General features: G+C 39.7%; 2 protein-coding genes and 1 pseudogene across 2 annotated transcripts; 2 read left to right on the forward strand and 1 right to left on the reverse strand.

Annotated features, from left to right (window-relative positions):
* Window positions 1-12,415: 12,415 nt before the first annotated feature.
* Window positions 12,416-102,914, forward strand: LOC119543806 (aldehyde oxidase-like). Its single transcript, XM_037848662.1, is given in 38 exon segments — window positions 12,416-12,448; window positions 15,956-16,058; window positions 25,709-25,811; window positions 27,944-28,052; window positions 32,717-32,843; window positions 33,715-33,776; window positions 34,643-34,732; window positions 35,379-35,459; window positions 36,052-36,196; window positions 36,873-36,965; window positions 37,075-37,226; window positions 37,422-37,515; window positions 38,430-38,536; window positions 39,587-39,771; window positions 40,761-40,923; window positions 42,515-42,607; window positions 46,972-47,141; window positions 47,516-47,642; window positions 50,218-50,395; window positions 51,982-53,544; window positions 55,430-55,452; window positions 60,237-60,479; window positions 61,960-62,093; window positions 71,753-71,840; window positions 75,202-75,288; window positions 76,087-76,278; window positions 78,052-78,279; window positions 81,863-81,923; window positions 81,926-81,945; window positions 84,298-84,426; window positions 89,691-89,783; window positions 91,134-91,186; window positions 92,438-92,552; window positions 98,237-98,302; window positions 101,379-101,391; window positions 101,394-101,566; window positions 101,961-102,128; window positions 102,861-102,914. Coding segments are annotated over 38 exon segments (5,718 nt in total).
* On the forward strand, window positions 51,991-55,964 carry LOC119544168 (importin subunit alpha-4). The gene has a single exon (XM_037849352.1). The coding sequence runs from the start codon at window positions 52,035-52,037 to the stop codon at window positions 53,598-53,600; it is 1,566 nt and encodes a 521-aa protein (XP_037705280.1). The 5' UTR covers window positions 51,991-52,034; the 3' UTR covers window positions 53,601-55,964.
* LOC119544500 lies at window positions 100,884-101,222 on the reverse strand (annotated as a pseudogene).
* Window positions 102,915-144,179: the final 41,265 nt, after the last annotated feature.

Below are 144,179 nucleotides of genomic sequence, written 5' to 3' on the forward strand. Positions count from 1 at the left end.
CAAAGAATGTGCTAAAATCATCCTTGGCTGCAAGGAGCCCATAGTTTGATGGAGAGAGACAGGCATAAGCATATAGCTCTGGTATATGGTAGAAAGTGGCTGTTAAATTTTTAAAGTGCTGTAAAATTTTAAAACATACTACTGATGCCTGGATAAATCTCAAAAACATTAAGCAAAAGGAGAGAAGCCAGAAATAAAAGTATAAACTATAAGGTTCCATTTATATAACATTCTTTCATTCTGTTGGAAGGAACAGTTATGAGCTTGACACTCTGACAGCCTTTGTTCCATCTTTTGTGAACACCTGTTATTTTATGACTTTGGACTTCCTAGACTGATCTGGTATTATGTTTTTGTTCTTAATGTTTTTCTTTCTTTTTTTTTTTTTTTTTTTCTCCTTTCTATAAGATTTTGTCTTTTTGCCTTTGCCACGAAATTGGTTCTGATAGTGTGGAATAGCTGCAAACTGGAGACAAGTGTTGCTTCTGAAATCAATTGTTGCTGCCAGGGTGAACCATTTCTGTGGCGTTGCTGACACGAGCAGAAAGCAAACCATAAAGAGCAAGTTTCTCCTTCCATACTTGCAGTTTACCCCTAGCACCCTCTACTGGCAGAGACTAAAAGAAAACCTGGCAAAGAGGAAAGGTGGTTTGCAAAGTCCTGGCTTTACCAGTGCAGAGTAGAGCAGTGTGGATTTGAAGCTGAGAACTATCGTTTACTAATCTGCACAAAGATGATTGATATATGATTGCTCTCCTCAGATATAGTAATATAATGAATTAATTCTGATTTGTTGATACTGAAACATTCTTGCTTTAATGGAATAAATTGTACTTGGTCATGATGTATTATCTTTTTAATGTGTGCCAGCTATTTTTTCTCAACTGTAAACTCATCTTTGTATACTCTGTTTTATGCTGCTAGGACTCTGATAATCACATTCCTTCTTTGCTGGTTGGCTTCTTTTGAGGTTCTGCCAATGGGAGGTACTAGAGAGACTGAAAATCAGAAAGACAGAAAAGAAAGGGACTTGGTCCTTCCTGTTTGCTTGCTTTTCCTGTCAGCATCACCTTGGCAATGGCTCTTACTCAGCAGCAGCAGTTGGTTCCAGGCTCCAATTTGTTTCAGCACTCCCAGAACCAGTCTCATTATGCCCCCTTGGAGGGACATACCAGCTGGCCTTTGCCCTCCTCAGAGGTCTCAGGCCTAGCTCTCTAAGGAACCTCCTTCACACTTCTGGGGTATCAGGAACTGTACACCATTCGTAGAGGTCTAAGTTCTAGCTCCTGGAGCCCCTCTTCCTAGCTCCTAACATAGTAGCAGCTGGGCAGTGGCTTTCCCTCAGAGGACTCCTAAGTTTCTAAATTCCAATAACCCCAAGCTCTTCCCTTTGTTATCCTAATTGCTTCCTGGAGTTACTATATCTCTGTTACCTAGTACCCCCTTTTCACTTCTTCAGTTTCCTGATACCAATCCCTTATATTCTCTCTGAGAAATATCCAGCATGGTATCTGTTTTCTTGACTAGACTTTAATGTAGTACTTATATCAAAAGTGTCTGGGAAACAGACACAGAGAAGGGAATCAGAATGATTTGGTCATGTCCTTCACCTTAAACATAGTTCTGAACTCTGCCAAAGAGAAATAAATGGGATACCATTAGTCAATGTCATACGGCAGTGTTATGATTGATTAAATTATCGTTTGTGGTTAATTGTGCATTGAGGAACCAAGTAACTGATACAGCTCTGTTGGATTCTATTTGGTAGTAATTCATTGATATTTATACGGAAGATTGGTCTATAATTCTCTTGAGGGCATTCTATTAATTTTTGGTATCAATGTTTACATTCACTTCACAAAAATAATTTGGAATTTAAATTTTTTTTTCCTCTTATTGTATAGTCTAAGTGGCAATGGGATTATCTGATCACTTAAAGTTTTAGAATATAAGTGGCCTTTAAATTTATGAAAGTGCTCAACCTCACTAATAATTTTTAAAAACTTAAAAACTATTCTAAGATGTCATTTTTCATCCATCAGACTGGCAAAAACATAGGCTTGGTAATATACTTTATTGGCCCAGCTATGGAGAAATTTGTACTCATATATGTTGCTGGAGGGAATGAAAAATGATAATACCCTTATAGAAAATATTTTGACAGTATCTAGCACAATGGCATATGGATTTCTCATTTGACCCAAAAATCTTATATTTAGGGAACTATACCAAAATTTTTCCTGAAAAATACAAAAAAACTCATTATGGCATGATTTGTAATAGGAAAAAATGGGAACAACCTAAATAATCATTAATAGGGGACAGTTTATATGAAAGCAAACTATCAAGTTGCTCCAACTATTAAGTTGGAGATGTAAACACAGAGATAACTGATTTATAAAAAGTATTGTGGGTGTACATCTGAGGGTTATACCCTGAGGATAAAAAGAACTATAAACTATAAAAATAAAAACTACAAACTTTTGTTCAGTAGTCTTATTTCTACCACAGTATTGCTGTGGTTATTTTGAAATAACTCTATGGACAGAAGAAAGTAATCATATTAAGGTTGTTAGAACCAAGATTTTTTACATACAAGAAAAGAAATACAATTATACAATCCACGAAGGTTAAAAAAAAAACTGCAATCTTAAATTTTAATTAGAAATCAGTGTGGACTTTTGCTTCTATTTTTTTTTAATTTATGTATTTCCTAATTCTGTCCACTGAAGATGTCTAGAACATTGACACCTTACTAGGAATAAGCACCACTAGCATCCAGATTGGTTTTTAAAAACTATTCCCCACTAAAAGGAACTAGAGCTCCTTGGAGAAGTGGCTGATTCCAACCAAGTCTGGAAGAGGAGATAGAGAAGATGTCTTACAATATCTTAAGGCAAAAAGCAAGGAAATTATTTAAAAAAAAACTAAAGAGACCATGTCAAAAGGACACGGGTTCCAGCTTGAAGGAGCTCCTACTGACCTAAGATGGTACAAACAGCATCAGTGATGACTGCAGTTGATTAAAACACAGTAACTATAGAAAAAAAAGCCATGAATTCATAAAGATACTGAAAAAGGAGAAACAGTAAATCTTACTGGATCCCACTGGAAGTTGCCAGGGCACTAACTCAATATTCTGACATTTATAATGTAAAGGAAAGTGTTAAGATTTTATCTTACATTTCTGGTATGAATTGAATTTGTGAGTAGTCAAATAAATCTATTGGTTAATGGAAAGTTCTTGTATTCAAAAGAATCACAGCTATTGAATGCAGAAGGAATATTAGAATTAGATAAGTTAGCTATTTTGCTTTATGTAATGCTCAACAATGACTGGTAAAACCATTATGGTGAAATGTTGGTAGAGAAATTTATTATGAAGGGGTAACCTGCTGAACCCGATGATCAATCTTAGCATCACTGAGAATGAGACAATTAGACACGATATGCTTCCTCACGTGAGACAATATAAAATGCATGGCACTGGAAAAAACAAATTGAACATGGATTTAATCAAGCCTTAGGATCTATTATGCAGTGTATAGAAAATAAATACGATGGAAGAACAAGTTAACACCAGGGGAAAGCAATCAGCTATATTCAAAATGTGGTTCATTAAATCAGACAAACACACCTCTTTTCTTCAACATGCTAATAGCATTGAAAAGGGTGAGTGGATAAGGACACTGTTGTAGATTAAGAGAGACTGAAGACATAACATAATGAAATACATTGGCTCTTGTTTAATTCAAAGAAAGCAACTCTAAAAAAAGACTGTTTTGAGACACTGAGAAATTTGAGGATAACAAGAAAATATTTTAATTTTGTTAAATGTAATAATGGTGTTGTGGCTAAAAAAATGTCCTTAAAAATTTATACTAAAATATTTAGGAGTAAAATAATGTATCTTGGATTGGCTTTAAAATACTCTAAAAAGTAAAAGTATAGCAAGTATGTTGATGGTTATTAAAGCTCAGTGAGGAGGATGGGGTGCTAGTTGTGCTCTTCACTTTTATGTACCAGTATTGGAGATTTTCATAATAAAATTTTTGTGTTTACATAGAATGACAAGGGAAAGTGTTTTAGATGTGTTAAGTGAAAAAAGGTCTACAAAAATAAGTTTGATCCCATTTGAGTTTTTAACAGACGTTAAGAATGCAGATTTTTTTGATGGAAAGACACACCCGAAAAGTTAGTGGTAAATTCTAAAGTGTGGGTGTGATGGTTGGGTTCATGTGTCAGCTTGGCCAGGTAATAGTACCCAGCTGTCTGGTCAAGCAAGCACTGGCCCAACAGTTGCTGCGAGGATGTTTGTGGCTGGTTAATAAACCAACAAGCTGGTTTATTAAATCATCAGTCAATTGGCTGCAGCTCTGACTGATGACTCACCAAAGGGTGTGTCTTCCACAATGAGAAAATGCGGTTGGCTGGATTTAATCCAATCAATCAGTTGAAGACTTTTAAGCGAGACAGATAGAGGACCTTCACTTCTTCTTTGGCTGACCAGCACTAAGTGTTTCCTGAGGAGTTCATTAAACACGTTTGTTGAAGATCCCAGTTCATTTCCTGAGGAGTTCGTCGAAGTTGCCGGTTCATTTCCTGAGGAATTCATTAGACATCTTCATTGGAGTTGACAGTTTGCTGACTGCCCTACAGAATTTGGACTCATGCATACCCAAAGTTGCGTGAGTCACTTTTATAAATCTTATATTCATAGATACCTCTCATTGATTTTGTTTCCCTAGAGGACCCTAACTAATACAACTTGGTACCATGAGTGGTTCTTGAGAAACAGAATCTTAAAATGGGCTTTTACAATTTGTTTTCTACTCTGATTAGATTCAGAGGCACTAATGACTCTATTTCCAATAATCAAGAGGGCACTGACAGTCCATGGCATGAGCTGGCAAAGGAGATATGCAGAATAGCACCATTTGATTTCCTAATCATACTCTTATATGAAGCAAGGCTCTGGGTGCCAGTGTTTTCAACACCTTCACAGAGTTTTGCAGAATTCAGAGGTATAATGATGTCTGGCTACTCTTAGATACATTGGATAAAGTTATAAGAGAAAGGGATGAGCTAAAGGCTTCAAATTTAAAACTGAAATGCCATATGACAGGTATAAAGGTTTCTATGTGTGCCCTGAAAGAAAATCTTATTTCCTGTGCCCGCGAACTTGAGGTTTCTGAAAACCAGATGCAGACTCTCATTGTGCGAGTAACAGATTTATAACGTAAACTAAAGTCTCAACCTCTCAGGGTGTCTGCTGTTAAAGTAAAGGCATTGACTGGAAAAAGAATGGGATCCCGAAACTTGGGATGGGGACATATGGATTGATAATAATGGCAGTGAGGACACTGGAACCCTGGATTCTGCTGAGTCATCATTAGATTTACCTGTAGAGGGCTGTCCTGAGGAAATAGCTTCCCCATCTCCAGTCTGCCCTAAGGAGCCTGCCATCCAACCTCCACCTAAAGAAATTAATCTTTCAGTGCCTGCTAATCCTATAATCACCTCTGAGGAAGCAGCCCTCACTCCTCTGTCTGGAGAGATTAATCCTTTTTTAAGAGATGAAAATGCAACAGAATGTCCTGAGGTAAATGGCTTGAGGGATAATTCTAACTCTTTTCATGACCCACCCCCACCACCAGTCTTTGCTTCAAGACCTATAACTAAAGTCCCAAGAGGCCCCGAAGGGCGAGGTACGAAGTGTGACCCATGAAGTACACTATACTCCGAAAGAACTGTATGAGTTTTCCAACTCATATAGACAGAAACCAGGGGAATATGTGTGGGAATGGATATTAAGGGTGTGGAATAATGGTACAAGGAATATAAGGTTGGATCAGGCTGAATTTACTGATATGGGCCCACTAAGCAGAGATTCTGTATTCAATGTTGTAGCTTGAGGGGTTAGAAAGGGCGTTAACAGTCTGGTTGGCTGAAACATGGATCAAAAGGTGGCCGGCATTACGGATCAAAAGGTGGCCGGCATTACCAGAGGTTGAAATGCCAGAACTGCCCTGGTACAATGTGGAGGAGGGGATTCAAACGCTTAGAGAGATTGGAATGTTAGAGTGGATTTTTCACAGAAGACCTGCTCACACACCCCTGGAATGTCCAGAGGACACACCTTTTCCCAGGACTGTGAGGAATAAATTTGTGAGACTAGCTCCATCACCCCTGAAGAGCTCTATAGTCGCCCTTCTCTGTAGGTCAGATATTACTGTAGGAACTGCTGTCACTGAGCTGGAATCCTTAAACACAATGGGGATAATCGGGTCCCGAGTTGACAGAAGCCAAGTGGCTGCAGTTAATCACCACAGACAAGGTAGGCATGGCTACCATAATGGAAAACAGGCTCAAAGCAGCAATCAAAATAATATGACTCGTAGAGACTTATGGCGTTGGCTAGTGGATCATGGAGTACCAAGTAGTAAAATACATGGGCAATCGACTAAGTTCTTGTTTGAACTATATAGGCAGACGAGTTCTAGGTCACATGAACAAGTCTCAAATTACAAAAACAGAGAGTCATGGCCCCTTAATCAATTTCCAGATTTGAGACAGTTGACAGATCCAGAGCCCCTTGAATGAAGGGAAGGCCGGGTACCCTTGGGGAAGGACCCAGTACACTGCCAAAAGTTTATACTGTTAATCTTCCTCCCAGCCTTCCCCAGGGCGACCTATGGCCTTTTACCAGTGTAACTGTGCATTGGGGAAAAGGAAATGATCAGATATTTCATGGATTATTAGACACTGGTTCAGAAGTGACATTAATTCCAGGAGACCCAAAATGTCACTGTGGTCCACCATCAGAGTTGGGGCTTTTGGAGGTCAGGTGATTGATGGAGTTTTAGCTCAGGTCCATCTCACAGTGGGTCCAGTGGGTCTCCGGACCCATTCTGTGGTTATTTCCCCAGTGCCGGAATGCATAAGTGAAATAGACATACTCAGCAACTGGCAGAATCCTCACATTTGTTCCCTGACTCATGGAGTGAGGGCTATTATGGTGGGAAAGGCTAAGTGGAAGCCACTAGAACTGTCCCCTGCCTAGCAAAATAGTAAACCAGAACCAATACTGGATTCCTGGAGGGATTGCAGATTAATGCCACTCTTAAGGACTTGAAGGATGCAGGGTTGGTGATTCCCACCACATCCCCATTCAACTCTCCTGTTTGGCCTGTGCAGAAAACAGATGGGTCTTGGAGGATGACAGTGGATTATCATAACCTTAACCAGGTGGTGACTCCAATTGCAGCTGCTGTTCCAGATGTGGTATCATTACTTGAGCAGATCAACACATCCCCTGGTACCTCGTATGCAGCTATTGATCTGGCAAATGCTTTTTCCTCAATAGCTGTTAGTAAAGACCACCAGAAACAGTTTGCATTCAGTTGGCAAGGCCAGCAGTTTACATTCACTGTGTTACCTCAGGGTCATATCAACTCTCCAGCCCTATGTCATAATATTGTCCGCAGGGATCTTGATCATTTCTCCCTCCCACAAGACATCACACTGGTCTATTATATTGATGATATGTTGATTGGGCCTAGTGAGCAAGAAGTAACAACTACTCTAGATTTGTTGGTAAGGTATTTGCGTGGCAGAGGATGGGAGATAAATCCAACAAAAATACAGGGGCCTTCCACCTCAGTAAAATTTCTAGGTGTCCAGTGGTGTGGGGCCTGTCGAGATATTCCTTCTAAGGTGAAGGATAAGCTGTTGCATCTGGCCCCTCCTACAACCAAAAAAGATGCACAATGCTTAGTTGGCCTCTTTGGATTGTGGAGACAACATATTCCTCATTTGGGTGTGCTACTCAGGCCCATTTACCAAGTGACCAGAAAAGCTTCTAGTTTTGAGTGGGGACCAGAACAAGATGAGGCTCTGCGACAGGTCCAGGCTGCTGTGCAAGCTGCTCTGCCACTTGGACCATATGATCCAGCTGACCCAATGGTGCTGAAAGTGTCGTTAGCAAATAGAGATGCTGTTTGGAGCCTTTGGCAGGTTCCTATAGGGGTATCACAATGCAGGCCCTTAGGATTTTGGAGTAAAGCTTTACCATTCTCTGCAGATAACTACTCTCCATCTGAGAAACAGCTGTTGGCCTGCTACTGGGCCTTAGTAGAGACAGAACGCTTAACCATGGGCCACCAAGTTACCATGAGACCTGAGTTACCTATCATGAGCTGGGTGTTGTCTGACCCACCAAGCCATAAAGTTGGGCATGTACAGCAGCACTCCATCATAAAATGGAAATGGTATATATGAGATAGAGCTCAAGCAGGTCCTGAAGGTACAAGTTACGTGAGGAAGTGGCCCAAATGCCCATGGCCCCCACTCCTTCCACCTTACCTTCTCTTTCCCAGCCCACAGCTATGGCATCTTGGGGAGTTCCTTGCAATCAGCTGACTGAGAAAGAGAAAACTCAGGCCTGGTTTACAGATGGTTCTGCACAATATGCAGGCACCACCTGAAAGTGGACAGCTGCAGCACTACAGCCCCTTTCTGGGATGTCCCTGAAGGACAGTGGTGAGGGGAAATCCTCCCAGTGTACAGAACTTCAAGCAGTGCACCTTGTTCACTTTGCTTGGATGGAGAACTGGCCAGAGGTGCATTTGTATACTGATTCATGGGCTGTTGCTAATGGTTTGGCTGGATGGTCAGGGACTTGGAAGGAACATGATTGGAAGTTAGGTGACAAGTCTGGGGAAAAGGTGTGAGAATAGACCTTTCTGAGTGGGCAAAAAAACATGAAGATATTTGTGTACCATGGGAATGCTCACCGAGGGTGACTTCAGCAGAAGATTTTTATAACCAAGTGGATAAAATGACCTAGTTGGTAGATACCAAACAGCCTCTTTCCCCAGCAACTCCTATCATTGTTCAATGGGCTCATGAACAAAGTGGTCATGGTGGTAGGGATGGAGGTTATGCATGGGCTCAGCAACATGGACTTCTACTCACCAAGGCTGACCTGGCCACAGCCACTGCTGAGTGCCCAATCTGCCAGGAGCAGAGATCCACACTCCGTCCCGGATATGGCACCATTCCCCAAGGTGATCATCCTGCTACCTGGTGGCAGGTTGATTACATTGGACCACTTTCATCATGGAAGGGGCAGTGATTTGTTCTTACTGGAATAGACACATACTCCGGATATGGGTTTGCCTTCCCTGCATGACATGCTTCCGCCAAAACTACCATCCATGGACTTACAGAATGCCTTATCCACCATCATGGTATTCCACACAGCATTGCTTCTGACCACAGCAAATGAAGTGAGGGGATGGGCACATGCTCATGGAATTCTCTGGTCTTACCATGTTCCCCATCATCCAGAGGCAGGTGGGTTGATAGAATGGTGGAATGGCCTGTTGAAGATTCAAGTATGGTGCCAACTAGGTGGCAATACCTTGCAGGGCTGGGGCAGTGTTCTCCAGGAGGCTGTGTATGCTCTGAATCAGCGTCCACTCTATGGTGCTGTTTCTCATGTAGCCAGGATTCATGGGTCCAGGAATCAAGGGGTGGAAAAAGGAGTGGCAACACTTACTATCACTCCTAGTGATCCACTAGGTAAATTTTTGCTTCCTGTCCCTGCCAGCTTAAGCTCTGCTGGTCTACAAGTCTTTGTTCCAAAAGGAGGAGTGCTTCCACCAGGAAACACAACAATAATCCCATTGAACTGGAAGTTAAGACTGCCACCTGGCCTCTTTGGGCTTCTTATGCCTCTGAATCAACAGGCAAGGAAGGGGATTACTGTACTAGCTGGGGTGATTGATCCTAACTATCAAGGGGAAATAGCACTGCAACTACACAATGGAAGTAAAGAAGAGTTTTCCTGGAATACAGGAGATCCCCTAGGGCGTCTCTTAGTACTACCATGCCCTGTGATTAAAGTCAATGGAAAACTGCAACAACCCAATCCAGGCAGGACTACCAATGGCCAAGAAACTTCAGGAATGAAGGTTTGGGTCACCCCACCAGGCAAAGAACCACGGCCAGCTGAAGTGCTTGCTGAGGGTAAAGGAAACATGAATGGGTAGTGGAAGCAGGTCGTGATAAATATGAACTACAGCCACGTGACCAGTTATAGAAACGAAGACTATGATGGCATGAATGTTTCCTCCTTGTTTTGTTATGAGTATGTTTCTATTTGTTTGTAAAGCAAATATCTTTGCTTTCTTCTCTGTCGTATCCCCTTATCACATGGCATAAGCTTTACTGTTCATTTTGCTGTCTTTAAGCTAAAGGAAATCAATTTTAAGAGCTAATGTTACCCAAGGACTTGCACCCTCTTCTGGAGAGATTTAGTGCATTTCTAATTGTATGCTGCACAGCGGAGTATTGTTAGGCAAAATATAAGTCTGTTATTGTTATCAACTTAGAGATAAAGTATGGTTCTAGGTGATATGTATAACTGCCAAGTTGACAAGGGGTGGACCGTGATGGGGTTGATGTGTCAACTTGGTCAGGTGATAGTACCCAGCAAGCACTGGCCCAACAATTGCTGTGAGGATGTTTGTGGCTGTTTAATAAACCAACAGGCTGGTTTATTAATTCATCAATCAATTGGCTACAGCTGTGACTGATGACTCACCAAAGGGTGTGTCTTCCACAATGAGAAAATGCAGCTAGCTGGATTTAATCCAATCAATCAGTTGAAGACTTTTAAGCAAGACAGATAGAGGACCTTCACTTTCTCTTTGGCTGACCAGCGAAGCATTTCCTGAGGAGTTTGTCGAACACGTTCCTTGGTTTGGAAGCAGGTTTGCCTTTGCATTCCCACCTCCACCCCCGAGGGCAGGTAAAGGATGTGTTTTCAGGGACTGCTTTAGATCTTTGGACACTCACCTTCCTGATGTTCCCTTTTCCTCTTCTTCCAAGGCCCACCGGTTGATTACTTTTAGACAAACAAGGATTCAAATCCAGTTCTAACTTTTATTGGACAAACTGACTTCTCAGTGGTTCAGTTCCTCTGGTAAGACTTCCTTTATAGAGTGGTTATGAGGACGCAATCTGTTTCTTTGTTGAGGGCCTTCTCCATGCCAGGCAATGTACCAAGCACAGAAGATAATCAAGAGCACAGAACAGACAATAAACATGTCAATAAATGTGCAAATGCATAATGTCAGGTAGTGATAAGTGCTAGAATAAAAGCTAAAGCAGAGTGGCCGGAGAGAGGCAAAGGCTGCTACTTTAGACGAGATGAATAAGTTCAGGCAAGGCCTCTCTGCGAGGATGACATTTGAGTGGTGACCAGGATGAAGTGAGAAACCAACAATGCAATCATCTGGAAGAAGAATGGCCCAGGCAGAAGGAATGTTGCTTAGAGGATAGCAAGGAAGTGGGTGGGGCTAGAGCACAGGGAGTGAGGGGCTGGAGATGAGCCAGGGGCCTGAGTGTACTAGGGCTTTGTATGCCATGGCAAGGGTTTTGCTTAAATGGGTAACAGGGGTCTAAAGTCTCCCACTCTCCCCTCTTCCCTGTACTGCTCACAAATGAACCACAGATTTTGAAAATAATGGCTAGTGTTTCTGCTCTGTTGATTTTTAAAGTACATCATGTAAAAATAGGTGATGCAAATTCTTATCTGTGGTCCTGATTTATCGATGGCTCTTCTGTAAAGTACACTTGGGAGATGTTGATTCAGTTTTGCAAGTGCCTGGTTAAAAGAAATCCTGTCATTCTTTCTCTTCCCCTCCTTTCTAAATTCTGTTAGGTGTATGCTTCAATGCTGCAAAGAGAGCCTTATGGCTACATGTTTGGATTAAAGTAAAGTTTCTGGTTCAGAGGGTGAGAGACTGTTCAGAAAATTGAGAGGGAGAAACCATCTGTGAAGGGGGGCCTTGAGGTCAAAACATGACCACTGGGAATAAAAATTTGCTTTTGAAAAGGAAACTTAGAAGTCATGTGGGAGACTCTAGCTGACATGGCACTTCTGGTCTGTGCAAAATCCCCTTAGGTCACTGAAAGGGGTCATCAGGCAGGAACTAAGACCATTGGAGGGAAGGTCACTGCCACTTGGCCAGGACCAAGTTGCAGAGACATTTCAAAAGTCATTTGCTCCACCAGGGACTCTATAGAAACAGAGGACTCATTTAGCATGGAGTTGATGGAGAAGGAGCCCATAAATAAAGTACAGCACAGAATCCACTCTCTAACCTCAACACAGTAACTGAATGAAGCATGTCATTCCATGAGGCAGTGAGGCATAGAGATTAAGAATGTGGGCTTTGGAGGCAGAGAGGCATGGGTTACAATCCTGCCCTATCTGCTCTGCCACTCAGCAGCTCTGGGGCTGTCGGCAAGTTGCATAATACCTCCAAGCCTCAGTTTTCCCCTCTGCAAAATGGGGCTAATAGTAATACCTTCTTCCATGGCATTGGGGTGAAGACGAAATTCCATGAAGAAGGCTGAGCGAGAAGCTTGGTACACAGTAAGTGCTTTGTGTTTGGAGATAGCTGGGCTGAAAAATAATCTGCTACATGTGTGGGGCCAGAACCTGACAGGAGGTGTTCAAGGTATCATGAAGTAATCATCATGCATTATTTGCTTAATGAACATTAGGATCTTGGTATTAGTGCAGGCATCTGGAAGGAGCTGTCCATTGACTTATTGTTTCCTGGGGTCCTTGGTTTGCAGTGGTGAGAGGAAATTTCTGGACTGCTAGAAGGGCTGGAATGATTCAAAGAAAAGTGATAGAGGTGGACACAGCTTAGGCAGGAAGAAACAAAAATCAAAATGAATTTTAAAGTCACCTGAAGGAGGTCAACTCACCAGCTCTCCTCTCTGGCTCCTTCTCTACCCTGAGGCTGCTGTGGATTGTTCTTCTCTACTGGCCATTTTCCGTGGAATGCACATCTTTCCTCTCTCTCTCTCTACCTCCCAGCTTCATTCTTTAACACTTTCCTCTCTCCCTTCCTTAACGTCCTTCCTTTCACCCCCTTTTCCCTCCTCCCTATCTTTCTTCTTTCCATCTCTGCATTACGTCTGGCAGAGCCAAGCCCCCATCTCCACCTCCAGGCCCTATTCACCAGCCCTACCCAGAGGGAAGTGGTTTCTCAACCTTGTGCAATGTGAGCTTGAAATTTCCCAAAGCAGCCCAGGGATATGCAAAGGTGTAGACTCTGCCTTGAACACCCAGAGCTGTACTGAAACAAGTACATGCAAGGGTCTGACCCAAGAATTGGCATCATCTCCCCAAACCAGAGTCAGTGAGAATAACTCTGTTCCCTACTCCCCACCTTGTCCCCCAGCCACCATCTTCATACTGACCTCCCTGTGTCACTCCAAGAGCTTCCAGTACAGGGTGCATGCTAGATCGCTGCTCCCAGTACCCTCTTCCGACTATGTCACCCACCAAGTCAAGAAAAATAAACACATTTCAAGCTAATGGCAGTTTGAACCAGACTCCAACCTCTTGAAGCACCTTCTGGAACAAATAACCAAACAAGCAAGGTTTGCTTCCTTCTGTTTATTCCTTTCCCAAATACATAAATATCCCTCAAGCCTAAAATGTTATTCTTCACTATCTAGGCTACCCAGATCCTGACTCTCCATTAAAGTTGGGCTTCTGTGGATTTGTCACCATGAATATTAATTAGGATTAGTTTCAGCTGCAAATGGTATAAAATCCCAACTAACAGTGATTCAAAAAAGATACACGCCATTTTTTCTTTTACATACAGAATATCTGGGCATTGACATTGTGGGGTTGGTGTGAATGCTTCATGATATCATCTGTGATCCAGTTTTCTCCTCTGCTACCATTAATGTGTTGCCTCGTGGCCTAATTTGGTTGCTGAAGCTCTAACCATTACATCCCCATTCCTGGCAGCAGGAAGGAAGAAAGGGAGAATACATGCTGGGGTAGACAACCAGCAGCATCTGCCACTGTTTTTTACTTCTATTTAGATGTCAGTCCCAGTCATGAGAAATCATCCCTCCCTCTTTGTTCTCATGGCAAATTGTACATTTCATGTTGAAGTCATTCATTTAATTAACATTTGTTGTGTCCCTATAATATATTCCCAGCACTTAGCTTAATGTTTAACACAAAGAAGAAAAACAGAAGGTGGTGTCTCAACAACAGTGGTGTTTCTCAGAATCTCGAGAGGCTGATACCTACACAAATAATTATGATGCTATAGAGGTGCTATAAAAGAGGTGTGGACAATGGTTGTGGGAACATAGAGAAGTATGGCTACTTGAATAGGGCATGGAGTGAAGAAGGGTATCTTAGGAAGAGGTTCTCCACATAGGTGAGCATATTAGAGCAGGGCTGCCATGTGGACAAGAGAAGGAGGCCTTTTAGGCCAAAGGAATCCACGTGCAAATGAACTGAAAGGTAAAAGGCCTTGTGCTGCTGGGACCTGACCATTCGCCCATGTGGCTGGAGTGCAAGACACATGGATGGGATGGCCCGGGATGATCAGGGTAGTTTGTGAAAGAGGGTTTGTAGGCTATGCCAAGGAGTTGAATTTCTTCTGGGTACTCCGGGGATTCTTGGCTACTAATTTTCATAAGATTTCTTTAAAGATGCAAAATTCCTGGTTTCCTCTGCCAGAAAATCTGATTCATTAGGGCTTTAGTTTAAGAAGCACCCCAGGTAATTCAGGAATTCCCAGGATGACAGTTCGGCAGTCAGATTTTTAGGCAGGCACTGGGAATGAGCAGACTTGGATTTCAGAGCAGTTACTCCAGCAGTGGTGTAAGAGGTGGGATGGAGGGTGCTGAGAGTGGAGACAGGGAGTCCTGTTTGGCAGCTATTGTAATGGTTCCAGCAAAAGATGATAAGGTTTAATTCTGTGTAGTGTCAGTAAGAATGAAGGGTATTTAGAGAATCATTTTGGAAGTGTAAATGGCAAAACTTGGTGACATTGATCGTTGTAGACTGAAAGAAAGAAAAAGTTGAAAATAGCTTAGGCTTTGAAGCTTAGATGACCTAGTAGTTGGTGAGGCTACTCAACCAGTTAGGAGAAAGAAGGGAAGCAGTAAGTCTGGGGAATAAAATCAAGAGTTTCATTTGAGGGTCAGTTGAGTTTGGGGTTGTTTGGTGTGGGGTGCTCCACATTTTACCTTATATTACAGCACACACATGGACACACACACACAATCACATCTCAGTAGATTGCAGCGTCCTGTAGGCAAAGTTCAGACCTTGGTAATTGGCATATCCCTCACATTGCCAGGCAGATGGGCACTTTGAATTGAGGAGGAACCAGCCATAGAATAAGCATAACATGATAAAAGATGCATTTGGCTTCTGAAATTATGAAGCAACTCATACTTCTATTTGTTCTATGGTGTGAAAGAAATAGCAAATTTTTAAATAAAGAGAGAGAGAAAGCATGATGACATTGGAAAACATAACCAACCATGGAATTCTTTCCTTGCCGTCCCTCAGGCACTGCTGTCCTTTGGCTGTACTGCTAGGCTGCCCACGCAGACTTGCTCAGGAGGGTCCTTGCTTGCACAGCTTTACTTCATTTGGCATCCTTCAGTTCTTTGATTTGGGGACCATAATTGATTGTTATCTTATTTGAACATGATAAATGTCTTTTTTTTTTTTCTTAAGCTGTTTCAATTTCTCAGAGGCTATTCCAGTCCATCAGTTTCTCTCTCTCTCTTTCTCCTCCATTCTTTCCTTCTTATGTCTTTTCTCTCATCGGCTTTAGCATTGCTTAGGAGAAGCTGGATAGGAGTCATCAGTGTCCCTGTTAGTAGAAACAACTGCTGCCTTGAAGAACAGTGATTACCAGACCAAGGACAGTGGCACAGTGGTGGTGGGGCTCACAATCTAGACTTTGAACTTAAGAAAGGTGATCTGTGTAATATAGGTGTTCCATAAATGTTAAATCAAGTTGAAATATGAGTAGAAGTATTAATTTGTGTGTATTTTCCTCAAAATGACATCAGACTACCAATATGAATATCACACTAGCTCTCTCAATTTGTCTGCACAACTTTATTTTTCCTTCTGGCGAAGTTGATAGAAAGGAATGCTGATCCTGAACTGATGCTGTTACCATATCTGAGGAAAAAGTGTATCCTTTCCTTTGCACTGAATGTGTGTGTCTGTGTGTGTGTAGAGCTCTGATGCATCATTTTGTAGAGATGATATTTCAAATATCTTTTTGGAACCAAACAGAGACATATTTTCTATAATATATACTATTATATTCATACGTTCTTCTTTGAGAAAGTACTGAAGTTTAGTGTAGGCAATGGACAATTGTGGCTGTCAGAAACCAAGTTCCTTACACTGTTTTATTTTAGCACAAAATAGATGGTATAAAATGGGGAAACTAGAGATGAGAATTAAAGCAATAGATGTTAAAAGAGATTAATTAAGCATCTTTTAGAACTAAGAGTCACAATATTCACACTCATTTTAAGGACTAATCATCAAGCCCATGAGAAAAAGAGGGCAAGGAAATCTCTTGAAGTGAAAGTAAAAGAAAAATGGAGAAAATAACCTTGAAATTGCCCCCTAAAAAAACTTTCTAAGTAAGAGTCATCTATAGAACGGATTCCTAATCTGCTGTGCAGGAACTCCAGTGGGCTTCCAGAGGTCTTTAGATCCTATTAAATTATATGTAAAATGTTGTGATAATGGGAGTTTGTGCATTTTTTTCCCCTGAGGAGAATGAAATTTCCAAGACTACATAACTCAAAAAGCATTAGTACTTGTCAGACACACAAGTTTATTGATAAAAGTTATTCTAGATCTTTGGATGTAAAAAAAGAAACACTGGCTTCCTGATTACTTTGAGTCACAGGAAACTCCAAATAACAATAAACAGGAGGCAGGGCAAGATGGTGGCATGGTGAGGTGTAGGTTTTATTTACTCCTCAAGGGCAGTAGGTAGAAAGACAGGAATTGCGTAGACTGGACACAGCAGAGCAATTTGACTTAGGGCATACTTCATAAAAAACACGCACGAATGCACAGAACAGCTGAAAGCAGTGAAATCTAAGCCCATTACAGAAAGCCTGAAATACTTGCAGCTTAGGCCCAGGCAAGAGGAGAGCTAAGATAGCTCTGAGAGACAAAGCAGTTAAGTCCAGTAGCTGAGAAAATTCACTAAACACCACAAATTCCCAAGAAAAGGGGGGCATCCCCTTACAGCCATCTTCCCTGAGGTCTGGGAACACTCCTGCCCAATGCTAGGGCCACAGCTCAGAGCTGCCCCAAACAAACCATTGTGATAGGAAGTGCTTCCAACAATACACGCAAATACCACAATATCAGGCATGGACAATAGCCTTTCGTGCACCCTCAGCTAATTGTCCCAAAGCTGGGAAAGCGGAGCTGTGTGAAAAGGGGGAAATTAACACTCCCTATTCAGCCATCCTTTCAGCAGACTGGGAATGCCCCTGTACAGTGCTGCAGCCCAGAACTTCTCTTAGGGGATGGTGCTCAGCGGTGACGTAGAACAGTCTTCCCTCAGCAGAGGACCTAGAAAGGCATGGCTTGGAAGAGGGACCCACTTGCAAGTCCCAGGGACCATACGCCAATACCAATGATTTGTGGGTCAGCAGCAGAGACAAACTGTGGTGAGACTGAACTGAAGGATTAGATTACTGCAACAGCTTTAAATCTTCAGGAACACCTGGGAGATTTGATTATTAAAGCCGCCCTCCCTCCCTAACCACTCAGACACACACCCCACATTCAGGGCGGGCAATACCAACTACACACGCAAACTTGATGCACCACTTGGACCCCACAAGACTCACACCCCCACTTGCCACAAAGACAAAGTTGGAGAGATCTGACTTGAGGGGGATAGGTGGCTTGCAGATGCCACCTGCTGGTTAGTTAGAGAAAGTGTACTCCACAAAGCTGTGGTTCTGACAAATTAGAAATAAGTGTTTGACTCAGCATACATATCCCAAAAGAACCCTATCAAGTTAAGCAAATGCCAAGAGGCCAAAAACAACAGAAAATTTTAAAGCATATGAAAAAATCAGAAGATATGGATAACCCAAACCCAAACACCCAAATCAAAAGATCAGAGGAAACACAGTACTTGGAGCAATTAATCAAAGAACTAAAGAGAAACAATGAGAGCATGGCACAGGATATAAAGGACATGAATAAGACTTTAGAAGAGCATAAAGAAGAAATTGCAAGAGTAAATAAAAAAATAGATGGTCTTATGGAAATAAAAGAAACTGTTAACCAATTTAAAAAGATTTTGGATATTCATAGTACAAGATAACATAGTACAACATAGTACAAGGAAGCTGAACAGCAAATCAGTGACCTCGAGGACGACAGAATGGAAAATGAAAGAAAAAAGATAGAATGCGGAAAAAAATCGAAAAAATAAAAATGGACCTCAGGGATATGATAGATAATATAAAACTTTCAAATATGAGACTCATTGGTGTTCCAGAAGGGGAAGAGAAGGGTAAAGGTCTAGGAAAAGTATTCAAAGAAATTGTTGGGGAAAACTTCTGTAATCTTCTAAACACCATAAATACACAAATCATAAATGCCCAGTGAACTCTAAATAGAATAAATCCAAATAAACCCATTCCGAGATATATTCTGATCAGATTGTCAAATACTGAAGAGAAGGAGCAAATTCTGAAAACAGCAAGAGAAAAGCAATTCACCACTTACAAATGAAACTGCATAAGACTAAGTAGTGACTACTCAGCAGCCACCATGGAGGCAAGAAGGCAGCAGCATGACATATTTAAAATTCTGAGAGAGAAAAATTTCCAACCAAGAATACTTTATCCAGCAAAGTTCTCCTTCAAATTTGAGAGAGAGCTTAAATTTTTCACAGACAAACAAATGCTGAGAGAATTTGCTAACAAGATACCTGCCCTACCTGAGATACTAAAGGAGCCCTACCGACAGAGAAACAAAGAAAGGAGAGAGAGAGATGGAGAAAGGTTCAGTGCTAAAGAGATTCAGTATGGGTATGTTAAAGAACATTAAGAGAGAAAGGGAAAAAATATATCTGAGAAACATAAACCAAAGGATAAGATGGCTGATTCAAGAAATGTCATCACAGTAATAACATTGAATGTAAATGGATTAAACTTCTCAATTAAAAGCTAAAGATTGGCAGAATGGATAAAAAAAAGATGAGCCATCAATATGTTGCATACAAGAGACTCATGTTAGACACAGGGACACAAAGAAATTGAAAGTGAAAGGATGGGAAAAAATATTTCATGCAAGCTACAGCCAAAAAAAAGCAGGAGTAGCAATATTAATCTCAGATAAAATAGACTTTAAATGCAAGGATGTAATGAGAGACAAAGAAGGCCCCTACATACTAATAAAAGGGGCAATTCAACAAGAAGAAATAACAATCATAAATGTTTATGCACCCAAACATGGTGCCACAAAATACATGAGACAAACTCTGGCAAAACTAAAGGAAGTAATTGATGTTTCCAAAATAAATGTGGGAGACTTCAACACATCATTCTCTCCTATAGATAGATCAAGCATACAGAAGACCAATAAGGAAACTGAAAACCTAAACAATCTGATAAATGAATTTTATTTAACAGACATACATAAAACATCACATCCCAAATCAAGAAGGATACACCTTCTTCTCTAGTGCTCATGGAACTTTCTCCACAATAGATCATATGCTGGGGCATAAAACAAGCCTCAGTAAATTAAAAAAAAATTGAAATTATTCAAAGTGGATTCTCTGACCACAATGGAATACAATTAGATGTCAGTAACCATCAGAGATGAAAAATTCACAAAAACCTGGAGGTTAAAGAACACGCTCCTAAACAATCAGTGTGTTAAAGAAGAAATAGTAAGAGAAATTGCTAAATGTATAGAAATGAATGAAAATGAGAACACAACATATCAAAACCTATGGGAAGCAGCAAAAGTGGTACTGAGGGGGAAATTTATAGCACTAAATGCATACATTAGAAAGGAAGAAAGAGCTAAAATCAAAGAATTAATGGAGCAACTGAAGAAGCTAGAAAATGAACAGCAAACGAACCCTAAACCAGGTAGAATAAAAAAGAAATAACAAGGATTAAAGCTGAAACAAATGACATAGAGAACAAAAAAACAATAGAGAGGATAAATAATACCAAAAGTTGGTTGCTTGAGAAGATCAACAAGATTGACAAGCCCCTAGCTAGACTGACAAAATCAAAAAGAGAGAAGACCCATGTAAACAAAATAATGAATGAGAAAGGTGACATTACTGCAGATCCCAAAGAAATTAAAAAAATTATGAGTATACTATGAACAACTGTATGCCAACAAACTGGATAATGTAGAGGAAATGGACAATTTCCTGGAAACATATGAACAACCTAGACTGACCAGAGAAGAAACAGAAGACCTCAACCAACCAATCACAATCAAAGAGATCCAATCAGTCATCAAAAAGCTTTCCACAAATAAATGCCCAGGACCAGATGGCTTCACAGAGGAATTTTACCAAACTTTCCAAAAAGAACTGACACAAATCTTACGTAAACTCTTTCAAACCATCAAAGAAAACAGAACACTACTGAACACATTTTATAAAGCTAACATCAATCTAATACCAAAACCAGGCAAAGAAGCTACAAAAAAGAAAACTACAGAGCAATCTCCCTAATGAATATAAATGCAAAAATTCTCAACAAAATACTGCAAATCAAATCCAAAGACACAAAAAAATCATGCACCATGAACAAGTGGGGTTCATTCCAGGCATGCAAGGATGGTTCATCATAAGAAAATCGATCAATGTATTACAGCACATTAACAAATCAAAAGAGAAAAAAAAATGATCATCTCAGTAGACACTGAAAAAGCATTCGACAAAATCCAACATCCCTTTTTTTTTTTTTTTGCATATTTATTTTTGTATTTTTTTATTTTTTTTAATCTTCATTTTATTGAGATATATTCACATACCACGCAGTCATACAAAACAAATCGTACTTTCGATTGTTTACAGTACCATTACATAGTGGTACATTCATCACCCAAATCAATCCCTGACACCTTCATTAGCACACACACAAAAATAACAAGAATAATAATTAGAGTGAAAAAGAGCAATTGAAGTAAAAAAGAACACTGGGTACCTTTGTCTGTTTGTTTCCTTCCCCTATTTTTCTACTCATCCATCCATAAACTAGACAAAGTGGAGTGTGGTCCTTATGGCTTTCCCAATCCCATTGTCACCCCTCATAAGCTACATCTTCTTGACCAACATCCCTTTTTGATAAAAACACTTCAAAAGGTAGGAATTGAAGGAAAATTCCTCAATATGATAAAGAGCGTATATGAAAAACCCACAGCCAGCATAGTACTCAATGATGAGAGGCTGAAAGCCTTCCTTCTAAGATCAGGAATGAGACAAAGATGCCCACTGTTATTCAACATTGTGCTAGGAGTGCTAGCCAGGGCAATCCAGCAAGACAAAGAAATGCCAATTAGAAAGGAAGAAGTAAAACTTTCATTATTTGCAGATGATATGATCTTATATCTGGAAAACCCTGAGAAATCAATGATACAGCTACTAGAGCTAATGAACAAATTTAGCAAAGTAGCGGGATACAAGGTTAATGCACTTAAATCAGTAATGTTTCTATAAGCTAGAAATGAACAAAGTGAAGAGACACTCAAGAAAAAGATACCGTTTTCAATAACAACTAAAAAAATCAAGTACCTGGGAATAAATTTAACCAAATATGTAAAAGACCTATATAAAGAAAACTACATAACTCTAATAAAAGAAATAGAAGGGGACCTTAAAAGATGGAAAAATATTCCATGTTCGTGGATGGGAAAGTTAAAGGTCATTAAGATGTCAATTCTACCCAAACTCATCTACAGATTCAATGCAATCTCAATCAAAATTCCAACAACCCACTTTGCAGACTTGGAAAAGCTAGTAATCAAGTTTATTTGGAAACGGAAGATGCCTCAAATTGCTAAAAACATTCTAAAAAAGATAAGCAAAGTGGGAGGACTTACACTCCCTGACTTTGAAGCTTATTATAAAGCCACAGTTGTCAAAACATCATGGTACTGGCACAAAGATAGATATATTGATCAATGGAATCAAATTGATAATTTGAAGGTAGACCCCCAGATCCATGGCCGACTGATCTTTGATAAGGCCCCCAAAGCTACTGAACTGGGACATAACAGTTTTTTCAACAAATGGGGCTGGGAGAGTTGGATATCCATATCCAAAAGAATGAAAGAGGACCCCTACCTCACACCCTACACAAAAATTAACTCAAAGTGGATCACAGATCTCAATATAAAAGACAGCACCATAAAACTCCTAGAAGATAATGTGGGGAAACATCTTCAAAACCTTGTATTAGGCAGCCACTTCCTATACCTTACACCCAAAGCATAAGCAACAAAAGAAAAAATAGATAATTGGGAACTCGTCAAGCTTAGAAGTTTCTGTACCTCAAAGAAATTTGTCAAAAAGGTGGAGAAGCAGCCAACTCAATGGGAAAAAATTTTTGGAAACCATGTATCTGACAAAAGACTGATATCTTGCACATATAAAGAAATCTTACAACTCAGTGCAGTAGTACAGACAGTCCAATTATAAAATAGGCAAAAGATATGAAAAGACAGTTCTCTGAAGAGGAAATACAAATGGCCAAGAAACACATGAAAAAATGTTCAGCTTCACTAGCTATTATAGAGATACAAGTTAAGACCACAATGAGATACCATCTCTCACCCATTAGAATGGCTGCCATTAAACAAACAGGAAACTACAAATTCTGGAGAGGTTGTGGAGAAATTGGAACTCTTATTCGTCGTTGCTGGGACTATATAATGGTACAGCCACTCTGGAAGTCAGTCTAGCAGTTCCTTAGAAAACTAGATAAAGAGTTACCCTTCGATCCAGAATTGCACTTCTTAGTATATACCCGGAAGATCTGAAGGCAGTGACACGAACAGATATCTGCACACCAATGTTCATAGCGGCATTATTCACAATTGCCAAGAGATGGAAACAACGCAAATGTCCTTCAACAGATGAGTGGATAAATAAAATGTATATACACATGATGGAATACTACACGGCAGTAAGAAGGAACAATGTTGTGAAACATATGACAACATGGATGAACCTTGAAGACATAATGCTGAGTGAAATAAGCCAGGGACAAAAGGAGAAGTATTGCATGCTACCACTAATATGAACATTGAAAAATGTAAAATAAATGGTTTATAATGTAGAATGTAGGGGAACTAGTGATAGAAAGCAATTAAGTAAGGGGGAACGATAACCCAATAAGAACAGATAAGCTAGCGTGGGTAAATTTAACATTCCGGGAATGCCCAGGAATGACTATGGTTTCTTAATTTCTGTTGGGTATGGTATGACCAAGTTCACAGAAATGTTGCTATATTAGGTTATTTTCTTGGGGTAGAGTAGGAACATGTTGGAAGTAAAGTAGTTATTTTAGGTTAGTTGTCTTTTTCTTACTTCCTTGTTATGATTTGTTTGAAATGTTTTTTTATTGTGTGTTTTTTTTAATTTTTTTGATATAGTTAATTAAAAAGAGTTAATTTAAAAAAAAAAGAAAAAAATATGCAGAACCCCTTGAGAAGCTGGTGAAGAATGCAGGGGTATTGGGCTCCCCCACCTCGATGGTGGCTGATGTGCTCACAGACATAGGGGACTGGTTGTTTGATGGGCTGAGGCCTCTACCATGGGACTTGCCCTTGGCAAGACTGTTGCTGCAAAGGAGAGGCTAGGCCTCCCTATAATTGTGCGTAAGAGTCTGCTTCCGAATGCCTCTTTGTTGCTCAGACGTGGCCCTCTCTCTCTAGCTAAGCCAACTTGGCAGGTGAAATCACTGCCCTCCCCCCTGCATGGGATCTGACACCCAGGGGAGTGAATCTCCCTGGCAACGCGGAATATGATTCCCAGGGAGGAATCTAGACCCAGCATCATGGGATGGAGAACATCTTCTTGACCAAAAGGGGGAAATGAAAGGAAATGAAATAAGCTTCAGTGGCAGAGAGATTCCAAAAGGAGCCGAGAGGTCACTCTGGTGGGCACTCTTACGCATAATTTAGACAACCCTTTTTAGGTTCTAATGAATTGGAATAGCTAGCAGTAAATACCTGAAACTTTCAAACTACAACCCAGAACCCATGAATCTTGTAGACAATTGTATAAAAATGTAGCTTATGAGGGGTGACAATGTGATTGGGAAAGCTATATGGACCACACTCCCCTTTGTCCAGTGTATGGATGGATGGGTAGAAAAATGGGGGGGGGGGACCCAGTGTTCTTTTTTACTTTAATTGTTCTTTTTCACTTTAATTTTTATTCTTATTATTTTTGTGTGTGTGATAATGAAAATGTCAAAAATTAATTTTGGTGATGAGTGCACAGCTATATAGCGGTACTGTGAACAATTGAATGTACCCTTTTTTTTTGTATGACTGCATGGTATATGAATATATCTCAATAAAAATGAATTAAAAAATAACAATGAACAAGACAGATATTAGGAGATTAAATGTGCAAAGGTTTTATTAGGAGAAATGCCTGTGTGAAAGGAAATAGGGTATGAGTCGGTGAAGGCTTAGGGAGCCAACCACAGGGCAAGTCTGACCCCAAGTGAAGGAGAGAGGGAGAGAAGGTGGAGTGCAGTCTAAGGAGTGTTCAGCAAAGCCGTTGAGGGTGGTCCACAAGGAGTCCCATGTCTCTCCACAGCACTGGGCAGGAAGCAGACCATGGGAGGTGTGTCCTTAATGTAACCTGGGCAGTAGATTTCAAAGCACAGCAGCTGGGTCCTTCGGTCAGTTACCTTCCCTGTAGTAGGAGATCTGCGAGGCACTTTCTCACAGCTGTCATACTGTCATAAAGGAAGCCTGAAGGGAGTAGACAGGGGCTGGTAAAGTAGTATCACAGAGTGATCAGGGAACCAAGCTCCTTACATCTTGCTACTTCACCATCCTCAGCACGTAGTTTTCTCCTCATGGTCAGAGATGGCTGCTTGATTTCCAGCCATCATATCTGAATTCCTGCAGGTTGCAAGAAGGAATGAAGAAGTGGGCACCACCCTATTTTTAACAGACACTTCCCTTCTGGAAGACATACATGACACTTATACTTGCATCTCATTGGCGAGAATTATTAATGGCCCAGCAGCATAGGCTGGAAAATGTATTTTTTAAATTCTGGGCAGCCATATATGTGGTGAAAAATTGGAGTTCCTATTACTAAGAAAGAATGAGAGAATAGATATTGGGGAACAAATAGCAGTTTCTGCCACAAAAAGGCAGTGAAATATGGCTGACACAAATATTCCAAGAATTATTTATAATTTGACTTTGACTTCCTATGTCATCAAACACATACATAAAGCTGAAAACAAATGTACAATGTACTCAGAACTTCAATTACTCAAACCCTTATATGTATAGGCTCTTCTGTTTTTTTTAAGTTTAGCCTTTTGGCAAACTGAAGTCCTGTTGTTTTGAAATGGAAGAGCTAGATTTCACACCCAAATGGAAATGAGTAATTTGTAATATTCAAAATTATAGAAGCTAAGACATATATGCATCATTTGATTAATATGTATTGAAGTGAAACTATACATTTAAGAGCATGGGTTGGTGCTGTTTCGTAAGCTCAGGGCTAATCCAGAAAGAGAATCATGGAAAACACACTGTCTTTAACTTTGCTTATTCCAGTCCGACTCACAGAAACTAAGTATGGCTGTGGATGAGGAGGCTGTGGTGCCTGTACAGTGATGATATCACGATATAACCCCATCACCAAGAAGGTAAGATACTTGTAGAAGTCTAGATACAGCTGAATTTTCATTGTTTTGAACTTTTTTCCTTTATCTGATAAATATTTATTGAGCACCTATTACATAGCAGGAAATGTGCTAGACACTGAAGTACAATGATGAACAAGACAGATTTGGTCCCAGGAATATGAATGGATTAGAAAAAAATGTTCTGTCAATAGGGGTCACTTATGGTCAAAAATTACCTGTCAAAGGTTGCGTGACTTTCTGTGCTGTCTGGGGAGGAAAGACAGTGAAGGAGAATGCTATCATCATGCTCTTATCAGCTTGCTAACAGATCTTGTTGCTCCCACCCTTGCCTACAAATAGTGCATGCTCCAGAAATTACCCAGAGAAATCTGTTTCAAGTATCAATCAGTTCGTACCACTCTCCTACTTTAAAATCACCGATGGTTTCCCATTCCGTTGAGGATCTTGTCTTTATCCTTGGTCTTCATCCTTCTTCAGGTTTGACAAGCTTCTTAGATCTGTGCATTAATGGCTTATTAGCTCTGGACACTTCTCAAGCCATTATCTCTTCAAATATTTATGTGCCACTCTCTTTCTCCCCTCTTCTTCTGAGACTCCAGTTATGTATATGTTAAACCATTTTATATCATTCCACTGATCTCAGATGAGGGCTAAACGTCTGAGCACTAGCAGTTTTCCAGAGATCTGCCTGTATTCCACAGCCAAGCCACCTGATTAGTGAACTCTGAGAGATCCCTCCCTCTGCTTGAAATGTTTTTGCCCCATAACTTTTCATTGGTGGCCCCTTCAAATCTTCAGGTTTCAGTAAAATCTGACATTCTCAGCCTTCCCTGATTACCTACTGCATAGCAGTGCCCAGCTTACCTATGAAACATTATTCCTTAAGCCTATATTAATTCATTCATAGCAGTTCTCACCATTTCAACTTACATATGCATTTATACATGTATCATCATTCTTCTCTCTACTAAAATATATACCCTCCAAGGGTAGGGATTTCATCTGTCTTTTTTCACCAATGGATCCTAGCCCCTGGAACCTTGCCTGGCACTTAATAGGCACTCAATAATATTTATATTTATTTATAAATGAATACTATCCTTATACTGTTTCTTTTGTTCACATACATATGGAATCATATTGTACGTACTGTTTAGAATGCTACAAATTTTGCTTAATTTCTCATATCTTTTCTAAGAATTAAATATAACTTTAATGACTGTTATGTTCCATTGTTTGGGTATATCCAAACCAATTCTCAAATAGTGGTCACTTACACCATTTTTCATTTTTCATTATTATAAGCAAAGCATCCATGAACATTCTTAAAAACAGATCTGTGTTTATGACTATGTTCTTATGATGCACCCATGGAGGGAGTATTGCAGGGTAAAAAGACTGTGTCCATTTTAAAGTTTTGTTGTTTCCAATGAGATATCTCCCAGAAGAGCTCTACTGCCATATATTCTTGCCAGCAGTACCTAAGTCTCATTTTCCCACCCTTCGCTAATGATGGATATTAAAATTTTTAAAAAAACTTTGCCATTTTCTTTGGTAAGAATGATGTTTTTTGTTGCTTAAATTGTATCTCTCTTGATTATTTGTGAGGGTGAATATTTGTTTCATGTATTTATTGGTCATTTGTAGTCCTGTCTGGTGAATGAGAACATTTTAGGAGTCATTTTGAGTTGGATATTTTCTAGCAGTGGGTTTATGAGATTAAGGAGTTTTGTATCCCACTGACCACTTCTTCAGAAGCACAAAATCAAATTTGCTGCAGCCTACTTCTGCCTGAAGGCTAAAATATGCTTCCAAGGTGGGTTGGAGGTCACTGTGTGACTAGGGAATGCCAGCCTCTCATTCAAGGGATAAAACAATGAAAGTATGCGGAAACTGTTCTGGAATTAGAATTAGGATGATTCATTTGAATCCCGTCTCTGCCGCTGTCGTAGCTGTCACCTTGGCTAATCACTCTGCTCCTCAGTTTGCACATCTGTAGAATGGGCACAGGCTAAGGACGAAATGTATGTGCAAAGCCTGGAGACATTATGAGGACCTGCCATATGGTAGGTGCTCAGTGAATGTTCAGTCACCTCTCCCACAGGATGGAAGGTGACTTTTGCTTCTCTTTTGCACCCTGAAGACATTATCCAGCCAATGCCTGTCTGCTCCCCATCTGCTCTCTGTACGGTGCTGCCGTCACCACAGTCGAAGGCATAGGGAGCACCCAAACCAGGATTCGTCCTGTTCAGGTGAGGGCTTTCACTTCTGCTAGGATTTCTGTGCTTTGAAACCACTAATCATAGAAGGAGCCTCTGACTAATGACTAATAGAGTAGAGCTGCTGGACCCGACTGCTTGGTGACCGCCAACAGATGAAACGGAGCTGGGGACCAGGAGTGAAACCTGGGGCCTGTGGGGTTTTGTGACTGATTCTTGGAAAGGTACTCTTAAGAGACTAGAGTTTTTCCTTTTTTAGGAAAACCCTGATATTTTTGGGTTTGTTCTGTATGTTCCTTTTACACAGTGCCTGTCCACCTTATGTCTTCCAAACTCACAAAGAAATGGGACTCATGTTTATGGAGGCATTTAATTTTGTTGTTTTTTAAAGTGGGAAAGAAGATGATTTTAAAGCTGAATTTAAAAAAATGTATCACCAGAGGAGCTAAGATGGTGGCATAGAGAGGAGTGGAAGCCAGTTAGTCCCCCTGGAACAATTCATAAACAACTGAAAAACTAGTAAATAACCTGGAATAACTGCGGGGAGACAAACGGGACTGTCCACTCATCATACACCAACCTGAATTAGGAGGAATGCCTGACATTGCAGCATAAAATCTGTAAGTAAAAACTGTGGACCCGCACCGAGAGCCAAGAGCCCCTCCCTCATGGAAGCCTTGCGATGCTAGAGAGCAGCATTCTCTGAACAAGCTAGTGTACCTCAGCCCAGCTCCAACTGGGGTTTTAATGTTAACTGCTCAATACAGACTGTGAATCCCCAACAAGCAGACAGAGGCTTTTGGTGATGACTGACTTGGGAGAGTCAGGGGACATATCTGTCTCAGGATGGGGAGCCCAGAGGATCAGGTGCTATCTCTGGCCGATGGGTGAATCTGGGAGCTTTCTGTCCCTTTCTCTCTCTCTCAACCTGGGCAGCTCAGAGGAGAAAGCGTCAGCCGTTTTCAACTCACAGCTCTTCGCAGTAGAGAAAGCTTCAGCCATTTTAAAATCTCAGCACTCTGAGTCAGAGAAACAAAGAATCTATCTATATGCAAATGACCCCTCTGGAGGGTGCCTAGCTTCCCAAGAGGAAAGGGAGGGGCCCAGCTCTACTACCTGCCTTACCAGAACCAGACCCCAAAGCCTGGGGGAGGAGAGCTGCAGGCCACACCCCCTTACACCAGCCCTGACAGGCTGACAGGCACACCTGCTGGGCAGAAAAACACAGGGTATGTCAATCCTTTAAGGAAACTGGACAGTGAATATTTCCTCCTTCTGTGACCTGAGCCTGTTCTCCTCTGGGAAAACCTGATTGGGGTGGCCTAGGAAGTCAGATGCCTAGACAACAAAAAACTACAACCTACACTAGGAAAAACAAAGTTATGGCCCAAAGGAACAAACTTACACTTCAACTGAGATATAGGAATTTAAACAACTAATGCTAAATCAATTCAAAAAGTTTAGAGAAGATATGGCAAAAGAGATAAAGGCTGTAGAGAAAACTCTGGGCATATATAAGGCAGAAATTGAAAGCTCAAAAAAACAACCAGCAGAATCTATGGAAATGAAAGGCACAACACAAGAGATGAAAAACACAGTGGAAACACACAACAGCAGATCTCAAGAGACATAAGAAAACACTCAGGAACTGGAGAACAAAACACCTGAAAGCCTGCACACAAAGAAGCAGATGAAGAAAGTATGAAAAAATAAGACCAACGTCTCCGGGAACTTAAGGATGAAATGAAATACAAGAATGTACGTATCATTGGTGTCCCAGAAGGAGAAGAGAAGGGAAAAGGGGCAGAAGCAATAATAGAGGAAATAATCAATGAAAATTTCCCATCTCTTATGAAAGACATAAAATTACAGATCCAAGAAGTGCAGCATACTCCAAACAGAATAGATCTGAAAAGGCCTATGCCTAGACACTTAATAATCAGATTATCAAATGTCAAAGACACAGAGAGAATCCTGAAAGCAGCAAGAGAAAATCAATCCATCACATACAAAGGAAGCTTAATAAGACTATGTGCAGATCTCTCAGCAGAAACCATGGAGGCAATAAGGAAGTGGGGTGATATATTTAAGATACTCAAAGAGAAAAACCTCCAACCAAGAATCCTATATCCAGCAAAACTGTCCTTCAAATATGAGGGAGAGCTCAAAATATTTTCCAACAGGCAACGAGAGACTTTGTGAACAAGACACCCGCCCTACAGGAAATACTAAAGGGAGCACTACCGAGTGATAGAAGACAGGAGTGAGAGGTTTGGAACACAATTTTTGGGGGGAGATGGTGGCACAACAAGGTATGTACACTGAACAAAGATAACTATGAATATGATTGAGAGAGGAGGGTTGGGAGCGTATGGGACACCAGAAGAAAGGAGGAAAGATAAAGATTGGGACTGTGTAACTCAGTGAAATCTAGAGTGTTCAACAATTGTGATAAAATATACAAATATGTTCTTTTACGAGGCAAAACAAGTGAATGTCAACCTTGCAAGATGTTAAAAATGAGGAGTCATTGGGGGAGGAATGCAATCGACATAAACTAGAGACCATAAGTAACAGAATCATTGTATTATGCTCCCTTTAATGTAACAAAGGTGATATACCAAGGTAAATGCAGATAAGAGGTGGGGATAGGGGAGGGGTGTGAGACACTTGATATTGGTGGTGTTGTCTGACTCTTTATTCTACTTTGATTTAAGGTTATCTTTCATTTTGCTGCTTCCTAGTGTCATTTTTTTTCTTCCTCTTTCTTTTTCTTTTACCTCTCTACCTTCTTTGACTCTCCCTCCTGCCTTGGGGATGCCCTTATATAGATAGTGGTGAGGGTGGTGAACCCATAAATATGTGACTATACAGGGAACCATCAATTGTTTACTTAGGTTGGAACGTATGGCATGTGAACAAAACCATCTTAAAAAAAAATGGGTCTCACTGATAGGAACTAATTATAGTATGTAAACTCATAGACATGAAATATAAAGTACCAAGATAAAGAACGAGGCTAAGGAATGGGGAGCGGTTGCTTAGTATGAGCAGAATGTTCAACTAGGATGAACTTAAATGTTTGGAAATGAACAAAGGTGTCAGTAGCAAGATGTAAGGATAACCAACAGTGCTGAAAGCTGTGTAAAGTTGGTGGAAAGGGTAAGCTCAGAGTCATGTATGTCACTAGAAGGTAAGTTGGAGGTCAAAAGGTGGGAATGTATAAAACTGAATCCTGTGGTGGGCAATGTCCGTGATTAACTGTACAAATATTAGATATCTCTTTCATGAACCAGAACAAATGTATGACACCATAACTAGAAGTTAATAATAGAGAGGCATATAGGGAAAAAATATATACCTATTGCAAACTATATACTACAGTTAACTGTATTTCAGCATTCATTCATGAATAGTAACAAATGTACTATACCAATACTATGAGTCAGCAATGGATGGGGGTTAGTTAGGGATATGGGAGGATTCGAGTTTCCTTTTCTTTTTTTTTTCTTTTTTTTCTTCTTTTGCTCTATTTCTTGTCTGGAATAATGAAAAGGTTCTGAAAATTGAACAAAAATTAAGTGTGGTGATGGATGCACAGCTGTATGAGGGTACCGGAGGCAACTGATTGTCCACTTAGAATCTTTGGATAATTGTATGGTATGTGAACAATCTCAATAAAAATTTAAAAAAAAAAAGAAAATATATATATATATCAGCTACCAGAAAGATTTGTTAAATTTATGGCTTCTTCAGAAGACAGATAATAGGAGTTGTCCATGAATTTTGGGGCTCTTCTCCTAAGGCAGCACCTGGTTAGAGCTTTTACCTCAAGCAAAAGGGTACCTCCAGACTTTAAATTATTTATACAATACTCAAAATAATGCTGTTGCTACTTGGTTTTAATTTAAGTTAATGAAGGTCACTTATGAGGAGAGGGTGGAATAAGGAAGAGATGGGGGCAACAGAGAAATTGGTGAAACTTTAAATTCTCTAGATTTGAAGGAATCTTGCATTCTCTTTATTTTCTGTGAAACCTCATTACTTGGAGGAGAGAATTCTGCCTGGATGCTCTCGTGAGCCTTGGCCACACACAGGCCTACAAACACCCTTCCTGTCATTTAGTAACTGAGGCAGTGCTCCTGTTGTTACAGTACAGCTGGAAGACAGCTCCCAAATGGGGGTATACATTATAAATTAGACAAGAGAAAATTCTCAGGGAAAAAATGGTATGAAAGAGAAATAAAGGTAATGGATTCTTCTTGATGGTCTCTGGATTGACAATGGCACACTGCAAAGACTGTAGTGGGAGGATAAAAGGTACTCAAGAAATACTTTGAGATTAATTTTTTTACTGTTTCTCAACTTGAATGTAATCTGTTCATTTCTCTGAAGGATTTCCAGGGAGTAACCCTTATTGCAGCGATTTCCAACCTGGAGGGCACATTGGAACCACCTGGGGCCTATAAAAACAATATGGCTTCTCTCCCACCCCCAAACCCAACCCCTCTGAGATGTGGCTTGGGTCTTAGAAATTTTAAAGCTCCCCAGGTAATGCTGAGAACCACTGCCTTAAGGAAGCACAAAAGTCGGTGAGGCCTAATAGCATTTAGGGATCTTGTTAAAATGCAGATTCTGATTAAGTCGTTCTGGGATGGACCCAAGATTCTGCAGTTTTAACCTTTCTGTGCTTCCAGGAGAGGATTGCCAAGTGTCACAGCACCCAGTGTGGATTCTGCACCCCCAGGATGGTGATGTCCATATACACACTGCTGAGGAACCACTCGGAGCCCTCTCTGGATCAGTTAACTGATACCCTTGGTGGTAGGTTCTATGTGTGGGTACTTGTATTTTTGAGTAATAATAATAATGATAGGAAATTTGGGGCACCTACCATGTGCCACCTACTGTATTAAATGTTGAATGCAGATTATCTCATTTAATCCTCAGAATAATTTTATAAGATAGGCATTGCTATTACACCCATTTTACAGATGGGGAAACTGAAGTTTGAGAGAGTAATTTACTAATTGTTATGCCATCAGTAAGTGGAGGAGTTGATTTGTTCAAATTAGTATTCAAAGGACACGTTGCAATGAGATGATGTATCTCTTAAGTATATCTTAATTTAAAAGAGTCCCCCTCCCTCTTTTATTGTTTGCTTGTTTTTATGATCAGTTGAAAGTCAGTTTATTCATTTGCCCTTGGAAAGAGTCCAGTTATCTCTGCAGGCTGCCCCACCATATTAAATATCAGAAGGCTGCTTGTGAGAAAAACACTGGCTTGAACACTGGCTTAATGATTTATTGTGAAGCAGTGAGCCCAGTTGCTTCCAAAGTGTAATAAATATCGTTGTTGCTCTACAATATCTTTGTTCTATCAACTGCAAGCTTAGCTCTTGAATATGATTAGAGGTGAAGAGTTTTGGGCTTGAAATCATTGTGTTCTTTGAGCACTTGTCACAAGCAGAGGATATAAAAACTGTTGACAGGAAGTACCAGGAGCTGTTTCATGTCTCAGACTCACAACCAAATCTCCTAAATCACAGATGGAAAAATGTGAATTTGTAGATTAGGTAGACCAAAATATCAAATGGAGTTTCCTTCTTGGATGGGGTCTTATTTCAATATACATTTGGCAGACTGTGCCTCTACCTAGGTTACTTGATTAACAGAGCTGGGTTTTTCTCCTTCAGGTAACCTGTGTCATTGCACTGGATACAGGCCCATAGTAGATGCATGTAAGACTTTCTGTAAAGTAGGAAAGAACACATTCTTGAGTAGGAGTTGTCAGATGTGAGGGAACGACCATGGTTACTAATACAAGGCTGCTTCTTACCTCAAAGTCTATAATTGCTGTTTTTATTTGGTCTTGGGTAGGGTACTTACCCTCATCCATTGAGTTTGCCCATAGTTACATCATGAGCACCAAAGCTCTTTGACATTGGCTCCAGGTCACTGAGTCCAAGGGGTCTCTCCTGACCCGTTCGTCTGGGTTGGGTCCTCTTCCCTGGTGTGCCTGGAGCCTCTGTGCATGCCCCTTCACAGTGTTGGTCAGGCTGTGGCATATGTAGTTGCTTGATTGCTCTTCTGTCTCTTTATTGGACTATGGGCATCTCTACAGCAGAGGCTGTGTATCTCCAGGGCTAGTCACCATGCTTTGTTGAGTGGCCACCCAATAAATATTTGTTGATGAATGAATGAACAAACAACTTTGAAAATGAGGGACATAAGCTTGCCCTTTGGAAGTTCAACTATGAACTCATCACATTATGGAGCAGAAAAGGGTGGTAATAATAATACTTGTTAATATTTATTTAAAATAATATCTGAAATAGTAAATGTTAACAGTTAGTAGCTGTTGATACATATAGCAATGTCAGGCTCTGTTTTAAGATCTTTTTGTAGTTTAACTTATTTAATGATCACTACTATTCAAAATTTCTTACAAGCTTATATTTTTTATTAGAAGTTAGTTTGGGTATTAGTACAAATGGCTCTTTCATGACATCTAACAATATTGATTCATATTATGTTTCAACTGGCAGTCACCCACTTTTTTTAATACTTCCCAGAATCAGTAGTAAATTTTTGTTTTTGTTTTTTACTTTTTTCACTCCCTAGACTACTGGCTGCTGTCAAAGTAAAGAAAATGGGATTTACTGTTTGGATCAAGGAATAAATGGATTACCAGGATTCGAGGAAGAAGATAAGGTCAGTGAAATATAAATTTTTGTAAAGTTTTCTTAGTAAACCTATACTCTTAGAAAGGATAGATGATGGCCCAAGTTGGTTAATTTGAGGTATGTCAACATGTCCCCTCTCTCAGTCTCACTTCACCTCTACCAAAAAAGTTTCTATCCTAGCAACATGTCCCTCATTGCAGTTATTACTCCTGTTCAAATACAGCTGTCTATGGGAGAGCAAACACTCTGATCTCTTAGAGTGCCTTTGTTTAAACAAGCCTGTTGAAGTCCTTTTTCAAGTGCCAGAATTTGAAGTGGAGATGTCAGGGAAGTGGAAGAGCAGGCAGAGGGAGTAGTGAGAGGATAGGTAGCATTTCAGGAAATGTTCTTGTTCTCGGCTGTGCTGGGTGCCGCAGCCTGCCTCCTCTAGTGTCCCCAGCCGGCACAGAGGATGTGCAGGGAGGCCCACTGACATCTGCACTGAGTTGCTATACACAGACCAGGAGTGTGTCAGAGCACGTGACATGACCAGAGCCCAGGGATTGTAACTGGTCATCTGCTTGCTTGTCTGTCTGCTTGCTCTGAATGCATGTCTGTCCTCCTCCTACCTCATTCTACAAAGAATTTAAAGTAGTTACCTGATGACAATAACTTTGGTACTTTCTCTTTTTCAGACAAGTGCAAAACTCTTCTCAGAAGAGGAGTTTCTGCCATTGGACCCAACCCAGGAATTGATATTTCCTCCAGAGCTAATGGTAAGCAAGGCAGTGTTGGGCTATCCTAGAGGAATTCAGGGTGAAATGTCGGGAAGGGTTTTTGCTTATGGATCCCCTCAAGAGCTGATTGGCAAATAAGTAATACTCATCTGACATTGTTAGCCCAAGGTTGAAAGAGAATGGGACCCAGGCAGAGGTGGGGGGATGAAGGGGGAGTCACCACGAGGGACAGTTGAGTTGACTGTAAGAAGCAGAAGATAGGATCTATTAAAAATGTCATGAAATGACATACCAACATTTGTACATGTAGACTGTTTTCTAGTTCTACTGTTCTTCCATAGAACAATTTGACAAAATTAAGCCTGTTAAAATATTTTTAAACATTAAAATGAATTCCTTTGAGATATCACATCAATGAAGAGAAGATATATATGTATGGTCCCAGAAGAAGAAAAATCTTGTCATACTTGCATACTGAATTCTGATTCCTAATGAAACTCTACTTTTATGTCCCCCCACCACTTTTTAAAAAAGATCTGTATTTCCTTTCTCTAGTCCCACAAAGATAGAACAGAAACAGGTGGAAATGTTGGCACAAGGTGATCTTGAATCCCCGTTACTTTTGAAACAGATGATGGCTGGGAAACAACCACAGAGGACCAGGGTTTTTGGTGGAGATAGAATGAAATGGATTTCTCCAGTGAGCCTGAAGGAACTTCTAGAAGCTAAAGTCAAGTATCCCCAGGCTCCTGTTGTCCTGGGGAACACCTCTGTGGGTATGTAGAACCCCAGGGCCTTCTTATGGAGAAACTGAGGAAAATGGCTTTGGGGGAAAAACTCACGTATTGTGTGTTCTCTGGAAAAGCAGCCTGAAATAGTTTTTTTAGTCATTTAGACTCAACTTCCCCAGCATGGCTCAAGAGACCATCAAACTACCTTTAAATAGATAAATCCCCATTGTCCCTAACAGAGTTGCCTGTAAGAGGCTTGCTCCGTAGCTAATCAGCAGCAGGGTTTCCAGTGACAGCCCTCCTGCCTTTCCATTAGGGCTTGATTTGGGGCTTGTATTTGAAATTGCTCTTTGTTTCCTCTCTTGGTGGTCCTCAATAACTGTTGTATGTTTTTCTTAAACTGTACTAACAGGATTTTTGTTGTATCCAATGTAGGCTCTGTTTGACTGCCTGTCTCTCTGAGGAGCCCCCAGAGTCCTCCCGAAGAGACTTTTGCAGATGCCACACAGCCAAAGTTTTAAGGCTGACAATTCCAAAGACTCTACCAAGTTTAATGCAAACCATCCATTCACTATATGTGTGACTTGGCAATACCCAGATGAGTTGAAAGAGATGAAGATTTTATATATTTAAAGACATAAATTTTAATCACAGTTTCAAAATTATAAAGGTCATTTGTCCCCTTCATCCTAGTCTTTTTTTTCCTTTCTAAATCCTTTAGGACCTGAAGTGAAATTTAAAGGTGTCTTTCACCCAGTTATTATTTCTCCTGATAGAACTGAAGAACGTTGTGTTGTGAACCATACATGTAATGGTGAGTTTTCATTTCAGTATAAACATCCCCTGTTTGTAGCTCTAATGTAATAGACATCTTGAGGTCAGTGGTGATCACATTGCATTATTTTCAAATGACTTCCTTTCAGGGCTGACCATAGGTGCCAGCCTCAGCCTGGCTCAGGTGAAGGACATCCTGGCTGATGTGATCCTGAAGCTCCCAGAAGAGAAGACACAGACACACCGTGCTCTCTTGAAGCATCTGGGAACTCTGGCCGGGTCACAGATCAGAAGCATGGCTGTACGTATTTGATGACAGTGAACTCCCTGGTGTGTGTCCCCTGGGTGACTGTTCCTTATGAATCATGACATTGCCACTCTTTTGGAATAGGCAAAAAGAATTCTTCTCCAATCCCTTGCTTAACATTTATTTTAGCACTTTTTGTTTTTGGTAATTATACTCCTGGGGAGAAAATAACTCATAATTTTTAAAAAGTCTTTAGGTGGCCACATCATGAGCAGACACCTAGATTCAGACCTGAACCCTCTCCTGGCTGTGGGCAATTGTACCCTCAACTTGCTTTCCAAAGGTAAGTGACAGCTCTTGCTTGGAGATGACTAAACCTGCTCTTCTGTCCTTTCTTCTTTCTGTGGTGGCAGGAAGTCTTATTTTGCAAGTGACTCTCTGCCTCTCTGTGCTGGCAAAGTTGGTCAGTCTGATCCTAATACCACACGACCTCAGTATCTTCATCTCTTTCTTTTTGTGATCATGTGTCATCTTAGTTGGGGAAGGTTTGCATTCCGAGTTTTCAATTTAAGTAACATCTCTTTTAAAAGGCATACAACAAGAAACAGCTTTTGTGATATGAGTATAGACATCAAAAGCTTCTTAGCCTTCTTGCCCGAATTATGTTTTGTTATAGCTTTAAATGGTTCCTCCCCCAATATATTGATTCTATATTGAGAATCTATGTATTAAAGTTCTTTGGATGCTGGATAACAGGGTAAATAAATAAGACAGAAATTCGCTGTCCATAAAATCATGAAAGGTCAGTTGTTTAGTTGCCTTTGTATGTCTGGGACCTAGCAGAGTTCCTTTCTATAATCAATAAACATTTGTTGAATGACTTGACCAATATATTAAAAGGAATATTAAGATCTACTCCCTACTTCTAAAGCTCAAAGTAAACTGTGCTGTTCAGGAAGATGACTACTAAGGTCCTGTTCTACTTGAAAACTTGGGCTCCTCTGCTGGATAATTTTATTTATAAACCAGCAAGCAAGGCCAGAAAAAAAAAAAAAAAAAAAGTGTTTCCTAGACTGGAAGGAATATTAGAAGATGCTTTATAGGACAAAAGATTTGTTAAGCACAGGAAGACCACTTCCTCCCCAAAACAACCAGTTACCTTGGGTTTTGGGGAGAACTATATCCCAAGTTTTGGTCTTTTGATTGATTAATAAACAGAATAGATTCCTGGGAAAGTGTGATTTCTTTCCACAAAAGGAGAACGGCAGATTCCTTTAAATGAGCAGTTTCTCAGAAAGAGCCCCAAAGCAGACCTTAAGCCTGAAGAAATCCTGATCTCAGTGAACATCCCCTACTCGAGGAAGGTGAGAATGTCCTTCCAGTGTCCTGGTTTTACCTGTGAGCCTACAGCTTGTCTATTCCAAAACATAGTGGGTTTAGAAAGCATTGTGTGTTTCCTGGGAAGATAGAGCCCAATTTCAGGAAGTAGTTTGAGGTCATTATCTTAAAAAGAATTGTGAATAGTTACCTTTTACTTGTGTTAAGTACTCCCCTATAGTTTCTAGAATTAGGAGACCTTTATTTTGCCTTTCTCTCTCTCTCTGTTTCTCTCTCTCTCTCTCTTAAACTCTAAAGTTACTAATAAATGTATTTTTCATTTTTTAACTGTGGTAAAATATACATAACTTAAAATTTGCCATTTTAAGCTTTTTGAGTGAACAATTCAGAGGCATTAATTATATTCACAATGCTGTACAACCACTACCACTATCCATTTCCATAATTTTTCATCACCTCTGTACCTATTAAGCAATAATTGCCAACACCCCCCCCCCCCAATCTCTGGTAGTCTCTAATCCACTTTCTGTCTTTATGAATTGACCTCTTCTAGGTATTTCACATAAGTGAAATCAAACAATATTTGTCCTTTTATGTCTGGCTTATTTCACTCAGCACAGTGTCTTAAAGTTTCATGCATGTTGTAGCATGTATCAGAACTTCATTCCTTTTTATGGCTGAGTAATATTCCATTGTGTGTATATATCTAACAGATTTTTTAAAATATCTTTGTCCATAACTCTGTTTCCTAAATAAAACTTAAACAATATACTTCTAGTTATATCTTGGAATTTGGGAAAAAAGGCTAAAAACCCACCACTTTTTCAATAGAACTTAGTGGAAAGAATAAGTACTTTGGAATCAGACAGCGTTGGGTTTGAATCCTGATTTCAATCTGACCCTGAGCTACTTGCTGGGTCGCTCAGAGCCTTAGGTTCTTCATCCGTAAAGTGGGAATAATCAAGCTTGCCTTGGAGGGTTTGAGGAGGATCAAAAGAAGCAGCAGATATAATCTGCCTAGCACATAGATGGCACTCAGTGTGTGTCTACATGTACTACTTAACTTTTGCTTTCAGTGGGAATTTGTGTCAGCCTTCTGACAAGCCCAGCGGCAACAGAATGCACTAGCAATAGTCAATTCTGGAATGAGAGTCTTCTTTGGAGAAGGGGAAGGCATCATTAGAGAGTTTTCCATCTGCTATGGAGGTGTTGGTCCAACCATCATCTGTGCAAAAAATTCCTGCCAGAAACTCGTCGGAAGGTATGCCCTTAAACACTAAATAAAGAAGCAGGTTTTTTTGTGGTGAGATGTAATTACCAGAAGAAAAATGCTTAGTACCTTTCTATGTAATGGCATGGAATTCCAGTAAGATTTCATGATTGTGTGTAACTATATTTCCATATGTCTTGATTTTAGTGAATCCCGCAGTGGTTAATATATACTATGTCTGTGTGTGTGTGAGTGTGTGCACATATGTGGAAGGAAAGGAGAGAGAGAGGGAAACAGCTTAACTCCCAATAATGTATAGCACCCAGACGGAGTAAGCCACATGAGTAAAATGTGTATTCTTTATTGTGGAAAATAAATTCCCATGATGAAAAATAGATTATGTGAGTTTGTTCTACAAGAAATTGCTAAATGCATTTGCTCGACTCACTTTTTATTTCTATAGGTAATACTAATAGCTAATGTTTCTTCAGCATTTACTAGGTATCAGGTACCATTCAGGAGATACTGAGCAGTGGAAGAACATGAATTTGAGTCATTCGGGCCACCTGGGTCCAAATCTCAGCTTGACCTCTTGTAACTAAGTGATCTCAGTCAGCTTACTTAGCCTCATGGTACCTCAGTTTCCTCATCTGTCAAAAGGAGCTCATCATACCTTCCTCACAAAGCAGTTGAGAAGGTTAAATGAATGAGCACACACACAAAGTGCTTAAAGCAGAGCCTAGCATTCAGTAAGCACTTTAGTGATGTAGGGTCAGTTACCACTGGGCTGCCACAGATTGTCATTTATTTCCTGTGAGGTGGGTGCTACTACTGTTCCCCTTTTGCACATGTGGAAGTGGCCAGGCCCTTTCAGACACCTTGTGGGTGATGGAGCAATGACTTGAAGTCGGGTTGCCTGATCCTGTAGCTTGTACTCTTAATTCCTGCATGAGACCATCATTGTTTGTCTTACATGTTGGTGGAACCTGAGAGGTAATGAGTTCTGTCAGGCTGCAAGTCTTCTCTGTTGACTCACCCAGGCCCTGGAATGAAGAGATGCTGGATGCAGCCTGCAGGCTGGTTCTGGACGAAGTCTCCCTCCCAGGCCCGGCTCCAGGTGGGAGGGTGGAATTCAAGAGGATTCTCATCGTCAGCTTCCTCTTCAAGTTTTACCTGGAAGTGTCACAGATTTTGAAGAAGATGGTAAACAGAACTGACAATGTATTAGCTTTCCCAGTGCTAGGGGCTATAGTGACAGCCAAAGTACAGAAAACAAGCCCTGCCAAATAGCCTAGAATATAGATAGAATATTTACAGGCTTGCTGGGCAAACATCAGAATGTTTGTTGATGGGGTGTGAGTTTGGGAAAGAATTGCAAATACAGCTCAGAGTTGTGCAGGATTTTGTTTTATACCACTCAGTTTTGTTTCTGACCTGTTGTTTTTCTAGATGGTGTGCAGAAAAATTCTTAGTTATTTGAATACATTTTCCCTAGTAAAGCATTTCCTTACCTTGTTGAGGTTTACCTTCACGCTTTTGACTCTCCTCTCTGGGTTCAGATTCATTCCTCTCACCTTTAGTATGAAGATGGCAGCCACTCCACATGCTTGTCATGAAATGGGTCATTACAGGAAAGGGGCTTAATATGATCCCTTCAGAGGGACGTAATGAAAACTTCTTAGCAGTCCTGATAGTAGTAATTATAGTCCAGGTATTCTTTTGTCTTTATAACAAATGATTAGAGTTATAAGATTGTTGGCTAGGGAGGTTACACTATGAACAGAATTTCTCTGAATAATTTGCTAGACCAAAGGGAAATTAAACAATATTGACCTTGCTAACCCATGCTACAATCAGCTGACCAATGTAGACTAGAAGCCAAGAACACCCTTCATGTGGTATAGAGATTATTGTGATCACTTTAAACAAGAGACACAAAATTCTCTCTTATTTCTTTTGAGAGTATCTTCTCATTATAGACGGGACCCACTAAGAACCGAAAGAGTTGTATCAAATTGTTTTTAGAATGGAAGCTTGAAAACATATGTAAGTATATATGTCACCAGGTAATCAAAAGAGATTAAGTATAGTCAATTGTAGCCTCGTCTAATTTATAGCAAACTAATACAATTTCTTGGTAAATCAAGTGATATAATTTAAAATGTCTGCCTTGGAGTTTAATACCTTTATGTCAACTCCCTCCCTTTGAAAATCCTTTATTGGCTTTCCTTTTTATTAAATTTTTTTAATTATAAAAATAATTGTTGGGTATATTGTTCCAAGTTTCATATAAAGATCAAAATGACCACTTTCCCTCACGTCTAAGAAGTGTTTTTCCCAAGGACCAGGAATAGCGGGCATGCAGCCTTCCACATTTTCCTTTCTATGCAGTTTGCCAGGTGGTACAGAGCAAAGTTTGAGGCTCACTCGCAATGATGTCCTTTTGCTCTGATTTCTTCCTGGTTTAAGTATTCTCTTCTGTTCTCTTTAATTTACTAACTTCTATGTTCCTGTTTTATTAGTTCGTATGTCCTCAAAGTCTTTAGGAAAGTATGTGAGATAGTCATCAGAAACATAGAGATGTTATAGGCCAGTAGTATATTATATTCATTTGGCTTTTCCTAACATGTTGTAGTAGGTCTGTACCTTTCAGAGTTCACATCCTTGAGATCAGAGAGCTGCCTGTAGCCCCAGGCTTCTGAACCCAGTGAGATGTTTGCTAAGAATTGCCTTAGCCTCCCTCCCAAAGCCATTCTGGCACATTTTAAATATCTACAACTGCTCAACTTTTCAGGACCCTCTTCACTATCCTAGCCTTGCAGATAACTATGAAAGTGCTTTAGAAGATATCCATTCCAAGCATTACTGGAGTATATTCAAGTACCAGGTTAGTGGCTTTTTTGTTTTGTTTTTTGTTTTTTGTTTTTTAATTCCAGGGATTTGCTCAGTAGCTCCTTCACCTGTGGCTCTGTAATCCCACCTGTGTCTCAGTGATTCTCACGCTTTATAAACACAAGCTCCCCTTCTGGTGACTTCACACCCTCCTTTAGTGTTAAAGTTTTCAGATCAATGAAGAATTGCAACTAAAAATAAATCAAAGGACTGGTAATTTTAAAGAAAAATATCTATTTTGCTCTTGAAGGTCGTGTGCATTGTACCGTGACCTAGTATCACCAACACAAATGAACTAGCTAGCTGGCCACGTGCTTTCTGCCCTAGGCATTCTGGAAGTCAGAGTATCACCAAGGTGATATTTTTCCTATTCCCCTACATTTGTAGCCTTAAGTCCACCTTTATTTAATGGTGTCTGGGCCAAGTTGTAACTTATTTCTAGCTTATAAAGTCAGGATGAACTCAACAACCAGAAAGACAAGGAAGGGGTGGGGGACTTACTACTTCATTTTATGTATATTGTAATAACTATAAAATTGAAGTTTATATTTAAGTAAAACAAATATGAACATTGAAACAATAAATGCTTGTTTGTATGCAATAGGAATTAGTTCAGTGCATCTTGCACATACTCCTTATGCGAAGTTAGTTGTAGAAATCACACAATTTCCTGTCTAATCTTTATTCTAAAGTTGCTTGACATTTTACTTCTTGTCATTTATATTATGAAAAAAAATAGTTTTTTTTTTTTTCCAAATAGCAATAATGCGGAAAATGTTTTCAATTTACACATGACACTCACCTTTCCCCCTAATATTCCAGGCCTACCCCCTCCCTGGGGAATTGTAGACGTAGCTCAAGATGAAGCTTTATTTTTTTTTAACTTCCTCAAGTAGGTTGGCAATGGATGAGGCCCACTGTTCTTGATTTCCTTGAGCAGCAGAGGGCATCAGAGAACTGTATTTTTCAGTTATTTTTACATCAAGTTTCCCATTATAGTTACGGCTCTCTTCTGTTTTTGTATTTGTTAAATTAACTCCAAATGTTCAGACAGGAAAAGAAAGCAAAATATCTGCATGAAAAGAAAATGTGCTATTTGATCAGGGGATCCTAGACAGCTACAATCATTTTCTTTCATTCCTATGCGGTTCATTAGACCATGACTTACTTTGAAAGTGGAAAATCTTCAGCAATGATTAAAATGAATACCATTTTAGGTCTATTGGGATGTCTCATTTGTTGTCAATATGTACTGAATATGTTTTGTGTGTTTTTTTTTTAATTAAATTCAGTTTTATTGAAATACATTCACACACACCATACAATCATCCGTGGTATACAATCCACTGTCCACAGTATGATAACATAGTTATGCGTTCATCACCACAATCTATCTTGAACATTTTCCTTACATCAGAAAGAACCAGAACAAGAATAAAAAATAAAAGTGAAAAAAGAACACCCAAATCATCCCCCCATCCCACCCCATTTGTCCTTTAGTTTTTATCCCCATTTTTCTACTCATCCATACACTAGATAAAGGGGTGTGATCCACAAGGTCTTCACAATCACACTGTCACCCCTTGTAATCTACATTATTATATAATTATCTTCAGGAGTCCAGACTGCTGGGTTGGAGTTTGGTAGTTTCAGGTATTTACTTCTAGCTATTCCAATACATTAAAACCTAAGAGGTGTTATCTATATAGTGCATAAGAATGTCCACCAGAGTGACCTCTCGACTCCATTTGAAATCTCTCAGCCACTGAAACTATTTCGTCTCATTTTGCATCCCCCTTTTGGTCAAGAAGATACTCTCAGTCCCACGATGCCAGGTCCACATTCATCCCCGGGAGTCATATTCTGCATTGCCAGGGAGATTTGCAACACTGGGAGTTGGGTCCCACGTGGGGGGGAGGGCAGCAAGTTCACCTGTCGAGATGGCTCAGTTAGAGAGAGAGAGGGCCACATCTGAGCAACAAAGAGGTACTCAGGGGGAGACTATTAGGCACCATTACATGCAAGTTTAGACTCTCCTTTGCGGTAACGAGCTTCATAAGGGCAAGTCCCATGATCGAGGGCTCAGCACATCAAACCGCCAGTCCCGATGTTTGTGACAACATCAACACCAGTCCAGGTGAGGATGTCCAACACATCCGCACATTCCCCCAGAACCTCGGGCTGGGGAGGGGGAGGCTGTGCTGGAGAGGATGTGGAGAAAGAGTCACACTTATTCATTGTTGGTGGGAATGTAGAATGGTGCAACCACTCTGGAAGACAGTGTGGAGGTTCCTCAGGAAGCTAAATATAGATTTGCCATATGACCCAGCTATTCCATTGCTAGGTATATACTCAGAGGAACTGAAACTTAAGACACAAACTGACATTTGTAAACCGATATTTATTGCAGCATTATTCACAATTGCCAAGAGATGGAAACAGCCCAAATGTCTATCAAAGGACGAGTGGATAAACAAACTGTGGTATATACACATGATGGAATATTATGCAGCTGTAAGACAGAACAAAGACATGGATCATGTAATAATGTGGATGAACCTTGAGGACATTATGTTGAGTGAAGTTAGCCAGAAACAAAAGGACAGATTCTGTATGGTCTCACTAATATGAACAGACATTAATGAATAAACTTTGGGAGTTAAAAGCTGACAACACAGGTGACCAGGAGATAGAAAGAGGGCAGAGACCAGCCATTTGATGCTGAAGGACTACAGAATGTTTAGGATTGATTGCATAGATCCAGAAATAGATAGCATAATACTGTGTGATGGTAGCACAGTATTGTAAGTACACTGAACAAAGATGTCTGTGAGTAAAGCTGAAAGAAGTGGGATAGGAGAATGTATGACACCAGAGGTAAAGATAGATGATAAAGACTGGGACTGTATAACGTGGCAAAAATTGGAGTGGCCAATGACTGTTACTGAATATGCTTTTAAAATGGCACATTGTGGTACTGAAATACAAAAATATTTAGCTTTTCATTGGTCAGATACCTTAAATTATACTGAGTTGGAAATAGATAAGCTTCAATTGCTTTTTTTATTCCCTAGTATATGTTCTGTTGGTGGCTTGTATCTTCTTGCCTCATGCTATATGATGTAGCCTGGTCTGATGAGGTTCATCTCAAGGAAGGAATCCCTGCCTAACTCAGGGCTTTGGGGGCTGACCCCGTGAACTGCAGTGGGGAGTAGCAAATGGGGTAGAAAGGGAAGGCTTCCATTGCTGTCCCCAGACCTTACCCTGGCTGACCTGATGGATGTCCCTCCCCACAATTCCAGAGAAAGCCCCTGGTCAGCCCTAGCACCAAACACAGTGCTGATCCAGACAGTCAGAGCTCCAGGCAGCCCTGCAGTCAGGCCCATTGTCAAGAGATCCAGGCCCAGAGCTGCCCATCTTCTTTTAGAAAGTAGCCGTGACACCTATGGGCTGGCAATTTCCCTGAAGTTTCCAGCTCCCAGATTCCCAACACCAGCCCCTGTGGCAGCAAAGCCTTCACCCTAGTCTCTGAGCTTTACCGGTATCATGTCTCAGCCTCTTCTTCTTTCTTCATAACTCCACCTCTTCTTCTCCCATCACCCACCCAACTAGAGAAGAGCCGACAACTCTCATATTTGAAATACAGGGGAGACTTTATGTTTCTTAGTCTCCACTTTGGGTAATAGAACATATATATGGTACATACAGAACCAGTAGCAAGACATTTTACTCCATGTGTTTCTAAGAAAGAGTAACATTACTGAGTCATTCCTCAACTTGCAGCTCCCTTTGCCTTCACTCTTTACCAGGATTGTCCAAATGACAAATTTTACCTATTATCTCTTAGAGTCCTCATTCGAAATAGAGAAAGAAAAGCAACTATTCTGGTTGAAGGCATACCCTCATTATTGTCTATAAGCATAGTTATAGCATCATACTTCTCTGTAAAATATTTCTATATATAAACCATACCTAGATACAAACAATTTTGATACAAATTCTTAAAAATATATGAGCATTAGCAAGAAAACATAAATTTACTTTGTCATGAAGAGATTTGTATTCATTTATTTCCACAAATGATTTTTCCGTTAGAGATGTCTGTGGTTTATATTCAGAAAAAAGTGGAAACAGCAGCAGCAACACGTATGGGGTGGCTAGACATCCTAGCTTGCATGGGATCTCAGTTTAAGCTTATTTTCCTTATGTTATTATTAATATGGCTGTTTTCATTCTCAAAATTGTTCTGGTTTGGATATAATTATATAGTTACCCTCTCATGGGAGATGTGTGTAATAGGATTATTTCTATTTTCTGTATAGAAATGTAAGAAGTATATGTTGATTGTTTATTAAATAGGATGCAGACCCCAGGCAGCTTCCTCAAGATCCAGTTGGCCACCCCATCATGCATCTGTCTGGTATTAACCATGCCACAGGTGAATCCATCTACTGTGATGACATGCCTGCCGTGGACCAGGAGCTCTTCTTGATTTTTATAACAAATTCAAGAGCTCATGCTCAGATTGTGTAAGTGATCAAGTTCTTACCCAATAGGCCTTAATGATTGCCTTGCATGTAACTTGTAAGCCACACTATTAGCAAAAGGTACCCACTTCTTGTTTCCCCGCTAGTGAAACGTATTGTTATGAAGAGGGTTGGAGAAATCCAATGCAGATTGGAGATGATTGATCTAAATGTAGAATTTACTACCATTTGTCCCTCCACATGACAACTCCATTATCCTGGGAATTTTTTCCCAGTTGTCTGGCAGAGAGCTGTTGGGGCAGTTCCTTGGTGCATCTTATATCTCTGTCATATCTTATCTCCAAATCACTACAATTTTGATGGTCTTGGGGATGCATGGGCTGCTCTGAGGATCTCTGCTGTGTGTTCTCACCCAGGTCTATTGATCTGTCAGAAGCGCTCAGCCTGCCGGGTGTAGTGGACATTAAAACCGGGGAACAACTTGATGGCATAACCGTCTTAAGCTATATAGGCGAACCTGAGACACTTCTTGCGACAGATGAGGTACTGCATTTTTGCTTTCTGTTTAAAAAATAATTTCCTCAGCTAATAGCACTTGTATTTTCTTAAAGATAGTTGAAAGTTCTACTTTCAACACATCATGAAGAATTCCAATATTTTGAATGCTTATTATAAAACAATATATTCTAATCTTAAATTAAGACAAAAATATTCATTTTTCACAGAAGAAGTTGACTTATATAAAAGATACTTTGATGTTTTATAATTTCTAGTAGTAAGATAATATGCTCTTAGTAAGTATGGAAGAGTAACTGAAGAGAGATAATGATAACTTTTATTTGCTAATCCCGTCACTGCCCCCCACCCCAGAATTGCTCACCAAAGTCCCAGTCTTTGTGTCCAAAATTCAAGTCCAAATTCAAGCAGTATCTCCGCCATGAAGCCTTTCCCCTTCCTTTAATCCAGAAGTTCTCCTTCCCTCTTCTGAGCTCACTATGATTCATTCGTTCATACTACCATTTTTAAATGAGCACCTTCTGTGACTGGCCACTTAACTGAACAAGATAGGTATGGCCCCTTCACTCATGGAGCTTACATTCCAGTGGAGAAGACAAAGTGAGCTCTTTAGTGCACTTGATGCACTTTCTACTTTCTATTGTGTTTCTTTTATTTGCGTCATATATTTTCCCTACCTAGTAAAATTCCTTGAGTGAGGGTCTGTGTGTGATTCATCTGAATATTTCACATGCTGCTTCCCAATATTGTAGGGAAAATGAGTAAAGGAACAGTGATTGCATTATTGCCATTTGAAAGTTTCTGATTATTTAAACTTTGGCTACTGTATCTTAGGTTATCAGAAAATGCAGCAAGGGCAGTGTTCAGCAGGTTTTCTACATAAGTCAGGTTTTGTAGTTCAGGCTTTAGCCAAAAGAACTTCCTAATTTGAAACAGTTGCTGCCACTGGCTCTCACTGGCCAACTTAGATAATAAAAATGAAAGCTTAATGATAGCTTAATGATCAAGAGTTTGAACACCAGGTTGAACTGCCCCTTAACTGGGCTGCACAGCACTGGCAGAAGACAATAGGAATTATGTTCTTCCTATGAATGATAATTAAACAAACAAAGCTGTTCTGGGACACATAATATAGTACTTGCTTTCTGAGGTGTGTTTACATGGACTGTGAGCCTCAGGGGCTGAGTCACAGTGGCAAACTAGACATCTGTGGAGAGCTGAGAAGAGAGCTGTTGTGAATGATTGCTTTTGTCGGTTTAATTCTTTTTTCTTTTCTTTCTTTTTTTAACTTTTGTGTATAGAATTTTATGCCTTTTAAAAAGCATTTCATTGTGGAAATTTTAAACATAGACAAAAATAGAGAGAACAGAACAATGAATCTCCATAGATCCCTTACCTAGATTCAACAATTACCAGTATTTTGCCATGTTATTTCTTTTATCTCTCCTTACACTGCCTCCCCACATCCACCAAACAAATTTTTCTTCTGTATTTAACTTTACAAAAATTTTCATTAGGTTTACGTATATATAGCATAAAATTTGCCATTTTAACCATTTTTAAGTGTGCAGTTCAGTGGCATTAATTACATTTATGATGATGTGCTACCACTACCACCATCTATCACCAAAACTTTTTCAGTCCCCCCAATGAGTATACCCATTAAGCAATAACTCCCCATTGGATTTAATACCATGTTTCTCTGACAATAAAACAACCATATGCTCATTGTGAAAAGTACATAATAGTACAAAGAAGATTAAAAATTTAGTGAAGCAGTTTGATTATCATCAAGGTATAAGATACGAGAGAAAACTAAATGGCCAAGGTGCATTCTTCCAGTCTGGACTATTTTATCTTTCTGTAGCCTTGGTTCTTTTTTTTCCATCTAACTTTCTGGTCCCTATGTAAACTCCTGAGGCTGTCACCTCACCTACAGGTGAAATGATGCTGGCTGCACCCCCTCATCCTCCAGGAAAGGGGCTGCTCCACACATGGTTGTGTCTTGGCTACTATAGTCTCACGTCTTTTCACAAAAAACCTGTGCTCTGACACCTTCCCCCCCAGAAATGTTGTGTTATCCCAGAACTGCCCTCCCCAGTCCATGCCCTCTTGCCCCTCCTTCTCTCTAGTTGAGATGAGCTGTGACTTCCTAGCCCTCCTTGGATGTGACGGGAGCACCAAGTGTTGCCTTTCTCAGACATCCTTGTCAGTGGTGCGGTAGTCACAGTTCAAGCCATGTGCCTGGCTCTCCTAGGACAGCTGGCCCTCGAGCAGCTCTATCAGCTCAGCCTGGAGCCTGAGTCGGCTATGCTTGAAGCAGTGTCCCTCCTGCCCCTCCTCAGCCATCACTGTCCATGACACCTCCAGAGCCCTGAACTTCCTGCTGTGCCTGGGTCAGCAGGCCAGCTCTGACCAGTGTACCTTCCCCACTGAGGCCATTGTTAACCGTAGGTGCTGTGGTAATAGTCATTACTGATGTGAGTGGGTCACTTACTGTATTATCTCCTTCTGTGCTAGGGGGGAAGGAGGAAGAAAATGAAGGAAAGATGATGACCAGGGGCCTGGCCTTCTTGAGAACAAATGTCTTTCTGTGTTGTAGATGTTTTGTGTGGGTCACCTTGTCTGTGCCGTGATTGCAGAGTCTGAGGTTCAGGCAAAGAGAGCTGCTAAGAGAGTGAAGATTGTCTACCAGGATTTGGAACCACTGATCCTAACAATCGAGGTAATGAGTTTGATGGTGGTGCCAATATGTGGGCAAGAAGAGCAGATTATCACTGGTATATCCATTAAAATGCTTTGGCTACAGTAATAGGAAAATCCAACTTTAAGGACTTCCAGAAGCAGGGGCTTTATTGGCCTCTAACTGAGTCAGTGTTGGAAACATTTCTTTTCTGCCTCTCCTCTCTGCTGCCCATGTTACAGATGTTGTCCCAGTTGGTTTCTTTATGGTCGTGGGATGGCAGCCGGGAGCAATCTGGGCTACCAGCTTCCCTGTTCATGTCCATGAGCAAGCAAGAACACTGCTGTCCCAGTACTGCAAGCAGGAGCCCTGAGGTTCAATTCAGCCTAAGTGGGCCACATGCCCACCTCTGGATGAGTGACTGGCTGGAGGAATGCAAGGCCTGTTGGTTACTGCAGGTGGGTCAGATATGTTGAAGCACATGGGCCGTATGGGATGGTAGATGAGAATCTCAATCTAGACATTGTTTGGAAGCAGGGAAATGAGAGGAATATAGGATAGACAGCCAACAATGTCCAGGACAGAGCAACACGTCCTATAGCTCTCTGTATTCACCCGCTTCCTACTCTCTGTGAAGCAAATATTGTGTTCACTATTTTTAGATTCTTCAATACGTATCTTAAATGTGTGTGAGAGATCAGATGATGCCTACAGTTATTTTGGCAACCTAAACAAATTGGCAAATTGGGTTTTCTATCCTGTTTTATAGAAAGGAGTTAGAAAGTTACAAAGGTTATCAGACTCATTTCCATGAAATGGCAGAGTATTCTTCTGCATGAAGGTCATAGTTTCCTGTTACTCACTAAGTAATAAAATATTGAGAGTTGGTAAAGCAGCATGAACAGATTAGATCCAGAACATACAGACTCCACTATAAAACTACATTTTCCCCTTTATAGTTAATAAGTATTTGCCAGGGGATACTTTAAAACTATGTAAATATCTTGTTCCTTGTCCAAAACTTGTCCTCTAGTTGCATTTAGTGATGATTTTAGCCTGAATCAGTTATTTCTACAATGGTTGCTAAATGGTTATTTTCTGACTCTACTATTCCTTCTGCATTTATTAGTTGGCATTCTACTGTAAGAAAGAGATTTCTCTTCTTCCCCCATTTGCTTGTTTATCACTGTATGGACTTGTGGATTCTGTTATTCATAAATACCATTAATCATTTTGACGTTCAAACTGGCTATTGTGTCCTTGAACAAGTTCCAGACATATTTTGAGCATTTCCTTGCTTTGTGGAAGTACAAGATGTTCCAGACTTATCTTGTACTTTTTCACTCCCAACGCTGGACTCAGCCATTTCCCCAACAAAGCCCTGGTTCCTTTTTGTGGAGAATGACCATTAGTACCAAGATCAGGGTACTAGGTGTGTTCATTGTTCCTCAAGTGTCATTATTTCTAGGCTCTCTTGGTGGACAGAACTAGGAAATACACAAACACATACACTTATCTATATTTCTATATCTAGCTATTTATTTATACATATTAAAAACCAGAAATTCATACCAATACCTCTAATTCCAACCCAAAGTCACAAAGTTCATTCTAGTTTTTGCCCTTTTCATTTCTGTAACTCCTTTTAAATTGATTTTCAAATCTTTAAAAACAATTTACGAGACTCGCCGCCGCCGCCGCCGCAGGAGGAGCCGCTGCCGGAGCTGCGCGCAGCCATGGCCGAGAACCCCGGCTTGGAGAACCACCGCATCAAGAGCTTCAAGAACAAGGGCCGCGATGTGGAGACAATGCGAAGACACAGAAATGAAGTGACAGTTGAACTGCGAAAGAACAAACGAGATGAGCACTTACTGAAAAAGAGAAATGTTCCCCAAGAAGAAAGTTTAGAAGATTCAGATGTTGATGCTGACTTTAAAGCACAAAATGTAACACTAGAAGCTATATTGCAGAATGCTACAAGCGATAACCCAGTGGTCCAGTTGAGTGCTGTCCAGGCCGCAAGAAAACTATTATCCAGTGACAGAAACCCACCAATTGATGACCTAATAAAATCTGGGATTTTACCAATTCTAGTCAAATGTCTAGAAAGGGATGATAATCCTTCATTACAGTTTGAAGCTGCTTGGGCGCTAACTAATATAGCATCAGGAACTTCTGCACAGACACAAGCTGTTGTACAGTCTAATGCAGTACCTCTTTTTCTGAGACTTCTCCATTCACCACATCAGAATGTTTGTGAACAAGCAGTATGGGCTTTGGGAAACATCATAGGTGATGGTCCTCAATGTAGAGATTATGTCATATCACTGGGAGTTGTCAAACCTCTTCTGTCCTTCATCAATCCTTCCATTCCCATCACCTTCCTTCGGAACGTCACATGGGTCATTGTCAATCTCTGCAGGAATAAGGACCCCCCACCGCCTATGGAGACAGTTCAGGAGATTTTGCCAGCATTATGTGTCCTCATATACCATACAGACATAAATATCCTTGTAGACACTGTTTGGGCTCTGTCGTATCTGACAGATGGAGGTAATGAGCAGATTCAGATGGTGATTGATTCAGGGGTTGTGCCGTTTCTTGTGCCCCTTCTGAGCCACCAGGAAGTGAAAGTTCAAACAGCAGCACTCAGGGCAGTTGGCAACATAGTGACCGGCACGGATGAGCAGACCCAGGCCGTTCTCAACTGCGATGTCCTGTCCCACTTCCCAAATCTCCTGTCACACCCAAAAGAGAAGATAAATAAGGAAGCAGTCTGGTTCCTTTCTAACATAACAGCAGGCAACCAGCAACAAGTTCAAGCTGTAATTGATGCTGGATTAATCCCTATGATTATTCATCAGCTTGCTAAGGGGGACTTTGGAACACAGAAAGAAGCTGCTTGGGCAATTAGCAACTTAACAATAAGTGGCAGAAAAGATCAGGTTGAGTACCTTGTACAGCAGAATGTAATACCACCATTCTGTAATTTACTCTCAGTAAAAGATTCTCAAGTTGTTCAGGTGGTTCTAGATGGTCTGAAAAACATTCTGATAATGGCTGGTGATGAAGCAAGCACAATAGCTGAAATAATAGAAGAGTGTGGAGGTTTGGAAAAAATTGAAGTTTTACAGCAGCATGAAAATGAAGACATATATAAATTAGCATTTGAAATCATAGATCAGTATTTCTCTGGTGATGATATCGATGAAGATCCTAGCCTCATTCCTGAAGCAACACAAGGAGGTACTTACAATTTTGACCCAACGGCCAACCTTCAAACAAAGGAATTTAATTTTTAAGTTCATTTGAGTGCAGCGTCTTTCCCACATTCTATATGAAGCACCACCAGATGGCTACCAAATGACAAGAACAACCGCAACAACAAAAGGCTCCAAAACACACATGCCTCTTCGTTTCGATGCTTCTAAAGCAAGCCATGTCTCAGTCACTTTGCAGTTGCCAAAAGTCACTCTCACATGGACTGTAAATGCATCTGCATGATTTCCTAAACTGTTTTAGAATCTCCCTTAACAATCCCAACTACCCCCTCTCTCCCTGTCCCTGGTGCCACGTGCTGACAACTGCAGTCGCCAGCTGAGAGTGTCCACAGCGGTCGCATGTCGTGCCCGCTGACGCTCCTTAGGAAAGCGGTGCACAGTGGATCAGGACACAGTGGTGTGACACATCCACACGTCGGAAGACTTCAGAGAGGTGCGGTCTGGTCTGAGCCTCATCACTGTCCTCCACAAACATATTTTCATACTCTCTATGTGGAAGAATAGGTTTTAAAGTACAAGCCAAATGACTTTCATTGGTGGGACTGACACACAAAAAAGTAACTTAATGAAAAGAAACTCGGTTATTGATTAAACAGATAAGTTTAAAAAAAAAAAAAACAACTGTCCTTCATCTACCAGTAATTGATGTGGTTATTATCTGCCTCAGAAGCCAGGGTTGGAGGAAGAACTTTAGATACGGATGGTAATGCTTTCGCCATTATACCTAATTTTTGAGAGCAGCAAGCCTTGTTTGACCACTCACTCCAGCCTGTGTGTTCCTGCTGTTGAAGTAATCAAATGCTGTGCATGGTATTTTACCTGAGCTGCAACCTGTTACGGACTTGAACTTCTGTTTAAGTTGAAAGCAAGAGTCCCTGACTCTAAAGGAAAAAAAAACACAATGGTCTAAAATACCCATTGACGATGTGAAAAAAATAATCTTGCTTTCAGCTTTCAGGAGTTAATATTTTTCGTTTTAAATCGATAATTGGATATGGTTGATTTCTATTGGGTTTAAACTGTGGAGCTTTCATGTTTACTGTAATTTAGTCTTAAAATATTTTTTACTTAGTAACCAGTGCTTTTGATAATGTGGTTGGCAACAAACCAGCAACTCTTTAGAAGTGTCATGAAAATTCATTTGAGTATTGGAAAAGTTCATTCAAATCCTACTCTAAAAGCATATTCACGTTTAAAAATATTCCAGCAAGGATCTTTGTAGAGGAATAATCTGCAGTTCTTTAACATAAATCTGATTTGCAGTGATCTTTAAATAATTCTGCAAAATCTGATATTACTATGTAAAGTCATTGCTTTTTGGTAGATTGTCTGACCCAGTTATTAATGAAAGAATATGGATTTGAACATTTTAAAACTGAACAATTTATGCTGTCACAAAAATGGTTTTGTTGCTGTCGTTTACTGGGTATAATTTCCCAATGCATTGGTGTGAAGAGATAGAAAATCTAAACTAGTTATCAGATGGGGGGTGTATTTCCTGTGATGAAGATGAGACAGATGCCGTCAGAGCTTTGTGAATCAGCTGGGGTTTTTTCACTGATAAACAAAACATAGCAGGTGTGCATTCATTAAAAATATATGTATCTGCCAAGGTGGAGCCACTTTAAAGAGTGAGTTTTGTCTTGTATCTAAAGTAGATACAAGCGTATGTTTAAACTGCAAGATTTTTACTTGCTAGAGAATCTGTTTTAATATAGTGGTTTGGCCTCTGATTATTTATAGGTTTTATAAATTTTGGAATCAATTTCTCTTTAAGGTGGCTCAGATTTTTCAACTCTTGTGCACATAAAATTGAGTTGAAGTTCATTGTGCCTTTTTTCTTTATCCAGATTTTGAGTTAAAGCTTCATATGGTAACTGCATCCTATTCAGACACTATAGTCTAAATTTTTGAAAGTGTGTGGTTTTCACTAAAAGTAGGAATAACGAAGTCAAAACTAATTAAGGTCACAAACTTCGGTGAAACCCTTAAAGTCCAAATCTTCTTGATATTGTGAATTGTACCCCTTCTGGTTTAGTTTCTTCTGGACTCTCCGTGTTTACTGATGGTCACCTTTAAAATTTTGCACACATTGAGATCAAATTGGCCTCCATTGTGACGTTCATCTTTCCTCCTGCGTTCTCAGTGCAAATGGACGTTTTTAAGTGAACATCAGCATCAAGTGGGGCAGACCCGTGTGTGCATTTGCTTGATTCGGTTTGTCGTGACCTTATCAGTTTTGAATTGGAATTGCACCATTTCGTAGATAAAAGAAACTGTATTGCTGCACTTTTAAGTTTTCAAAACAGTGTTTAAAAATTGCATTGTTTTTATTTTTTTTTAAACTCAGTTAAAAAAAAAAGACTAAAACGTTCTTTCAAAAGAGGCATCTAAATGTGTTCCTAATTTTGTATATGGGCTTAGGTTTTGTAACCAATAAAAAAAAAAGCTGCTATCAAATACGATAAACCATTGAAGAACTTATTTTAAAAAATAGCTTATTTGCTTAGTTTTGTTTTCTGTATGGTTAAATTTAAATTTGGAATTATTTTTCAAGTATCAACCACAGTGGAAACGAATCCTGAATCACCTTTGCATTGTATTTTAATATCTTTTCTCCCACCATAACAAGCCAGGATGGCCAATAGCAGTGCTACATTTAAGAGTATTTCGTGACAAAAATAAGTAGTGTGTAGCCTCACATTTAAATGCTGCACCCTAGAGAAAGGCCATTTATTTGAGAAGAAGATGTGGATATGACTTTCGTCAAACAAACAAAAAATGAAACTGTTCATGTAACACCTGTCTAATCTTGGAAAACATGTAGCTATGGAAGACAGTAATTGAAAGGTTTAGCCTTAGATAGAGGTTGTGGTTCTAAATAAAATCTTAAATTAATTGAAAGAACAGAGGAGGAGCCAAACTTTTGAGTATACAAATAGTTTTGTATAATGCCACTTCAGATTATTTTTGAAAGAAGTTGGTGTATAAGCAAATAAATGTGATAGTATTCCTACAAAAAAAAAAAAAAAAAAAAAAACAATTTACATGCAGTAAAATTCACTCTTTTTGATTTACAGTTCCATGAGTTTCGACAAATCCATAGATTTGGATAGCCACCATCACAAATCCAGTTAAATTAATATTAAATTAAAAATTTTTAAAGTCCAGTTAAATTAATCTTTAATGATACAAGCACACATTAGCCCATGGTTCTACTTTGTAGAATGTCACTCAATTTTGGTTGTCTGGTGCTTCCTTATGATTAAATTAGGAATGACCGCTTTTTGCAGTAATACCACAGAAGGGATATTGTCTTTCTTAGTTGCTTCATATCAGGAGACACCTCATGTCAGTCTGCATTGTTTCAAGCACTTGGTTAAGGTGGAATCTGTCAGGTTTCTCCATTGCAAATTTATCAGTTTTCCTTTTGTAATTAGTAAGTAATCCATGGGTAGATTCTTTGAGACAATATATATCTTGTTCTTCATAAAACATTCACTTTGAGATTTTTACATACATTGGTGTTTTTGCCTGAATCAATTATTGCTGTGATGATAACGAAACAATATATATTCAGTTTATCTTCACTGTCCTCAGCTCTGCTGAACTCTAGATCCAGGCTGGGTCAGGAGCACTGTGGAGTGTCTCTTGGACTCATCTCTGCCTCCTGAAGTCTTGCTTACCATTTCCAGAAGGTTCACCTTGCAGCCTCAGAGGAAGGGTGCATTCTCAGAAAGGGCGAGAAAGATTTGGGGCTCAGGATGATAATATCAGATACACTGAACTAGTTTCTGTGCCCCCTCATTCTGGTTCCAGAGAAATAAAACAGTTGCTAGTGAGGTTGGTGATATTTTGTGTCACTTCTATGCCTTGAATTCTGTCATCTCAGAGATGTTGTCCCTTGTCTTGTATCTGTTCTAAGATCTCATTGGGTTCTCTTTTCCTCTGGACAGGGAATCTAGATCTTTGGTTTTAAAACCAAATTTGGACTCTTGACTCTGGAACCCCAGTTTCTTTAGCAAGTTGTTCTCTGCAATCAATCCCAGGGTAAGGGTTGTTCTTGAATGCCTTGATGAGATTGCATAATTGAAAACAGGTGTGGGTGGGACGGCACCATCTGTCTTCTCTGTCTTGAATTTCTTCAGGGGCATCTTGCCTGTGGGCTTGGATTGATTCTAAGGCCTGCTTGGGTTCTGTTCCCTGGAAGGAGTATCGAGCTCTTTGATTCTGAAACCAAATCTGGATTCTAGACTTTTCAGTGTTAATTTCTAAAGCAAGTTTTTGTTTGGTAACATAAGCTGGGTAAGGTTTTCGGTTGAAAAGTGTCAATGAGAATTTTCAACTGATCTGCTGTGAATTTGGTGCGACTGCACTTTCAATGTGTAGCTATCATCTTGTTTGCAGAGTTGTTCTGGGCCATGTTGAAAGAGATTCCTGATTATTCAAACATGTGACTAGGAGTCTATCTATAGTGTTTTTAAGGTTATCTCTTTGTATAGATTTTTTGGTGGTAGCTCTTGGTATTGCATTATGTATTATATACACTATGTATGTGTATGTGTATGTATATACACACATATACATATACATACAAATACATATGTAACTTAACAGTCTGGTGTCAACGTTTTACGAGTTTCAGTTTAGTGTAGAAAACTTAACCTCTTTTTATGTCCCTTTACGCTCCCACACTTATTATAGAATTATGTGAATTATTTTCTCTACATACTGAGAGAACAATAGGATACAATGTTATAATTTTTGTTTCCACCATCAAATACAATTTAGAAAACCCAAGAAAAGCAATATCTGTTGTATTTATTCATATTTTTATTCTGTTCATCCTGACTTCCTCCCTATCAACAAAATGTTTTAACATACACACTTGAAACAAGATTACTTCTTTTACCATTTCCTTTCTGTTTCAAGAACTTCCTCCAGCCATTTTTTTCAGGTAGATCTGCTGAAGACAAATTTTCTTAGTTTTCTTTCATCTGAAAATGTTATGATTTCCCTTTCATTCCTGAAGGATGTTTTCACTGGCCATAGAATTCTGAGTTGATAGTTTTTCTATTTCAGCACTTGAAAAATGTTGTACTTCTGGTTACCATGGTTTCTGATGAGAAATCTACTGTAATTTGAATTGCTTTTCCCTTATAGATAAAATGATGTTTCTTTCTCACTGTTTTCAATTTATTTTCTTTGCTTTTAGTTTTCTGAAATTTGACTCTGGTGTATTTTGACATAGTTTTCTTTGATTGGGTCTCACTCAGCTGTTTGGATTCTGTTTTATGTCTTTTGTCAAATTTGGGGAAATTTTAGCCAGCATCTCTTCTAATGTTTTTTCAACCCTCTTTCTTCCCCTTCTAGGACTCTGATGACACAATGTTAGCTCTTTTATTTACAGTTGCACAAGCTCCTAAAACTTTTTTTTTCAGTCTGTTTTCCATTGTTCTGTCTTCTTTATTGTTCCCTGATTCTTTTCTCTGTCCTCTCCATTCTGCTATTGCACCTGTCTGTTGAGTTTCTAAATTTTTGTTATTGTATATTTCATTTATAAAATTTTTATTTGGCTTTTTTTTATATTTTCTGTTTCTTTATGAGACTCTTTTCGTCTGCTTCAAGTGTATGTATAATTGCTCCTTGAAGCATTTTTATGATAGCTGCTTTAAATTCCTTGTGAGATAATTGTGACATCTGTTTTATCTCAGTGTGTCATCTCATCTGTTGATTGTCTTTTCTCATTCAAGTTGAGTTTTCCTGGTTCTTGGTATAATGAATGATTTTCAATTGTACTCTAGACATTTTGGGTATTGTAAATATGGATCTTATTTACTCTGTTTTTACCAGGCCTCCTCTCACACTGTGCTGGTAAGGAAAAGTAGGGTTCTACCTTGTTACTTCCAGATGGGGATGAAGTCCAGGCTCCATGGTGGGGAGGAGAAAGGGCACCTTGTTCCACAGACTGGGGATGGAAGTCCAGCGCCCCACACGGTCCCCACTGACACCACCCTGGAGGAGTGTTGGGGGTGCCATGTTGCCGTCTGGTGAGTGTGGAAGTCTAGGCTCCCCACTTGACCTTTGCTGGTTTGGGTACAGTTAGGGCTACAATTTCTTTCTGTGGTTTGACTCAAGTAGAGCAGTTATTGTCTAAAAGTTTTCTGTCTTGCTGGGCTTCTCCTTTTTTGGTCCTTCAGCTAGAGAGAGAAAGCTTTTCTTAGGACTTTTTTTTTTTGTCTGTGTCTGTTGCTGTTTTTGGGTTGCCAGCTTCTCCAGCACCAGGTATGGGATATGTGAAACAAAAACAAGAACAAAAACAGTGAACTCACTGCTGTGTCTTTCCTCAGGTCCAAAGGTCCTTAGCCAATCTGCCCTCTCTCCCCCTGAAGAGTACTCTTATGTTTGCTGTGTATATAATGTCCAGGTTTTTATCTGTATTGAGTAGGAGGAGTAGGGGGAAGTGCATCGATTCCATCTCGTCCTGGAAGTGGAAGTCCCCTTGCCATACTATTTTCACTCTAGAAAGAAGCGTACCTTTCCCTCGGGCTCCATGGCCCTCTGTGTAGCACTCAGCAGATTCCCAGCAGAAGTTACTTCAAATCTGCGGGTCTAGTGAAGGATAAACATCACTGATCATGGCCCTTCACTGTGCAGCCTGCTGCCCCAGCAGAACCACTATCGGTGGAATTCCTGTACAGTGGGAGAAAAGCCTCAGGGTGCTACCTGTTCCATCTGTTTGCCTCCTTGACTCTGGTGAATTTTGCTTTAACAGGTGAGATACATATGGGAGGTCAAGAACACTTTTATATGGAAACCCAAAGCATGCTTGCAGTTCCCAAAGGAGAAGATCAAGAAATGGATCTCTACGTGTCCACATAGTTTCCTAAATACATACAGGTAACTTGGGGCCATTGTGAGAGGCTGGATGATGTCTGCCAGCAAAATATACCAAGAGCAATTAGAGACAGAGTATCATTCTGGGAACTAAAGGCGTATGGGGTCCTAATAGCCATACCTATTCAAAGCTTTTAAGAGAGTATTTTTAAAATAGGGGCCTTTTGTTTGTGGATCTGTAACTTTAAAACCTATTATACAACCCACAGGTCTCTTTTGCTCTGTTCTTGGCACTTTTAGGGATACCAAAGAAAAAAGAGGGAGTCTTACCCTCCAAAGCTTACAGTGCCTAATGCACCTGAAGCTGTTGGGAAATAGTAGTGGATAGGGTACAGGCAGATGCAAAGTCATCTAAATTAGAATCTACATGGACAGAGGAATTAAGAGAAAAGAGGGTTTGCTGAGGGCTAGAATTATCCAGGACGTCCCAGGAAGAAAAAGCCTGAAGTTGGGATTTATTGTGAAAGTGACATTTGCCTAGGTAGCAAGGAGAAGAGGAGCCATTTCCAGACAATGCCCCAGCACGATCAAGGCCATCATTCATTCTTTCATTCGTGAATGTTAATGCCTTCTGCAAATACTTATTGCCTGTGTCCTGCATACCAGGCAGCATGCATGTAAGAAAGCAGGAACGGCGTGAAGACTGCCTAAGCTGGAGTGGAGGGTGCATTTAGGGGAAGTTTAAGCATCAGGGGGAAGGTAAGGGGAACAAAGCAGTGGGGTCTTGATTCAGGAGGTCATAAGGATCCAGTATTATTACCAGAGCAAGTAAGAATGTGGGAATGTAGAGAGCAGGGCCCCTTAGAATATGGAACATTTAGAAGGGTTAGACGAACTCCATTCTGGTCCTGTGCTGCTCCTGGTCCCCTATGTGACCTTGGCCTGTCACTTCCTCTTATGCTTCCAACTATAAAGATGAGTTGTTAAGACTAGGTGGACCTCTAAGACCAGGAAGATAGAGCGCTGCATCCAGAGAAGACCAAATGGCCCATGTTAGCATTAATCCAACTGGGAGGTACAAGGGCAGTGCTTATTTTCCAATGGAGACAGTGGCAATGAAGGAAAAAGCCCCAGTCTGAGAGAAACTTGAAAAGGCCACAGAATCTCTCTGCTTCAGGAACCGTATCCCTAGGGATTCATGTGAAAAGGATACTTTAGGTGTGGTTCATGGGGAAAAAAGAAAGAAAATTAGTAGTATAACTGTCTCGTTGGTATTAGAAGGCATATCTACTAGTTGTGGTGATGTCATTATAACCAAATACCACTGAGATCAGCAGGGGATGCAGGCGGAGGTCCCTGTCATTTGCATAACCACACAGTTTGTGTATCATGCACAACATTATGGAATCAGAATGTGTAATGGCCATCCCACTCCTGTTTCAGGGGACAGTTTCTTTTTGTTAGGCTGTGGATGTGATTGACAGTCACAATTAAGTCCTTGCTAAAGGTGGGTTAGATTAATGAGAACAGTTACCATTCACAGCAAGTAGCTGCCTTGACCTTGAAGATCCCGGCTAACAAGATCATGTGCCACATGAGGCGAATCGGTGGGGCCTTTGGGGGGAAGGTCACCATAACCGGCATCATGGCAGCTGTCACTGCATTTGCTGCTCACAAGTAAGTGGAGAAAACTGCTGGATACACTAAAAAGGAAATGAATGGACACTGAAAATTCTCTGTTAGGAAGACTCTCGGTCAAAGTTATTTGAAATCACATGTAATATACAAATACACAAACAAGCTGCCAGCTTATTAGAACTTCTTTGTCTTATATTGATGGGCTACCTACTATAAGAACTAAAATAAGAATCAATTACCAAAAATAAAATTAAAAAAAAGAATCAATTACTGAAAAGAATGAAAACCACAGTAAAAATATTTGATGCCGGGAGAGTTCAAAGAAATAATACCTGAATGAGTGGGGGGTTATTGTCTTTAGCACCTGTTGAACTGACCTTTTAAATACATATATGAGTATAAATATACATACAAATGCAAATACATGTTTCCTGATTTAAATGGTGTTTTTGCTTTTTGATGCATTATTTATTTATATTGCCATTTTCCTCCAAGGATCTCAAAATATTCCACAGGAAACTGTCTTTTTTTTTTTTTTTAATTAAATTCAGTTTTATTGAAATACATTCACACACCATACAATCATCCATGATATACAATCCACTGTCCACAGTATGATAATATAGTTATGCGTTCATCACCACAATCTATCTCTGAACATTTTCCTTACATCAGAAAGAACCAGAACAAGAATAAAAAATAAAAGTGAAAAAAGAACACCCAAATCATCCCCCCATCCCACCCCATTTGTCCTTTAGTTTTTATCCCCATTCCTCCACTCATCCATACACTAGGTAAAGGGGGTGTGATCCACAAGGTCTTCACAATCACACTGTCACCCCTTGTAATCTACATTATTATATAATTGTCTTCAGGAGTCCAGACTGCTGGGCTGGAGTTTGGTAGTTTCAGGTATTTACTTCTAGCTATTCCAATACATTAAAAACTAAGAGGTGTTATCTATATAGTGCATAAGAATGTCCACCAGAGTGACCTCTCGACTCCATTTGGAATCTCTCAGCCACTGAAACTATTTCATCTCATTTTGCATCCCCCTTTTGGTCAAGAAGATACTCTCAGTCCCACGATGCCGGGTCCACATTCATCCCTGGGAGTCATACTCTGTGTTGCCAGGGAGATTTACACCCCTGGGAGTCGGGTCCCACGTAGGGGGGAGGGCAGCAAGTTCACCTGTCGAGATGGCTCAGTTAGAGAGAGAGAGGGCCACATCTGAGCAACAAAGAGGTACTCAGGGGGAGACTCTTAGGCACCATTACATACAAATTTAGACTCTCCTTTGTGGTAATGAGCTTCATAAGGGCAAGTCCCATGCTCGAGGGCTCAGCACATCAAACCCCCAGTCCCAATGTTTGTGACAACATGAACACCAGTCCAGGTGAGGATGTCCAACACATCCGCACCTTCCCCCAGATCCTCGGGGCTGGGGAGGGGGAGGCTGTAAATATATTTTTTATTATCTGCCCAAATTACTCTAGGATGTGTCACTATTTCACTCCAGCCTATACTAACCTACCGTATCTCACTTCCTATTCAAAGTTCCATGAAATTGTGGTGTTTGAACAAATCGACTGTAGAGTTGTACCGTTTAGAAAATATAGATCCTGTACCAAATACATATCTATTCCCTTGGTCTCATATGAAAGTTGAAGTTTTAAAACACAATCAGTTTCAACCTTTACCCTTTGGCCTGGCTTGCCCTGGTCTTAACCAGACCTGCTTCATTCATATCACTAATTGAAGTCTGGGCTCTTTTTCAGCTTTTTGTTTTTTTTGTTTTTTGACTGTGGCTGTATGCACTAATACTGACATTCATATCTGCCGAGCTCTAGCTCTGAGTTTCAGGTGTCTCAGAGATATGCATTGTTCCAGAGACCAATCAGGTTATACGCTAGGGGATCAGCATCTCAAAGTTTAGAAATAGGCCTTACAATTTAGGGATAGAGTTAACTGCTGTAAGAGCTTACAATCTAGGGACTATTACAATTATTGTGTCCACGTTAGGCTATGTTCTAAGATTCAATTCTGAGTTTACACATTGTAGTTAGTCCATATTGGTGAGGCATCATCCCTCTCACCATGTTTTCTCCAACACTTTTACTCCTATATATATATTTTCCTACAATTTTATAGAGTTATGTTCACATACCATACATTTATCCACAGTGTACAATCAGTTGTTCATGGTATCATCATACAGTTGTACATTTATCACCACAATCAGCACTTGAACATACTGATTACTACAAGAAAAATTGTTGTTTTTTTTTTTAGCAATAAGAAAAAATGATAAAAAGAAAAATAACATGTCATACAATACAATATACTACTAAGGACAGCAAATAACACCACTACCAAGAATCCCATATTGCTCCCCTATATCCCCCTCTCATATACATTTAGCATTGGCATATTGCCTTTGTTACATTTAATGGAGGTATATTACAATGTTACTGTTGACCATAGACTCCAGTTTGCTTTGATTATGTTTTTTCCTGAATACCATCCCTTTTTCAAATTTCTACATGGTTGACATTCATTTGCTTTCCCACATGCAAAACATTTTTATATTTGTATATTTAGTAACAGTCATTGGCCACTCCAGTTTTTGCCACGTTATACAGTCCCAGTCTTTATCATCTATCTTTACCTCTGGTGTCATACATTCTCCTATCCCACCTCTTTCAGCTTTACTCACAGACATCTTTGTTCAGTGTACTTACAATACCGTGCTACCATCACAATATTATACTATCTATTTCTGGATCTATGCAATCAATCCTAAGCATTCTGTAGTCCTTCAGCATCAAATGGCTGATCTCTGCCCTCTTTCTATCTCCTGGTCGCCTGTGTTGTCAGCTTTTAACTCCCAAAGTTTGTTCATTAATGTCTGTTCATATTAGTGAGACCATACAGAATCTGTCCTTTTGTTTCTGGCTAACTTCACTCAACATAATGTCCTCAAGGTTCATCCACATTATTACATGATCCATGTCTTTGTTCTGTCTTACAGCTGCATAATATTCCATCATGTGTATATACCACAGTTTGTTTATCCACTCGTCCTTTGATGGGCATTTGGGCTGTTTCCATCTCTTGGCAATTGTGAATAATGCTGCAAGAAACATTGGTTTACAAATGTCTGTGTCTTAAGTTTCAGTTCCTCTGAGTAAATACCCAGCAATGGAATAGCTGGGTCATATGGCAAATCTATATTTAGCTTCCTGAGGAACCTCTATACTGTCTTCCAGAGTGGTTGCACCATTCTACATTCCCACCAACAATGAATAAGTGTGCCTCTTTCTCCACATCCTCTCCAGCACTTGTCATTTTCTGTTTTTTGGATAATGGCCATTCTGGTAGTTGTGAGATGATATCTCATTGTGATTTTGATTTGCATTTCCTTAATAGCCAGTGAAGTTGAGCATTTTTTCATATGCTTTTGAGCCATTTGTATTTCCTCTTCAGAAAAATGTCTGTTCATGTCTTTTGCCCATTTTTTAATTGGATTGTTTGTCTTTCTGTTATTGAGATGCAGGATTCCTTTATATATTCGGGATATTAAACCCTTATCTGATATGTGGTTTCCAAATATCATCTCCCATTGTGTAGGTTGCCTTTTGACTTTTCTGACAAAGTCCTTTGATGTAAAAAAGTGTTTAATTTTGAGGAGATCCCATTTGTCTATTTGTTCTTTGGTTGCTCATGCCTTGGGTGTGAGGTCTAAGAAACCACCTCCTTTCACAAGATCTTTAAGATATTGCCCTACATTTTCTTCTAAGAGTTTTATGGTCTTGGTGCTAATGTTTAGGTCTTTGATCCACTTTGAGTTAATTTTGGTATAAAGTGTGAGATGGACATCCTCTTTCATTCTTTTGGAAATGGATATCCAGTTCTCCAAACACCATTTATTGAACAGGCTGCTCTTTCCCAGTTGCTTCGGCTTCACTGCCTTATCAAAGATCAGTTGTCCATAGATGTAAGGGTCTACTTCTGAACACTGAATTCGATTCCATTGATCAGTATATCTGTCCTTATGCCAGTACCATGCTGTTTTGAGCACTGTAGCTTTGTAATATGCTTCAAAGTCAGATAGTGTGAGACCTCCCACTTCATTCCTCTTTCTCAAGACATTTTTGGCTATTCAGGGCACCTTACCCTTCCAAATAAATTTAGTTATTGGTTTTTCTATTTCTGTAAAGTAAGTTGTTGGGATTTGAATTGGTATTGCATTGAATCTATAAATCAGTTAGGTAAAATTGCCATCTTAACTATATTTAGTCTTCCAATCCATGAACATGGTATGTTCTTCCATTTTTTCAGGTCTTGTTCAATTTCTTTTAGCAGTTTCTTATAGTTTTCTATGTAAAGTTCTTTTGTGTCCTTGGTTAAGTTTATTCCTAAATACTTGATTCTTTCGGTTGCTATTGTAAATGGGATTTTTTTTCTTGATTTCCTCCTCTTGTTGCACATTACTTGTGTATAGGAACACTACAGATTTTTGCGTGTTGATCTTGTAGCCTGCTACTTTGCTGTATTCATTGACTAGTTCTAGTAGCTTTGCTGTAGATTTTTCTGGATTTCCTACATATAGAATCATGTCATCTGCAAACAGTGAAAGTTTTACTTCTTCCTCTCCAATTTGGATGCCTTTTATTTCTTTTTCTTGCCTAATTGCTCCAGCTAGAACTTCCAGCACAATGTTGAATAACAGTGATGATAGTGGGCATCCCTGTCTTGTTCCTGATCTTAGAGGAAAAGCTTTCGGTCTCTCCGCATTGAGTGTGATGTTAGCTGTGGGTTTTTCATATATTGCCTTTATCATATTGAAAAAGTTCCCTTCTATTCCTTTCCTTTGAAGTGTTTTCATCAGGAAAGGATGTTGAATTTTGTCAAATGCCTTTTCTGCATCAATCGAGATGATCATGTGGTTCTTCTGCTTTGATTTATTGATGTGGTGTATTACATTAATTGATTTTCTTGTGTTGAACCAGCCTTGCATACCTGGAATAAATCCCATCTGGTCGTGGTGTATAATTCTTTTAATGTGCTGCTGGATTCGATTTGCGAGTATTTTGTTGAGGATTTTTGCGTCTATATTCATTAAAGAAATTGGTCTATAATTTTCTTTTTTTGTAGTATCTTTGCCTGGTTTTTGTATTAGGGTGATGATGGCTTCATAGAAAGAGTTAGGTAGCTTTCCCTCTTCTTCAATTTTTTTGAAGAGATTGAGCAGGATTGGTACTAATTCATTCTTGAATGCTTGGTAGAATTCACATGTGAAACCATCTGGTCCTGGGCTTTTCCTTTTTGGGAGCTTTTTGATGACTGACTCAATCTCTTTACTTGTGATTGGTTTGTTGAGGTCATCTATTTCTTCTTGAGTTAATGTTGGTTGTTTATGCTTTTCTAGGAAGTTGTCCATTTCATCTAAGTTGTCTAGTTTATTAGCATATAGTTGCTCATAGTATCTTCTCATTATCTCCTTAATTTCTGCAGGGTCGGTTGTTATGTTTCCTTTCCCATTTCTGATTGCATTTATTTGCATCTGTTCTCTCTTTTTTTTTTGTTAGCCTAGCCAGTGGTCCATCGATTGTATTGATTTTCTCAAAGAACCAACTTCTGGTTTTGTTGATTCTCTCTATTGTTTTCCTGTTCTCAATTGCATTTATTTCTGCTCTAATCTTTGTTATTTCTTCCCTTCTGCTTGCTTTGGGGTTAGTTTGCTTTTCTTTCTCTAATTCCTCCAGGTGAGCAGTTAACTCTTCAATTTTTGCTCTCTCTTCTCTTTTAATATAGGCATTTAGGGCAATAAATTTCCCTCTCAGCACCGCCTTTGCTGCATCCCATAAGTTTTGATAAGTTGTGTTTTCATTGTCATTTGCCTTGAGGTATTTACTAATTTCTCTTGTAATTTCTTCCTTTACCCACTGGTTTTCTAAGAGGGTGTTGTTTAGCCTCCATATGTTTGTGAATTTTATGACCTTCTGCCTTTTATTTATTTCCAACTTCATTCCATTGTGGTCTGAGAAAGTGTTTTGTATAATATCAATATTTTTAAATTTGTTGAGACTTGCTTTGTGGCCCAACATGTGGTCTATCCTAGAGAATGTTCCATGAGCACTTGAGAAAAAAGTGTATCCTGCTGTTGTTGGATGTAGTGTTCTATAAATGTCTGTCAAGTCTAGTTCATTTATCATACAATTCAACATCTCTGTTTCTTTAGTGATCCTCTGTCTAGATGTTCTATCCATTGATGAGAGTGGTGTATTGAAGTCTCCAACTATTATTGTAGAGGTATCTAATTCTCCTTTCAGTGATCGCAGTGTTTGCCTCATGAATTTTGGGGCATTCTGGCTTGGTGCATAAATATTTATGACTGTTATGTTTTCTTGATGAATTGACCATTTTATTAATATATAGTGTCCTTCTTTGTCTCTTTTAATTGTTTTGCTTTTGAAGTCTAACTTGTCTGATATTAATATAGCTATTCCTGCTTTTTTCTGGTTGTTGTTTGTATGAAATATCTTTTTCCAACCTTTCACTTTCAGTCTATATTTGTCCTTGTGTCTAAAGTGAGTTTCTTGTAGACAGCATATAGATGGGTCCTGTTTTTTAATCCATTCTGCCAGTCTGTGTCTTTTTATTGGGGAGTTTAATCCATTTACATTTAGTGTTATTACTGTAAGGGCAATACTTTCTACTACCATTTTGTTTTTTGGAATTTATATGTCATATCTTATTTTTTCCTCTCCTTTTACCTTTCCTGATAATCTTCATTTCTGCACTCTTCTCCAACTCTCTCTCTCCTGTCTTTTCCTATCAGCCTGCAGCACTCCCTTTAGTATTTCTTGTAGTGCCAGTCTCTTATTCACAAACTCTCTCAGTATCTGTTTGTCTGAAAATGTTTTAATCTCTCCCTCATTTTTGAAGGGAAGTTTTGCTGGATATAGAATTCTTGGTTGGCAGTTTTTCTCTTTCAGTATCTTAAATATATCATGCCACTGTCTTCTTGCCTCCGTGGTTTCTGCAGAGAAATCTGTACATAGTCTCATTGACCTTCCCTTGTATGTGATAGATTGCTTTTCTCTTGCTGCTTTCAGAATCCTCTCTTTGTCTTTGACATTGGACAATCTGACCAGTAAGTGTCTTGGAGTAGGTCTATTGGGATCTATTCTATTTGGGGTACGTTGTACTTCTTGAATCTCTAATTTTCTGTCTTTTATAAGAGTTGGGAAATTTTCAGTGAATATGTCTTCTATTACTCTTTCTGCCCCTTTTCCCCTCTCTTCTCCTTCTGGGATACCCATAACACGTATATTTGTGCATTTCATGTTGTCACTCAGCTCCCTAAGACCCTGCTCATATTTTTCCATTTTTTTCACCATCTGTTCTTTTGTGTGTATGAATTCGAATGACCTGTCTTCCAGTTCACTGATCCTTTCTTCTGCCTGTTCAAATCTACTGTTGTGTCCCTCCATTGTGTTTTTCATTTCCTCCATTGTGGCCTTCATTCCCATGAGTTCTGCCATTTGTTTTTTTAAGTTTATGAATTCTTCTTTATGGTCAGCCAGTGTCTTCTTTATATCCTTCAGCTCTTTTGCTATATCTTCCTTCATTTCATCAAATTTATTTAGCCTTAGTTGCCTCCACTCCTGTGTCTCAGCTGAGCTATTAGTTTGTTCCTTTGGCTGGTCCATGTTTTCGTGTTTCCTGGTATGGCTTGTTATCTTAAGTTGTCTAGGCATCTGATTTTCTTGATTAGTTTATTTTGGAGCTTGTTTTCTGTCTTTTACCTAGTGGTTTTCTTGTTGGTTGGCTTTGTTCTCTGGCCTCTGTTATTCAGTTCAACTTATTCGAGACCTCTAACTTAGGTTCTATTTAGTTGATCAGAATTTTTCCCCTCTTGTTTTTTCTGTTTCTTGCTCTGCCTCTATGTAACCTTTTTGTGAGTGGGTCTCCTCAGATATGGTTGACCCTAGTCAGATTTTCCCAGTCTAGTGAGGCCCAGGTCTCATTGGGAGGGTATGGAGTTTTCCTGAGAATGAGACCCTTCTATGAGGCCTTTAGAATTGGTGCTTTTCCTCTCCTGTCCAGCAGGTGGCGCTGGCCAGCCCGCAGCTCCCCCACCAGTGTAAGGAGGTGTGGAGACTTTAGTTCTCCTGGTAACTCTGATCCTGTCGGGGGCATGGCTGACTGAAGCCAGAATCTGAATTCCAGCCCCTGGGGTCTGAATTCCCAGAAGGAGGACTGCCAGTTGAGATAGACCTCCCTCCACTCTCCCAATCCTCAGAACTCCAATTGTCTCTCAGGGGCACTATTCCCTTCTCCCCTCTCCTCTTTGGGGCCTCTCCAGGTAGATTCCTTGGTCAGCCTGAGATGCCAATTAAAGATGGGGGTGGAGGCCTTCAGTAGTGAATACGGAATTCAAAGACACTGTGGGTACTCTGTCTCCCCCAAGCCCAGCCTAGTCCCTCAACCTGGGCTTTCTGATAGAAAATAACCACATATATTACTTTTAGATTAAAAAAAAAAAAATAGAAAAGAAATCAAGAAAAAGAAAAAAGGAAAAAAAAAAAAAAAAAAAAGAGTCTCTTTTAAAAAAGTCTTTCCCCAGCCTGGAAGTTTTGTCAGTGTCAGAATAGAGCATTTAAAGATATGCTTTGGGCTATTGTTTGATAATTACTCTCCAACCCCTTCAGTTCCACCCCTGCCAGGGGCTATTGAAATGCAAAAAGATAAGGGATCAGTGAGAAGCCAGAAGGGACAAAATGTAGGGGGAAAAAAATGGCTTTTTTGGAGTCTGGGAATGGGTGCCCGCTTTTATGTGCCCCCACTTCTCGGAGCCCAGCCCTTCTTTAGCACCCCAGCTCCCAAAGTTAGTTAATCAATTTGTTAATTAATTCTGCAGTTGAGGCTGGGTTGAGCCTCCCTTCTTGCCCTCAGCAGATTGCTATTTTTTGTTTTTTTTCCCCCCTTTCAGGGAGCCGGCAGCAAGACAGTCTGTGAGGTCTGGGTGGGGAGGGGCGCCAGACCCCTGGTCCGGGGAACTTACAATGTTCGCTGCGATCTCAGCTTTTCCTCCAATTCCAAACTTGTGTCCAATGTGTGACTGGTTACTGGAGACCCTGAAAACACTGTTTCATGTAGTTCTTGGGTAATTGCCAGCTGATCTAGGGGAGAGACGAAATTCTGCTCCTCACCACTCTGCCATCTTGCCCCGCCTCCAGGAAACTGTCTTTGAGCAGGCTTAATTTTTTGCTGAGTAGTATAGACCAGTTTTTCTTTTCCAGGAAGCAAAAAGGTCTTGACCCCGGGCCTGTCCTGTCAGGGAGCACTTGGCAATCAGACAATACCTGAGTTCCTCCATTCTGAACCAATCTATAACGTGAACTCTGATGTTTGCCTAAAACAGGGGTCACTATCACAGTGGAAAAGAGCCCAAAGCAGTAGCGGGGGCCTCTGGCACCCAAGAGCCTCCTTCCGACATGCAGGAAGTGCCAGATGAGGTGCCCTGACCCAAAGGAGGGGAGGCTCCCCCGTAGGCTGAGATCGCACAGCCTGGGGGCAGGACCCGCTCTGTTCTGTAGCGTGTGCAGATGGGTCTCATGCTTTACTAGGACATATCAACCCGGATACTACCTACTGGTAGTTTACCTCTCTTTCTTTTTTCCATTTAGACAGGGCCATGCAGTCTGCTGCATTCTGGAACGAGGAGAAGACATGTTAATAACTGCAGGCAACCACCCTTACCTTGGAAAGTACAAAGTGAGTAGAAGAAGAAAAAAAGAATTTTCCTTGTTAATATAACAATCCATAAATGCACAGTACAGCACAGCAAAATGTTTCGGCTCTTCTCTAGTGGGGAATAACAATTAGCAAATCAACACGCTGTACTTCTATTTCTGGTGCTGATTGTTTGATTATTGACTGGTTCAGTGCAGCATTTCTGCTTTGCTCAAAGATGTCAGTTTGTGAGTAACTGGAAAACATGTGAGTATATACATCCATGAAAGTAGTTCTGATAACCATACTTATTTCCACATAGAAACAAGTTAAAAATAAGTTGCATAACTCCAATAACAGGAATTGCAATTCCTCAGTTTTCAGTGTATCAAGGGTACTTTTGTAAGACTGTGTACCAGAAATTCCTAGAAAAATTTCAATGGTAGAAAGTAATTATTCTTTTGCTTTATAAGAAATAATTTTACTAGTATGTTTGTCAGGGTGGAGCTAACTGCTCTAACAAACAACCCCAAACTCTCAGGGACATAAACCCTTACTGTGCTGTTTCTTGCTCAAGTAACGGCCCAGTGTAGTCAGTGGGGAGGAAGAGTGCAGGACGATGCTCCACGAGATCATCTGGGGACTCAAGCTTTCTCCATCTAGTGGTGCTACCATCTGCTTGGATTGCACCGTCTGACACGGTAGACACTTGACACATATGGCTATTTAAGTTTAAATTAAATACATTAAATAAAACTTAAAATCAGTTCCTCAGTTATATCAGCTGTATTTTAATTGCTAGTGGCTAGTGGCTATCATATTGGATGGAACATTCCCATTTCCATAGAAGTTTTATCGGACAGCACGACCTTAGGACCTCTGAATCCTCCACTGGATCTTCTGCAGGGGGCAGGAGACACAGGAAGAGAGAGAACATGGAGGCCCTGGTGGGAGATGTTTTAGGCACCAGACGTGGAAGTGCTGTTCCTCACTTCTACCCACACTTCACTGGCCAGAGCTCTGCCACCTAACTACAAGGAAGGCTGGGAAATATAGCCTTCCTGTGTGCCCGGCTGAAATGCAACAGGGTTTGTTGAATGCATAGCATTATCTTTGCCAAAACCAGTGCAACTAAATACATATTTTTAGAAGATAATGGATATATCTATTTTAAATCACATTCACCCTAAGCTATGTTTTAAATTTGGTTTAGATGAACAAAGATCTCTAAAGCGATTTTTGCCAAGAAGGAATTTAGAATTTTATTGGGTAAATAAGATTTTCACATATGAAGTCATTAAGAAAACAATGCAAACATACTTATCTCAAGTTAAAAGGTGAGGCATACATAGTAAAGCACTGTGGAGAGAGAGGGTGTGAGCTGGATTATGTAAAGGAGACTTAGAGAAGGTGAAACATAAATGGGTCTTCAAGAATGGATGGGCAGAAAGAAGGCATACCAGGATGCTTTAGTATCCTGTGGCTGCTGTAACAAATTGCCACAAATTTGGTGGCTTAAAACAACAGAAATTTATTTTCTCTCAGTTCTGAGGCTTAGGGGAGAATCCGTTCCTTCCTTCTTCCAGCTCCTGATGGCTGCTGGCTTTCTTTAGTTTGTGGCCATCTCACTCCAATGTTTGCCTCTGCGGTCATCTTGCTTTCTCTTCTTCTGTCTGTAGTCGAATGTTCCTCCGCCTCCCTTTTATAAAGATACTTGTGATTGCATTTAGGGCCCACCTGGATAATCCAGGATAATCTTCCCCATCTCAAGATCTTTAACTTAATGACATAGGTAAAGTTTTGCCTATAAGGGAACATTACAGGTCCAGAGATTTGGACCTAATATCTTTAGGGGCATCATTCAGCCTTCTGTTCAGGTGGTGGGAACTGTAAGAGCAAATATGCAGAGGTGGAATGAACATGGCATATTTGATAGGGACAGAATGGGAGAGGAGGGGGAATTAGAACACAGAGTGCCTACGAGAGTGTGAAAAGATTGGGTGGGCAAGATCCTGCCAGACTGAAGTAGGCCTAGCGTCCCAGATGGGGAGTTTAAACTTGATCTTATAAGAAGGTGTGAGACTGAGTCGATCCTTGAACAGTAAGTGTCACAACTAAATGGACATGCTTTGGGGAGGGTAGTGTGGCAGCACTGGGCAGGGTGGCCTGGGGAGGAGAGGGCATGGAGGCACAAGACCACCAGGAGGCAGCCACTGCATTCAGACATGTAGTAGCTGGGATTGTGGTCTGGGCCAAGATAGTGAGATGTAGTAGAAGGAATGAGTCCAAGAGCCATTATGGAGTAAAATAAGTTCTGGTGATAAACTAGACAAAATACAGTGGAGAATAAAGCCACAAACATGACTTGCAATTTTCTAGCAGAGCGACAAGTTGGAGGGAGTAACCAATGGGAGGGACAAGGATGAGCTTGTTTGTGTAAGTATTGTGGGGAAGAAGTGGTGACAGGACGTTTAAATAGAAATGTCCTTCACAAATTTGGGACTTTTTGAAAGAGCTGGGTTATAGTCGTAGAAGCCATCAGCATGGAGGCAATTAATCCTGTGAAAATGTATTGTTTTCTTTTGTAGAGAGAGTATGTAAAGAGAAGAAATGATATTAATATTTATCATTGTAGTATTAATTTATATTTAGATTACTCACTATGTTTCAGTCAATTGTGTATAACTTTCCATGCATTATCTTATTTATTTCCATTTAATATGGTCAAAGAGTTTAACTCTCCTACACGAGCTAGTTAAGGGGCTAGTTAATTGGACTTCAGAGGCTGTGCCTTTGACCAGTACTCCAGATTGTTGCAGAAGACATCCAGAAGCAGAGTGCAGAAAAGAAACAGAGATATTGGGTACATTTTGAAAGCAGGGATGCAATTTACTTCAAAGACCTCCAGCAACACCAAATGCCACTGAGAGTTCTGACTGAATTGGCTGTCTAAGTAAAGCCTGCAGAGTGCATCAGGAGCAGGTCACCAGATTTGGAGATTGGGAGATGACAGTGGCTTTAGGAGAGGAGGTTTTGATAGAAAATGTGAAGATGAAAGCCAGAATTCAAGGACTTACGGCAAGAATGAGAGGTCACAAAATGATGCAGTTGATTTGCTTTAGGAGAGGAAAAGATTGATTTAACAGCAGTGATGGATTAAATAGAAGTGTTTTTGTTGGTTTGTTTTACTTTTATACCTTTTTCTTTCCTTTCTTTTTTAAAGGGAAGGGACGCTCCTGATGTTTGGAAGGAGACAGTGGTGCTAGAGAGAGTGGATGCAGCATAAATGACATGTTCTACTTTTAACATGGGCCTTCTTGGATTGAGACCAGGGGTAACCTCTGGGGGGCTCACACATGACAGCCTCTGGTGCCATTATCAAAGTCTGCCTCTCCTCCCCCAGGTTGGATTCATGAACGATGGCAAAGTCCTGGCCCTGGATGTGGAGCATTATAGCAATGGAAGCTCCTCCCTGGATGAGTCAGTGCTGGTAATTGTTTGAAGGAACAAGTTCACATTCGGGAAAGGGTATTGTGTAAAATGATTTAATTGAAGAATGTTTAATAGTTGAATAATATTTAATTATAAAAACATAAGGGACCATCATTGCAGCGATAGCCCTGTGTCACTTACTGGTGCCCACAGAGTGAGCCTGGAGATCTTGGCCAAGTCGGCCACTGTGTGTTTTCTCTCCACACGTCTCATACGTAGAGCACTTTTCCCATATACGTGTATGAGACCAGGCTCCTCAACCTGAGCCCTGTTGACATTCTGGACTGGATAATTCTTTGTTGGGGGTGGGAGGAACTGTCCTGTGCATTGTTGGGTATTTAGCAGCATCCTTGTCCTCTACCCAGTAGATGCCAGTAGCACCGGTACCCCCATAGTTTTAACAACCAAAAATGTCTGCAGACATTGCCAGATGTCTCCGGGTTGAGGGGTGGGGGAGAGGGGACAAAATCACCTATGTTGAGAACTACTGCATTGGACCAAAACATTTGGACATTTTATTCATTACATTCTAAACACACAATGCTTAGGGCTATGAACTTTTTCCAAAGAAGGCTTTGGAAATATTTGAAACCTGAATAAAATGTATTAACTCTAAAATATGGAAATGAAAATAGATAATGATTTCAAAGGAAAAATAGTTCAAACCTTTAAACATTATTTTATTAAAAATACATTTAATTTGGGCCATGGGTGTATTTTAGCATGATTGATGTGATGTAGAGTAGGGCTTCCATTTATGGCCTGGTTTTGGACTGAGGTCTCTGGATTTCTGAAGGTGTTAGAAATGGGAGTTCTGAAAACAAATAATGCTCACAAGTTTCCCAACCTGCACTGCTGGGCCCGGGTGTGCAGAACCAACCTTCCATCCAACACGGGTTTTCGTGGGTTTGGCTTTCCTCAGGCCGGACTGATCACCGAATCCTGTATCACAGAAGTTGCAGCCAAATGTGGTTTGTCCCCTGAAAAGGTAACACTAAATTAGACTGACATACAAAAGACATTGAATTTCAGATCTGAGGGCCCTTATGGGTCACTCGGGCCAAGGAATCTGAGATCCAGAGAGCCTACATGATTTTCCCAAGGGGACCCAGCTAACCAGTTAATACAGAGCCAGAAATCTGAAGTTCAGTGACTCTTATCTTACTCAGACTCCTCCAAAATCCTGGACTCTGCCCTGCTTAGTGAGAAGTCTCCATTAGTTGAGGGTATAAGTGCAACCAACAAGTTCTATCAGACCCCTCATTCCCCTGAGTAATGGGTTTCCTTAGCAAATCTCAGTTCACTGTCATAAAGTTTTAGTCATTTCTGTTATTAGCCTGGTCTTTTTTCAGTTCTCTCATTCTCAGTCCCATCTTCATTCATGAATAAGCTCTCCTCTTTTCTCTCCCCTTCCCCTCTTCCACCCAGGACCCTGGAGTGGAGTTGGGGTGGGGAGAAGTGGTGTGCTCTCTCGCACTCCTCGTCTTCCCCTGTGCCTTCTACTGTGGTATTGGGGCAGAGAGGAAGAGGAGGAGGACTTGGGAGACCAGTTAGCATCTCTCTGTGTGACTCCTCCCAGTGGGCTCCTGGCCCACTTCTTGGTTAGCTGTAGCAGCTTTTCAAGTGTGATGTCTGTGAGCTGCATTTCTGCCAGCTCTCCCAAAAGCCGAAAGTTCCCCGTGAGAATCAGTGAACTCTCCAGCTGACCCTCGGCTGGCATTTGCAGCATTCCTCCGATGCCCATGCCTCAGCACTCCTTAGCAATCCCCGGCCCCCAGCTTAGCTACATGCTTTTCTCCCAACATTAGAGTCTGTGGCTATAGGTAGGAGCCATCTTCTTTTCCCCTCTTGAACTTGAGGAGCAGAGGGAGTCCTTGCCCTTCCCTTCCTGCTCATCCTGCCGCAGCCTCTCTCCCTGACGTTCCTCCACATTTGGAAGCACTTGGGAGGAGAATCACATGAAGACCACCCTTCATCCCCAGAGATGTTAGGGGAGAGAATAGAAGACATGGTCTTCCCCCAAATGGCTATAGGTCACTAATTCCCAGTCTTCTAATATTGATGTGAGAATTTTTTAGGGGGTTAAAGAAAGTGTATGTTTTTAATGGCCCCTGTCAGCAAGCTGGGAGAGGTGCCTGGCTGAAACTGCTGAGCATTTGCAAAGCTGAAGAATGGGAGGCCCTTGCTGCCTTTTGTTCTCAGCTGTGGACCTTAGTGTCCAATTCTGGCCATGCAGGAAATATTCCACTCAGTGTTTCAGACATCCTGGGATGGAATCTCTCCATTTGTTCTTCATCCTGGATATTGGTTATACTTAAACAGCCTTTCATATGTTCCATTTTGGAAGTGAGTGGTCTTGTCTTTCTACAGCATCTAAGTAAGCCAAGTCGTATAGCCTGGTAATTAAATTTAGGATTGCCTTTCCACAGATACTCACAAATGTAAATAGAATTAAGAGTTCCCAATCTGTTTGCAGTGCATTAAAATTATGTAAGAAATATAAGGAAAGGATTCCTTCCGTCAAGTGTATACAAGAGCAGTGTAGAGAGCCTATGAGTTAGTGCTACCATATTTATAGTCTCTGGGGTAGAAGTGGAGGAGAAGGATGTTATGTGGTGGGAATTGGGAGAGGCTTCACCAAGGAGTAAGGAAAACTCAGTTTGGGTCTAACAGGATGAGCAGCATGTGAATAAGAGGACGGTGGATGGAAGAAACTGTCTGCTGATTCATTTTCCCCTTTCAATCTCCTCTTCTTTTAAAGGTCTGAACCATAAACATGTTCAACGAAATTGATCAAACACCCTACAAACAAGAGATTAATAACAAGAGCCTGATCCAGTGTTGGAGAGAATGTTTGGCCATGTCTTCCTATTCCCTGAGGAAAGAGGCTGTGGAAAAATTCAATGCAGAAAATTACTGGAAAAAGAAAGGGCTGGCCATAGTCCCCCTGAAATATCCTGTGGGCCTTGGCTCAGTTCCTTCTAGCCAGGTCAGTTTTCCAAACACATGTGGGAATGCTGCCCAGAAGCAGCCCAGGCCAAACAAAACGTGCAGAGGAACCTTCCCATTCAGTTGGATTAGACAAAGGGTTGTGATGTTCCAGTTGTTAAGTTTCACCAAAGTTGTGCATTGACAGGTTAGCTTTACTGCAGAGGAGAAAAGAGCTCCTCTGTGCACATTACCAGGGCTGGGAAACAGTGCTCTGGCTGGGAAATAGGGAGACCTGGGGTCTACTTCTGGCCTTGGCATTAACCAACCAAGCCAATTCAGAGTTTTGAATGGTGAATATTGGGGGGTAAATTTATTCACTGGCAACTAACAAAAAAGTTAGTGTGGGCCATCTGTCCTTGAGTGGACTGGCCAGGATCATTGGGCAAGATAGTTTTAGTTTCTGTTGTTTATGGTCCTCTTGAAATCCTTGAGTGTTGGACTGTGGGGCAGCCATGGCAGGCTGCTTCTGTTTAATGGCTCCCATTAACTAATAGCTGGCCTCCAGCATACACCAGGTCTGTCCCATTTCCCTCATAACTACTAAGAACCTACTAAGATATAAGCCCTTAGGTATTTCATCTCTTTAAGGAGGGGTGTATGTTTGATGGATATGGAGTGTCTATAAATAAAATTAATAAAGCAGTAATAATGATGGACTATTTATAAGGAGTGTGCTCTTCTTTAGGGATATCTTTTGTATTTTAGCAAGATTGGAGCTCAAATCTTTGCATTCCTTGTACTCATTAGAGAATAAATAATTTATTTGAAGAATAAATAAATTCTCTAAATTTATTCAGATTTAGATTTATTTCAATTTAAAGAATAAATGGTTTATCATGTAAAGAATAGCAGCTTCTATAACAACAACAAAAAATATTTGCTTTAGGCCTGACTCAGGAGTTTAAGAACAATTAAGTTGCTTCCTGGAAGACATGGGCTGGAAGACACATCCTGAAGCAAAGCAAATAGACTAGGGAATTAGAAATTATATTTGAGCTTTCTAGGTGTGAGGCGCTGGACTGGGTGATCTAAATCTCCCACTTGGTTTAACCCTATTCTCATCCCTGTTGAGTAGGTGGGATTCCCTCTGTTTTATGGAAGGGAAACTGAAGCCTACAGAGATTCTCACTGTCTTGCCCCAGGACATGTAACTCATGAGTGGCAGACAAGGAGTTGATCTTGGAGCTGTCTGTATGTGGAGCCCACGTGTCTTCATCATCTCACACTGCCTCATACCTCACCTACTTTGTATTTAGTTCCTAGACTGGGAACACTGAAGGGTTTAGAGAGTATCTAACTAACCGTCATACTCCCAGGGCTTAGCATGGTGCCTGGCAGAGAGTAGGAACTCAAATATTTGAATGGCTGAGACGTTTAGGGAATCTGTGGGATTAAAACAAACTTCTCACCCATAACAGCAGTCATTGCTTAAAGATTTAAATATTACAGACTAAGTACACTATTTATATTGGAGAATTATCTTTTGAGGCAGTGACAGTAAACCACCAGGTGATGGCACTTAACCAAATTTGTCATTTTAAATTGCCAGTAGGAGATTGCAGCACCATATGGAATAGATTACTCAGCAGTCTCTAAAAGAAACACTGCCTTGGACATGCAGGCAGGGCACTGTGCCAGCAGGGTTGCAGGGTAGGGAATTCACAACCCTCTGTAGCTGTGGCTGCTAAGAGTTTCACCCGCACTCTGCTCACAGAGCCAAGGAGCCCAAATAGAGTCTATGAGCTCAAGAAACAGATCAAAAGGCCATGCTACAGCAACTTCATTTATCAAACACTTGATAAATGTCACTTCAACAATGTGAGTCACTATGTTGCATTCCAAGAGATGCCTTAGGGTGTGGTCCTTCCCTTCAGGGGGCTCGCATTCGAGTAGAGTCCAGTGAAGTGCCACCGAGCAGAGCCCAGGAGCTGCCGTTGTTGCTGGCACCACATGTCATCTGACAGAGTGCTCCCAGGGCAGCCAGCTCCTCTGGGTGCTCTTTGGAGGATGCCACTCCTTATCTTTATTGTTTTGAGAATAAATGGCCAGGAGCACAAGATGATGTTTCTAAGCGTGATATATGTCAAAAGACAATAACACATCCACTGCTATATCTTCCCAAGGCATGTTCCCTATGATCATGTCTTCTTCAAGATTCCATGGTACTTCCATGCATGGTGAATGTGTGTGCCTTTGTCTTCAGGGAGAGAGTGCCCATAGGTCCCGATTTGCCAGATACATCCGTAGTTTTCATCTGCTGACCAGGCAAATAGAGCCCCCCACCTTCATGTCAAAGTGTCCTACTTGGAAAAATAGAAGTTCTGCTTGGCATTCACTGGGTAATATGAATCTTTGGATAGCATGAAGGCAATTCTCCAGGTGTGGTCCATGGCCCACAGGTGGCTGTGAAGGGCCTGCGGGTGGGCAGACACTTGATGTAGGAATGCAGCCCTTTCCTTGGGTTCATCTGGTGATGAGTGTGCAGTTCAATTGACTTTCACTTCTGTCCAGTGTTGCTTACAAGTGATCTGAGTTATTAAGGCTTATTAAAATTTTATGTTCATTAAATGGAATTAGCTTATTACCAGAAATTTCTGCTTTTGTAAATCCAAGACTGTATGCCACTTTACAGAGAAATTTAGATGTTGGGAAAACTAGGTGGCAGATGATTAGCTTCCAGTGACCGCTGACTAAGGTAGACCACATCTGGGAGGTTGGCACTTCCCATCTGCGCAGCTGCAAAGGTGTACCTTGCAGGGCTTCCTGGATCACAGTGGAACTTCTAGAAGCATATTCTGTAGGACCTTATGGTGTTGATATTACCCTCCCACTGGCGAGTCAACGTGAAGAAGCCATCCTTGTTTTCTGTAGTCCCCTGGAACATTTCCATACCCCCTAGTGTAGCACAGGCAGACTTGCAAGAAGGTACATCCTTGTTAATTGTTAAACGTTTAGCTTAGAGTTGGGGTGTTTCTCACCACCAGGAGAGACTTTGATTCTCTGTTGGCATTTGGTATCTTCAGGGTCCTTGGGGGGAGCTACAGTTGAGAAGATTCCTCTGCATTCCCTTCCAACTCTCAAGTTCTGTAATTCCTTATCTAGAGGACTTAGGATGGGTTTAGTTCATTTTACAGCAAAAAATAACCATCTTGTTGAAGGCCAATCTCTCCCCTGCCTGTTTGGATTTTTATTTTTACTTCTCTGCAAAACACCTACAACTATGGGAATATGTCTACACACAAACACTTATCCTCCCTCTCTCCCAACCTGTCTCTACTTATCTGTGCCTTTTAAAATTGCTCCCATGTCCTCCAAAGGAAACCTAGAAGGTTACTCCACCAGAGGGGGCCCCTTGGAGGTCCCAATGTGCTCACATGTCCTGATTAGGAAATAGTAGCTTAAGGAACATCAGGGAGACCATGAGGCAGCACTTACCAGGCAGTGCCCTGGCCCTGTTCATGTCCATGGGTGGTTTTGGTGGGGATTGGGGGCAGGGGGGATGGAAAGGAGGGGATCATTTCCAAGGAAAATGTGTTATATTAAAAAGATCATGGAAATGGTTTTCTATCTTTTCTGCTTAGGCTGCTGCCCTGGTTCATATTTATCTAGATGGTTCTGTGCTGGTGGCTCATGGTGGAATTGAAATTACACTAAAATGATTCAGGTAAGAATGCAAAGAATTTGATTAACTTGGGTGTATGCTTGTAGATATGTGTGTGAGAGAGAAACCATGAATGTTTTCTGTTCCAAGAGAAAAAGAAAAAGATAGGAGACTTTACCTTTGACAGCTTAAGCTATTAAAGTGTAGCCTAAATAGAGTAAATAATACAGTTTTGTAATTGAATCTAACAATGTGACATAAGAGCTTCAGGTTGTTTTATTGCTCAAGGAAATTGTGTATTTATTTGCTGCTTTCCATTGTAGATACTAACAAATGAATTTTCATTTTTTTGAATCTTTACTGGGCAATGAAAAGATGTATAAATTTTCATGTGTTGCATTCTTTTTTGCCATTTTTATATTAAGTACTCTGTACAATTGATAATATAAACCACATTTGAGATTTCTAACCAAACTTTACCAGTTTTCTTTTGGCTTACTTACTTGAGATTAGATTTTATCTGCTCTCTATTTTTTCTAATTATGATTATAGTATTATAGATTATAAAAATTTTAGAAGAGGCAGAAAATTTCAAAGAGGAAAAAGGCTACATAACAATTTTACCACCTAGTAATAATCACTGGGATGGGGTTTTTTCATCTTGTCTTTTTTTTTTCTTTTCCAAAAAATCACTAAAATACTGCTTGTATAATTTCATATCCTATTTTTTTCACCTATCCCTATTCTTCCTGTCATTAAGAATACTTAGCAATCATGATTTTTAATGAATGCATGTGGGTATATGTATAATTTACTTAACTATCCCGTGATTGTTAAAAACTACAGTGAACATTTTTGAGCATAAACCTAAGAACATATCAGTGATTATTTTCTTAAAATAGATTCCAAGAAGTGGAATTACGGGGTCAAAGGGTGTTAAATAACTTAACTCTCATAACACATATTACCAAATTGTTTTCCAGAAAGTACCCACCTCATTACATTGAATATCATAGATTTTTTAAATCTTAGATGATTTGATAGATGAGTGGTAGTATCTCATTGTTCCTTTAATTTGCATTTTTCTGATTATAGTGATGTTGACTATTATATTTTCCTTCCCCTCATCAGTCACTTTGGAATTTTCTGCTCCTATGCTCCCCGTTTTTTGGTGAAATGTCAGTGCTTTCATTATTGAGCCAGCAGAAACCTTTATATTCTAAGCCAGGACATTCTGTGTAGACAATCATCTAAAAACCAAGCACTGTGGAAGGACTTTCTATGCTAATGTCCTTGTAGCAGTTGTGGGTGAACTCTATTAAGCCCTACTGCTAGCAGGAGAGAGGAGTATTTTGTATCAGATCAAGTAAGCAATATGATTTTGCTTCCCAGCACTAAGAATGAAAGAATGAAGCATCTAGTTAAGCCGTTGGCTCGGCGTAGGCACCAACCCCTTCTCCCTCCATCGTTCATGTGATGCTCATGGAACTACTTTCCCAAGGTCATTGTTCTCACTCACAAGATCTGTGCTGTTCTGCTCATAACAAACGTGTCTCCTGTCAGGGATAAGGCACACCCTGCTAGAATGCCATCAAGTGTGGTGGTAGGACAGGCCCCAAGTTCTCCCTTGATAATCTTATGATTGTAAAGATGTAGAGTGATTCTTCCTGCTGGACCTGGGCCCTTTCCTCCTCTTGCTAATGCTATTGCACCTGAGAAATCAAAGAAAGTGTGCTCAGGGCTTGGGGTCCAGACTAGTAGCAGGGTTTTTGTTTTTTGTTTTGTTTTGTTTTTTTCAGTTGTAAGTTTGCAGAAACATCATGCAGGAAGTACAGCATTCCCATATACCTCCCTCTCACATCCACAGTTCTCCCTATTATTAACATTTTGCATTCCTGTGGTACCTTTCTTATAATTCATGAAACAACATTGTTATAATTATGTTGTTAAGTTACTGCATTTACATTGTTCTGTACAAGATCTGTGGGTTTTGAGTGTGTGTATGTATGGTAACTTATATACAACCTAAAGTTTCCCTTTTCTTCCCTTTTCGAATATACCATTCGGTGATGTTACTAACATGCGCAAAGTTGTGCCTCCATCCCCATTATTCATTGGCAAAACTTTACCCTCACCCCAAACAGCAACTCCATACCAATTAAACATTAACTTCCCATTCCCCTTCCCTACTTGGTGCCTGGTAACCTGTATCTAGTTTCTGACTTCATGAATATGCTTATATGAATATTCTGACATCAGGAATATGCAACCTCTCCTACAGGGTTTGTAGAAAGGGAGACCTTTCTGTGACTGCCTCCAAAAGGAATTCAGGGTTCTGCCCTTATCCCTACCACATGACATGTGCTATGGGTCTATGACTAACCAAAGTTCTGTACTTGCTCTTCTAAACTCCAGGTGGTCAGCCATGAGTTAAGGATGCCAATGTCAAATGTTTACCTGCGTGGGACCAGCACAGAAACAGTCCCTCATGCAAATGCCTGTGGAGCGTTGGTGGTGGCAGATATCAGCGGGATGGCAGTGAAGGTAAAAGTCATTGCTCTGGCAGAAACTAAGATGGTGGCTAGGTGAGACAGGGCAAAAAAACGCCTCCGTGAAAAACACTAGCTAAAAACCAGAAAGTGACCCAGAATACCAGTTACAGTGATGCGCCAGCTGGACGAGGGCTCCTAGCTCCAGAGGGGCCATATACTTGGTGAAACCAGGAGTTGGCATTCTGAAACAAGTCAGTAAGCTGGCTGGAAGACCTGCAGCCGCGCGGCAGTCTGGGTAAGCCAGGGTTCAGCGTTTGGAGACTGGCTGGCTCTTTTAAAAAAAGGGAAAAACCCAGGAGCTGCTGCAGCTGCGACTGTGGGAACCATGCAGTAAAATAGCAACAGGGAGCTGGGCCAGCCTCTCGGTGTCTGGCTGGGAAGATAGCCCGCTGCAGATAACCTTGGGTCTGGGGGAACGGAGGGGAGAGCCAGAAGCAGAAAGAAACCCTGTGGCTAGCAGCTGGCCCCCCGGAGGGCTGGATAAACTCCTGCCTGGGGCCATGCCCACAGCCCAGAGCCCTGCCAGTTGTCCCGGAGCTGGGTAGGAGGAACTGTGTGAGGAGGAGAGGGTTGAGATGCCCCGTTCGGCCATTTTTGCTTCAGGCTGAGGGCGCGCCACTGCACGGCCCAGCAGCCCGGGGCTTCCCTTGAGGGACGGTGCGCATTGGTGATGTAGCACGGCATTCACTCAGCTGAGCTCCTGGAGGATCGCAGCTGGGAGGGGGGACTCGCTCAGAGAACCCAGGGACGCTACACCAAGTCCGGTGGTTTGTGGGTCAGTGAGAGAGAGGGTCTGGGGCTGAACTGAAATGAAGGCTTAGACTCTTGCGGCAGCCTTGAATCTCTGGGAACCTGGGGGATTTGAATATTAAAGCTGCCCTTCCTCCTTGGCCACCCGTACACACGCCCCACATTCAGGGCGGACGGCGCCAGCAACACAACCAAACTGAGTTCTCCAACTGAACCCCACAAGAAACATTTCCCCACACACTGCGGGAACAGGGTTGAGAATTGACTTAAAGGATATAGGTGGCTCACAGATGCCATCTGCTGGTTAGTTAGAGAAAGTGTACATCACCAAACTGTGTTTCTGAAAAATTAGATGGATATCCTTTTTTTTTTTTTACAACTTGAAAGAACCCTATGAAGCAAAACAAATGCCAAGAGGCCAAAAACAACAGAAAACCTTAATGCATATGATTAAACCAGACGATATGGGGAATCCAACTCCAAACACCCAAATCAAGATATCAGAAGACACACTGTACCTCGCAAAATTAATCAAAGAACTACAATTGAGGAACAAAAACATGGCAAAGGATTTAAAGGACATCAAGAAGACCATGGCCCAGGATATAAGTGACATAAAGAAGACCCTAGAAGAGCATAAAGAAGACATTGCAAGAGTAAAAAAAAAATAGAACATTTTATGGAAATAAAAGAAACTGTTGGCTAAATTAAAAAGACTCTGTATATTCACAATACAAGACTAGAGGAAGATGAACAAGATATCAGTGTCTTAGAAGTCCACAGAACAAAAGATGAAAGAACAAAAGAAAGAATGGAGAAAAAAATTGAAAAAATCAAAATGGATCTCAGGGATATGATAGATAAAATAAAACATCCAAGCTTAAGACTCATTGGTGTCCCAGAAAGTGAAGAGAAGGATAAAGGTCTAGAAAGAGTATTCAAAGAAATTGTTGGGGAAAACTTCCCCAACCTTCTACACAATATAAATACACAAAGCATATATGCCCAGCGAACTCCAAATAGAATAAATCCAAATAAAACCACTCCGAGACATATTCTGATCAGACTCTCAAATACTGAAGAGAAGGAGCAAGTTCTGAAAGTAGCAAGAGAAAAGCAATTCACCACATACAAAGGAAACAACATAAGATTAAGTAGTGACTACTCAGCGGCCACCATGGAGGCTAGAAGGCAGTGGCATGACATATTTAAAATTCTGAGAGAGAAAAATTTCCAACCAAGAATACTTTATCCAGCAAAACTTTCCTTCAAATTTGAGGGAGAGCTTAAATTTTTCACAGACAAATAAATGCTGAGAGACATTGCCAATAAAAGACCTGCCCTACTTCAGATTCTAAAGGGAGCCCTACCAACAGAGAAACAAAGAAAGGAGAAAGAGATATAAAGAATTTTAACAGACATATATAATACCTTACATCCCAAATCACCAGGACACTCATTTTTCTCTAGTGATCACAGATCTTTCTCCAGAAGGGACCATAAGCTGGGACATAAAACAAGCCTCAAGAAATTAAAAAAAAAAAAAAATTGAATACACTCAAAGCACATTCTCCAACCACAATGGAATACAAATAGAAGTCAATAATTTTTGAACTGTAACTCCACTATTTACTTCCTACATGATATAAAATACACAAACTCTAATGACAAATCAGTGGTTTTGAACTGAATGTAAAAGATGTAATTTTAGGCAACTATATAAAGGTGGGGGGATGAAGGAGTATAGGAACATAGTTTATGTGTCCTATTGAAGTGAAGGTGGTATCAAAGAAAAACAAGATTGATATGGATTTAAGAGGTTAATTTTAAGCCCCACAGTAAACACAAAGAAATTATTAGAGAATATAACCATAGAGATGAAAAGTAGTTTGGGTTAAGAGAAATGGGGGAAAGGGCAATGGGGAGTTAAGAAGTGAGTGTAGGGTTGCTGTTTGAGGTGAAGGGAAATTTCTAGTAATGGATAGAGGGAAAGAGCATTACAACATTCTAAATGTGACTAAACCCACTAATGGAAGGCTAGGGAGGGGGTGGAATGGGAAGACTTAGGCTGTATATATGTTTCCACACTGGAAAAAAAGAAAAAAAAAAGTCTAAATAGATGACAATTGAATGCTAAGGATGAACTTGGATGGGATTGGAGGATAGAGGACAGGTGGCTCAAAGGGACACAGTTGAGACATAAGGAAAAGGAAATATAGAATGTAAGCTTTGTATCATTGTTGAATGTCTTGTACTTCTTAGCTACGCTTAATGGGATTGCATAAAAGAATGTTCTTATTCATGGGAAGTGTATATGTGAATTATAGTGTATGTTCAAAGATGTGTGCAGCTAACTCTCATATGTTCAGAAGACAGACCAATAGATGATGGATGATAGAGAGGGAGGGAAAGAAATAGCGATGTCACAGCATGTTAAAGTTGGTGGATTGAGGTATCAGGGGAGGGGGGTCAGGGTATGATGGAATTCCGTGTATAGGGTTAGTATTGTTTTTGCAAATGTTCCTATAACTTTGAATTTATTTCAAAATAAAATAAAATAAAATAAAAAACAACAAAAACCTATAATGGATGGTAGTGATGTTAGCACAACACTGTGAATGTAATTAATACCACTAAATTAAATACTTGAAAGTGACTAAAATGGGAAATATTATGCTGTATACATGTTACCACAATAAAAATTTTTTAAAAATTAAAAAAAAAAAAGTCATTGCTCTGGCACCCAGATCACTAACCCTGTCAGGGCCAAATCCATGGGTAGGCTCAGATTTAAAACCACCTCCTGTGTCCTTCTCCCATCCTCTCAGTGAAAGCTGCTCCTTCTCCCAATCCAGCCAGTTCCTGTACTGGAAACACCATCACTCGTTTCTCCTGCACTACTAACATCTAACCAGGGAGCAAGTCCTTTCACTTTTCCTCAAAAATGTCTCTTGGGTCTTTCCACTTTTGTGCTGCCTTAATACAGTGTAAAGATATAAACGTCTGTGCAGGAGCAGTGGGACAAGCTGGCTGAGCAGGTAGCTTATTTTGGAGAAATGTGAGGGCACTGGTGGGCAGATCCCCTTGGTAGCTCTACCAGCACTTGATCTTCCCTTGGGCCTCTCTCTGGGATGTGTAGCCCCACTATCCTACCCACTTCAAGTTGGCTATGCCTGTTTTAAGGGAAATAACTTCTACCATACACTGCTGCACGAGCCCATATAGATCTTTACCAGACAATGTCCCTTCTTATATCCCAGGTTTGGCTCTAATTTTCTCACTCCTGCTGATGAACTGCTTTGACTCAAATAGAAAATTCATTTATTTAACAAATGTTTATGAAGCCTCTCCTCTATGCCAGGAACTCTGCTAGGGGCTGGACATACAAGGTTCAGTCTGACTCATTTCTTCCACCAAGGAGTGCATAGTCTAGTGGTTTTCATTGTGGATTTGTTGATTGCTCCAGAATGAATTCCATTTCCACTCCCAAACCCCTCTCTCCCGTTCTCATGACTGCAGGAGTCAAGCATCTTTTAGCATATGTCACTCATGGGGGCAGGATCCGGAGTTGCTAGGGACTTTCATACATTGTCTCAGCTGCTGGAGCTCCCTTAGGAAGTGTCTACCCCTGAGCCAACCATTCTGACTCATTCCTCAGATTCCCCAGAATCAAAGAATCCCAGAACTGAATGCACAATTTACAAATGACCCTGCCCTGGAAAGGGCTGGACCACATGATCTTTCACTGTCACTGTGAGACCTTTTGTTAAAGATCCTGCAAAGTAGTGTTTCCAAGATGTTAACTCTGAAAGCATTAAGGCTAAGTTTGAACTGCTGACTTCAAATACTTGAAAAAAAAAAAAAAATGAATTGGAGATAAGAGCTTCTCTATTTTATAGAGGTGAGAAAAAGGAAACAAAAAATAGGAAACAGGTTTTGTTTTAAAAATGATTTCTTCCATGGAGGAGTGAATGGCCGTTCTTCATTGGCTTCTTCTAATATTTGGCCTGTGACTGTCTTATAAAACTTTTTCTCGGTAATCTTTCTTTTCACTTCAGTTATTCTTCCATGTCTCTGTTAAACAACCAAACAAACAAAACCCACATAGACAACTCGAATAAGAGGCTGCTCTGTACAGTCCGATTTGGATTATTCCTTTTGGTAAATGTTAAAATTACATTAGCTTGCTTGATAACATTCTATCATTGTATTCTGTTTTTCTTCCCTTGGGGAAGGCTCATTCTGTTCTGCATCCTTTAGCTTGTTTATTTCATGGCCACCACCAAAACCTATAATGTTTGACCCAGCTTTAGTCATACCTTGAAAACCAAATTTCCGTTTTACAAAATATATCTCCCTTTTATATACTCTGAATTTGACCATTGTTTATCCTAGCCCCTCAGTAAAATTACACAGGCCTTGATATATTTAATAAATGTAATGCTGATCTATATGTTTTCTTTGCCATTTTATGATGATAATTTTAATTAAAAAAATAATTCCTAGGATGCTTGTCAAACTCTTCTAAAATGCCTTGAACCCATCATCAGCAAGAATCCTCAAGGCACTTGGAAGGTTTGGATGAGAATGTGTTACTCTGTGTTGTATGTTAAAAATAAAAGGGAAGGAAATGAGAGAGATATGTGTAAATTATCTGCAGAAGGGGCATTTAAAAGGTGCAATGGTCATATAGTGATTTCTCTCAGCATGTAGAAATGCTATCATAATACGGTGGAGGAATTTTTGCATCTGGAAAAATTCCACAAATTCTTCAGCTATTAGAGAAAGAGATGGCTTTTCTGTCCAGAACTCCTGTTTGTTCTCCTTCTTTGTGAATCTACTCTTCCTAAAATGGAGGAACAACACTAGAATCATTCTAAAAAAAGTAAAAATCGCACAAGCATTTAGATATAGATAGCCAAGCCATTGAGTATATATTCAACCCTCTACTAGGCACTAAATGGAATGGAAAAATATTCATCTAGTTCTTTTGATCTACTTACAGTCTAGTTAGAAGAAAAGACACACATTCTAAAGTCAACTACCAAAGTTTTCAAAGTAGTAGGTTGTAAAGTGCCGGATGGTATTGAAAGGACATCAGCAAAGGCCAGGGGTCTGTGTTGTGCTGACTGTTCCGGGCTTTACAACATTAAAAGCACCGGCCTGAAGAAAAGAACACTTACGGAGTCCTACTTAGAAATGGTTCTTGCTATTCCATAGAGTTAGGACTCATTCTACAATTCATGTTTAGGGGAGATCTCAGTCCTCTCTGGGCGTATTTATTTCTGCTTTCTGCCCTCTGCCATGTGCTGCCTGAGCTCAAAACCCCTGAGAGAGCTAGACTGCAGAGAGCTAGAGGGAGATGCAGGTGGGAGGGCCAGTCCTCTGCCATTCAGCCCTGTTTCTTTTCTCCTGGGCTGTGGTTATCACTCTCAGACTTGGACTTGGACTTGACCCTTGTTTTGCTGTATAGTGGTCAACTATGTGCACTTCAGAGTCAGGAGACCTTTTAGGGTAAATGGTAGAGTTTAGCAAAATTATTCCCCTCTCCTAAAATGGTTTTGGCTACATGATATTAAAATTCAACACCCAACCAACCACTGTTTCCTGAAATGTTCCATGTTAATAGGCTAAGTTTCTACAGATGACTGAGTGAAGTTCTTGATAAGCAGAAACTGCATTGACCACTGTAGTCTGGTCTATAAATGTAATGTACCATGGCAATCATTTCCTGCAGCCATGTTCATTGATTGACCAAATGCTGTCACTATAAGTAGTATACCATGAAGGCCTGTGGAGATGGAGAATGTTGAAATGCATAAATTAATCTCAGTCCTTCCCAGTTTTTACTACTGATAGCTTTATGTAATATATAATAAAATTAAAATTGAACTCTCACATGATTTTATTTAAATATCCTCATTGTATCATTATACTCTTCCTTTGCAGGCAGAGGCTGCTTTTACAGAAAGTATTAGTCTGTCAGCTACTGGATACTTCAGGTAAATTGTCCTTTCAATCATATACTATGGAAAGTAGTAGCAGTATCTTGTGGAAGAGTTACAGTTCTATTAGCAGTTTTGGCAAAACTTGATTTTGTACTTTCAAGTAGCCCACTGTTAGAAAGAACATTACCTGCTAGTTAATCCAAATATCCAGAAAAACATTTTTGGGAAAAATTGACATGCAAATAAAATTCAGCTGAATTGATAATTCAAATCATATTGAGTGGCATTAGAGGGCTTAGTGTTAGGAACCCGCAGCAGTGTTTGACTTTCTTGAAAACACAGTCTATCCCTTAAGTTACCTTTGTTAAAAGGTAAGGGAATGAAAATTAAACTTTTGGGAAGATAGACAACATTTCTCAACTTACAGATTGGCAAAATATCAGAAATTTTGACAGTAACTATCGTTGTCAAGATGTGGAACTGGAACTCAAGTACTTTGGAAAACGTTCTTTTCAGATTATTTTATGAAGAGTTTAAGCCATCAGAGAGCAGGTGATATACAGAGATTTACCTGGTTTTTGTGATTTGCCCAGTTGTCTTGGGAGTCCCCAGTTGTCATGGGAGTCCCAGGGCACTGACTGGTTAACGGAAACAATCATTGTAAAGCATTTTTAATGTCCCACTCCAGACAGGGAGAAGCAGAGGAGAGAGGGGTAGAGAATGCTGGCATGTTGCTAGCCATACTTTTCTTGTACCCTTGACACTCTTTGGTGTCCTTAGAGAAGAGTTGGGACAGAGTGAGTCATGGGGTTTGTGACTGTGAGAGACCAGAGTAGTGGTGAAGAAAGAGCACCAGGGAGCCCGATCCCTGATGCAGAAGGCTTAATCATGGAGCCAGGAAGCTAGAGAAAGCAGGCAAGTGTGAATCTTTGAAATAGTGTTTGGTATAAAATGAAGGTTGAATTCCCCAAGTCTGATGACTGTAGGATTGCGGGATCCAATGTGAGTCAAAAACAACAGGATGGATAATCCTAAATCAGCAGCTAATCTCCTGAGGTAAGAAGTGACTGGGTGGTTTTTTTTAGATAAGACAAGGCCAGTTTCATAAGAAAGAAGTAAATATTTATTTATTCAACATATTTATTGAGCACACATTATGTGCTGGGCCATCATCATAAGGTGCATCCCTCTGGTTTGCTGTCCGTACAAAGTGAGCACAGCTGTTTGGGGCTGTTTTGTCGTCATTGTCTGTAATTAGGGGACTTGGTCATTTAACACACTCCTCAAGAACTCTGTTTCCTCCAGGGGTTATGAGGCTAACATGGACTGGGAGAAGGGCGAAGGTCATCCCTTCGAATACTTTGTTTTTGGAGCTGCCTGTTCCGAGGTTGAAATAGACTGCCTGACAGGTGATCATAAGGTCAGTACCGACTTGAAAGGTTTTCAGGTTACCCAGAAAATACATCTCAAGTCCACATATTCCCTCAACCTGAGGAGAGTCCAGTGTGTAACCGCACCATGTACTTGACCTCAGGATAATTTCCCTGTATTAGCAGGAGGAAGTAGAGGCTTAGCAATCACCCTGCTGGTGTGGTGGCATCCACGGAAACATCTGGTGGCCACTCCTCTTAAATTCTCCGGCTCTTTTAAATGGAATCAGGAAAAAAGCCACCTGAGGAAGAAACGCAGCCTGTAAGGGGCTTCCAGGGAGACTGTTGCCCATCCTGACCTTTCATGTGGAATGTAATCATGTGATGTTCTTGAAGGATTTCATAGTTATCCATTATCCACTAACTGGTGCCGAGGGCCAGCACAGGGCAGAGATCTTCTGGTATCTTTTTCCCAGCCAGGTCCTGCTTTTTAGACAGTTGAAGCAAATTCGAATTATTTTAATGGGTGCTTTAAGGAGATACTCACATATAGTCACACATACACACTCGCACTTCACGGAATTACACAGTTTCTCCTCTTGTAGCAGAGCCTTTGGGGAGAAACACAGCTGTTGTCATAATAATAAATAATCAGAAATGCATTTAATGGGACTGTGATACCCTCATAACTGTCATGTGCCCAAGCTAATAGTCTGTCCCAAAACCTACCGAAGAGGCAACCTCTAGTTCTTAATATATTCAAACATCCCTCATGGCTACGTTCTTAGATTGTGACCCAATGTGTTTTCATTTATTATATTCCCAGTAAGTATTTTTGTTAACTATAGTCAGCCTAATCTTTGAAATTATATATATCTTTACTATACCTGCCTGTTCTAGTATCTGCCTGGTCTGGATTCTAGCAGTGCCAACTAACTTAGACTAGATTACATCTGAGGAGCCTTGGATGGGGGTGAAATAATTATCACTCTCAGCATGGTTTATAAGCTAGAATAACTGTCCTGTGTTATGGAAGTCAGTAGAAATCTCCCTTATAATTGATTACTATAGCCTTTTTCCCTCAAAGAAAAAGTTGATGAAAACATCACTCTTAATCATTTGGATTTTATTTTTTATTCTTTACATCTTGGTCTTATTAACATCCAACAACCAGGTTATAATTAGCCCTGGTATGAAAGTTTAAAGTGTGATCGTGTAACTTCTTGGAACAATCTTAAGAGAACTGCTAAACAGTCTCATCAGATGCCTTCATAAAGCTAGATTTGTAGCCAAGGTAGGTATCATCCCCAGGCAAAAAGCTATAATGTCTCCTCCCACCAAGAACCTTCCTCAGGGACCTTTTTGTCATTCTCCTCATATTGATAGAATTTTCCTTATTCTCCAAAATTTTGCTCACTTTGAACCTGCATGTTTATATTAGTTACCTATTACTGAATAACAAATTACACCAAAATTTAGCAGTTAAAAGCAACAAATGCTTATTAGCTCACACAGTTTCTAAGGGTTTGGAATCTGGGAGTGGCTTATGTGGGTAGTTTTGGCTCAGCATAAAAAACACTAGGAGAAGTGTGTAGAGCCCTTACTGGCCCCTCCCCCACCCTCTCCGTGGTGAAGAATGGAGCCAGCCTTTGCTCCCATTGTGGATACCTGGCTCTGTTCCAGAGGGAGTGGAGTATCCCCTGTGTGCATACTACAGTGCCTGTATATCAGTGCTAAGCCATCAGATGGGCAGCCTGAAAGTCTGAACCAGGTAACTCTCCTCTGGCTCACACTCCCAAAACTTGCCCTGCAGGAAGAAGCAGCTTACAGACACCTAAAGCAGTATAAGAAATGATTAAGTCAAAGCAGCCTGGTGCATAGGTTAGCCTGTTTTGAGTCACACAATAAAGCACCTGGAAGGGGGAGAGAGTCTGTTTCATCGGGAGTAGAGGGAACATTCAAATTCCTGTAAATGTGGGAATTCCTAAGGCCACCAGCAAGCACCAGACCATGACAAGATGCAGGCTCAGAAAAGGCAGGGAGGGCCATGTACTTCACATTTGCCTTGGGGAGATCTTCTGGATAGGAGGGCTAAATTCTAAAGGAGAGCACCAGCTAATGCAGAGCCAGTTAGTAAAGACGATGAAAAACAGTTTTTGCTTTGGTTTGTTTGTTTTTGTTAGCTCCTGGTACTCAAGGGTATCTCTATCAAATCACTTACTAGATAACAAACTTAAGGAATAGGTACCTCAGAAACTAAATCCCAGAGTTAAAACTTTAAAATATTAAAATGTACAGTGTGCAACAAAAGATTACAAGACAAACAAAGAAACAGGAAATGATGACCCATCCAAAGGAACAAGATAAAAATCCAGAAACAATCATTGGAGAAGATGAGGCTTTGTACATATCAGACAAGGACTTAAAAAAGAATACCTGATAAGCTCAAGGAGATAAAGGAAAACACAAAGAAAGTACTAAAGGATATCGGAAAAACGATGAATAAAAAAATATGCGAATCTCAATAAAGAGACAGAAAAATTTAAAAAGAAACCAAACAGAACTACTGGAGTTGAAGACACAGTAACTGAAATGAAGAATTCCTTAAAGGGTTTCAACAGCAATTTGGAGGTGGCAAAATAAGTGCCTTGAAGACAAGACAATTGAAATGATGCAGACTAAGGAGCAGGAAGAAAAAAGATTTAAAAAATTCAAACAGAGCCTAAGAGACCTATGAAACACCATCAGGCATGCCAATGTGTGCATTATGGGAGACTCAGAAGGAAGAGAAAGAGAGAAAGGGGCAGAACTATATTAAAAGAAATAATGACAAATTTAACAAAAGACATGACTATGCACATTCAAGAAGCCCAATGAATCCAAAACAGGATAAACTCAGAAACAGCCGTGGCCTGATGCATAGCAATCAAATTGTCCAATGCCAAGGACAAGGAGAGAGTTCTGAAAGCTGCAAGAGAAAAGCAATATTTTATGTACAAGGGAGTCCCAAAAATATCAAGCACTGATTTCTCATCAGCAACTATGGAGGCAAGAAGGCAGTGGGATGAAATACTTAAAGTGCTGAAAGAAAACAATTGCCAAACAAGAATTTTATATCCAATGAGACTGTCTTTTAAAAATGAGGGAGAGATTAATACACTCCCAGATAAAAGCTGAGGAAATTCATCACCACTAGTCCTGACCTATAAGCAATGCTAATGGAAGTTCTTCAGACTGAAACAAAAGGACATTAGACAGTGGATTAAAGCAGCATAAAGAAATAAAGACATCCTGTAAAGGTAACCTTATGGGTAATTATAAATGCCATTACGATGATACTGTATTTTTAGTATGTAACTTCACTTCTTACAGGTGCTAAAATGCAAATGCATAAAAAAGTAATGATCGATCTATGGTTTTGGACATACAATGAATAAAGATATAATTTGTAATAAGTACAAGAAAGAACATGGTGGATAGGAGGTATAGAAACTGTGTATGTGTACACTGTTGGTCTTAAGTTGGCATCCAACCAAAGATGGTTGTTATAGATTTAGGTTGCTTAATTCAAGACCCATGGTAATTATAAAGAAAATATATGAAAAATATATACAGAAAGAAATGAGAAGGGGCCCAAAATGGTACAATACAAAATATCAAATAAATGTGTAAGTCAGCATTAAAGGAAGAATTGAGGAAACTTACAGAGACAAATATCAAAATGGCAGAAGAAGTCCTGCATTTTCGACAGTTACTTCTGGATTAAAAAGCATGTCTCAACTATATGCTGTTTTCAAGAGACTCACCTTAAATTCAAAGACACAAGTAGACTGAAACTGAAAGGATGGAAAAAATATATACATTCAAATAGTAACCAAAAAAGACCTGGGCTAGCTATCCTAACATCATGGAAAAGAGACTTAATTCAAATACTGTTTCAAGGGACAATGAAGGTCACTATGTACTGATAAAGGGGTCAATTCAACAAGAAGCCATAACAGCTGCAGTATATATGTACCTAATAGCAGAGCTCCAAAATATATGAAGCAAATACTGACAGATTTCAAGGGAGAAATAGATGGTTCTACATTAATAGTAGGAGAATTCAATAGACCACTTTCAATAATGGATAGAAAAGCTAGACAGAAGGCCAATATGGAAATACTATAAACCAACCATACTATAAACAATAATGCAAATGATACTATAAACCAACTAGACTGTTGGGTGAAGTGTTACACATGTAACACTTCACCCAACAGCAACAGAATAACATTCTTCTCTAGTACACAAGGATCATTCTCCAGGATAGACAATATATTAGGTCACAAAGCAAGTCTCAATAAAATCAAAGATATTGGTATAATACAATGAATCCTTTCCATCCACAATGGAATTAAGCTAGAAATCAATAACAGAAGGAGAAATGGAAAATTCACAAATGTGTAGAAATTTAGCAATGCACTATTAAGCAACAAATGGGTCCAAGAAAAAAATCACAGGGGAAATTAGGAAAGATATTGAGGGAAATGAAAATGAAAACACAATATACCAAAACTTGTGGGATGCCACAAAGGCAGTGCTTAAGGAAAATGTATAGCTCTAAATGCTTACATTAAAAAGAAAGAAAGATACCAAATCAGAGACTTAACCTCACAACTGGAGGACCTAGAAAAAGAAGAGCAAACTAAACCCAAAGTGATCATAAAGGAATAACAAAGATTAGAGTGGAGGTAAATGAAATAGAGAACAAAAAACAATAGAGAGAAAAACAAAACCAAAAGTTGGTTTGAAAAGATCCATAAAATTAACAAACATTTAGCTAGATTGACAAAGAAAAAAGAGAAAACAACTAAAATTAGAAATGAAAGTTAGGGCATTAATATGTACAATACAAAATATCAAATAAATATGCAAGTCAGCATTAAAGGAAGAGAAACAAAAAAGATTAGAAGAAGGTGCTAGGAACAATTGTACACCAACAAATTAGGTAACTTAGATAAGATGGACAAATTCTTAGAAATGCACAACTACCTACACTGACTCTAGGAGAATTAGAAGATCTCAACATACCAATAATCAGGAAAGGGATTGAATCAGTAACGAAAAACCTCCCAACAAAGAAAACCCAGGACCAGATGGTGTAATTGATGAATTTTACCAAACATTCCAGTAAGAGTTAACACCTATCTTGTTGAAACTCTTCCAAAAATTGAAAGAGGAGGGAATACTTCCTAACTCATTCTATAAGGTCAAAGTCATCCTAATACTAAAGCCAGGTAAAAATATCACAAGAAAAGAAAATTACAGTCCAATATCCTTTACGATTATAGCACCCTGAATTACGAATATAGCCAGTTGGACTGCAGGTGTTGGGTTGTTTTGTAACTATGTTCATGAGAGCTACAGATGGTTTCTGTTTTCTGCATCATATGTTATGGCTGTTGAAGTAGATTAAACTCAATCTGTTGCATCATTCAGTTTGAATCAAAGTCAAGTCAATATTTTTCCTCTTATTGTTTCCAAGGGGAAGAAGTGGTGCTTAAACTGGTTCAGATTATTTGTATAACTTTGAAAGCTCTGCTCTTCACATAATAAAATCTTTGTTGCTTCTTTCTCCTGAAGTAATATGGCTCCCTCTGCCTTCCCCCACCAAATGCCAGCCTTTTTCTCAGCTGCTTTTTGCTAAGTTGTTTTCATTCAAGTAAATATTAAAACTTTTTTTTATTACTAGAACATCAGAACAGACATTGTCATGGATATTGGCTGCAGTATAAATCCAGCCCTTGACACTGGCCAGGTATGTGTAACTAATTTGCTTCACTTCCTATTTGAAGAGGCCAAAACTGCTCTGGGGCTTTGCAAGGAAAACTTTCCAACCTCCTATGTCTCATCCTATTTTTCTCCCTCTTGAGTCAAAAGTTTTCTACTTCTGCCTGCTCCAAAGCTCAAATCTCTTATTTTTTAAAAAGAGGAAGAAAACTATAAGGGATATCAAAAACTTCTACAGCAACTGCAGATGCTGCAGTGTTTGCCATTCAGTTCAATTCTAACTCTCCTTGTAGTAAAACCAGACTCCACAGGGTAAACGCAATCATCTACATGACTGTCATTCAGGCACCAGTTGCAAGTTTGGGGCCCAGGCCACGCACATTTCTGTCCCCACTACCTCCTTGGGTAGAGGAGGCTTCAGGGTAGAAGTAGATGTAGACAAGGTTGCCAAGGAAAGGAGAGAGTCAAAAGACTAATCAGAATCGAGTATACATATTACAGCATTTTATTAGGAAGACCAAAGTTTTACTGCAGCAAGGAAGTCAGATGACTTGCAAAAACAGAAGTAACTTTGGGCTTCTAAGGAAGAAAAATGATTTTTATAGACATAAAGAGGAAGCGAACTTGACTCCTATTGAGTGGACGAGGATTTGTCCATGTTAAGGGGTGAGTTTAGGGCAGGTGGGCTTTATTTTGTATAGGCTCAAACGTAATAAACTGGGGGCTTCATTGACTATCTGGGTCTGCTGCCTTGGGTGGGGATTTCAAATTTTGAAAGATATCAAGAAGAAACTCAAGAGGAAGTTTAAAGGAGAAGTAGGTCATGGGTTTTTTGTTTGTTGTTGTTGTTCATTTGTTTTGGTCTCTGAAGGGTCTCTAGGGCTTTCTCTATATAATTTTGTCAGTGGGAAAGGGCATTCTAGGTGGGAGGAGAATGGAGAAAATCAACCTACAGAAAGATGTAGAGCTGAAATTCAGTACATATTGTGTTCGTGGCTGCTGTTGAGGAGAGGGCTAATGACCGTGGTAGGGGCCTATGTCAGAGGAGGGACTAGAAAGTGGGACTTGAGGCTAGAGCTAGCAAATAGAGAGTTACATTGGTGGAGGCCCTCCAGAGACAAGCACCTAACCTTAGCAGACCTGGGGTGTCAACTGGAGTTGTAGGAAGATTCGTCTAGCAGGCATCATAGCACCAAATACGCAAACAGACAGCTAACAGAGACTCCAGCTAACAGATGGAAGTGCAGATGGAAAACAGGGTAGAGAAAGTATGGTCACAGGCAGGAAGTAAACTAGGTAGAGCACCCAGAAATCACAAAAATGTATGGAAATCAATTTTGTTAATGTGCGAACATGAAATTAAGAACTGGAGCATTTTAAAGCTGTAAAGAAGCTTAGAGAGCACACATTTCAAACCTTCATGCTATGGAGGAGGAAACTGAGTCCAGAGATCTCTGGTCAACCAGTTTATGAGTGAGGATGGTGGGGTGAAATGATGGGGATTCTTAAGACTATGTTTGGGACCATTAATGTGCTCATTAGTGTGCTGGTGACTATGAACAAATCAGCCAATGGCATTGGGTTCCTTCTGCTTCACAGGCATAAAAATGAGGGAATTTGGGCCACAGGCTCCCTGAGACCTCTTTAGAGCTATAATTATAGTGGCAAAACAAAGATTAGAACCAAAGTCCTTTGACTTCAAACTTAGTGATGAATAAGTTGTTTACAAGGCCTTTTAGGTAAACTTTCAAAGACATACCCCAAGACACACTGAAGATTCTCTTTTTTTTTTTCCCAAGCCAAACTGTATCCAACTTTATTAAAGACATAAACAATTGTGGTATTTCAGGCAGGACATGCGCAGACAATTGTTAACAGTGTACAACAATTTTCACACTCCCTTTTTCGATTGACCACAGAAATCAGAAAGCCGCTATAAAACCCAATAAAGTCTTGATATGATGCTCCAAACAGGGAAAGATTAGAGTAAGAGTTGGCATTTTACATTTAGTCTGTTGTTTAACAACTTTTCACGAGCCAACCCCCAACTTTCAGGAAATGAAATGACAATGGCAGAATTATCGGTTTGAAGATCCACAATGTAAAAAAAGACTCGCTGCTCTTTTGAAGGATGTTGTCTTGGTGGTATCACTGGAAAGTCCATATGACCTGACATTCTGGTAACCAACTTTTTTTGGTCAAACCCCAACAGGTCTCTGGGTTTCAGGGAGTCAAGTCTGTGCTGAAGGCTGAGAGGAGAAGAGGACATGAGGGCATAAAAATGAATTTTAGTGTCTCCATCCACAAGGCATTTGTGCCAAAGTGGCCAGTGTTTGTCATCGTTAGGGACTCCCTTCTCCTGATGGTAAAAAGGAAGTCTCTCAAAATTAGAGAGGAAAGGTGTTTTCTTCCACATCAATCTGGCTTCAGAGACATTCAGTTAGTGACATTTGCCCGTTCCCCAAAAGAGAACAAGATGTTCTGTGTGCTAACAACATAACTTGAAAAAAAGTATAAAATGAAATTCTGCATTTTTATAAAAATTAATAAGAAAGTATTTCAAGCCGTACAGTCACCAAAAGTACACAATTATCAAAAATGCACACACATCACGGGGCATCTCCAGCACCTGCAGCTTTCTGTGCCTGGTCTGTTTTGGCATCTCCATGTTCTGCAGGGTTATTCCCGTGCTTGCCAGCATCAGCTTTCCCCTTTTGCCCTTTGGGTACCTTTTCTCCCTTCCTTGCAGGGGCCTATTTAGGCTTGGGTTCTTGCTTAGGAGGAGCAGGTTTAGCAGATAACCTTGCAGATCTTCTCTGTGGTTTGTCTTTCACCTTGGCTTTATCTCCTTTAGCAGGCCTCTCAGCTTTTCTCTTGGGCGTGGTGGCGACGGCAAGGGGACGTAGGTGCTGGGCGTGGGGATGCAGCAGTGCCTGGGGTTTGGCCATTCTGGGGGTCATTCTTGGGGTCATTCCCACCTCTTCACATTGCTCCATGAAGAGCCTCTTAAACTGTATTTTAAAAACTCAAACAAACAGCATGAAGTTGAAATGCTACTGTGGACTGTATTTTCTCACATGTGGAAATCCTATTTTTTGCCTCAGATTGAAGGTGCATTTTTCAAGGCATGGGACTTTATACGATAGAGGAACTGAATTATTCTCCTCAGGGTGTCCTGTACACTCGTGGTCCAAACCAATATAAAATCCTAGCCATCTGTGACGTCCCCACAGAGTTGCATGTTTCTTTGTTGCCTCCGTCTCAAAACCCAAATGCCCTATATTTGTCTAAGGTAAGTAATATTTTATGAATTAATCCATTTTTAAATGACATGTATGTGGGGGAGGGCTACACTTATCTCTTGGTTGTTTGGGGTTTTTACTAGGATTGTAGGAAAAAGATTCTATTAAATATTATAATTATAAAATTATAAATGAAAACAATACTCCAAATACCAGAGCCTAGCATGAATTACTATTCCCATCACATTGACTCTGATTTTTCATCTTACAGTAATCATCTTCAGGCCTATATGTTTTCTCCACTAGGAATCATTTCCTTAAACTGGAATCCTAAGGATGGGAATACTGGGTCAAAAGATTAAAATCACTTTTCTTAATTGAAGATGTTACATATATACTATACATATTTAATGTCACAATCTAATTGATTTTTTCCCTTTTAAGGGTCTGGGAGAGTCTGGGGTGTTCCTGGGTTGCTCTGTATTTTTTGCAATCCACGACGCAGTGAGGGCAGCACGGCAGGAGAGAGGCCTTTTTGGTCCGTTGAAGCTCAATAGTCCTCTGACCCCAGAGAAGATCAGAATGGCCTGTGAAGACAAGTTCACAAAAATGGTATGTCCTGTCCAGTCGAAAACAACAAGAATTTGGATTTTTTGGTCCCTGTCCTTATGGTCAAGTTTTGTTAACTTATGACAGTGGTTTCTGTGGAAGAAAAGATGACAGGTACACTGAGGGCATTTGAGTGGAAGAGCAGAGTGATGCTTGAACTTGTGCCCCTTGGGCTGCGATTTTCATTAGCCTGTTCCCACCCAGCTCACAGTGGCCTCAGTTCTCTACCACTTGAAAAAGAGGTTTATTTCCATCAGTCATATGGTCCTCCTGTTTTATGCCCTTCCCAGAACATCCAGGGCAGGTCAGGAATAGAAGCTTAGGACCTGTGAGCTGAATCTTGGTCACCCGGGCCAAGGATATGGGCCACTCCAACAGTCTATCCTCCACCCCACCCCAAACAGGCACTCAGAAAGTATATGAAGCTGATTTGATATGTTCCATTTAGTTTTTGATAGATATCCTTAAGCAATTTGGAAATCGTTCTTTAAATTTTATAAATACTGATTTCCTCTACAATGATATTCTCCATTACTTTTTCTCTCATATCCATCCAACTGAATGAAATAGAAGATGATAACCTGTATGTGACTCACATGTTGCTTATATCTATCAATAAAAATTATACTGACTAGTGAAAGTCAATTTTATAAATCATTTTACTATCTGTGTGAGCCGTAAAGCTGTCATTTATTAATTTTCCCCACCTGATATCATCCTCCTTTTCTTTCTCAGAATGGATTCAGACACTATATAAGGAGTTTGTGGGATCCCCCCCAAAATAGATAAATTGTTTCATCAAAATATAAAACTTCTATGCTTCAAAGGACACTATCAAGAATATGAAAGACAGACATCATCAACACAGCAACGTAAGACATCCCCTGGAAAAGTTTCCCCTCAGAATCAACAAATAAAAGGACAAATCCCACTTGTTTAGAACTCTGGAGGATGATAGGGACCAGAGAAGGACTACAAAAAAGTGAACTGAAGGAAAAGAAAATTAATCTCCAAGATCAGATGGGAGATTTCTCTTGTGGACTTATGAGTTGGGACCCTTCCTCCTCACTCGGTCCCTGCACAGCTTGGGAGCCTCACAGAGGCAGCACTGCACAAATCCTCCTGCTTCAGATGCAGACTATAAAGCAACTCACAGTAGGAAATTAGAACACCATGCGTATCCACGCACAAAGACACAAGTCCACAGAGACCCAGGACAAAACACCAGCCACTGAGAAGTGCCACATAGAAAGGGGCTCCCAGGGGGTAAAAAGAGGGAGAGAGACTGTGGCAGAACTGCTGTCAAGAGGTGAGTACACTCAATCCAATCTCTGTTTGCTGGACCACATAAATGCAAAACGTACATTTCTGGATTGACCCGATCTGGGTCCCCGGAACAGGATACGCTAATGAGGAAGAAGCCAGGGACAGAAAAAACTCACAGGAAAAAAAAAAAAAAAAAAAGGCAGGGGTGGGGAGGAGAGCTGCTGTAAATCAGGACCAATCCTCATACTGAAAAGTATAAGGAAAAGGGGGCACCGAGTAGGGAGAGAATTTAAACAAATCATAGGAGTTGGGGAGAAAATTCTGCAGAAAAACAAACAGAAGAGGTTAAGATTTCCAGAGAACAAATAGAGGAAAGGCAGCTTTCTCTTGGAGGTGAAACAATTGCACAAAAATGTGCAATCTTTAAAAATTATACCACATATCCAGGGCAAGAAACAGATGAAGAAGAGCTAAGAAGATCTAAACAGTTACACATGGGCTACTCTAAAGGTTCAGAATAGGCTGGGCCAATTTTCAAAGATGAGCTTTAACACAATGCCAGTCAGCAATAAAAGACTAGACAAAACAGAGAAACTGACCTTCAGAGTCAACACATCAAAATCATCAGATGCCCAGACATCAGCAAAAAATTACAAACGATGCTAAGAAACAGAAAGATATGGCTCAGTCAAAGGAAGAAATTAAAACTTCAGAGGAGACGCAGGATTTGGAACAACTAATCAAAGAAGTAAAATGAATATCCTAAATCATTGACACACACACACACACACACACACACACACACACACACACAGAATATCCTAAATCAGTTCAAGCAGATGAAGGAAAATATGGATATAAAAGGATATTAAGAACACAATGTGTGAGAATAAAGAAGAATCTGAAAGTTTAAAAAGGAACATAACAGAAATTTTGGGGGTGAAAATCACTACAATATATATTAAAATACACTTGAGGCAAACAGCAAATTTGAACAGGCAGAAGAAAGGATCAGTGAACTGGAAGACAGAACAACCAGAGTCCTACAGTCAAAAGAACAGATAGAAAAAGGAATAGAAAAGATTGAGCAGTGTCTCAGGGATTTGAGTGACAGCATGAAGTATCCAAACATATGCATCATGGGTGTCCCAGAAGGAGAAGAAGAGGGAAAAGAGACAAAGAATATTTGAGGGAATAATAGCCCCCAATTTTCCAGTATGAAAAACATGAATGTACACATCCAAGAAGCACAACATACTCCAAACAGAATAAACCCTAATGTACATACTCTGAGACACATGCTAATCAGAATGTCAAATGTCAAATATAAAGAGAGAATTCTGAAAGCAGCAAGAGAAAAGCAATGTGTCACATACAAGGGATCCTCATAAAGACTAAGGATGAATTTCTCATCAGAAACCATGGAGCTGAGAAGACAGTGGTATGATTCTTTTCCAACAAACAATTTCTCCTTCAAAAATGAGGTAGAATTTAAAATATTCACAGATAAACAGAAACAGAGAGTTCATCAGCAAAAGACCTTTCCTACAAGAATTACTAAAGGAAGTTTTGCAGCTTGAAAGGAAAAGCAGTAGAGAGTGGTTTGGAGTAGGGTGAAGAAATGAGGATCTTCAGGAAAGGTAACTAAGAGGGTAAATGCAAAACCCAAGAGTACTATACCCTCAATATACAACTCTACTCTTTAACTCCTCTAAGAGTCAGAATACGATTGACCAAGAAAAAGGCATTTTCCTGATAATGGACACACAGAATATGAACAGATAATGTGGGACACAAACAACATAAAGAGGGAAATAGAGGGATATGGGAGCAGAGAACATGTATGCTACTGAAGCTAAGTTGGTATCTTTTAAAATTAGTCACTTGAAGATGTAGGTTGTGTAATACAAAGACCAGAGTAACAACAAAGGAAATGTTTTACAAATATACAGAAACAGTAATGAGAAAGAAATCAGTCAGATACATCATAAAATAACAACTATACAGAAAAAGGGGTTGCAATAAAGGTAAAAAGAGGCAAAAAAAAAATATTTAAAAACCAAAAAACAAAATGGCTTATGTAAGTATTTCATTTACAGTAATAACACTGAAAGTTAATGGATTAAATTTTCCAATCAAAAGACACAGATTGGCAGAATGGATTTTTAAAAAAAGTATAATCCAACTATATGTTGTTTACAGAAGACTCACCTTTGACCCCAAAACACTATTATGTTGAAATTGAAAATATGGAAAAATATTTTCCATGCAAATAGTAACCAAAAAAGAGCTGAGGTAGCTATATTAATATTGGACAAATTTGACTTTAAGTCAAAAGCTTTTAGAAGAAACAAAGAATATGTTATATTAATAAAAGGACCAATCCTCCAAGAAGAAATAACAAACATAAATATTTATGCACCTAACCATGGTGCTGCAAAATACATGAGGCAAACATTGGAAAAACTGAAGGAAGAAATTGACACCTCTACAAAAATAGTTGGGACTTCAGTACATCACTTTCATCAATAGGTAGTACATGTAGACAGAAGGTAAATGAGGAAAGAGAGAACATGAATAATATATGAACTAGCCCTAATAGACATATATAGAACATTGTACTGCAAAACAAAAGGATATGCATTCTTCTCAAATTCACATGGATCATTGTCCAGATAAACCACAAAAACAAAGTCTCAATAAATTTTAAAAGATTGAAATATCACAAAGCATCTTCTATGACTATTTTGGATTGAAGCTGGAAATCAGTAACAGTCAAAGAATTGAAAAATCCACAAATACATGGAAGTTAAATAAGACACTCTTAAACAGTGAGTCAAAGAAAAAATTGCAAGAGAAATCAGTAAATTTCTTGAGATGAATGAAAATGAGAACACAACATATCAAAACTTATGGGATGTAGTGAAGTCTGTGCTGAGACGAAAATTTTACCCTAAATGCTTACATTACAAAAGAAGAAAGAGCTAAAACCCAAGACCTAACTGGACACCTGGAAGGATGAGAAAAAGAACAGAAAACTAAACCCAAAGCAAGCAGAAGGAAAGAAATAACAAAGATTAGAGCACTAATAAATGAAATTGAGAATTAAAAAAAAAAAATAGAGCACATTAACAAAACCAAAAGTTGGTTCTTTGAAAAGAGCAATAAAATTGAAAAATCCTTTAACTAGACTGACAGTGAAAAGAGAGATGCAAATAAGTAAAATCAGAAATGAGAGGGAGAACATTACTACTGACCCCACAGAAATAAAAAGTATCATAAGAGGATATTATGAAAAAGTGTATGCTAATAAATTAGAGAACCTGGATGAAATGGACAAATTCTTAGAAACCCACAAACAGTCTGGAGGAAACAGACCAATTACAAGTAAAGAGATTCAGTCATCAAAAATCTCCCAACAAAAGAAAACCCCAGGACCAGATGGCTTCACAGGTGAATTCTACCAAACATTCCAGGAAGAATTAATACCAAGCCTGCTCAAACTTTTCCAAAACAATTGAACAGGAGGGAACATTATCTAACTCATTCTGTGAAGCCAAGAATCCTAATACCAAAGCCATATAAAGATGCTGTAAGAAAAGAAACTTGCAAACCAATTTCTCTTATGAATATAGATGCAAAAATCCTCAACAAAATATGTGCAAATCAAATCCAACCACACATTTAAAGAAATTGTGTACCATAATCAAGTGGGTTTTCTCCCAGGTACACAAGAGTGGTACAACACAAAAAAATCAATTAATGTAACACACCATATTAACAAAATTAAGGGAAATAAACCACATGATTATCTCAGTTGGTTCAACTATCTCGAAAAAGGGCATTTAACAAAATCCAGCATCCTTTCTTGATAAAAACCCTGAGAAAGCTAGGAATAGAAATAAGCTTCCTCAACATGATAAAGGGATATATGAATACCCATAGTAACATCATAATGGTGAAAGACTGAAAGCTTTCCCTCTAAGATCAGGAAGAAGACAAGGATGTCCACTGTCTCCACTGCTATTCAACATAGCACTGGAAGTTCTAGCTAGAACACTTCAGCAAGAAAAAGAAATAGGCATCCAAATTGGAAAGGAAGAAGTACAACTTTGAGTATTTGCAGATGACACAATCCTATATAGAGAAAGTCCCAAAAAATCTACAACAAAGCTACTAGAGCTAATAAACTGACTCAGCAAAGTGGCATAACTCAAAATGCAAAAATCAGTAATGTTTCTATAACTAGTAATGAGCAATGTGAGGAGGAAATCAAGGAAAAAAAACCATATACAATAGCAACTAAAATAATCAAATATCTAGGAATAAATTTGGCCAAGAATGTAAATGACTTATATATGGAAAACTTACAAAACTTTGCTAAAAGATATCAAAGAAAACCTAAATAAATGTAGGGATGTTCCATGCTCATGGATTGAAGACTTAATATTGTTATGATGTCAGTTCTACTCAAAATAATTTACAGATTCAACACAATCCCAATCAAAATTCCAAGAGTGTACTTTGCAGGAATGGAAAAACCAATATTCAAATTTGTTGGGCAAGGGGCCCCCAATAGCCAAAACCATTGTGAAAAAGAAGAATAAAGTTGGAGGACCTAAACTTCCTGGCTTTAAAGCGTATTACAAAGCTACAGTTGTCAAAGCAGCATGGTACTTGCACAAGGATAGACATATTGACCAAAAGAATCAAACTGAGTGTTCAGAAACTACAAGGAGATACCATTCACATCCACTAGAATGCCTATGATTAAAAAAAAAAAAAAAAAAAAAAAAAACACCTGAAGATTACAAGTGTTGGAGAGGATGTGGAGAAATAGGAACAGTGATTCATGCTGGCGGAAATGTAAAATGCTACAACCACCATGGAAGACAATTTGGCCATTCCTCAGAAAAGCTAACTATAGAGTTACCATGTGACCCAGTAATTCCACTCCTAGGTATGTACCCAAGGGAATCGGAAACATACGTTCACACAAAAACTTATACATGAATATCTGACTGCTACCATGTAGGATCTTGTTAAAATGCAAATCATAAGGTCAAGCAAGCCCAGAAGCAATTTGTAAGAGGGAATTGTACATCCAGAATCAAGCACAAGCTGGAGTGGATGCACAAGCAAGCTGCATGAGGGCAACCCAGGCCCAGTTACCACTACTGTTGCATCATCATCTCTCTGTCGGTTCACACAATGGTTACATGGTCGAGTGTGGGGGTTCCTTATGATCAGCTGATGAAGAAGGAAAAAGCCTGAGCTTGGGTTGCAGAAGAGTTGGCTCAGTGTGTGTATACAAGTCAGATATGCACAGTGCCTGCACTATAGCCCCACTCAGACAGTGGTGAGGGGAAACAGGCAGCACTTGGGGTATTGTACCTGGTTCTCCACTTTATGTGGAAACAAAAGTGGCCCAAGATTAAAATATACATAGACTCATGGGTTATAGTGAATGATTTGGTCAGCTGGTCAGGGCCTGGAAGGAGAAAGATGGAAAGACTGAGGGAAAAAAAAAGTGTGAGTGATGTTTTAGTTTCCCTTGGCTGCCAAAGCAATGAGTCTGCTTAAACAATGGGAATTTATTCACTCACAGTTTGAGGCTGGGAAAAAATCTAAATGAAGCCATCATCAAGGTGAAGCTTTCTTCCCAGCGACTATGTTCTGGGGCTGGCTTCCCATGATCCTTGGTCCTTAGCTTGTCACATGGCGAGGCACATGGCAAGGCACATGGCAGCCTCTCTGGCCTCTCCCTTCTCTTCCCAGTTCCGTTGACTCAGCTTCTGTCTGCTCCCTCTGTGGCTTCTCTATCTGTGTCTGGATTTTATTTCACTTCTAAAGGACTCCAGCAAGAGGATTAAGACCCAGCCTGATTTAGGTGGGCCACACCTTAACTTTAGAAACTTCATCAAAAGATCCTACTTACAATGGGTTCACACCCACAGGAGTAGATTAGCTTTAAGAAATGTTTTTCTGGGGTACATAGACCTCCAGACTATCACAAGTGAGTATATGAGAGTGGACACAATGTGTGAAGACCTGTTATTCCATGTTAACACTCACCAGAAAGTTCCCACAATGAAAGAAATGCTAAACCATCAAGTAGACAATATGAGTTTAGCCAGCCTCTGTCATTGTTCTCCTTAGTGTTGGCATAGTGGATGTGGGGAGAATCACGATGGCAGGGAGATACCCAAGAGCATGGGCTCCCACTTACCATGGCTGAAGTAGCTACTGCTGTAGCTGGATGTCCAACCTGCCCTCAACACAGACCAAAGCTGAGTCCCCAGTTTGGCATCATTCCCCCTGGAGGCTGAATAGTCAGTTGATTTTGACAAGCTGGATTACATGGAACCCCTTCCACCTGGAAGGAGCAGATTCCATTTCAACAGAAATAGGTACATATTTGGGGTAAAGATTTGTCTTTCTTGCCTCTGGGACCTTAGCAATCACTACTGTCTAAGAGCTTACAGAATATTAAATCTATTGTTATGTGGTGCCTTGTATCATTATATCAAACCAATTTACAACCAAGTAGAAGGATCCACTTTACAGCAGAGAGGGAGTGAGTTTATGACTGTGGGATCCAGTGGTTCCATCGCACACTGTACCATCCAGGAGCAGCTGATCAGATAGAACAATGGAATGGCCTGCTGAAAGCACAACCGAAATGCCAGCTAGGAGACTATACTGTATGAGAATGGGGCTCAGTCATCCAAGATGCAGGATATACTTGGAATTGAAGGCCTTTAGATGGTGCTGTGTCCCAATCGACAATTATAAATTGGCAGAAAATACTTCGACATTTTTGGCATATCTTTTCCCCCACTGGTTTCCTATCAGCTACCAAATACAGTCTAAACACCTTAACCAGGATTACAAGGTCTTTCAGGATAACAGCCCCTGCCAAACCCTTAAGCTGCAATACCTGCTGGCCCACTCAATAAATCCTGAATAGTTCTGGAACATAATTTGCCATTTCCTATGCAGGTTCAGCTTCCTCTTACTGAAATTTCCCTCTGGCTCCACTCCCTGTTTCTAAGACTCTTGCCTTTGTCCAACTGCAGACTTTGCCCCACAGGAGACAAGGCTCAAATATAATGTCCTTTGCATGACCTTCCTGAGAACCCATTGTATTTTCTGCTACAAACCAGCAAACATCAGCTCCTGTAAGAGGGCCAGCAACTGTGCTATATTCCTACACAGATTATTAATTAATTAATATTAATATTAAAATATTATTAAATCCTGCAAGTGTACTGAGCTCATTGGCTAGCTAAGCATACTATGGCAGGAGTTGACAAAGTATGCCCTGACTTTTTTTTTTTTTAACTTTTTATTTTGAAATAATTATAGATTCATGGGAAGTATACAGAAGACCATTTTTAATATCCACTGAATATAATGAAATTCTTCAAAGCAATAAGAAATTCAAAAGTCTTATAGGTTAACAATAGCAAAAGAAGAGAAGAAGAATTCAAATATTAGCTAAATTGATAGCAAGAAATATAGCCTCACAATTATAAGAGGAATGCTAGCAATGAACTGTCATCTCCCCACTTACTGGAAAAATGAAAGTATTGCTAATATTCCTTGTTGATGAAGGTGATGGGGAAACAGATACTCTCTCATCCATAATTAGTTGTATTAATGCACACTCTTTGGAAAGCAATTTAGTTGAACCTAGCAGTGTGCATGCCCTTTAACTCAGGAATTCCAGTTCTGGGAATTAATCCAACAGAAATACTTTCTCAAATGTGCAAAGATAAAGCCCAAGGGTTTTCATTGCAGCATTATTTGTAATAGTGAAAAAAACTGAAAATAACTTAAATGTGAATCAATAGAGGACTGTTTAATAAATTAAAACAGTGACCAAAATACTGTAGTTCACAGTTCTTGAGAGCTTATGACCTGCCAGGCACTGTTTGTGCTACTTTGGATGTATTATGTCCCACCGAAAGCCATAGTCTTTGATGCAGTCTTGTGGGGGCAGATGTATTAGTGTTAATTAGATTGGAATCCTCTGGGTGTTTCCATGGAGATGTGATTCAATCAACTGTGGGTGAGATCTTTGATCGGATAATTTCCATGGAGGTGTTACCCTGCCCATTTGGAGTGGGTGTTAATTGGATCACTAGTCATATGTAAGAATTCACAGACAAAAGGACCTCAGAGCAGCTAAGAGTGACGTTTTGGAGAGCCACTGAGAGTGACATTTTGAAGAGGAGCTGTAGCTGAGAGAGGACAAAATGCCCCAAGAGCAACATTTTGAAGAATGCCATTTTGAAATGCAACCTGGAAGCAAGCATAAGCCAGCCACGTGCCTTCCGAGCTAACAGAGGTTTTCCAGACCCCAATGACCTTCCTTCAGTGAAGGTACCTGATTGTTGATACCTTACCTTGGACATTTTATGGCCTTCAGACTGTAACTTTGTAACCAAATAAACCCCCTTTATAAAAGCCAATCCATATCTGGTATTTTGCTTACCAGCAGCATTAGCAAACCAGGACACTGTTCTAAGCACTTTACATGTATTAGCTAATTTAATCCTCACAAGAACCCAGAATGAGATACTACTATTTTCCCCATTTCACAAGTGAGGTAGCTGAGGCCCAGAAAGCCTAGGTTTGGGAAAAAATAATCAAATTTTGAAACAGTATGAATAGTTCTATTTCACCTTTTGGAAACTAACAAAAATCATGCATATATGCACATATATATTCATATGTTTATGGGAAAATTCTGTATGGATATAGAGAATCTGGTAATAGTTAACTCTCAAAAAGTAAAAATTGAGACAGAGGATTTTCACTTTTTGCTTTATACACTTTTGTATTGTTTGATTTTTTTCTAAAAGAAGCTTTAGTTTTATAATTCAAAAACAAGTGAATAAACAAATACATTTGACACCTAGAAAGCCATGTGCTTTGAATGCAGTACATCTGCATGATTCAGTTCTATTTCACTGACCAACGTACGTTCTTGTTGCTGGATGTTAGAAGAAATTTAATTCCAGCAGGTCGCCCTGAGGACTGGAAGAAGTGTGCATTGTGTAAGAAAGAAATTCACATTGAAGTTCTAAATTGGCTTAAGGGAGAATAAAAGTGGGAGTAGTAGAGGAAAATAGAGAAATTAAGAGGGGTGAGAGCCAGGACAGAATTTGATTTAAACAGTTTACAACCCTTCAATATTTTGTAACTGTGTGTTATTTCCCTGAAACCAGTTTTAGAATGTAAATTGTTGTTGGTTACCCTCTGAAACAAAGCCAAACATTTGTCCTGCAGAAATAAAGACAAACACAATATAGTGTTATGTAATTGTATAATTGTGTAATCGCAAAGACTGGTGTTTACTCAAGTCAGGCAAACAAAATCAGTAAACATATTCTAAATGATTCTTACTATTCAGGATTAATGGCCGATAGAAACCTGCCTCTGTCTGTATAATCGTGACCCGTGCAGGTGCTCGAGAGGAATTCAGGCCCTGAAGTAAATTTATTGCTCTCCCTGAGAAACAACTGTATCCTTTTGTGTGTTTTGGAAAGCAAAACAAGTAAGAAACTCTAGAAATTTTGCAATTTCCCTTGCATTTATAAATTATTTTTCTTTTATCGTGCTTCATTAAAAACATTTTGATTGTGTGTTGGAATGAAGGAAATAAATTAAGTGACTTGCCTCACAAATGGAATGGGATGTGACAGTGGTTCCGAATTTAAGGAAGGATAATGATCACTTGGGGGTCTTGTTTAAAATGTGGGTATTTTGAGCCCTGATTCACTCTGAGAAATGCTGGTGTCTGGGGACCCTCAGGCTCTTTGTCAGCATCACACGTAACTGAGGTCCCTGCCTCGGTCTCCGGGGCCAGCTGCCGCAAGTGCTCATTACCCGCAAGTGCTCATTACCCGCTCGGCTACTCCGTGGAACTGAGCGCTGACCTAGGAGAGCTGTGGCAGCCGGGTCAGCCCAAGGTAACTGGAGTTGAGCCTCTAGTGTGGACGACCACACTAGTGTGGGTAACTGGTCTGCTCCCTGGAGGTTGTTCTGATTAATTCCCAAATGCCAGCGACAAAGTTAAGACAGAAGTGCCCTGTAGGCTGTTCCCAGGCACAGGTTTAGAGACCAGAAAACACGTCTACACCTGGATCCAGGCAAGAAATGAGAGCCAGCATCCAGGGAAGAAGACACTGATTTTTGTTTGCTACGTGTTTATTCTAGTACCACCACCACCCCAAATGCTTCAGACCTGCCCTTAGAAACTAAATGAGCAGTACCCAGTTTGTGTACATTGTGTTCACTTTGACATTTTCACAATCATAGGACGGGATAAGTGTGCCGCAGCAGACAGACAGCTCTGATTCACTAGAGCCCTTCTGCCCGCCCCATCGCCAGTTTATGAAGGAACTGAAAGTGTCAAATGGCTAGAGTTTTTTTTTCTTTTTTAGGCCAAATATCCAAAATTGTATTATATTCTTTTCCAATCATTCTATGTTTCTTTGTTTAAAGGAGATGGTATGGGGAGGCTCCTATTAGATTGAAAATTTTCTTTCCTCAATGATTTCTATGTCTTTTAAACACCTCTCTTTCCTGATTTTGTGTGAATTAAAACAAAAGATATAGTATGAACTGAAGTCAAAGTTATGTAAACCAGGAATTATCAGGAATTCAGGCTACAAAGAGGTCTCCATCCCCAATTTGGAGTTCGTTGCTGTTGATTTCCCCCCTGGGCAAATGGCTGCCACTCATTGGTCATTAGGTTAGTGGGATGGTTTCTTGTAAGATGCCACATTCTAACTGATGTACACTGAATGGCAGCCACTTGTATGGCAAGCAAGGAATCTCAAGAAGGACTGTACCTATCCTAAAAGTGAAGTCATTCTCCCCATGTGCGAAAATTTAAGGATAAATACTGAGGAATTTCAAGCTCCTCTTGTTTTCTTTGACCATGACCTTGTAGTCCAACTCACAGGGACCAGGTGTGGCTGTGGAGGAGGGGACTGTGGTGCCTACACGGTGATGATCTCAAGATGTGAGTCCGTCTCTAAGAAGGTTCCATGTCCTTCTTCAAGACTAGACCATGTGACTCCCATGTTGATTTCCTACAGGCTTTTTTTATTCCTGGCTTACCATGGCCCACATCCCTTTCAACCCCAGAAGCTGAGTAACCTGCTTTTGTGTGCTGAAACGCAAACAACTTTTATGTCGACAGTTGGAGGAAAGAGTCCCATGAATACAAGGATTAGAACATACCAATACTAGTCATAGTAAATTTACAATTGTTTTAAAATTGGATCTTTAGAATCCAACTAATTCAGGAGAGATTTTCTGTGCATATTTGAACTCTGGTAGTCAGGTATCCAAGGTGTAAAGCAGGGAAATTAGTGTGCTTACAAATCGGATTCCATTTTATCCTCCTAATAACCCTAGCAGTAGTTCTTAATATCCACTTTTTAAAAATATGGGAAAGTAAGGCTCCAAGGGAATTTGTAATTTAACTAAAGCCATAGAGCTAGTGAGTTTTAGAGGTTAAGACCCAGGCCCACCAGTCAAAAAAGTCGAGATCCTCCCTGTTATACAGATCCCCAGCAGAGGTCTGAAAGCTTGCTGCCCAGCCCTCCTAATAACCCTCCTGAAGTAAGAACACAAAGTTCAGGCTACAAAGATGTCTCCATCCCTAATTTGGAGTTCGTTGCTATTGATATCCCCCTGGGCAAATGGCTGCCACTCAGCTTCTCTCATTTTCTTCTTGAGAGGTGCAGTGAATTTAACATGCGTTCAGTCATCTGAGCATTTGAGGGAAGTTTCCGGTTGTCCTGAATATTTATTCAACCAATATCTATTGAGCTACCACTGTCCTAGGCACTGGGAATAGAAGGATGAACCAGACAAAGCTACCTGCCCTCGTGGCGCTTACACTCTGGTAAAGTTATCAACTGCCTTGCCTTATTGGTGGTTTCCATTTAACTTCTTCCCTACATTTTCTTGGCTCTTTATAAGATCATGAATAACTTAGGGATTGTTTGAAGATCATGAGCTAATTATTTAACCAGACATCATTCCTGACAAACTGAAAAGGGCATAGAAATTGAGACCATTTCAACTTTTGAGATTTTTTTTTAACAAGATAATTTGGAGGGAAAATGGCTTTCTTAATTCAGGTGACAGAATACTTATTTCTAGGGAGCCATACATAAATTCAAAGTCATTTATGCAACGGCCCAGCTTTAACATGCACTCAATTAATTATATTCGTGTGAAAGTGAATTCTATAATAATCATCTAAATACATTTTTCTTTTTCCTTTTAGGAAACTGCTGCTGCCAGTGTGTCAGTTCTTCTACTTTCATTGTGTAAACTCTGATGTGACTTTTCCATCCCCACCTGCCTAGTGCCCAACCTCTCCCTCTCTGGAGCTGCTGTCACCACTGTGGACTGTGTAGGAAGCACCAAAACCAGGATTCACCCCAGGCAGGTAAAAGCATGTTTTAACAGGTTCATGGTAAACATGGGTTTAGGTGGCTTCTTTAGTTGTCCTGGCCATGGCTTATGATGATTTTATAGGGCAAAGATGACATGTAAAGTTCCCTGTCCCTGTTACACAGGAAATGTTACCCTTTTTAAATTAGCATTTTCCATCTGCATCTTTCTTTGTTACTTTTTGAAGCTTATTATACTTCCATAAAAATGGGGTGGCAGAAGGTGACAAGTGGGCAGGGGGGTGGTGAGGAGGCAGCGATACGATGTGAGTCATTTCAGACATTCTCATTGCCTTGGAGGGGACTCTTCCCTCAGGAATACTTTGTGTCATATGCAAAAGGACATGGGGGAGGTGGGGCAAGATGGCAGAGTGGTGAGGTGTACATTTTAGTTACTCCTCCAAGGAAGTAGGTAGAAACCCAGGAACTGCATGGACCAGACACCACAGAGCAATTTGACTTTAGGAATACTTCATACAACACTCATGAATATGTGGAACTGCTGAGATCAGCAAAATCTGTAAGTTTTTGCGCCAGGGGACTGCGCCCCTCCCTGCCAGGCTCAGTCCTGTGGGAGGAGGGGCCGTCAGCGCTGGGAAGGAAAAGGGAGAACTGCAGTGACAGCTCTTATCGGAAACTCATTCTACTGATCCAAACTCCAAGCATAGATAGACTGAGACCAGACACTAGAGAATCCAGGAGCAGCCAGCCTGGCGGAGAGGAGATATGGATAGCAAAAACAGCAAGAAAAACCCAAAAATAGAAGTGGAGGCTTCTTTGGAGTTCTGGTGAACATAGAAAGGGGAAAGGCAGAGTTCAGGCAGAGTCTGGCTCATACGCAAATCCAGAAGAAAAACCTCTTTCTCTGCCCCCTGGACCTTTCCTTAATGGCCCTAATTGCTTTGTCTCTTAGCATTTCAATAACCCATTAGATCTGCCAGGAGGGCCTTTTTTTTTTTTTTTAATGTTTTTCTTTTTTTCTAAAACAATTACTCTAAGAAGCCCAATACAGAAAGCCTCAAAGACTTGCAATTCGGGCAGGTCAAGACAAGAGCAGAACTAAGAGAGCTCTGAGACAAAAGGCAGTATGTCCAGCAGATGAGAAAATTCGCTAAACACCACAACTTCCCAAGAAAAGGGGGGAGTCCTCTCACAGCCATCATCCTGGTGGACAGGGAACACTCCTGCCCATCGCTGGCCCCATAGCCCAGAGTTGCCCCAGACAACCCAGTGTGATGGAAGTGCTTCCAATAACACACACACACACCACAAAATCAGGTGTGGTTATTAACCTTCCCTGAATCCTCAGCTGGTTGTCCTAGAGTTGGGAAGGTGGAGCAGTGTGAATTAACACACCCCATTCAGCCATCCTTTCAACAGACTGGGAGCCTCCCTACACAGCATGCAGCCCAGAACCACCCTGGAGGGATGGCATTCACCTGTGACATAGCACAGTCATCCTTCAACAGAGGACCTGGGGGTGCACAGCTTGGAAGAGGGGCCCACTCGCAAGTCTCAGGGGCCATACACCAATACCAAGGACTTGTGGGTCAGTGGCAGAGACAAACTGTGGCAGGACTGAACTGAAGGATTAGACTATTGCAACAGCTTTAAATCTCCAGGGATATTTGATTGTTAGAGCCTCCCCCACCTCCCTGACCACCCAGAAACATGCCCCATATACAGGGCAGGCAACACCAACTACACATGCAAGCTTGGTACACCAATTGGACCCCACAAGAGTCACTCACCCACTCACCACAAAGACAAAGTGGGGGACAACTGGCCTGAGGGGAATAGGTGGCTTGTGGACGCCACCTGCTTGTTAGTTAGAGAAAGTGTACTCTGCGAAGCTGTAGATCTGAAAAATTAGAGATAAGGATTTCAATCAGTCTACAAATCCTAAAAGAACCCTATCAAGTTAAGGAAATGCCAAGAGGCCAAAAACAACAGAAAAATTTTAAAGCATATAAAAAACCAGACAATATGGATAACTCAAGCCCAAGCACCCAAATCGAAAGATCAGAGGAGACACAGTACCTGGAGCAAATAATCAAAGAACTAAATATGAACAATGAGATCATGGCACAGGATATAAAGGACATGAAGAAGAGCATGGCACAAGATATAGAGGACATCAAGAAGACCCTAAAAGAGCATAAAGAAGAAATTGCAAGAGTAAATAAAAAAAAATAGATGATCTTATGGAAATTAAAGAAACTGTTGACCAAATTAAAAAGATTCTGGATACTCATAATACAAGACTAGAGGAAGTTGAACAACAAATCAGTGACCTGGAAGATGACAGAATGGAAAATGAAAGAACAAAAGAATGGGGAAAAAATCAAAAAAATCGAAATGGACCTCAGGGATATGATAGATAATATAAAACATCCAAATATAAGACTCATTGGTGTTTCAGAAGTGGAAGAGAGGGTAAAGGTCTAGGAAGAGTATTCAAAGAAATTGTTGGGGAAAACTTCCCAAATCTTCTAAACACCATAAATACATAAATCATAAATGCCCAGCGAACTCCAAATAGAATAAACCCAAATAAAACCACTCCAAGACATATTCTGATCACACTGTCAAATACTGAAGAGAAGAAACAAGTTCTGAAAGCAGCAAGAGAAAAGCAATTCACCACATACAAAGGAAACAGCATAAGACTAAGTAGTGACTACTCAGCAGCCACCATGGAGGCGAGAAGGCAGTGGCATGACATATTTAAAATTCTAAGTGAGAAAAATTTCCAACCAAGAATACTTTATCCAGCAAAGCTCTCCTTCAAATTTGAGGGAGAGCTTAAATTTTTCACAGACAAACAAATGCTGAGAGAATTTGCTAACAAGAGATCTATCCTACTGGAGATGCTAAAGGGAGCCCTACAAACAGAGAAACAAAGAAAGGAGAGAGAGACATGGAGAAAGGTTCAGTACTAAAGAGATTTGGTATGGGTACATTAAAGGATATTAATAGAGATGGAAAAAATTTATATGACAAACATAAACCAAAGGATAAGATAGCTGATTCAAGAAATGCCTTCACGGTTATAACATTGAAAGCAAATGGATTCAACTCCCCAATTAAAAGATATAGATTCACATAATGGATCAAAAAAAAATGAACCATCAATATGTTGCATAGAAGAGACTCATGTTAGACACAGGGACACAAAGAAATTGAAAGTGAAAGGATGGAAAAAATATTTCATGCAAGCTACAGCCAAAAGAAAGCAGGTGTTGCAATATTAATCGCAGAAAAAATAGACTTTAAATCCAAGGATGTTATGAGAGACAAAGAAGGCCACTATATACTAATAAAAGGGGCAATTCAACAAGAAGAAGTAACAATAATGAATGTTTATACACCCAATCAAGGTGCCGCAAAATACATGAGAGAAACACTGGCAAAACTAAAGGAAGCAATGATGTTTCCGTAATTGTGGGAGACTTCAGCACATCACTCTCTCCTATTGGTAGATCAACCAGACAAAAGACCAATAAGGAAATTGAAAGCCTAAGCAATCTGATAAATGAATTGGATTTAACAGATATATATAGAACATTACATCCCAAATCACCAGGATGCACTTTCTTCTCTAGTGCTCATGGAACTTTCTCCAGAATAGATCATATGCTGGGACATCAAACAAGCCTCAATAAATTTAAAAAGATTGAAATTATTCAAAGCACATTCTCTGACCACAATGGAATGCAATTAGAAGTCAATAATCATCAGAGACTTAGAAAATTTACAAATACCTGGAGGTTAAACAACATGCTCCTAAACAAGCAGTGGGTTAAAGAAGAAATAGCAAGAGAAATTGCTAAATATATAGAGATGAAGGAAAATGAGAACACAACATACCAAAATCTATGGTATGCAGCAAAAGCGGTACTGAGGGGGAAATTTATAGCACTGAATGCATATATTAAAAAGGAAGAAAGAGCCAAAATCAAAGAACTAATGGATCAACTGAAGAAGCTAGAAAATGAACAGCAAACCAATCCCAAACCAAGTAGAAGAAAAGAAATAACAAGGATTAAAGCAGAAATAAATGACATAGAGAACAAAAAATCAATAGAGAGAATAAATAACACCAAAAGTTGTTTCTTTGAGAAAATCAACAAGATTGACAAGCCCCTAGCTAGACTGACAAAATCAAAAAGAGAGGAGACCCATATAAACAAAATAATGAATGAGAAAGGTGACAATACTGTGGATCCCAAAGAAATTTAAAAAATTATAAGAGGATGCTATGAACAACTGTATGGCAACAAACTGGATAATGTAGAGGAAATGGACAATTTCCTGGAAACATATGAACAACCTAGACTGACCAGAGAAGAAACAGAAGACCTAAACCAACCAATCTCAAGCAAAGAGTTCCACTCTGTCATCAAAAATCTTCCCACAAATAAATGCCCAGGGCCAGATGGCTTCGCAGGGGAATTCTACCAAACTTTCTGAAAAGACCTGACACCAATCTTACTTAAACTCTTTCAAAACATTGAAGAAAATGACACACTACCTAACTCATTTTATGAAGCTAACATCAATCTAATACCAAAACCAGGCAAAGATGCTACAAAAAAAGAAAACTACTGGCCAATCTCCCTAATGAATATAGATGCAAAAATCCTCAACAAAATACTTGCAAATCAAATCCAAAGACACATTAAAAAAATCATACATCATGACCAAGTGGGGTTCATTCCAGGCATGCAAGGATGGTTCATTATAAGAAAATCAGTCAATGTATTACAACACATTAACAAATTAAAAGGGAAAAATCAAATGATCATGTCAATAGATGCTGAGAAAGCATTCGACAAAATCCAACATCCCATTTTGATAAAAACACTTCAAAAGGTAGGAATTGAAGGAAACTTCCTCAATATGATAAAGAGCATATATGAAGAACCCATAGCCAGCATAGTACTCAATGGTGAGAGACTGAAAGCCTTCCCTCTAAGATCAGGAACAAGACAAGGATGCCCACTATCACCACTGTTATTCAACATTGTTCTGGAAGTGCTAGCCAGGGCAATCCGGCAAGACAAAGAAATAAAAGGCATCCAAATTAGAAAGGAAGAAGTAAAACTGTCATTGTTTGCAGATGATATGTTCTTGTATCTAGAAAACCCTGAGAAATTGAGATACAGCTACTAGAGCTAATAAACAAATTTAGCAAAGTAGCAGGATACAAGATTAATGCACATAAGTCAGTAATGTTTCTATATGCTAGAAATGAACAAACTGAAGAGACACTCAAGAAAAAGATACCATTTTCAATAGCAACTAAAAAAATCAAGTACCTAGGAATAAACTTAACCAAAGATGTAAAAGACCTATACAAAGAAAACTACATAATGCTACTAAAAGAAATAGAAGCGGACCTTAAAAGATGGGAAAATATTCCATGTTCATGGATAGGAAGGCTAAATGTCATTACGATGTGAATTCTACCCAAACTCATCTACAGATTCAATGCAATCCCAATCAAAATTCCAACAACCTACTTTGCAGACTTGGAAAAGCTAGTAATCAAATTTATTTGGAAAGGGAAGATGCCTCAAATTGCTAAAGACACTCTAAAAAAGAAAAACCAAGTGGGAGGACTTAAACTCCCTGACTTTGAAGCTTATTATAAAGCCACAGTTGTCAAAACAGCATGGTACTGGCACAAAGATAGACATATTGATCAATGGAATCGAATTGAGAATTAGGAGATAGACCCCCAGATCTAAAGCCAACCAATATTTGATAAGGCCCTTAAAGCCACTAAACTGGGACATAACTGTCTTTTCAACACATGAGGTTGGGAGAGGTGAATATCCATATCCAAAAGAATGAAAGTGGATCCCTACCTCACACCCTACACAAAAATTAACTCAAAATAGATCACAGATCTCAATATAAAAGAAAGTACCATAAAACTCCTAGAAAATAATGTTGAGAAACATCTTCAAGACCTTGTATTAGGCAGCCACTTCCTAGACTTTACACCCAAAGCACAAACAACAACAACAAAAAATAGATAAATGGGAGCTCCTCAAGCTTAGAAGTTTCTGTACCTCAAAGGAATTTGTCAAAAAGGTAAAGAGACCGCCAACTCAATGGGAAAAATTTTTAGAAACCATGTATCTGACAAAAGACTGATATCTTGCATATATAAAGAAATGCTACAACTCAATGACGATAGTACAGACAGCCCAATTATAAAATGGGCAAAAGATGTGAAAAGACAGTTCTCCGAAGAGGAAATACAAATGGCCAAGAAAGAGGTGAAAAAATGTTCAGCTTCACTAGCTATTAGAGAGATGCAAATTAAGACCATAATAAGATACCATCTCACACCAATTAGAATGGCTGCCATTAAACAAACAGGAAACTACAGATGCTGCAGGGGATGTGGAGAAATTGGAACTCTTATTCATTGTTGGTGGGACTGTATAATGGTTCAGCCACTCTGGAAGTCAGTCTGGAAGATCCTTAGAAAACTAGAGATAGAGTTACCCTTCGATCCAGTGATTGCACTTCTCAATATATACCCAGAAGTTCTGAAAGCACTGACACGAACAAATATCTGCATGCCAATGTTCATAGCAGCATTATTCACAATTGCCAAGAGATGGAAACAACCCAAATGTCCTTCAACAGATGAGTGGATAAATAAAATGTGGTATATACACACGATGGAATACTACACAGCAGTAAGAAGGAACGATCTCATGAAACATATGACAACGTGGATAAATCTTGAAGACATAATGCTGAGCGAAATAGCCAGGCACAAAAAGAGAAATATTGCATGCTACCACTAATATGAACTTTGAAAAATGTAGAACAAATGGTTTCTAATGTAGAATGTAGGGGAACTAGTGACAGAGAGCAATTAAGGAAGGGGGAACGATAATGCAATAAGAACAGATAAGCTATCGTGGGTAAATTTAACGTTCTGGGAATGCCCAGGAATGACTATGGTCTGTTAATTTCTGATGGGTATAGTAGGAACAAGTTCGCAGAAATGTTGTTATGTTAGGTTACTTTCTTGGGGTAGGGTAGGAACATGTTGGAAGTAGTGATCTTAGGTTAGTTGTCTTGTTCTTACTCCCTTGTTGTGGTCTGTTTGAAATGTTCTTTTATTGTATGTTTTTTTAAATTTTTAAAATTTTATTTTTTATACAGTTGATTTAAAAAAAGTTAATTAAAAAAACAAAAAACAAAAAACAAAAACAAAGAAAAAAATATGCAGAGCCCCCTTGAGGACTGGTGGAGAATGCAGGGGTATTGGCCTGCCCCACCTCGATGGTTGCTAACGTGCTCACAGACATAGGGGACTGGTGGTTTGATGGGTTGAGCCCTCTACCACAGGATTTGCCCTTGGAAAGACTGTTGCTGCAAAGGACAGGCTAGGCCTCCCTATAATTGTGTCTAAGAGCCTCCTCTCGAATGTCTCTTTGTTGCTCAGATGTGGCCCTCTCTCTCTAGCTAAGCCAACTTGGCAGGTGAAATCACTGCCCTGCCCCCTACATGGGATCAGACACCCAGGGGAGTGAATCTCCCTGGCAACGTGGAATATGACTCCCAGGGTGGAATCTAGACCCAGCATCATCGGATGGAGAACATCTTCTTGACCAAAAGGGAGAAATGAAAGGAAATGAAATAAGCTTCAGTGGCAGAGAGATTCCAAAAGGAGCCGAGAGGTCACTCTGGTGGGCACTCTTACACACAATATAGACAACCCTTTTTAGGTTCTAAAGAACTGGGGTAGCTGGTGGTAGATACCTGAAACTATCAAACTACAACCCAGAACCCATGAATCTTGAAGACGATTGTATAAAAATGTAGCTTCTGAGGGGGTGACAGTGAGATTGGGAAAGCCATAAGGACCACACTCCCCTTTGTCTAGTTTATGGATGAATGAGTAGGAAAATGGGAGAAGTTAAAAAACAACAAACAAACAAACAAAGGCACCCAGTGCTCTTTTTTACTTTTATTGCTCTTTTTTCACTTTAATTATTATTCTTGTTATTTTTGTGTGTGTGGTAAGGAAGGTGTCAGGGATTGATTTTGGTGATGAATGCACATCTATGTAATGGTACTGTGAACAATCGAATCTACGATTTGTTTTGTATGACTGCATGGTATGTGAATATATCTCAATAAAATGATTTTAAAAAAAAAGGACATGGAAAGGGAACAATTCTTGTTTATCTTGTTCCTTATAATGAAATGAGAAGAACAAGGATGCATATTCTATATTTTGCTATAATTTCTGCTAATTCTAGGCAGAAAAATCAATTTTCAGACCTGTCATTTGCTGCTATGTAAACAGCTTCAATCAAGTTTTGTTTTTGTGTGTTTTGTTTTTGTTTTTTGTTTGTTTTGTTTTGTTTTGGGCCCAAGTTTCCCCAAACTAAGTTATAAACTCTTTGGGGGCAAAGATTAGGCTTCCTTTGAAAAATATCTTCCCACACCTCAAGGAATGGTTGGTTTCTGTATAATTTGTCGGCAGGCCACAGAACCAAAGCCAGAGGAAGGAGTGTTTATTCTTCTGCCCTCAGGTGGCCCCCCTGTGCCATCAGACACTTGCCAGTTAAATATATTAGTCACGGGGTTGAGTTTGTACAGGAATTTTTAAACTCATGTACTAAAATTTGATTAATAAAAATGTCCAAAGTGAATGAAACACCAGGTTCCCTCAAAGGTGAGTACAAAAAATAAGTAGAAAGGTGACTCTCTTGATATACAGAAAACTTTATAATAAATCTCTCCAATTCAAACTCTTTATTTTTAAAATCCCAGGTGATAGCAAAGTGAGGGAGAGAGCAAAAGAAAAGTAGGTAATGCCCATTTCTGTGGCCTCTGTTGAATCCAAACCGTACCCTTGAAGTAATTCACTGGGTTGACCTCGAGGACCTCCGCTCTTGCCTTCTCAATGGCATCTCTTCCCAGAAAGCTTCCCTCAGCATGTGAAACATGAACAATCTACCACCAGTTGATACATGATAGGCCTTGAGCCTGCCTTTAGCTGTGCCAACCGAAAGCCTGCATTTCATTCCCGAGAGCTTCCTACTCCTAAGCCCCTCGGCTTTCAGGCCAGACCCTCTGTGTTCTTTGCTCTTAGGAAAGGATTGCTGAAGGCCACAACACCAAGTGTGGGGTCTGCTCTCCAGGAGCGGCCATGAGCATCTGCACTGTCCTGAAGAACCTCCCTGAGCCCTGCACAGGATGTGGAAACCTTAGGTGGTAAGTAGCTAACTTCTTAGATTGTAGAAGAAGTAAAGAAAATGTAAACTTAATACCAACTTCAGCGTTGTCCTTAACAAGAGGAGAAGGGAGGCTAGAACATTTTCCTCCAAGGAATTGGGCAAAAGGGTTTGAGAAAGATTTAATTATTGCTCTTTACAATCCACACCTTGAGTCACATGGCTACTTGACTTGTATTGGTAAGTATTATCCATCTCTATTTAGCAGGAGGGAAAACTGAGGCAGCCAGCCAGAAAGTAAAGTGAATTTTCCATATGTCTATTATATTCTTGGCACTGTATCAAACATTTCTGATGACTTTTAGAGTAACATATATTTGCATAGCATGTTCTTATTGAAGCAGTCTGTGTATGGATGTCTGAGGCAATTACAATGTTACTGGAGTGGTGTTTGGAAATATTAGGACTTTAAAATCTTTTATTTACATTCTTAGAACCAGCCAAGAGAAGCAGTGACCTTTTGGTTCTGTTTTTGTTTCTTGTTCTGGCTGTTGCTGCTACAGTTTTATTTAAATATTGTTAATACTTGTAAAATCATAGACTCTTAGTATTAGGGAAAAATCACTTATGACTCATAAACTGCTGTTCAGCTGAAATGCCTTTAAAATGGCATTTCTCTTTTTTCTCTTTCTTCACACTTATCTTTATTAAATTTCATATTTGAATTCTGTCCTTTCAAGATACTTCTTAGATCTTAATTCTGTTTCCTGAAAATTTGATGAACATTTGATAAACTGATCAAAATCAATCTGGTTACAGTGCTATCCCCAATCCCCACCCAACCCTTGACTCCTTATTTCTTCATCACTGGGCACATTTGAAATTATATTCTTCAAATTTAATTTCTTAGAGCTTCCTATGCCTTTTGTGCTATCTTTCATTTTTACAGTTTCTGGCTGGTGGTAGAGGGTTCATCATTGCCCTTTACTTTCTGAAACTGGGTTTTTTAAGCCTGTGGCCCTGGAGAAACATGCTCTGCACTCCTCTCTTCTTGTTTTGAACCCAACATTCTGTCACTTTCATATCACAGGCTTTGTGGTTATCTTGAGGGCAATTGATTCCTCTCACTTTTGAGCATGCAAGAATTTCTCAGCCCTCTTCTTTTAGTAGTGATAGACCTTCTCAAACCTTGCATTTAAAGAATCTCTTCCCAGAGCTATCCTCCCTCTGCCCCCATTTTGTAATCTGCCTTAGGGAAGCCCCATCCATACCTTTTGTTGGACCTTGTGGCCTGTGCTATCCATGGGAGATAGATGTTGGTTCAACTGGTAGGATGGGGCGGGGGTGGAAGGGATCCTACAGTAAAGGATGCAGAGAATGCTGAAGTCAGGCGGCTCAGCCAGAGCCAAAAGTCAAACAGTGAGCTGGATTCAGTAAGCCACAAGTAGACCGTCTCAGCCTATTGCCAAAACTGGTGGACCAGAGGCAGATATAAAATGCCAAGAAAAGCCAAAAATCAGAGTCATGTTTAAAATTAAAAAACAAACAAAGAAACAAAAAGGGTAAGTTAGGAAAGATCTATACAATTACCTTCAGCAAGCATTGTGGCCCATGATGTAATGCATGAGAGAGCCTTAGGCACATTTTCTTTTTTTATTATTATTACTATTTTTATTTTTTTGTGTGCTATCACCCAAATGTTCTCTGCCCTCTTCCTTCTCATGAGGTAGGTTCCTGGATTTTTACTTATTGTCATATGGTTTACTGCCTCCTTTGTGTAATTTTTTTTTTTTAATGCTATCAGATTCCATTATTGGGTCTCATTCCTCTAGGTTTTTGCTGGTTCTTGCTACACAGCATAAGCCTCATTGCACCAAAATTGCAAGTACTCCTTCCTTGTCACTGACTGTGGTTGATAGCTAGACACCACCATATCAGCCATCTTTTATTGAGTATTTTCTGTATACCTGTATTGTTCTATGGCAGATGCTGTAGGCATTAAGATAAGTATAATCATTGTGCATTGTACAGACAAGGAAACCAAAGTACAGAGTGGTTCAGTAATATGCTCAAGGTCCCATAGTTAGCAAGTGGTAGGATTTGAACTCAGATCAGTCTGGTTACAGAATCCATGTTCCTAACCACCTCATCTAAATCTATTCTTTTTCCTGAGACCTCTTCCTGGTTACTTTGCTGGAGATTCACCAGGACCTCCTCTGTTATTATTCTTTTCTGCCTGGCATAACTAGTGTCCTCTTTGGTATCGTGTTTTATTATATTGTAAATGTATGTTTTTAGACTTCTAATTTACTTCTTTCTTTCTCTAATTTTTTTTTTTTTACTTTAAAAGGTCTTGTTTCCCTTAAGAAAGCAGCTCTTTTATTTAGAAAGGCTAATCATATTCATTTGTGAATATTTTCAGTTTTAAGGAAAATAGTTTAAAAAACATAAAAATATTAATACACTCAAGAATAAACTGCTATTAAACACTACTGAACAGGCAGAAAACGTAGACTTTCCTTTTATGGAAAATGTTAAATCTATAATAGCAGCATAATTTATATATAGAAAAAAAAGCTGGCTTTGAAAACCCAGATTTTTTATACACGAAACACCTGGGTTTTTTAATTTCTTTCTCTAATTTTTTTACACACCTTTCTAGAAGCATTAATTGAATTTCTGCTATGTTCTGAGTAGTAGCCTATGATCCATAACCTCAGAGAGAATTATTCCAGACCAGGGGTTTTGACTCATTTCAATTACTGTCTTTAAGGGTCCATGAACCCCCAAAATATTGTGCAAAATGCATATATGGTCACATGTGAATTTTGAGAGTACGTTCACAGAACACAGCTGTCATCAGATTCTCAGTGAATCTATGACTCCATCCCAGGAAGGTGAGACCCACTGGTGTAAAGAAACCCAGAAGTAATTATAATACAGTGACATTCTGATTACATCTAGGAGCCTCCCACATACATGCTTTCTCCAGTCTTCATGCTAGACGCTCCCTCTGTTTCAGGGTCAGTCCTTCCAAAATCATAATATTTTTACTATCATCTAGTGACTGTCAAGAACTGTGAAAGGTCTGAGATTTTGCTCTACTTCTAAACTGACAAGTTAGCCTACTACAGTTTGATGGATGCTGCAAGAAGAGATGAGGCTCTTGGATCAGAGGCAAAAGACTTTCTATTCACAGCAATAGCAATAGCTAGACTATCAGCATTTGTGCCAGTTACCTCTAGCCCCAGTTCACACAGGGCAGTGCAAAGAAAGCCAGCTGATGCCTCACATGCAATTGGTTGATTACAAGAGAGGAATCCTGAGCTCAGAGAACTCAAGTTTTTTATCAAGGGCAATAAGCCTCCCAGAAGGTGACATTATATTTATTATACTAAACAGTAAGCATTCTTGCCATTTTTCTGAAGAGAGGCACTGTCTCTATCTTTCAAGGCTATTCACTAAACATTCTTTTAAAGATATTCTGGAACACAGGCAGTGTTTTAGTTTCCCAGCTCCTAAAGCAAATACCATGCAACGGGTTGGCTTAAACAATGAGAATTTATTGGCTCACAGTTTTGAGGCTAGGAGAAGTCCAGAATTGTGGTGTCATCAAGGCATGCTTTCTCCCAGAAGACTGTGTCATTTGGGGCTGGTTACTTGAGATCCTTAGTCCTGGCTTATCTGTCACATTGCAATACATATGGAAGCTTCTGGTTTCTCCCTTCTCTTCCAGGTTCTGTTGGCTTTCAGCTACTGCTGCTCCCCTCTGGCTGTCTCTATATTATATGGCCTTCTCTACAAAGCCTTCAGTAATAGGATTAAGACCCATCCTGATTCAGTTGGGCCACACCTTAACTGGAGTAACCTCATCAAAAGATCCTATTTAGAAAGGTTTGTACCCACAGGAATGGATTAGGTTTAAGAACTTGTTTTTCTGGGGTACGTAGCTCCAAGCCACCACAGGCAGTCAGTGCCTTTGCTCACAAGATGTGTGCATTTTTTGCATGTAATTTATACCTCTTGTAGGGATTTCCTCAGCCCTTTATCCCTTTTGTTCACTGCTTTCCTGCTCTGCATTTTTCCCAAGAATGCACTCCCAAAAAGCATCCAGAATGTCTTCCAATAACAACTGTTCAATTTATATAATTTTTTTTTTAGCAGGGAGGATCCTGGCTATGAATGAGGAAGATGTGCCAAGGGCAGAGAAGTGGCCTTTGGGTTGAAACATTGTTTATTTCCTTCTATCCAGGTAATTTATACTGCTGTACTGGGTATAGACTCATCTTGGATAGTGGGAAAAATTTTAGTCCTGTGAGTATGAAAAACATGATAGCTGCTGAGCCAGCACTTCTCCTGGATTAAATAGCAAAGTATTACAACCATTGCATGGAATTGGATTGCAAGGAAAGCACAATATTGTGCATTAGAGACTCCGAAGTTTACCATTTTGCCCATGTCAGTGAGGGTAACTAGAAATTTTTCTCAGAAATGCAGACAGGTTGAGTCTTAATGGCTTTTTTGAAGGTGAAGGTTATAAAATATCATATATAAGTGAAAATGGATTAGGCCATCTCCCTAACATCTAGCTTTGTGATAGTAAAAAACATGGCAGAGTTTATTTCCCACACTATCATTCTAGCATTATGTTGGAGTAATAGCCAAAGTTGAAACATTTTTGTGAAAGAAATGTCCATGTGATTCCATCTTTGATTAGTCCTAATGGTATATGGGGAAGAGAGGAGAAACCATATTCATCTTTCATGCTGTGTGTAATGACTATCCACTAGCAACTTGCAACTTCTGTAGAGCATTTGTTTCAGACCCTTCTCTTCCCACTTCCTACACATACACCCCCCAAAAGAAAAAATGGTAAACAGCTAAGAAAGACTATAGGGCGCCGTTAATTTAAAAACATATAATCTTTTTTCAGTGAAGATATGCCTTATAAGCTGCTGAAATTATATATGCAGAGATATTTGCATATGCAAATATAATTAATGAATGTGGGAAAGTGAGAAAGAATTAAGGTGATGCCAGAAAGAGACATGTAAGAAAATAGGTTTAAAGGAAAGATTAAAGACTAGAGAGCTATGTAAACAAAATTGACACAAAGAATTCATGTAAAACACTTATTATGGTGCCTAGCAGTTATAAATATTAGTATTACTATCTACCTGGATTGGAGATCCAAGACAAATTATCATATCCATTTATTTGTTCATTCGTTCTTCAATTCATTCATTTATTATTTATTTATTTGAAAATATGTATTAGAGAATCTAGATACCTTCCATTGTCTCTTTTTTTTTCTATTAGTTACAGTCTCTAATTTATGTTGATTGCATCCCTCCCCCAATGCCTCCCCATTTTTAACACCTTGCAAGGTTGACATTTGCTTGTTCTCCCTCATAAAAGAACATATTTGTACATTTTATCACAATTGTTGAATACTCTAGATTTCACCAAGTTACACAGTCCCAGTCTTTATCTTTCTTCCTTTCTTCTGGTGTCTCACATGCTCCCCACCTTCCTCTCTCAACTGTATTCATAGTTATCTTTGTTCAGTGTACTTACATTCTTGTGCTACCATCTCCCAAAATTGTGTTCCAAACCATGCACTCCTGTCTTCTATCGCTCTGTAGTGCTCCCTTTAGTATTTCCTGTAGGACAGGTGTCTTGTTCACAAAGTCTCTCATTGTCTGTTTGTCAGAAAATATTTTGAGCTCTCCCTCATATTTGAAGGACAGCTTTGCTGGATATAGGATTCTTGGTTGGTGGTTTTTCTCTTTCAGTAACTTAAATATATCACACCACTTCCTTCTTGCCTCCATGGTTTCTGCTGAGAGATCCGCACATATTCTTATTAAGCTTCCTTTGTATGTGATGGATCGCTTTTCTCTTGCTGCTTTCAGGATTCTCTCTTTGTCTTTGACATTTGATAATCTGATTATTAAGTGTCTTGCCGTAGGCCTATTCAGATCTCTTCTGTTTGGAGTATTCTGCGCTTCTTGGATCCGTAATTTTATGTCTTTCATAAGAGATGGGAAATTTTCATGAATTATTTTCTCTATTATTGCTTCTTCCCCTTTTCCCTTCTCTTCTCCTTCTGGGACACCAATGATACGTACATGATTGTACTTTGTTTCATCCTTCAGTTCCCAGAGACGTTGCTCATATTTTTTCCTTCTTTTCTCCATCTGCTCCTTTGCGTGTAGGCTTTCAGGTGTTTTGTTCTCCAGTTCCTGAGTGTTTTCTTCTGTCTCTTGAGATCTGCTGTTGTATGTTTCCATTGTGTCTTTCATCTCTTGTGTTGTGCCTTTCATTTGCATAGATTCTACTAGTTGTTTTTTTGAACTTTGAATTTCTGCCTTATATATGCCCAGTTTTTCCTTTACAGCCTCTATCTCTTTTGCAATATCTTCTCTAAATTTTTTGAATTGATTTAGCTTTAGTTGTTTAAATTCCTGTATCTCAGTTGAAGTGTACGTTTGTTCCTTTGACTGGGCCATAACTTTGTTTTTCTTAATGTGGGTTTTAATTTTCTGTTGTCTAGGCATGGTTTCCTTGGTTATCCAAATCGGGTTTTCCCAGACCAGAACAGGCTCAGGTCCCAGAGGGAAGAAATATTCAGTATCTGGTTTCCCTGAGGGTGTGTCTTAGAAAATTGCTCCACCCTGTGATGCCTCAGGTCACTGTGCTTTTCTGCCCAGCAGGTGATTCCTGTTAGCCTATAATTCTTGACTAGTGTGAGGAAGTATGGCCGTGTTACTCCAGGCTCTGGGGTCTGGTTCTGAATGGAAAGGGCCCCACCCCTTTCCTCTTAGAGAAGGGAGACCCCCTAGGGGGAGGTCATTAGCATTTCAATGGTCTCTTTCTCCGCTTGTGCTGTCTCCACCCTTCTCTGAGTCACAGCCCTGGAAACTAAAAATGACTGGAGCTTTCTCCACTGAGCCAAAAAAGAAACAGATAGTCCCCTTCAGACCTAGTCCAGGCGACCCTCCGGCTCTCCAAGGTCAGCCGTCACCCAAAGCCTCTGTCTGTTTTTTGGGGATTCGTACCTGTAGTGAGCAGTTCACACTCGCTGCTTAAAACCCCAGTTGGAGCTCAGCTGAGCTATATTCGCTTGCTGGGAGAGAGCTTCTCTCTGGTACCACAAGGCTTTGTATCTCATTTTCAGTTTCCTTGTGGATTCAAAGATTATTTAATGAATCAATTTAATTAGCTGGAGCACTGGAACAAATAAGCACAGAGAAGACGCCTGTGCCAGATTCCCTGAGTGAAATAGATGGAGGGGCCATAGATTGAGCAGAAGGAAGAATTCCTCAGTGGAACCCAATACCCAGACCTTGATGGCTCTAATTTAGGAGGCTCTTGGAGCTCCAGGCCTCCTTTCAGCAGCCTGCTCCCCACTCCTCTCTCCAGAGTGACCATTTTGAGAATAAAACGCCTTAATGTATGTGAAGCTCTGTGAACAATTCCTGGAAATGTTAGATGATCAGGAAATTGTAAAAATTATTAATAGAGTAAATATAAAGCTATTTGACCAGCATGTACTCGATTAGCAGAATGCATAGCTTCAAATCTGATTCTGCTACTCTCTAGCTATATAATTTGGATAAGTTACTTAACTTTTCTAAGCCTCTGTCTCCAAGCATTAAATGATTTCATATCTATATAGTAGAAAACATCAGGCTGAGCACATACTAAGTACTCTACAAACCTCCTGCTACAGTACTACAGCTACTACTACTATTAATCCCACTACCACCATCTAATGGGTTGGCTTAACAACAGCAATAATCCTTTGGACCATGGATGTATACGACTCCTTCAGGAGAATATTTCAGCTCCTATAGGGTAAAAAGTCTAAGGCCTTGAGTAAATGTCCCTTCAATATGAAACACAGAAATAACTGAACCTCACTTTTGCATGCTGCAATAAGTATTTCCAAGTGTCATCTAAAGATGTAGTTCGTTCAAGTGACTGACTCCCTCTAGAGTCTAGATCTCTCTAGTTCACTAGGTACTACTTGCAGATGCAAGTAATACCTTTCTGATATTCTTGGGTGGATTTTAGAAAAATGCCTGGACTCACTTTTAAAAACAATGGTAATCTGCAGTGCTTTGAGATAAATCATTTGCACAGTAATGATCTTAGAAACTGATCCAATTCTCTGGTCCAAATTCTGGAACAAAATTCATGTATCTCAGAGTCATTTGAATAGTCTTCAACCCTCTCTCCAGTTACCAGGGTTCTAAAGTCTAAGGTTGGCAACCAAGGTCTTGGATTTGTTCTCTCTCAGGGGAGAATGCCCAAGCCAGTTTATTTGGCAGTGGGTTCATATCCCAGCATCATTCCCCTTCTTTCCCTCATTCCAAGGACTTAAATTCTAACATAATCTGATAAGATTTTTAATTTAGCAGATGTTTAAATATAATTTAGTCCTCAAATCTTAGGTTTAAGAAGAATTAATGTTAGGAATTGTGCATGTTGTGCCAAAATAATCTTTTAAACATTTTATTTGTTCATATTTGTGATATGCTAAAAATTCAGCTTATATTAAAAATTGAATTGTTGAGATTCTTCACTGTGGAGTTAAGGTCCCAAACTTTCACCTTTGGTCCATCTATACATTCTGCCTCTTCTTCCTCACTCTCTTCTTGATCTTGGATTCTCATGTGGCTTCAAATACCATTTCTCTGTGGATCACTGCCAAATCTACATCTCCCACCCGAGCCCTGAACGTGGGACTTGGATATCCAGTTTTCTTCTTGACACGCCTCCTCCTGGATCTCCTACAGGCACCTCAAAGTCAACAGAGCCAAGCTGAACTCATAGTTCCCTCTTTTAAGTGTGCACCTCCTTCTTTACCTGAAATTTCCGTCCCTGGGACCACCACGCACATGGATCTCCGTGCCAAAAATTTGTGATCCACTCTCTGTCCATTTCTCCTCTCAATTTCTGTCTGCCCCCTACCAATGCTGGCCAATTGACAGTTTTACCTCCTAAGTATTCCTGAACATCTGTCTCCTCTTTCTCATTCCTACTTCTACTGCCTCATTTATGCCTCTGCCATCGCTTGCCTGTCTGTAACAAGTTTGTAGCTAATCTCCTTGTCTTTAGGAAGTTAGTCACAATCTACTAGTGGGCACTTCCACTCCTGGAAAATGTGTTAAGAATTCAGACTCATGGACCCCACTTGATTGGTGTGTCTGGAGTAGAGCTTACAGGTATGCAATCCATAAATGTTTGTTGAATGAATAAATGGAATTCAATAATTCTCCTTCCATACTATAAAGGGTAAAAAAGGAGAGATAAGAAAATAATTTTAGATACTAGAACACACTATTTAGTGACAACCAGAAAACAGAAGAAAGAGAGGAGTTGTTTATCTCAACCTGTTTAAGTATTATGTGATACGGAACCATTCACATACTTACTCACTGATGCCATAGAATAAGGTGTCCACATACCTGTCCTATGTCCACAGTGGGATTAATATTAAAGAAGCATCCATAACAATGTCAGTTCGAATGTTCTCTAGAAAATTAAAAACAAATGTGTGGTTCCATACCTCATTATATAAGCAACAGGAATAATTTCTTTTTTCTGGGCTTAAAAACGTCACCAGGAAACATCACAGAAAAGTTCCACACCTGGTAAAGTTCTTAGAAAATGCCAAATTTTGTCAGTTTAAATTTATTTCTGGAAATGAATGAAATTAGGAGTTACTGGTTAAGTATTGATTATGGAATTACTGATGCAGAATCTAATACAATTTTAGAAGTTTGTAGATGTCTCATACTAGTGCATCTCTCTATAAAATTGAAGTTGCAAATTTACCTAAATGGGACTTAATATTATATAGTCATTTAACGTAATGGTTATTGAGATTAGGTAATAAATGGGCAAATGTGTATTATAGCAGCATATGAAGTTTAAAAAACCAGACTCTGAAATTGTATACACAAATGCGGTGAATATGTAAATTAATATGTAAAACCAGGTAAAAAAAATACATACCATCTAGATTTATTTCCTGGAAGTAAATATACCACCAAAATACCCAGTACTATTATTTTAAAGTAAGAATGTTATGGAGGAGTTTTACAAGTGGCCTAGAGATATCCCAAAGTGCAGAGGTTGTCTTTCTCCTCAGAACTGATGAATAGGTGCCATTTATTGAATACTTCCTATGTGTAAGACACATTGCTGGCCCATTTATATATAGCATTTGCGTTGAATTTACACATACACTCACATAAGATACTTTTCATTGTATACCTTCCTTCCCACAGAGTTGCTTCTTATATCTCATTCCTTCCTTCTGGCTTATTTGCTGTTTTTTTTCTGAGGTTTGTGGTTAAGAAACCTTTTTAGCATCTGTCAGAAAGTTTATGGAAATCTGGCTTGTGAAGATATTGCTCCGTAGTTTTCTGTTTGTGTTGCTGAAGAGAAGCCTGGTGTCATTCTTTTATAAGTAACCTTTTTTCCTTGGTAACTTTTTAATATCTTCTCTTTATCTTTATGTATTACCGTAATATGTCTAGATGTGTATTTATTTTGCTCAGCACTTGGTGTACACTTTTATTGAGGACCTAGATCACTTTAAATTCTAGAAAATGCTCAGTTACCATCTCTCTTCTATTCCCCATATTTTATGCTTCTAAAAATCCTATTAGATATATGCAAGGATATTTCAATTTGTTCTTCATTTCTCTCATTACTCTTTCACATTTTTATTCTGTATTTCTCAGGGCTCTATTCTCAGTGTTCCCCAAATATGATTGTTTGATTCACTAATCCTCTTTTTGACTGGGCCTAGTCTAAAGTTTGTAAGTTCAACAACTATATTTTCCATTCTCAGGTTACTTTATTGGATCTTTTCATATGTTCTTATTCCTGATTCCTAGCTTTTTTCACATTCTCCCATTCTTTTAAAATAGGTGTATTTCTTTGAAGATTGTTTTGATTTGCTAAAGCTGCCAAAATGCAATATATCAGAAATGGGTTGGCTTTTACAATGGTAATTTATTAACATACAATTTACTGTTCTATGGCCATGAAAATGTCCAACTCAGGGCATCAGTAGGATGACACCTGGACTCTGAAGACAGGCTGCTGGCATCCGGGACACCTCTGTCACAGGGAAAGGCACATGGCTGGTGTTTGCTGGTTCCTTGCTCCTGGGTTTCATTGCTTTCAGCTTCTGGTTCCAGTGGCCTCCCTCTATGAGCTTCTGTGCGTCCTCTCTTTGCTCCTTTGGGGTTTTTCTCTATGAGCATCTGTTAATTTCATCTCTTATAAAGGACTCCAGTAAAAGAATTAAGACCCACCTTGGTGCAACTTCTCAATTGAAATAACCTAATCAAAAGTCCCACCTACAATGGGTCTGCACCCACAGGAATGGATTAAAAAGAACATGGCATTTTCTGGGGTACATAACAGTTTCAAACCACCACAATGATATTAAATATTCTTGTATTAAAGTCACATCAATTTGCTTGATTATATCCATCCTTTGCTAATAAATTATCCCTTTTTTTTTTATCTCATGGCACTAGTCTTCTCTTGTGTGCTTTAACATTTTAGTTTGCAAGTACATCTTGAGTGGCATTTCTTTTATTTTTATTCATCTTTCATTTATTTATTTATCTCAACCCTGGTGGTTTTGTGGGTACCCTGGTCTGGCCCCCAAGTTCCTTGGTTTAGAACCAGGCCTTTTTAAGCAGCTCTGGGCCTTTGGTCCATCGGGATATCATACCCGGCTTGGACCATTTTCTAATTTCTGGGCAGTGACTGCAGTTTCTCTCAGACTTGGTCATGAACAGGAAGCTCTGCCTCAGCCTCAGTTTCTCACAGTGAACAAAGTTCTGTTCTCCCACCATGGTGAGGGTGACTTTCCTTCCCCATCTCCCTCAAACAATTTAACTCCAGGCAGCCTTTGCTGGTTTCTCATCCTGGAGTCTAGTGGTCCTGAGGCTTCAGCCCCAACTCATCACTGTGTTTCCACAGAGGAAGAAATGAAGATTTAGAGAGTACAAGTCACTATCCCGAGGTCACACAGCTAGCACATGGCCGATTGACACACGCAGGCCTGTCTGAGGCATCCAGAGCATACGTTCATAACTGCTCTGCTACAGTGGGCTACGGTCCCTCTCCCCTTCTGACGATGAGCGATGTCCTAGTGGACTCTGTGGCCTGGGAGGCAATGCCTGTGCTCAGCACATGGGTGCTGAACTGATTTGAACTACTAGAACTTCCAAATTTTCATTAAGACAGTGACTTGCCAGCAGCCTCCTTCCCTCAGACCCAGACCTGCATGCCCTCTTGTTGGGAGCCACAGCTGCAAGGAGCTTCTAGGAGGTTTTCAAGTATTAGAATTTGTTGCCAGAAGAAATAGGAATAAAATGTTGGTGGCTTTCTATCTGCCTAGAAGATAGAATGATGAGGATATCCTACCACAAATGGAAATCCATTATACACAATTCTTCTGTAACTTATCCTAATTATGCCTTGGTATATTGTGGATAAACTGAATGATGATTTTCCATTTGGGATGGTTTCTTCCCCATTTTGTTCAAAACCTGGAATTGTTGTATAATAAAGAGTGTGGAATTTAGAGTCAAAAACTATGTTTTTGGATCTTGGCTCCACCACTTACTAATTGTAACTTTGATCAGGTTATTTAACCTCTCTGAGCTTTAGCCTCCTTCCCTAACTCCTCATTCTAAATGGGAACAACAATAATAATACCTCGATCATGGAGTTGTTTTGAAGCTTAATGAGGTAATGTACTGGAAAGGTCTTTGCTAATTGCAAAGTGGTAAACAACTGGGGGTAAACAAAAGCAAATTTATGGTTTTATTAGTTAGGGTTCTCTAGGGAAACAGAATCAACAAGAGTTATCTATAAATATAAGATTTTATAAAAGTGTCTCACACAACTGTGGGTATGCACGAGTCCAAATTCCATAGGGCAGGCAGCAAACTGGCAACTCCAATGAAGATGTTCAATGAACTCCTCAGGCAGTGAACTGGCAACTTTGATGAACTTAGGAAATGCTTCGCTGGTTAGCCAAAGAAGAATTGAAGGTCCTCTATCTGTCTCGCTTAAAAGTCTTCAACTGATTGGAAATCCAGCTGATTGCATTCTCTTATTGTGGAAGACATGCCCTTCATTGATATACTTAGCCAATTGACTGATGATTTAATAAAGCAGCCTTTTCTGGTTTATTAACCAGCCATAAATGTCCCTGTAGTAACGGTTAGGCCAGTGCTTGCTTGACCAGACACCTGGGTACCATCACTCTGCCAAGTTGGCACATGAACCCAACCATCACAATGGTATACAATTATTAAAATAATATAATATTAATAGCACTACAAATTAATCTATGAAATCATTGATTCAGCACCTATTCTGTGCCAGGCATTGGCCAGGCTCTGGAAAAATAGAACGAGGGAGACATGGCTCCAATCACCCAAGCTAGGAAAAGACCATAGATACTTCCTTACCATTTCATCATCAAGTGCCTCTAATTTCCATCTGAAATAAGTCTTGAATCTATCCCCTCATTTCCATCCCCATGACTACTCCTCCAGCTCAGGACCTCATCCCCTGATGCTTTCATTATTGCAGCAGCCTCCCAAGTGGTCTGCTGTCAAAGTCCTGCCTTTTCTTCAAATCCACCTTCTACACAGTCACTAGATAGATCTATATAAATCTCAAGCTTGCCTGTGCCTTTCTTCTGCAGAAAGTCCTTGACTGCATCCTCACCTCTGCAAGATCCATTCCAAGTGTGTCAACGGGCTGGAACAGGGCATCCATGTTTCCTGACTAACTTCCCACCTCATCTCCTGGAATTCCCTGCTCTTCCTCTTCTGAACTGTATTACTTGTATTCCCCAGCCCCAGCCTGCTGGTTTTGCTGTTTTCTCTGCATAGCACACCCCCTCTGCCGCATCCTCTGCCTTTTCCTGACACTTCGAGGCTATATATTCTGTAAGATACTTCTTTGAGGTCATGTCCTCCCTGACCACCTTTTACCCCCAACCCACCCACCACCCCCTCATGTTAAGTTAGGAAAAATGCCTGGTAGTAGTATTACTGACTCAAATTGTATCAACACTGTAAAATAATTTCATATTTTTTTACGAGAAGTTAAAACACTTAAAATAAATCAGGGCCTACACTGTAGGAAGGCACTGATTTTTCTTCAAACTTGCTAACCCAAAAATTATTTATTAAATATTCAGCAATGTGATAGGCAAAGAAAGGGTAGGTATCAGCACCACCCTAAATTGTTCTTGTTGGAAAGGGGTGTAGATATTCTTCTTTTGCCTGCATTTACCTCAGGCATATTTGGAATTGCATGTACCATTTATTTACGTTTTCTCTAGCATGCAGTCAACAGAGTTTGGAATAGTTTGGCTGTAATATGCAACAGCCACCATCATGGGAAGCCGTCAGGTCCTATGGCAACACAAACTGAAATGGGAGTATCTGCAATCTTGTCTGACTTGTCAGAGAACAAGTTCCAGGAGGGTGGTAGCTTAGAGCACCCCTTCTCTACCCACTATTTTGCCATGGACTTGGATGATGAACCACACTGCAGAGTTTACTTTGCAACTTTGTTGTTGAATTACCTGTGATTTACCTGATATATGCAGATCTACCCAAATAAAGTTGTTCATACTAAATCATTGATGCTGTTATTGGGGAGCCAACCCATCGTTTCCAACTTGGTCCTCTAATAGGGGGACTCTCATCTTTCTTCTATAAATGCATCATTCTCTTTCTTCTTTCTGCAAACATCCTGACTCCTTTTCCACCAATTGATCATTAATCTGTTAATGTTAGCGTTTTATAAACAAATGTTTGGATAATCCAGTTTATAATATTTTCTAGGTGTGGTAATCCCTCTTTTACCATTTATCCTGCAGAGAAATTGAGTTTGTCATATACATTTTAAAATTTGCATAGTACTTTTTAGGAATATCTTCCAAGAAGTGCCTATATTAATGTATTAATCAGAAAAAGGGTTTGGGAAGCTTGTGAATTTGGAGAAAAGAAAGAACAGAGGTATATCCTGGCAGTGGGCAGGAAATACCACGAGAGCTCAGATATTCCCGTACTCCGCTGACACTGAGATGAACGTGTAAGGCTGGCTGGCTTAATTGCATTAAAGAGTCAGTCCACCAATCTCCCTTCTGATTCTGTGCTCATGAGGAAACTTCTCGTTATCATCTGGCTTCCTGTGTAGACCTCCCTAAGGACGGAGATAATGTCATGGTCAGGTAGATTCTGGAGAGTCTATTCCTTTTATAGTTTTTATGTTTTTGTTTCTAACTTGGGAGAGCAAAAAGAGAGTAGGACTTTCTGTTGATATTTTGGCTTCACAACTAAGTTTACTTTCAGGAAGAAAGCAAAATGGCCTGCTGGCCAACAATTGAGTAGAGTAAATTCAAGAAATAGAATTTTTTGAGTTCATCAGAGGACTATCAAAAACAAAGATCAGGAAGCAACTGTACTACTGATAGTATCTTGAGACTCCTAGAAGGTTTTTGTTTTTTTTTTTTAAAGTTTAGCCAAATATAGCAAAATAAAATAGTGCTTAAAGAAGAGCAATAAAAATGATTGCCTGGTAGGAAAACTGGTCTTAGAAATGAAGAGTACAACTTGTGACCAGATTCAACCATTGAGAGCCCCATCAATCCCCTTCTGTGTCCTTTCGTCATGTCCCATCAGTCTTTGAGCCCCATCTTGCTTTCTGGCAAAATTAGATAAATCAGGCTCATTTTTTTTTCCCTTTTCCTCTGAAATTAATCATTGGAATAAATCAAGCATCAAAATAATTAATGATAATAAATAATACTAAATAAGTAATGAGAGTAACAAATGATCACCCACTTAATGAAATAGGAAACTCTGAGGCCATATTGTTATAAATAAGTAAGCAACAAGAAAGTTTTATAAAGAGCAATATATTTACGTGGTTTCAAAATATCCTCACAGAATACTTGCTGATTACAAAGGGGAAAAACTAACTTCACCAGGGAGAAGCCCAACAGACACTATCTTAGTCAAGTGGGAAACGCTGGAATCATAAACCAGATGTTAGGATGCAAGGGACACAGAATCAGTTCTGTAACACCCCAGCACAGATGCACACCATGAGGACACATCAGCCTGACTCAGAATTAGAGACATTTCACAAAGTATCTGGCCATAATGTTCATAAGTGCCAAGGTAACGGATGTCTAGGATAGATGGAGGACTTCAGACTGAAGGACACCACAGAGACAGGACCACAAAATGCTAAGCGAGATTCTGAGCTGGATCTTTTTGCTATAAAAGACATGACTGGAACAACTGGCAAATATTGAAGGGGGTCTGAGGATGAGATAGTAGCAATGTTTTATGGTTAATTTCCAGATTTTGATTGGGTTGTATTACAGTTATGTAGGACCAAACACTAATGTGTTCAGGGGTGATAAGGCATCAGCTCAGCAATTTACTCTAAAACAATTCAGGGAAAATAAAGTTCTTTTCATCACACTTGCAACTTTCTATAAATTTGGGATTGTTTCAGAACATAAAGAAAGAGTTAAAATTTTTACAATCAATTATTCTTAAGAAGAGGAGAATAAAAACTGACTTAATAATAGTCTTCTTCAGGCATGGCAAGGGTTGTTGCAGTAACACAACTGAGAAACTTAATTCAAGGAAGATTTGTGTCACAGATATATATATGTATATATATTTAATTTAATTTCACTTCTGTAGTTTTCAAATGAGCCTCAAATGAGCCTATTTGCAGAAAAGATGCTAGACACAAATACAATAGAGTGATCAAATCATTAAAAAAGATGAAAAGATGAGAGCCAAGAAATGAGATAAAATAAATGTTAGCTGTGAGGAAGTTTCCATACCTAGTTTTCTAAGTGTTTTACAAGAAAGGATGCTGGATTTCGTCAAATGCCTCTTCTGCCTCAATTGAGATGATCATATGGTTTTCCCCCTTCAATTCATTAATGTGGTGTATTGCATGAATGATCTTGCGTTGAACCACACTTGCATACCTGGGATAAAAAACACTTGATCATGGTGTAGAATTCTTTTAATGTCCCGTTGGATTTGTTTTGCAAGTATTTCATTGAGGATTTTTGCATCTATATTCATAAGAGAAAGTGGTCTGCAATTTTCTTTTTTGGGTAAAATATTCTGTATGTGTCTGTTAGGTCTAGTTCACTTATCATATTATTCAAGTTCTCTGTTTCCTTATTTAGCCTTTGTCTAGATGTTCTATCTATTGATGAGAGTGGTGTATTGAAGTCTCCAACTGTTACTGTAGCAGTGTCTATTTCTCCCTTCAGTTTTTTCCAATGTTTGCCTCATGTATTTTGGAGCACCGTGGATAGGCATATATATATTTATGATTGTTATATCTTCTTGGTGGATTGCCCCTTTTATTAATATATAGTCTCCTTCTTTGTTTCCTATAATAGTTTTGCACTTAAAATCTATTTTGTCTGGTATTAATATAGCTACCCCAGCTCTTTTTTGGTTACTGTTTGTGTGGAATACCTTTTTCCAGCCTTTCACTTTCAACTATTTGTGTCTTTGGGAGTAAGTTGAGTGTCTTGTAAACAGCATATACTTGGATCATACATTTTTATCAATTCTGCTAATCTTTGTCTTTTGATTGGGAGTTTAATCTATTAACATTCAGTGTTATACTGTAAATGTAGTACTTCAGCAATTTTATCCTTTGGTTTTATACATTATATATATATATATTTGGTCTCTCTTTTTACCGTTTCAGCTACCCTTACTGCAAATCTTCATTTCTTCACTCTACTCCAAGCCTTTCTGTCCTGACTTTTCCTTTCAGCCTACATAACTCCCTTTAGTGTTTCTTGTAGGGCAGATCTCTTGTTGATGAAGTCTCTGAGTTTCTGTTTATCTGTGAATATTTTAAACTCTTTCTCATTTTTGAAGGATAGTTTTGCCAGATAAAGAATTTTTGACCAGCAGTTTTTCTCTTTCAGTACCTCAAAGATATCACACCACTGCCTTCTCACCTCCGTGTTTTCTGATGGGTATAGGAATTTAGTCTTATTGTGGATCCCTTGTATTTGATGAATAACCTTTCTCTTTCTGCTTTCAGGATTCTCTATTTGTCTTTAGCATTTTATACTCTGATTAGTCTGTGCCTTGGAGTAGGTTGATTAGGGTTTATTTTGTTTGGAGTACATTGTGCTTCGTGGGCATGTATATTTCTGTCTTTCATAGGAGTTGAAAATTTTCGGCCAGTATTTCCTCAGGTGTTTTTTTTGGCCCCTTTTCCCATCTCTTCTTCTGGAACACCTATGATGCATATATTTGGATGCTTCCTGTTGACACTCAAATCTCTGAGACCCTGCTCATTTTTTTCCATTCTTTTCTCTATTGCCTTGTCTTCTAGTTCACTGATTCTTCCTTCTGCCTGTTTGAATCTGCTTCTATATGCCTCTAGTGTATTTTTAATCTCTTCTATTGTATCTTTCTTTCCCACAATTTCTGTTTCTTTTTATACTTTCAAATCTTTCTTTATGCTATCACAGTATCTTCTTAATATCCTTTATCTCTTTAGCCATATTTCCCTTCATCTCCTTGAATTGATTCAGGAGATTTATTTGAATACTTTGATTATTGTTCCAAATTCTGTGTCTCCTTTGAAGTTTTAATTGTTCCCTAGACTGGGCCATATCTTCTGTTTTGTAGTATGGCTGTAACTTTTTGCTGATGTTTAATTATTTGATTATATTCGTGAGTTTACTCTGAAGGTCAGTTTCTCTCTCTTGCATAGAGTTTTATTTTTGATTGGCTTTGTGTTAAGACCTTTAGAATAGCCGTGTTTAACTGATCACAATTTTTCAGCTCTTCTTCATCTCAATATGTGGTGCAATTTTTAAGATTGCACTTTTTGTGCAATTGTTTCACCCCCAGAAGAAAGCTTCCTTTCCTCTGTTTCTTCTCTGGGAATCTTGTTCTATTCTGTTTGTTTTCTTTTTGATTTGCCTCTATAGTTTTTTTATA

This window comes from Choloepus didactylus, chromosome 9, assembly GCF_015220235.1.
Source record: "Choloepus didactylus isolate mChoDid1 chromosome 9, mChoDid1.pri, whole genome shotgun sequence".
Taxonomy (NCBI): domain Eukaryota; kingdom Metazoa; phylum Chordata; class Mammalia; order Pilosa; family Megalonychidae; genus Choloepus; species Choloepus didactylus.

Excerpts from the sequence above, each read along its gene's own strand:
- LOC119544168 (XM_037849352.1), top strand. The coding sequence starts at position 52,035 with ATGGCCGAGAACCCCGGCTTGGAGAACCACCGCATCAAGAGCTTCAAG.